This window comes from Ricinus communis, chromosome 1 (genome assembly GCF_019578655.1).
Source record: "Ricinus communis isolate WT05 ecotype wild-type chromosome 1, ASM1957865v1, whole genome shotgun sequence".
In the NCBI taxonomy this organism is placed as follows: Eukaryota; Viridiplantae; Streptophyta; class Magnoliopsida; order Malpighiales; family Euphorbiaceae; genus Ricinus; species Ricinus communis.
In genome coordinates this window covers 11120838-11234129 of record NC_063256.1, presented here as the reverse complement: position 1 = coordinate 11234129, position 113292 = coordinate 11120838, and the positions used below count along the sequence as shown (strand labels likewise).

The following is a 113292-nucleotide window of genomic DNA, read 5'->3' as shown; positions in this document are numbered from 1 at the left end:
TTTGTACTTTAGTTATATTTGAAGATGAAAGCAGAACATATAAATAAATAATAATAATAATAAATTGATTATAGTAATAAAATAGTTTAATGCATGTTCTTTGGACGGAAGTTATTTTATACGAATAAAATATGACTAAATACATAAATGGGTGTACATGTCTGGTCTTGGCAATTGGTCTCATAATCTCAACTTTAATTCAATTGGACTTCTAAATTTTACGGGTTAACATTATGCACGTATATTTTATTCCATCTAAAAATGTGTAAGTTTGAATAAAATAATAATTTATTTAAAATATAAAATAACGGTTAAATACATAAATGGCCTCTTGCACTTGTCTCATTTTTTCAATTGGTCTCCTGAACTCAATTTTGATTATAAAGATTGTTATTCTTAAATCCTTCAATCACAAACATTAAAAAAAGCATGTGTTTTACGCTATCTAAAAAATGCATAAGTTCAAATAAAATAATAATATATTTAAAATATAAAATAAGTAAATAAAACAAAAAAAAGTAAAACAATGAGTTTTGGTTCTCAAAGAAAACTTCTCATTTTTTTTATATCCGTTAAATATTTAATTGCTATGATTATTGACGTTGGCATTAACCAGTGATAGAATTTGATTAAAGAAAAATCAAAATATTACAACGGTTTATTTTAATCTTTTGAAAAATATATTATTTTATTTAATAATATATATTAAGATCAAAACCCTTTCTACTTGGATCATCTCACAATACATAACTATAGTCCATCTTTTTTGTACATATATTAAGATCAAAACACTTTTTCGAGCATTCTTCATATCACTCATTAACTCGACTGTCGGAGGCTCTCCTTTCTATTCTCTTTTCCCAAGTTTCCCCCCGACTTTCCTATCACTATTATGTTTCTCAGAGATAGTCAGTAACTCATTCGGGTCAAGTCTTCAAATCTCACAAGGAAAAAAATGATTAATTCCCACATCAATTACAATTGCAATACTGCAAAATGGGGCTTTGTTTCCTCATTGGCAGCTCTATTACCATGAAAAGAAAATGAGTAAAAAAATATTATATATTTGAACCTGGAAAAGAACTCAAATTATTAAATAATATTTAGCACACTTAATTTATATATATATATATATATATATAAATATGGATTTATTATCTTAACGTTTTAGCTCTTTTAGCATAAGATTTCTTCTTTCATCCTTTTCTTTTTAAAAAAAAAAAATTACAAATGAGAGAAATAAAACTATAATATATGTATTTATGATGAGACTAAGCCTATGAGTAAATCATTTTCTTTAATTAGAGTCTTTTAGTTAGGTTGTTTCATCACTGGCTAATTGCTATATGTCATCATGTATTAATATGTCTTGTTTGTTTGTGGTAGACTTTTGTTTACTATCACTGGGCACCAGCTCACCTTATGCCAAATCAAATGTTGAAATAAGAGGGCCACTCTTTACTTTTATAGAAGCTGGCATTCCTCCTCTTCACTACCACTCTCTTAACCTATAAATGGAAGGGGTGTCCCATTGTAGGCTTTTAGGTAATATAAGGAAGCAATTTTGCTCAATGAATATGTATGTATATGCACTGCTTTATATATGGACAAAACTCAAAAAAGATTGAGAGACAGAGACGAGAACTCTCCATTTAGTACTATTAACTTATTTGTCATCCACAAACCAATACAATCTTCAACTTCTTAATAACTTACTCTCAATTAACAATTCCCTCGTCGACATATCGATCTATTGGTCGGGTACAATTTGTCGGGTAATTGTGCAATTAATTGTACTAATTATATAGCATAAAAATATTTATAATTACTTAAATTACTTTCGGCATTTTAATATTAAAGAATTCTTAACGTTTGTTTTTTTTGAAAATCAATAATTATTTTTTATTATTATTAAAAGAAAAAGATTACATTATGGTACTCGTATAATACAAAACTTTTAATTTTACTCCTTGCTTTAGTCTTTTACTCCTAAACTTTTTAATTTATTTGTCGGTAGCGACTGATTTTGGGGGCGAACGTAGAGAGTGACAGTTGAAGGATCTCTGTATAATGGATAAAAATAGAAACAGGACCACAGCTCCTTTAGGTCGATGTTGAACATGTATTAGTTGGTCAATAACTTAGCAAATCACTGTTTTACGTGGCACTTTAGATGCCCTGTGGTTACTTATTTTAAAATTAAATAAAATTGTTATTTGATTGAAAAATACACCTGCAAGTAATTTTAGATGGAATTATAGGTTTGCCATATTATAGCTTATATCCTCAATATCGTTAAAAGAAAATTAATAAAATATATTATCAGCACAACTCGTTCTACCTTCACCTTCTTTCCAATTGATATTATATTTTACTAGTTTTTTTTTTATATTATTTTAAAATATGCATGATTCGAATACAATATGCATTAATATTTTAAAATAAAAAAAAATAAAGTTTTAATACAAAGGAAACAACAAGACTATCTATGCTTAAGGCCATCATCCTACGTTGATATATGATATCTATTTAAGATTGTTAAACACTTGATTAAAAATAAAAAGTGATAATCAACAAATAATTAGTGAGATTTACATGAATAGGAAAAACAACAAGCATTCTCTTTTTTTTTTTTTTTTTTCTGTTTTGTTTGTTTATGTACTTTTGGAAGAGTTAGGCCACTGACCCATTTGTCAAACATAGCCTAATATGGCATATGGAAAGTACAAAGGAACAAAACTTGCTATGATCCATTGCTGCAATTGGAAAGCTTGAGTGCTTAGTAGAGCCAAGAATGGCTCAAACAAAAATAATTATTTTTCTAAAAATATAAATATAGGTGCAAAAAGTAATTAAGTAGCTGATTCTTTTTTTTTTTAATTTTAATTTTCTATTGACTATGAATAGTACTTGAAAATTGCATTAACTAAAGCCGGTCTAGAAAAAACATGTGTCAAAAACATCCCACATCTTAGCACCGACTATTTTTGTTTTCTTTTTTTTTTTTCTCTACTCTTTCTTGTCGCATCTTTTTAATATATAATCCCAACTGCCTACACAGCTTGTTGTTTAATGTTGTAACAATTTAAAATAAATAAATATATTTATATTTATATTAGTATTGTTATACATGTAAATTACTATTATAAAAATCGTTATATAGATATATTTGATAAATTAGTATATAATATTTAATTATTTTATAAAAAATTTATTATTGTATAGTAGGAATTCATGTGTTATTATATATTTTATAATTTTTTTAAAAATGTATATTTTACAAATTTAATGATAATTAAACTTCAAATAAATTTATAGAAAGTTATAAAATATTTAAATTTTTTATTTGCTTTGATTTAATTGTTCATTATTAATACTGAATTTTACATTGTTTATTTTGTTTAATTATACTTTTAATCAAAATTATTATTTTATAAATAATTAAATGTAGTTGAATAATTATTTTTATTATGTTAATCATTATCTAATAATATAATTGAAATAAAACCTCTATATTAATAAAAAAATGTGAAAGTTCAGTATTTTAATTTTAATAATTTTTGCAATTCTTAATTTTATAGTATAATGTTTTTACTAGTAGTATTATTATAATTAAATAAAAATATAATTTTTATTTCAAAGAAAAAAGCAAAAAAATATAAGAAGATATCAATTTAAAATTTTTATAATAAAAATGAAAAATATATTGATAAAAATATTGAATAGTAAATAAATATTAAAAATATAAATGATATTTTATTTTATGTTATTTGATATGTTGCAGTGAATTCATTAACAATAAGAGTGAGAATAAGTTTTTTATAATTCAAATTTTTTATAAGATGTAACAATAAAACTCAATTTCATATATATAAACATTTTAATGGACAATTAGTATATAAAAATATGTTGACCACACGAAGTAATTCACTTGCAATAATAATTAAAAAAAACACGCTCAATAATATATCAATAAAATAAAATTAAAAATATTATTTTTTATGACTTCTTGTCTTTAATTTTTACGAATAATATAAATGTATATAAAATTATAATAATATTAGGACTGAAATAGTTTAAAGCACAAATTAATTCTTTTAGGATTAGAAGATTAATTTCTAATTAAATCTATTAGGATTAATAAATTAAATTAATTATATATAAAATTAAAATATAATAAAATTAGTAATTATTGATTAATTATAAGGATATTTGAGTTCTACCTTCATGTTTCTATATATTATTTATAGAAGAAATGCATTAACAAACATTCAAATATTAAACTATTATATCATTGATAATAAAATTTATAAAATACCGGAAAGGATCTTATCAAAAAGAGAATAAAAGAAACAATTGTGAATTTATTTAGGATTACTTTTTTGAGTGTCAAATACATAAGTTTAAAATTTCTAAAACTTAACTTAAAAAAACATTAAAAAGCATTTTCAAAGGTAAATAAAAGAAACTAAAAAATTTGGTTTAAAAAAAAAAAAAAAAAAAAACTATTTTGAAAACATAATTAATTTGAGGAATAAATGGGTCCTTTCCGCTTTCGTTTTTGTCATTTTCACCCTTTATCTCGTTGAGTGAGTACTCGCCTTACAAAATGGCGTTATTTCACCATTATTTTCTAATAATTTCACAAATCAGCCATTAGTTTTTCAGTTATACACTTAGCTCAGAATTAAAACGTCACCGTTTCACCTGTCTTCATTTATAGCCTATAATTAAAACTGAATAGTTGTGAACCCTTCTAATGAATAATTTATCTTTTTTTTTTTATTTGCTTAAGCTGGTGATAGGTTGAAAATTTTATGTGAAATATGCTTTATTTTTACATCCAAAATTTAAATAGTATAATTTATATGGAAAAGATAGATTTCATAGAATTTTATTTTAGTTTTCTTTTATAAAAAGATATACTAAATATTTTTTGGTTGACTATCCCATTTGATATATGCTTTATGTAAACATATATATAATTATGGTAAAAGAATTTAATTTGAAAAAAAAGAAAAAGAAAAGAATGAAGATCTCATCTTAATTGTTTTCTTTTTACATATAAAATGGATATGAATACCTTACAAGTGATGAAGATAGAAATAAATTAGATGCTAAAATAAATGGGCATATTTTAGTGATGATTTTGTCAATTTAGTCCATGACATAATAAATACGGCATGAAATAATGAACCTTTTGAATCAATTTCTAACAGTTGCTTCAAATTGATTAAACTCGGATCAGACCGACTAATTTGATATAAATCCCGAAGAACAAGATTAAGAACCGGTTCAATCCAAATTTAAATTATTTTTAACTAAAATTTGGAGTTGTCCACATGAACCGGCGGGTCAAAACCTGTGGATTGATCGATCAACCTGTTTGGGTTCTATAGGATTCAAACGAACCAACCCTTTTGTAGCTCATGGCATTTGAGCTCAGGGCAGGCATTGAACCACTCCAAAATATGCGTCCCACATCCAACCAGCCTAACATTTGTGTCATTTTCTTACCAATATATTTATAGATTATATTAGAACTTATTTCTTTTCTAATTTTTCTGAATTTGTTTGAGTAATTAATATTCATCAGATAAAGATTCAATTTATTATGCTATATTATTGATATAGAAATTGAAATATTTTTAATCACTTAAAATTAACCGTTGAAATCTGAAATTTAATTTCAAAAAATAAATAATATTTACTGACTTTATTTTAATTTTTTAAAAAAGATCTATTAACTTAAAAAATATATTGAGTTTACAATTCATTAATATAGTTGTAATTTATAATCTAACTATGATTCTTTTTTATATTTAATATTGACCTGATAAAATTTTTGATTATTAATTTCTTAATTTGTCCGGATGGATGAGTATAGCAAGGGGTTGTAAAAGATAAATAATAGTGACTAATCAATCAAATGATGGAGACAATTATTAATAAATAGTGTTTAGGGTCGCTAGAAATGCAACCGACAAGAGAATCAATGGGTAAGCGGGAGGAAAAGAGTTGTCTCTTTGAGATGAGAAATTGTAAGAAGGATGCAAAATTAGGTTGTATTTGTAAGTGGCATAAATCCATATGTATATCTTTCATAACCACTTAGACAATTTCACAATCTCTTAATCCTTTCATTGTGGTTTTGATATGCCCATTTTGTGTCCAAATGCCACTTATCAGCAATAATAACACAGGTTACATCCTGACAATATTGTTGTGGTTTTGAGGATAACTACACAATCCACTGTTAGAAAGCAAAAAGAAGAAAACAAAACTGAGAGAAATTATGAAAAGAATAAATTAAGGGTAAGTTAAGATATTGTATAAGTTTAAAAGCAAATATCAAAATGGGCCCTAAGGAATTTCTACATGCAAATAATTGTATGAGACCCCATACTAGTAAGTAAGCTGAAAATTAATAATGATTTATCTTATTAGAAAAAGGAAAAGGGTCAGCTAGTACTAGTCAAGGCTTTTTCCATAAAGCTCATGTCATGATCTTGTGCTTTTCTATACAAATAAAGAAAGAAGAATTCTTTTCAGTACCTTTTTTACTTAAAAGTTGTGTATTAATAGTTTAAATGAAGTTTTTCACTAAATATGAAAGAATGGAAAAAAAAAATTTATTATTGTTATGGCTTTTATAAGTTAAAAGAATGATATCCACTCCATGCTATAATTCTTTTCATAATCTGATTTTAGGGTTACCTTATTTATTCTAAGCTAATAAATTTCTATGTACTTATAACTACTTGTAAATGTTAGAGAATAGTAAGTGATAACAAGTATTTTTAAATTTTTAATAAAATTGGGGTAACTTGAATTTTCCAAGGCCTTCCAAATAATAATAAGTTATTAAAGATAAATAATCCTTATCTATTTTAATATTTGTAGCAGAAAAAAGATTATTCTTTCTAATTTTTGTTAAGGATCTATTTAAGTAGCTTTTTTTAAAAAAAAAATTTACTTTGAAAGAATTATATTTTCATTTCATATCATCTTGAATCGAATTGAAAGTTTCGAATCTCTATCTCTACTAATTTTAAAAAATTGAGATAACATGGAATAAAACGAAAAAATAATGTCAAAACTTTCAAAATTTAAAACGATTCTAAAGAGTTGGCAATTCGAAAATTCGTTTACTCGTCATATGATGGAAGATGATATTTTTTATCTAATATTTAAGAAAATAACATTGAAACTGAAAAATTCTTGTTCATATAGCAATCAAATTATATTCTTTTTGTTACTGGACACCATATTTTTCGTAAAGAAAGAAAAGGAAAATAAGTCTCCTAAATTTAAAAATATAAAATTCGATGATATTTAATAATTATATGTAATTATTTGATGTTTATGCGTTCAAACTCGGTATTAGTTTAACTAATATAGAGCGTTCCGGACAGAATCACAATAAATAATGAAATATTTTATCTCTAATATTTTAATACAATTACATACTTAAAAGTATTTAGATGTAATAATTATATATTTTTCAAAATATAAATGAAATTTATAAAAATAAATATTAAGATTAAAAAAGAAAAAAAAAAAGTTCCACTCGGTTGAACCTTTTTCACATACTTCCCCTGGGGGCCAAAGTCTTTTATAATGGGTCCTTATTTTTATTGGATATATCTCCTGAATGTAGGACCCAATAGGAGACAAAAGAATAGAAGCTGGTATTGCCACGTGGCCCCTCAATTAAAAAAAAAAAAGGAAAAAGAAAAAAAAAAAGAACTGGTTCCCTTTCTTGGGTTTCTTGAATTTAATGTCAAAAATGAAATTATGGAACTGATGCATAGTGGCATTCTTTAAACCTACAGTATAAATATGAACTCTCTTATCTCATCTCTCTCATTATCCAAAACATACACTACACAAACATAACCCACTTCAGCTCTTCGAGAATTTAGCTCCCTGCCAAAAGAAAAAAAAGGAAAAAAAGAAACAAAGTTCAAGAATTGAACTGTAATGGCTGATTTCACATCAGATGTTCAAGGTTTTAGACCCTCTTTTCCATTCTTGGATCATATCGATCCTAACTTAGAACCCATCAACCAATTCTCAGATATAAACCAAAGTATTCTAGAGAATTCAAGCTTGAATACTTTCCAAAGTTTCTTGCCTTTCTCTAGTAACAATTTCTTTAGCCATAATCATCAAGCAGTAGTGGCAGCAGAATTCCCTGGTAACTTGGCAGACAATTTTCCTGCTATTTTCAATCAATACAATAGCCAAAACGCTATGCCAGTTTCTTCTCATCAGCTCATTTCCACTCCTGGAACTGATCAAAGTGAGTTTCTTGAAACCAAGAAAAGAAAAGCATTGGATGTATCAGAAAGTAGTTCTTTTAATTCATCTCCACAAGTTTCTGAAAATGGCAAGGGAAAAAATGTAAGTATATGAATTGTTTACCTTTTTTTTTTTTTTTCAGGTCTTTTTACTTGGTTCTTGTTTTGACTGTTTTTGACATGGAAATTTGTGTTCATATGATAGAATTCAAGAAGAGGAAAGAGAACTAAAAGCAAAGAAGATGATGAGAAACCAAAGGAAGTTGTTCATGTTAGAGCTAGAAGAGGTCAAGCCACTGATAGTCACAGTTTAGCAGAAAGGGTATATTTACAAGCTTTTTATCAACCCAAAATACCCTTTTAAAAAAAAGAATTTATAGAATGAATAATTCAAATCATATTGATCAATTTTATTTCTTGTACAACAACAGGTAAGAAGAGGAAAAATTAATGAGAGATTAAGATGCTTGCAAGATATTGTCCCAGGTTGCTACAAGGTATGTATGCTTGGAGGAATATAAACATAAAAAAATAAAAATAAAAAAAATTCAATCAATTGAATAAAAGTTTGCAGTTTAAAATATCAAATTACCAATGCTGATATTCTATAATTTGTTGATGATCTAACAGACCATGGGCATGGCAGTAATGTTGGATGAGATAATTAATTATGTTCAATCCTTGCAGAATCAAGTTGAGGTGAGTTTTATACATTAATTGCAGTTTATAACAATAGTTTTGAATATAAAAAAAGAGAATTGCTCTAAAATCTTTGCACTAATAGATTTTCTTTTTCTTGGTTTTTTGAATTCAGTTTCTATCTATGAAGCTCACTGCAGCCAGTACATTTTATGACTTCAATTCTGAGACAGATGCCATAGAAACAATGCAGGTGCTCAATTAATACTTTATTTATAACACATTGTCTTTTGCACATAAAATTTTTATGGGTCTCAAATGTTATATAGTAACAAGATTGGATGATTCATGTTTGCAGAGGGCAAAGGCACAAGAGGCTAAAGAGATTGAAAGAGTGATGAAAGAAGGATATGGAGGACTAACAAATTTCCACCCAACATGGTCTCTTTGACTTCACTATTTGGATGTTGCTCATTAGTACCATACAACACACAAGATCAAGGTGGTCCATTTCCCAATATTTTCCAAAACTACCAATATTGCAACAACAAAAGAAAAAAAGAAATATATTTAGTTCCCATTTCATGTATACCTAGCACAAGTGACACTTTATACTTGTATAATTACTTAAACCATGTATGGGAATTCAATTATTATTCATAGAAATACCCCTTTTAACCAATTCTTGTCATTCTCTATTTTTATAATATCCTAGATTTCTTCAAGTATAAGATCAAATGTTTGAATTTTGATAAATTGTTGCCTTTTTGTATTACAAAGCAGTCTCTTCAACTAAATTTGGTAGCTAATTGGACAACATAAATATGTGATGCTGATGCCTACATATCATCCAAAACAGTAGTAAGCATGAAAGGGTTTGATTAGACTTGAATGCCCATGTGTTGAATGTATGCCATTACCACTAAGTGAAAATGGCCAAATTATAACATGATTAATTTCAACTTTATTTAATTAATAAAGACATTAAGGCAATTGGACACTGGAATTTGAAGGTGATTGACATTAATTGGTCTCCATTATAACACAAAATATATAGTCTTGGTGAGACTAATTCAAATGATCATGTTCATGACAGTCAATGACAATGAGATTTGAGTGCAAAAAGGTTCTTTCTTAATCTAATGGATCATGTGTCTCACTCTTAGGGTCCATTAAGTGATCATCATGCTAAGGTGAAATGACTTTGATTTAGAATCTTACATGCTAAGGAATTTCTCATTTCTGTAGTAGGCACTCTATATATGTGTAGCTGTAAGATAAAACTTAACCATGTGAATGCCATACACATAAATACATAAATTAAACTATCTTTTATATTTATTTATTTTTTCAAATGGGCAGCCCATTTTGATGGATTCCAGCCGTTCTTTTAGCTGTGTCCGATGACCAAGTAAGTAAATTTAAAAAAAAATTAATTTTACGCCCATTATTATTTTTTTAATTATAAAATTAAATTAAAAAATATAATTTAATAAATATTTAAATATTTATATTTATTTATAATATTTTTAAAAAATAATAAATTAACTTTTTTAAATATTTTTTAAAAATTTTAAAATTTTATTAATACAATAATACAAAAATTATTTTAAAACATTTATTAGTTAATCTTAGTATTTAATACTATCAATATAATTGATATTATTATTTTTTAAAATTAAAAAAGTATTATGTAATTAAAATTAATTTATTATTAAATATAATATTAAAATCATGATTTAAGATGTTATGTTTTAAAATTAAAATCATTATCTAAATAGAAAATTAATATATTAATTAATATAATATTAAAATATAATTAATATGCTATTTTTTGGATAGAATTAGTATCATTATCTTATTAGAAAATTATTTATTAATTAATATATTATTTCTTAGAATTAGAGTTTGTGTTTAATTAGGAATGTACCTTATTAATTAATAAATTATTAAAAAAAATTATAAAATTACATATAAATTTGAATTTCATGTGTCAAAAATAATATACATATTGAAACAAAAAATTTATCTGTCAAAATTTAAGCACACGTGTCAAAAAAATTTAAATTTCATAAATTTATATATATATTATATTAATTTAACAATCCACCCCCTATGGACAATATTAACTAATTTCACTATTTCCTATAGGTAATTTTGGTGGAGTGGAGAATGGAACTTCCCTTTTGTTAGAGGGTTGTGAATTGAGGTTATTTAATATCTTAATAGTTATCGGTTGCCATTTAAAAAAATTAATTAAATATTTTAATGTAACTATTAAAAATTAAAAATTTATCAGCCGCTTTTTAATAGCTATGTCAAACATGTTTAAAGTTCATTTATGGTAGTCTTTCTTGACTTCTAATTAACTTAGAAATGCTACAGTCATTTCCATTTTACCAAATAATGCACACAAGAGCAATGTAGTATTTATACTAAATTTGAAAATGTGGAAACTAAAGTTTGGAGCAGTTGTCCATATCAGAAAACCACTTGGGTATATTCAGAAATGAATAGTATTTCTTTTTTCTTACTTACTCCATAACAACTTTAAGATCACCAAGACAGCTTATATATATGCATGTACCTCGCATATCCAATGAATAGTGAACAGTAAAACTTCTTCACTTTATTAGGGCATAAACCTAATGTGCAACAATAATTCACAGTGCATACAAATGGTGAAATACAAATTTGTTAGCAAATAGAAGACCCATGTTGTGTGTAGGGTCAAATAACAAATAAATTATTGGTATCAACTTGTGGGGAAAAGAAGAAAAATCCTATCTGTCGACAAAAATTTTGGCATGAATAAATACGCGTAGATATTAAAAAGAAAAAAAAAAGATAATAAATTATGTAATGACATGTAGTTTATTAAATCCACATAGGCCAAAGAAAGAAGATAAATGGAACCCACAAATTAGATGGATACTTAAAATCTTATGGATGTTGCCAATTCACTAAGTGAATGATTGGATTGGAGAAGTTTTTGGGGTTCTAGTGTATTTTATTTGTTTCTTGTTTTAATCTTTTTTTAATGAAAGGGTGCACATTTAGTGAAAGGGAAGAGCAAGAAGTGAGATAGATGCATTGCATCCAACAAGAAAATGAGAAGCAAAAGACGGAACAGGTGAAATGGGCCAGGGTATGCCCAGAAGAAGATGGGGCAATGTGGGTTCTCCAAACACATCAAATATGATAAGAGAGAAGAGAGGCTTATGAACCTTTTAAACCCACTTTTGTTTCTCTTCTCCCATTAAAAAAAAAATAAATAAATAAATCTTCCTTTATATTTTTCTATCATCTTTGACTCCCTTTTGGACCAAAGTCTTTTGCTTGTCTCTTGGAGCATGCATGAACAAAGAGGAAGATTAGGGTTCAAATGGGCCCCATAGTAACTAAATGGGTAGTGTGAATATTGTGTATATTCCCTAATTCAGATTTGGGGTCATATAATTAGGTGAAGTTGGAGAGGGAACTAGTAACTAATATGGGCAAGTTCAAGGATCCAAGAATAGTGGGCTCATCATTCAAGTTTTGTTTTTGGGGAAGTGGAGGAGGTTGTTAGCTTGTCAATGATCATATTTTCTTTTCTCTTTCTTTTCTTTTTTTCTTTCATTTTTAATAGCACTACTATACCAAAAGTGACTCTAAAATCATTTGATGTCCATGCATTTCATCATTAACCTCATTGCAAACCCTGCTAAACACCATTACATCACTCTCTTAAACATGCTTTATTTGCTTGCTTCCTTAAAGAGACAACCTAAATCAAAGGGTGACTCACTAGACAATGGCTTTTAATATTATAATTATATGTTATAATAAAATACATAATAATATTATGTCATATATAATTGTAATATATAATATATAATATATAATATATTTAATTGGATGATAACCATTTAGATCATCCATATCCACTATAGAAATACCAAAAATATACGAGTTGTTAATGCAAATATATATATATATATACATGAGTTGCCACTTACCTGTCAACAATAGATTACCTAAGCCAAAAATAACCATTCCTTCGTTCCCCTTAATTAAATTGTAGCTTTAATCATTCCCAAAACATATCTCAGTTAATTTATTTTTTGGTCAAATGTGTTCTCAGATGTGTTAGCAAATAGTTTCTGACTAGTTTCCATTAAATCATAAAAAATAATTATAATGGAGAATATAATTATAATTGTATTAGTATTCTTCATCACTTGCATTATGCACATAAAATAATATATCAATAAAATAAAATTAAATATATCATATTTTTTATATTTTTTGATTTATTGTCTTTAATTTTTACAAAAAATTTAAATTGAGTTATTCGAACTCTATTTTTTATATATATATATATATATATATATATATAATGTGAGTAATTTATCAATTTATTAATTTTTTATAGGATTATGAATGTATTTGAAATTATAATTGGATTAGATAAATCACTAATTAATTCTATTAAAATTATAAAATTAAATTAATTAATTATAAAATTAGGATAAAATTAGTAAGAATATTTTACTTTTATATATATTATAGGTAAATAGTATTAACTTGGGAAATTTTTAATATATCATTAAATTACACAAACACTCATCTTCACCTATTCTGGAAATTGCACATATAATATCTTTTTCTTTTTTTCTTTCACTCTAGGAAAACAAATTCTCACTACCTAATTTATTGGGCTAAATTAGAATTCAATTAGAATTTCTAATTTAGTATTCTATTCTAAATTCATAAATTCTAATATTACTATTTGATCCGGACTTATTCTAAAAAAGTCGAGGTTATAGACAATAATTTATTATTTTACTTTAATGGTGGATTTATAAATACAAAATCCATGTACTAATAAAATTCAACATAATTTTTATTTTCTTTTAATTGTTCGAAATGGTGAGATGTTTGCTTAATTTAAGGATTCTTTTGAGGGAGACAACTTTTTCCTGCAGTTTGGAGGTGCATGCATAATTGAATATGTTCTTTCTGGGTTTCTTTTTCCTTATTTGGGTTGTTTCTCTGTGGACCCTGGGCCTAGTCCATATTGGCACTCGGTTCTTGTCCAATACTCGGCCCAGTAATAGAATTTAGTTCCATCTTTAATAATAATAATAATAACAAAAAATATTTATTTTTTCTTCTTCAAAAGTGTAAAATCATTTCATTTGAAGGTTCTAATAGCGAATTAGTTCCACTGGGGGTTTAACAGAAAAATTATAAATCAGTATAATGTTTATATCTTAAACATATCAAAAAGAAGTTATATTTCAATATTCTATAAATAGTGTCATTATTGATTGTTTTGTTGTAATTTCTGTTATATTATTATTACTAGAAGTAGTATTGGCTATTGCGTTATTATTGCTAATATTTTATTTAATTAAACGAATATTTTCTAAAAGTTAAAAGATTTAAAGAAAATCAGAGAAAGTTAACCATTCAATTAACTAAAACTAACTCATTTTCATTAATCGTTTTTAATCGTTTAACCATCATCTTAAATAAAAAAGATTAAAAAATAGCAAAATTAACAAAAAAAAATATTATTTTATCATGTAATATTTTTTATAAAAAAAATTTAATAGCCTTTTAACTTATGGTATTGTTGTTTTCAATTGTTTTATCTAAAAACAACAAAAAGTTAAAAAAATTGTAAATTTTAAAAAAATTTAAAAATATAATTTTAATATTTTGATACAATAAAATAAATATAAATTTAATAGAAAATTTAAAGAAAATATTGGCATTTCCCATATTCTTTTTAATAACAAAACAATAATTTAGTGGGCCCATAAAATAGACTAGTCATTCGGTTTAATCACACGGTGTTCATCTATAATTCTATTGGCTCCATACCCCAACAAGTTAGGAGATACACAATCCAAATATTAACGGAGAAACAAGATAACCAAATTTGGACAGAGTATCAATTTGATTCCTAAAGGCAAAAGTAGCACCAAAATAAACCAACTTGTAATTTTAGCTTAAATAAATCCTCTTTGCAATTAAATGAATTGAAAAAAATATATATTTTCAAAGAATTAAAAAGTCTACTTTTGCATATAACACAATTAAAAAATTATTTGGACACACTCAATACTTCCATTCTAAAATTACAACAAGTTGAATTAGTCATAATTTATTCGAGGGCGAACGATTCTTATTAAATCTATCATAATAACAAGTTAGAATATATAAATAATATATATAAAAAAGATTACTTTGACATGGTCCATTTATAATTAAATTGTGTTATTTGTTTTTATTATATACGAGATATTTATAATAATAACTTTTGATCATAAGTCTTATAAAAATAGTATCAAAAAATATTAGAATAATGGAGTAATTGTTTTTTATATTTTAGGAAGGGGTGAAGGTGCTATTTGAAGAGACATGTGGGCATGAATCAGTTTCTTCCTACTGAAGAACCCGTAACTTGCTTGGAGTGATATGGTTGAGTAAATATGCATCCCTCACTATCCGCCTCACCCTGAACCATTGGATTAATGTCCATCTTGCTAATGTTAATAAATGGTTACATTTTTGTGCCTTCAATTCAACCTAGCCCAATAAACGAACTTATATTTTTATATTTATATTTTAAGTTGTATGAAAATAATACAATGTCGTTTCATTGAAAAATGTAAAATTTAACACCCAGTTACATTGAAGTTTCTTAAATATCATAAGTATAGAAGAGTTCAGTAATTTGTGAAAAATAACTAATACAATTATCCTCTTTAATGTAGTATAATTATAGAAAATGACAAGGTCTTTACACTTTCTGTTTTTATCATAAACAGGATAGGTATAATTAGGTACCAGACCATGTTTACTCGGACTGTTCTACCTTAAAATTCCAGTATTGAAACCTTAAACAACAAATCTAGTAACTTAAAAGGTCAAAAACAAATTGAGAAAAGCAAAAAAAAAAAAAAAAAAAAAAAGAGAAAAAAGGGGAGAGAAAAAGAGAGGTTGCCTTGCTTAGGATGATCAAATTGTGGACCGTATCATATCATATTATATCACTGGGAAAACTGACTTGGCCTGGTTAGATAAGGCAAAGTTTGCATTCTCTTTTCTGTAGCCTGGCCATGGCAGAGTTTATTTCAATCCCTGTAGCCCTCAGTTTGGGCCAAATCAGTCCTAATTGTAATGGTAGTGCTATTGTCTTGTATCAAATTACAATTAAGTCCTTCACTAATTTGAATTTAATGATAACTTAACATGTTCTTTTTCAGAATTTGATTTGTTTACAAATGCATCATTAATTTAGCAAATAAGAAGAACTTTGTGAAAATATTTTAAACTTATAAAAGCGAAAACTCTTATGATACTTATAAAACTTTCATAACAAAGTCTATTATTGGTATTTAATATTTTTAAAAATATAATAATAAGATTAGAGGTTCGGGAGGATTTGACCTTCTAAAATATTAATTTAATATTTATATAATATGTAAAATTTTACTGATTTTAAAGAGATACTATAATTGTCTCTAAATGTGGAGATTTTTTTACAGTGATACTTTATATAAAAATAATATTTACATAATCATAGAAAATCTTGGTCCCAATTTATACCAGTTGTAATAGAAATAAACGCTATATTGTAATAAGTTATAAATTTTTTTAAGTCTCGTCTTAAGAAAATATTTCTCTATATAGTAAATTTTGTATATATATTTCTAAAAATATATGTCATATAATATGATTTATTTACTGTATTATAGATTTTTGTTATCACTTTTATTCATATAATATACAAGTTATTAGCGTATCTTACTGATTGTTATTATTTCACTAATAAAATTAAGTATCAAGTTAAAAAAATAATATTTAAATTTCCATTAACTTATAACTTCCCCATAGTCATTAATTTTATTTAATTTCAAGTGTATGATTGGAGAAGGTTTTATTGTACCATGAAATATCATCAAATTTATAATAAAACTAAAAGAACTTTATCTATGCTCATTTAGAAATATTTTCCAGATCCGTCTCTTAGAATTTTCTTTTAAGAAATAATTGTATCTATTGATATGTTTCTTTTATTTAATTTTTTAAATATCTCAATATTTTATATAATTTTTTATTTAATCATGCGTAAACAATGTTTTCAACACATGTTGATATACAGGACTCTGAAATATCTTTTATTTAATAAATTTCTTGTAACATTGAATAAAATTATTATTATTTCACGATTGTTATTATTAATTGGGAGGAAAACTATAACAAAAGGATGTCATTGCAGGTTTAGCAAACATCATCTTAAATTGCAAGGACTTAGATGTAATTTAACACAAAGTAAAGGTATCTCCATTCGGTGAAGATAGATAGTTTCCTCGATCGCGCTTCGTTTTCAATCTTGTGCGTCACATACACAAAACAAAATCACACGCAAAACCCATCTATTCTCAATCTGTGAAAAAGCTGTCTTTTTTTCGCCTAATCTCTTTCGAATAAATCCACAATAACGACAGGAAAGCATTAAATATAAACTATTTTAGAAGCATCTTGATGGTTCTTTCTTATTTGCTTTTGTCAGTTTTGTGTAATTTTGCGACTGTGGATAATGCTTTGTTGGACTCATTCTGAGGTGGGGTTTTTGAAATATTGCAAATTGAATTCAATTTGAGGTATGAATGTAAACTTCAAGACAAATTTTTTGTCAATTAGTTATCTTTATAGTTGTTGCTAACTGACGTTTTAGCATATTTGTTTTGTGAGAATTGATAGAACTAGAATATCATGTTTAAGTTGAGATTTTTGTTCTGCGATTTAATATATTTTCTGAAATGAGTTATTGGAATTATGATTAATTTGAAGTTTTCAGCTTTTCAGGTTGTTGGAGAACTTGGTTGCTTGATTTTAATGAAATATGGTCTCTGACTCTCTGTTGGGTTCTTGATGAGTTTCGAGTGGAAATGGTGATTGAGTTTTGGGTAATGGGCATTGAATAACAAGGAACATTGCAAGTGTCCTCCTAGGATTCTGGTGAGATAGAATAGAAGGCTATTGTTGGTGAAGTTTGACTCTTGGGTTTTGAATAAACAAGATGGCAACAGCTAGTAAAGCTAGAATTATACTCGAGGGTTTAGTAAGAGAAGGATCATTTAAATGGTTGCTCAGCAAGCGAAGTTCCTTTGACGAAGAATTTGAGGAGATGGGAAGGTCACCATCTGCAAGCAGGAGTTGGATAGCGGAGCTCTCTCCACTAGCTAATATGATTGTTCGTAGATGCTCAAAGTAAGTGCTACCAACATTCTTTTGTGTTCCATATATGCTCCCTATCTTTGCAGCTAGTTATTTGTATGAGTATTACTGTTTCTGTGATACAATATGATTTCTCTGTCCAAATATATGCCATTTCCTTGTTTCACATAACTTTTCCTCATGGATAAAGGAAATAAATCATGCAGAATCCTTGGCATTTCTGCGAGTGAGCTGCAAGAAAGCTTCAATGTGGAGGCCTCTGATTCAGTAAAGCACCCATCCCGGTATGCAAGGAACTTTCTGGAATACTGCTGCTTCAGAGCACTGGCTATGTCTGTTCAAGTTACAGGTCATCTAACTGATAAAAAGTTTCGACGCTTGACATATGACATGATGCTAGCTTGGGAGATTCCAGCAGCAGCCAGCCAACATTTGGTTAATGTGAGTTTGTGTATCTACTTATGCTGGGGTCTCGCATGCAGCTATATGCTGAATAGGTTGTTAAATTATTGTTTTTGATACTCTTACTGCACCATACTATCGATGGATTCGTATATCTGTAATCTTTTTTGTAGATAGATGAGGACTTAACAGTTGGGCTAGAGGCTTTCTCAAGAATAGCTCCAGCAGTTCCAATTATTGCCAATGTTATTATCAGTGAAAATCTTTTTGAGGTGCTTACTATGTCAACTGGTGGCCGGCTACATTTCTCCACCTATGACAAGTACCTAAGTGGACTAGAGAGGTGATCAGATATTGTTATGTCAGAACTTGTTTTTGGAATACCCTTTGTTGTTACATTTATTTAATTGTTAGATCCTAACTTGCTTTTTGGATGCCTCTTGCCGTTTAAGATATCATCATATTCTTAGACCTTGGAGTTGGTTTGGTAGATTGATCGAATGAAATGAGCTAATTTTCTTATTGACTGTTTCTGATCTGGAGTTCCTGAAAAATGCTTGATTGATTTGAAATCAGGTTAGTCTCAAATAGTCTGGAATTCTTTCAAAGAGAAGTATGTGATTCGATAAAATAATTAGCCTGACACTAGTAGGGTTCAGTTTAGAGCTCTTTGAAATGTGTAGTTAAGAATAATTATTTTAATAAATTTAAAAAATTGTATTCTGATTAACTAAAAAGATGCCTACCTGGTCTTTTTTTATTATATATTTTGATTTGTATTTTCTCTGGCTTTCATATTCTTTAACAATTTTGGAATTTAATAGTTATCAAGGAAATAATCAAATAAAAAAAGAATAATGGACATGGCAAATTAGTAATATTATATAGTAACTAATTTAATTTGGTTATCCGATTTCTTGTTTATAATTAGCTGTCATTTTATTTTTTAACAAGCACTCAATATCACTTTGTTTAATTAGTATTTAATATCATAATAAATTCTTATATAATTTACATGAAAACCACATATATTTTTCTTTTGGAAGTCTATATAATATGGGTTTGTATAATGTTGCCTAGTGGAGCTTCATGGGAATACTTGGCCTAATTTTTATATATATATATATATATATAGATTTCATAGATTGGAATTGGACTCCTAAAATGTGACTGCTAAATGGATTAGAACTTCTACTTAGAACTCAAAAGAGACAGAATTTAAGCCCTTGATACTTCTACTCTGCACATCCTATCTTAACTCTTAATCAAGTAATGTTAGTTCCGGAAATCAAACATCTCCATATACATAACAGGCCTAACTAGCATTCAAATTGACTTCACAAGCATAAATAAAAAACTATGCTACAGCATTTAAATGACCCAAAACTGAAGTTAGACAAAAACATTTTGTATATTTGATATTTCATCTTGCTTATCCTAGAGCTTATATTTGGCTGCATCAGTATTTATAGCCTTTTATTTCATTATTCTATTTGCAGTCCATTCATCTATGAACATGTATGTCATTATGCAGTAAATTAATAGCTATAAACATAGGTCTTTCACTGTTATACACAAACTAGCAGATCAATGCATGATAATTGAGGGAGAAAAGATGGTGGATTAGAAGATGCAGAAGCAGGAAAATCCAGCGAATTAGGAAAATGGATAATATCCAGTGATATTGACTTTGTATCTGAAGGCAGAAACTATAATCGTATTTAATATAAATGTCAGGTTCCTAATAATGGTTCTCCTAGCTTCACCTCACACTTACTCAATGTAACTGCATCCTCACTGTATAAGTTTTGACTTTGGTTTTTTTCAACATCTCAATACCTTGTCAATTTCTGATCAGGGTGGGTTTACTTTTAGCCAATGTCTGTCATTTTTTATTCTCAGAATCTCTGCATTATCTTTTGCAATTCTTTTTTCACACTGCCATACATCTGGTAACCCATATTAAGGCAGAAAAAATCTAATTGGAAATATTCCCACAATGCATAATGCAGCCTACATTAAATTTTATCCTTCCAAATTAGGTGTATTTGCAACTTATAGATTGCTAGAAATAGGCAAAAATACGTTTTGTAATTTCTCATATTAGTTTAATCATCTTACTTGTCTTGTTTTGTGGTTTTGATGTATGATTTATGTAAGATTATGTGAATTAGTACATCTTTTGTACTTATCTTGTAGAAGTAGTTGTTAGGAGTTAAAGTGCTTGTAGTTACAAGATCATCTTGAGTTAGATGAATGATCATAATGCGTTGTATTTGGAGAATCCAACCAGTTATTCCATCAGAGATTCAGGTATCATTAGTCTTTTGAGTTCCATGATTCAATTCTAACCCTAGAGAGTTGGAGGCTATTGATTCATTTCTAGATCAGGATTGAGTCTTAAACTCTTTAATCTAAGTTGCACAGTTATTAATTTTTTCTACATGTCCCATGAATGTGGGGATGCCCTCCCCTGATCTTTGCCAAGCAGGGAGTTTCATGTACTGGCCTACTGGGGATGGCTTATTTTTTTTTTTTTTTAAATGAAGAAATTATCCCATGTACTTTGAAAGCTGATCAAGATGAACTTTAAGACGAAGGATATTGCATTATGAAACTACCATCTAGTTTTATAATTTTGTATTCATTATGTCATACAGTGTGTTTCCTCATTCATGCTTCTCCTTATCAAGTTTAGGGGATCTGTAGGAACACTTCCATTTAGCAGGAAAAAAAATATCTTTTTCATTTTTTTTTTCGATTTTCATAATGTTACAATTCGCGAGCACAAAATCCAGACTTTGTTTTTTGATGTTGTCTTCTCTACAGGGCAATAAAAAAGATGAAGACGCAATCGGATTCATCACTTCTTTCTGCAGTTCGATTTCCAAGAGGAGAAAAAATTATAGAAGTGGATGGAACCGTCACCTCCCAACCAGTTCTTGAACATGTAGGAATATCTGCATGGCCAGGTTGGTTCCTTGAATGAAAGTGTTGATTCAATCATCACTGCACATGCCTCTCTTTGTAAAAAGATGCAAGTAATGTGATATCCATTTTCATATAAGTTATATTGTAGAATATTGCTTATAAATTGTTAATCTTTCCTTTTCTTGCATTCTCTTTCTGAAAAGTACATGTATATAGAGCGATTTTTGTCTAATTCATTTAACACTGCTGTGTGTACAGGTCGGCTTATTCTTACAGATCATGCATTATACTTTGAAGCTCTCCGTGTTGTATCTTATGACAAGCCAAAAGTATATGATTTGTCAGAGGATCTAAAACAAGTTGTTAAACCTGAGTTAACTGGACCATGGGGTACACGACTTTTTGACAAGGCTGTATCATATAAATCTATTTCCTTGTAAGGCATGATTCATATATTTTTCTCCTGATTGAAAAATATTGTTTCATTTTCTTTTTCATGTTAAATTCTAGATGCTGCTCATTCTCGTTAACCAAAAGGTTTTTCTGAAAACTTAGATATTACGTGTTCCTCCTGCAGATCAGAACCAGTTGTCATAGAGTTTCCCGAGTTTAAAGGGCATAGTCGTCGTGATTACTGGCTGTCAATTATTCAGGAAATTCTATACGTTCACAGATTCATAAATAAGTTTCAGCTAACTGGAGTTGAACAGGATGAAGCACTTTCAAAGGCTGTACTTGGAATTTTGCGACTACAAGCCATTCAGGAAATTAGTGTAAATTTTGCTCATTATGAAAATCTTCTCATGTTTAATCTTTGTGATCAACTTCCTGGTGGAGACTTGATACTAGAAACAGTTGCAAGCATGTCTAGCATAAGAGAACTAGAACGCATGAACAATTATAAGGCTGGAGGTGGAATGTACTCAATCTCAGCCTTTGCCATGATTTCCAATCTAGGGTTTGTGTTTGGATCAAGTTCAAGCAATTCAAATGAAGCCCGGCTTGCTGTGGGTGAGATAGCTGTGGGAGAAATGAGTTCATTAGAAAGAGCAGTTAAGGAATCTAGAAATAACTACAAAAAGGTGGTTCTAGCTCAGGAAACAGTTAATGAAGTTAAAGTAGATGGTATTGACACCAATGTGGCAGTTATGAAGGTGATACTAATATTACTATTGATCGACTTATACTTGTGTTTTGCCACCTTGCTTGGTGAAAATACTCATTCCTCCATTCCTTGATTGCTCCTTGTCAGTATTATAATTCGAAGTGAATTTAACTGAAGATGAAATATTTGGTTGATTTGAAGAGTGAAATACTGCTTGTTTTTTTGGTTCTTTCTTGACAGTAATAATAGGCAGTGGTCAATTATCTCTCAATCTGGTTTATGCGTGTGTTTGGGTTTATGTCTCAGAAATTTGTATTACAGTTGCTTATCAGATGATACTATTCTAATTGCATCATCAATTGGGCTATTTTGCATTCTCTTTTCTGCTGTTTTCTCACCTAACCATTCCCCCACCTTCCACTATATGACTTCCTTATAATATGTTTAAAATTTTCATGCATTTGCAGGAGTTACTTCATCCTGTTGTGGAAGTTGGGAAGTGGCTGCTTGCCATGGCATCTTGGGATGATCCAGTGAAGTCTTTGGTTTTCTGTTTGATTTTCACTTATGTTATTTGGAGGTAAGATGAATAAATTTTTACATTATTAGTTACCAATATAAGGACACAAATCAAAAAGTTTTCTTGGGCGAGTTTCATGATCTAACAAATTAAGTTATTTGAATAATACCGTAAATTTAAAAACGGTATTGAAAATCTGCTGTTAAGCTGTAAATAAATAACATTCTGCATATAGGCGTTGGTGTGATTTATCTTGTCAGTTTTCTGCTTTCCTTTTGCCCAGTCAACGGGATCAAAACTTCTTAAGCTATTTTACTCTATCTAGTGCTAGTGGCTTTTCCAATTAAGAATGGATGATGGGTGGATGAGAGATGGTATTACTTGATTTTGGGATTTCCATAACTTATGTTCCACATGTTTGTATATATAATTTCTGATATGAGTGAAAACATGCATGCTGTGGTAGGAATGACAATATGCAAGAGTGGAGTTGGGTGGGGGGGAGGATTTGTTCCGATCCGTGTTCTCCTGTGGAATCTTATTATGGTAATTGCCTGTCTGTCTGTCTCTACTTTGTTGAAACAAGTTCACAAACTGATTACAATTAGAATGGAGATGGCATTAATACTCCCGTACTGCCTTGTATTTGTCTTGATTTGTAGCATTATTAGCATGCCAAAGTACTTTCTCACAATATTAAAGGATTTATGAGTTGGTGCTTTAGATCTTTTGCATGTTTAGCCGATATTGTCAAAAGATTTTACATCAGAACAAGTAACCAAGACTTTCACTAAGCATCATCATTTCATCAGTATTTTTAAGTAACCAAGACTTTCACTGGGCCTCATTTTATCATATGCGTCAAAAGATTGGTGGACCGCGTAAGTGCATGCTTAGAAGTGAATTTTAGTCACAAGATCAAAAACTAGACCAGTGTCGAGTGAATGAGACAAGCAACTCAAGCACCTAACTTGGTGCCTTAGCCGCCACATTTGCCAAGGCAATGCTAACTGATGTCATCTTGCCTGTTCCTGGATGAACTGCTGCTACTCACCTCCCCCAAGCACAGTGCTTGGCTTGCCTTAAAATCAAGACTGCATTTACCAGCCCACCCGTCGCAGGAGTGTTATATTCATTTGTGAATGGAACACAGCTAAAAGGGCATGTTGCTCATTTCTTATTTTTGTTTTTTCTGAAATTCGAATGTGTTTGCGATGCTAGATTTCTTTTTCTAGTTACTGCAAATTTTTCTTGTGTGTGTGTGTGTGTGTATATAGATTTTCAAAACTAGACATCCACTAAATCGACTTTCAGAAATGTGATAATTTTCTTTGTTGATGTACCCTTCTAAGAATGTTAGCTATTCTGGCTGTAGAGATAACACATTAGATATCTCAATCTTCATTGTCTTCATTATAGCTTCTCTATTGCTTACATCAGAATGGAATGCACTTTCATCTTGTTTGTACATTGATGTCCCATGAGAGTATGGGAAACATTAATCCTTTTTTTTTTCATTTCTAGTATGTGCAAAAATTATGCATTGTAACACCGAACATTAAGAATGGAGACGGTTACAGAAACAAAAATCGGTATTCCTTATTCTTTTCCGCCCGCATCATACTGGTAGGTTTCATTCATAATGACTTACATTGTGTTAATCTTAGGGGATGGTTGGCTTATGCCTTTGGAATGGCGCTCATCTTTGTTGCCATGTTTATGGTGGTCACAAGATTATGTAACCAAGGCCAGCCTGTGGACGAACTTAAAGTACCAGCACCTCCACCAATGAATACAATGGAGCAGCTTTTGGCTGTTCAAAATGCAATTTCTCAAGCAGAACAGGTCGTCCAGGATGGAAATGTTGTCCTCCTCAAGTTTCGAGCCCTGTTGCTGTCCTGTTTCCCTCAGGTTTCTCTCTTTCCCTTGCAGACTTATATGTTTTGCCATTCTATTCCGTTTTTCTTTCTTCCATACGCTCATCAAAAGCATGTGCTATCTTCATTTATAATTCAAGTTTACTCCAGCAAGTATCAATTCTTGTTCGGCATCTATGTAATGACCAGGCAAGCGAAAAATTTGCAGTAGCTCTTCTGTGCATGGCTTTGATCCTAGTTTTCATACCTAGCAAGTACATAGTTCTGTTAACCTTTTTGGAGGCGTTTACAAGGTATTCACCTCCAAGAAAAGCAAGCAGTGAAAGATGGTTAAGGCGCCTGAGAGAGTGGTGGTTTAGCATACCTGCTGCTCCTGTGGTTCTTGAAAGAGAGAAGGAAGACAAAAAGAAAAAGTGAGGCTGTAATTTTGCATTAGAATATACATGTACATATACAGTTGTGTGCTCCAGGCTGAGTGTAAATTTAAACAGGAAGTAATAATTTGAAAATGAAAATCATCTGTTGGCTCTGAACAAAACGTCAACAGTTTTGATGAATCCTTGTGGCATCTATGTAAATGCTTGGTTTGATTATGAAATATCTAATGTATATGGTGCAAGTCAGTTCCTGGAATTAACGTTGCTAAGAGGTTTGATGAAGCTGGAATGGCGGTCTATGCCAATTCTGGACTTCTTTTAGTAATTGGGAAGGTGAAGCATATGTGAGCTTCAACAGACAAGAACTCATCATACATCTTTGATCTTAATTATCTTTTTAACTAATCGACAAATCTATGAAGCTTCTCTTCAAGTATTTCAAAGAACAAAAAGAAAAAAAAAAAAAAAGAAAAAAAAAAAGAGCAGCAGAAACTACAAAAGGTGGCCCTGAAATTTGTGCCTGTGATAAAGGGGTTCTGTGACGATTTCTCCTGATGCTTTAACTCACCGAGGAACCCTGTTAACAGCTTGCTAATAATAATGTCACACCGATATGATTAAAAAAAGAAATTCTGTTAAGTATATGATTTCCATTTTGCAGGACAACAAAAGTGGTCCTCGTTTAAGAATCGAGTATAAGGGTGTAAACACAGTTGTAATGCTATTTTTTTGTGCTCTTTGTTGGGGATGAATACGATGTAAGAAATTTCAAAATCTAAAATCCTTTTTTTTTTTAAAGGAAAAAAGAGTCGCCATCCATTATATGATTTTGGATGTACAGATATTTGAATAATATAGGGTATGTCCTGGCCCGATTAGCTTATCTGCACTTATTACTTCAAAAGTCAAAGCCATGAATCTAAATTATTTGCTGCCCTAATTGTATCTTCTTTTTCAAACAAAAAGAAAAACATTTGACAGGGGAATATGAATTCAAAAGTTAGATTTTCAAATGAATTACAGTCGTTTCCGGCCACTGTGCCAATCTTCTTACATGTAAAGACAGCTAAAAGCAGCTAGAAGCATATATTGATTTGAGCTTCTTTTTTTGAAAAAAAAAAAAAAAGATAATTAAATTAAATTAAGAGTAACAGTAAAATAGCTGTTATACAACTAATTATATTTTGTAATTCAATTCATCTTTATCCCTTATCTCTACACTATAAAATATTAAATCTTAATTATATGATGAAATTTGAAAAAAAGGTTTTCAATGACTAAATAAGGGCATAAATCTCTTGTTTAACCGATTAACTAATTTCTCAGTTCCAACAATTTTTTTCAAAAGAAAAAACTACAGATGTTAGGCCATGACCCAGAACTGCAATCAAGAACATATTCTCAATTAATTAAGTAAAAACATTTATAAGAAAACTATGTTAAAAGGGTAATTTTTTAATTTCCATATATTCTCCTGTAACAAGACATAGATAAGAACTAATAAACATAGATGATTTGTAATTTATTCTTGAGGAAAAAGAAAAAGAAATATTCAAAACAAAAGAGGAAAAAAAAAAGAAGAATTCTATATGAACTTTTTATTAATTGTTGGCATCAAAACCAAACTAGAAAAAATAATTTAAAAGAATCTATCAAAAGAAAAATCTTCTAAAACATAACAATGAAATGAAAAATGTAAAAAAAAAAGAAAAAAGAAAATATCTAGTATTCGCGGAACTCATTAATCCCCTCCAAGGTTGATGGAGAAGATGAAATGGAGGTCCTCATCATCATATTATTAGGTGTGCTAAAAAATAAAGAATCTGTATAGTTATTATAAAAAGGCTGATTTGCACATAAAAAATCAGCTGAATTTGGTGTAAAAACCGGAATGTTAGTGATGTAAGGATTTGGTGGCTCAAAAATTGGAGGCACGAAACATGAATTGACTTGTCCATCCCCTATACTACTATTATTCCCACAATTGTTCTCCTCTGTAATCACCGAAGATGATTCATTATCATCGTTTCCCACGATCTTCATCCTGCTCTTATTATTTTCATCCTCTGACGATAGTTTACCCTCTTTTTGTTTTGCTCGAGGCGCCTGATCAAGGCTCGAATGCGATAGGCCGGTCAGCTTTTGCACCAACGCCATAAAATCCCTAGGATGCGTGTGTATTATTTTCGGCGAATGTGTATAGATGATCACGGGATGACGCTGCTGGGGCGGCTTGGCAGGGCCTGCAACGGCTAATGAGGAGGCGGAGGAGGAGAAGGAGCAAGACGAGGACGGCGGTGATGATAATGTGGAGGAGGAGGATTTCTTGATCGTGTGGGAGTCCTTGCTCACTTTCAAGGGAGGAGGGCATAGCATACTGGTGGTGTTATTATTAGGTTTTGCATGGTGATCATGGAAGGAAGGGGAAGGGCTCATTGTTTTAGGTTAAGCTCTAAAGGGGGTGAAAAAATGGCAGAAATAGCATTAGTAGGAGATGGGATTGGGAGGGGAGGCCTTGTTTATAAGGCAAATAATTTGCATTTGCACCTGAAATTATGGGTTACTGATTGGGTGGTGTGCAGGCAATGCCATTTCAGGATTCTATATAGGAATTTGGCAAGTGATTGTCCACAAGCACCTGTGTTTGAAATTAAATAAATAAGAAACTTCTTTTAGCTATGATATTGACAAGTGGATGGGTCGATGTAAGGGTATTTTAGTAATTTAAGATGAAATTTTAGGCACGTGAAAGAATTGTTGTCGTACGAGAGAAGTGCCAGGTGATGGTGGCCGCTATAGCTGGGGGAGAGGAAGGATCTGACGTGGCGAAGCGCGAGTGCTGCAAGGAAAAAGCTGTTGGAGAGTGGCTTCCACGTGTCTGTTTACCATGGAAATTTATTTCAGTTGGGCAGTGGCGGCGTATTTGGCGGGAAAATTACAAGGTTGGTTTCTAAGATTTCTAACTTTTTCACTTTCACGCGCTTTATCCACACAACACAATCACGCACGTAACGTTCATAATGTGAAAAAAATAATACCATGCAGCAGTTAAAAGTACTTCTTCACTTGAGGGTATGCAATTTTTTTCTGATCGTTTCAGGGTGTTTTCATTTTTAATACTTTTCCATTAATATTGTTATAATTTCTTTTATGTTATGATATTAATAAATATTTATTTTAAATAATAAAATATTTATTAAGTGATTTATCATCGAACTGACCAATAAGATATTCTTAAAAGTATTTCAAATTTATTTTAGAAACTTTTCCTCTTATTTTTTATAAATTTAGAAAGTAAATATTGGTTTTATTAATAAGGTATTTAATATAGTCTTTTATATAACAAATTACTTTTTCTAAAATAATATATACTAGATTATTTAATAAATAATTTGTTATTAAAATTTTACAATTTTAACAGTATTAATTGAAAATGTATTAAACTGAAAAGACAATAAAATTATAAAATCCAAAATGACAAATAAAAAATCATAAACTCTTAAGTGAAAATAAAAAAGCCTAAACATAAAGCAATTGTTTATACTTTATTCTAATAAACTCACAGTTCTGATATAAAAAAAAAAAAAAGGAATTAAACTGAAATATCATTAATAAAATTAAACTTTAAAACAAATTCGCCCAGTTCAGGAAAAATGCGAAGCAGTGTTAGTTACCAGTTATAACAATAGGATGATTCTAGTTGATAATATAGAATGTGGAATTAGTTTTATTGGATTTTGGATCATACATAATATTATCTCTCATTTATATTAATATTTAAATAATATTAAAAGGTCTCATTAGCTTATTAGCAAAGTTTACCATTCGACGTTCCTCTCGACCACTACAATTGTTTGAAAAAAAAGTTGGACTTATTACTCAATATATTAATAGTAGAATCCGTCTAAAAGATTTTAAATTTAAATATATAATTAATAATTAAATATAATATACCGATCTATCATATTCGAAAAAGATGGTTGACTAAATTTACATCTAACTATAGTTAGGAACCTTAGAGACCGTGTTATGATCAAAGTCTACTTGAAGAATCCGACCCGACTTTAACATTCTATTGATAGCAAAAAACAATAATCCTAATATGATTAAAACGTCTTATATCTATAAAATAATATTTCTTTTAAGATAATGAAACCTTTAGTCTCTTTATAAAGAACTACTACACACTATTCTAAGTAGATATAACTTTATCATTTGAATAAGTGGTCGAACAAGGTCAGACAATCTCATTTGATGCTTTCTAACCATCGTTATAGATATTCTGAAAATCGAATTAATCTTTAAAGATCTCGAAGATTTTGTTATACCTCATATTTTTTACCGAGTTATCAATAATATAATACATATATAATTAAATCTAAATTTTGAAAACATTATCTTTTTAAATTTCATCCAAATAAAAATTATATTTAAAAATTATATATTTTAATTATAAACCACTTAAACAAAATCTTAAGTTTAAATAGTCGGACTGAGGGATGCAGATATATGCTTGAAAAGGTTTGTGATAGTTTAATTTGGCACTGCGATGCTTTGACTAACGAGATGGTTTGGTTTGAGTGAAGGTAATGATTATATATATGGTTTTTCCTAAGAAGAAACAATAGATGGAGAGAGGAAGAAATGGGAAATAGGACCTATTATATTAAAAAAAAAAACATATAATTAGTCAAATCTTAACTCATGCTCTTCAGCGACGTTTGATACACAGGCATTAATCTTAGTTAAATCCGGGGTTAATTGCCCATTAAATATAAATCTTAGGTCCTTTTTTGAAAACAGTACAAATTCAAGGAGGCAAACTGATTATTTACTTTTTTTTTTTTTCCTTCTTTTTACTCATCTCGATCCCAGCAGTATCCCAACAAATAATGGGCTATGACAAACAAGAGTCGGGCTTGATTAGGCCCACCATTACGAAAAGATTCCTAGCCTCAAAATTGACTTGTTCATTTAATCGCCATTGCGTCACAAAACTTTGTACATTCAAATTTCCTTTCTTTCAAAATACCTCTAGAATATGTCCACTATTTGTCAAAAAAATAAAATATATTAGTGTATATTGCAGAATGGGAAATGTTATTATAATAAGAGTACTTCTTTGAATGAAAATTGCTTATTATAATAAGAATATGTCCTTAGTTTACACTAGAATAATAAATAATTGTTATATAGTTTATTGCTCTTAATAATAAAATTATTAAGTGGTTTGTTAATAGGAAAAAAAAAAAGAAAAACGACAGGCACAGAATTAGAGATTGGGTAGAAAAGAAAAATCATGGAAGCAGAAGTTAGGGAAAAAAAAATGAAGATGACATTTCTTTTTGAGAGAGAAGTGATAATTTAGGATTAATATTTTGTACTGTAGAAAGACAAAAGAACCTCTCACTGAACGATGTCGTTTCGTGAACTGGGTTCTGGATAAAAATATATTTTAGCAGAAAAAAAACTAAATTAAGTTAATCAAACTAAATCTAACTAAAGAAAAATCAGTTTAATTCAATATTTACTCTTTTTTGAGATTTTGCTAACCCGTAGTCAAGGATTTTCAGCAAATCGAATTATTTTTCCACCTTCAAATGTTTGACTTGTACTGGTCTTACCATCGGCACTGTTGCACGTCTATTACAACTTCACATCTTACACAAGCCGAAAAGGGAATGGCCATGTCCAAGTCCACCCCCTATTTATATTAAAGCCCAACTAGAAAACTTTAATTTCATATGAAACACAATAATAATAATAATAATAATAAATTATTAGACCCGTAGATCTTATCACTATTACTAATTATAATATTTTCTATATTTTCCTGATAAAATATATAATTTTTTCGTTTATTTTTTAAATATTTTATTTACTTATATGAAATAATTATCTATGCATAGATCTTATATTATCCTTTTAGAAGCTTTTATTATAAATATATTTTTTATTTTATAATAATAATACGAAATAATATTTTTTAAAGTCTTTAATTCACTCTATAAATTGATGTATTTTAATTAGAATAAAGTGGTTATTTTTTTATTTTAAGTAAAAATATTTTATAAACTATTTCACTTTTAATACTGACTATTTTAAATACATTTATGATTTTTTAGAAGAGTTAAAAAAATAAGAATTTTGAAAACAATAATATAACAATAAAAAAAAAGTAAAATAAAAGGTTTCATATAATAAAATATAAGATTAAACTATTGTTGATTGTTGACTTGACTTTATTATGGCTAAACTAAGCTTTAAATTTTAAATTTGGTTTTAATAAAATAAGGTGTGGTAATATCTCAATTCCTTAGAGGACATCTAGAAGATAGAACAACGGATTAAAGATTTTTATTTATCTTTTTTAACTAATCACATTTTAATTGGGATTTGAATTACAATATAGAAAACAATTTTTGTAGTGGAAAAAATAAAATAAATAAATTAAATAATTTGACATAAGATAAAAAGAAAAAAAAAAGGAATATAGTATTTTATAATGAATTAGAAGAGTGTGGGACAATAATTCCTACACTTCGATCTTTGTGAAACATGAAAGAGTGACCTAAAAATGAAAACGTTGTTACCAAATCTAAAGACATCAATCAAAGTTTACTCCTGCTTTTAAGGATTCCAATCGTACGGTACGATGAGCTTTACCTCCAATTAACATAACACAGAGCTTACAATAAAAACACTTCACAGTCTAAACAATTTAAATAAAATTACAATTATATATGTTATATAAAGTTTATTATGGAATTACTTTTTATAAAAACTAAAATATAATAGTTAAAATAATAATACTATATAATTTTAAAATTAATAAACATAATAATCAAAAAATGAAATTTAAATTTAAATAATTATTGATATACTATTTTTAAGAATGACAAATCGTTTTGTTAGTTAGAATTATTATATAATTAAAAGACTTTATATATAAATTTAAACTGGATTAAGCTTTTTCTTTAACTCTTATGTTGGATTTTACCTCACATTATATATAAAAAAAAAAAATTAAAACTGCAAAGTTAAAATTCGAAAAAAGATAAAATAAACTGCGATGTAGACAATAAAAAAGACAAAAAGTGTGGAGCCAATAATATAATAAAATAAGTGCATTAGAGAATTTTCCAAAGGCGGATCCAATCAATAGCCATCCATGTCTGACCATCACAAGCACATTTTACCAGGCAGGCCCACACATCGCATTCCTATTACAACATCGGATGACGATTTTTATTCATATATTGCTGACGGTTCGGTTACCTGAATTAATTTTAATTTTTTTAATTGTTTATATTAATTAATCATTAAATCATCAATTATTTATTTATTTATTTAATTTAATTTGTAAAATTATTCTTTTTGACATTCTTTACTATTATTATTATAATATATTTCTACTTCTTACAGTGATTATATAGTATATTAAACACTTTTAAGTTGTGTATATAAATATAAGTATTTCAATTATTTTTTAATTCAGTTAATTATTAGATTCTTAAAATTAAAATCAAATTTCCTAGACTTGATTATTAATTAGATTTTCTTGAATTGATTTGATTGGTGTCTGTTCGGTTGTAGCTTAATTATTTCATGCATGATGTCGTTGGATGGCGGCATCTCATGTCCTCCGTTGATGGCCACCGGATTCAACTTAAAGATCGAGATGAATTAAATAAATAAAAAATACAGACCTAAACATAATAAATTAATCATTAAATGAGCACATGGTGATGGTAGTTGAAGTTGAACCGACAGCCAAATTATAATTTTCCTAATTAAAATTGTTTTTTTTTTCATTATTATATGTAAATCAGCTGCTTATGCTATTGCTAATTTTTAATAGTGGTCGGTTCTGTTTAAATTAACCGATTTATATTTTGTATCAATTGAATTAAATTAAATTAAATAAGATAATGAAATATAATAATCAAATTAAATATAAAATTGATTCTATAATAAATAAAATATATTTTAATAAATAATTATAGAAACCAATTATTTCAGCTAAATCAAACTTTTTAATATAAAATCGAATCACATCTATAGAATTTTAGTTTTAAACAATCTAAATTGAATGAACTGATTTAAAAAAAATATAAACTGAATAGAACCAAATAGAATTAGATTGATTTAGTTTTTGAAATTTTACTCTTATATATATATACGAGTAAAAAATTTACTGTAAATTATCTATATAATAATATTTATATATATAATTTAAAAAATGTAAATTATCTCTTTTTTATTTTATTGTAATATTGTCTTATTTTTTCAATTTCACTAGTATATTATAATAAAATATTTATATATTTTATCTCTGATTTTATTATTTCACTGATAAAATTAAGTTTTAAGTCCAAAAAAAATTTTAGTATTCAAATTTTCATTAAATTACAATCTATTATAATCATAAATTTTATTTAGTTAAAAATGTATAATTATATAGAGATTTTATTATATATTACTTCTCTTTGACCTTTCTTTTTTAAGAAAAAAATTGAAGGAATTTTTGTTTTTTTTTTCTTAATTAAGGAAAGGGCGCGCACATGGAATGAAACCTTTATGTTCTTTCTGTAATTTAATTTATTTTATTTTTAATCCCTTTCAATAAATTATATATCATATGGTCTTCTAATATTCTTTTCTAGGCCAACAAGTTTGTCAGAGAGTTGGGGAATTAGTATAACAACAATCATAAATTAATTTAATTTAAACAAATAAGTTTTCATTCCAAAATATTATTAGAATTAAAATGATCAGTCATCTAAGAAAAATTCAAATGTGGAAAATGTTATACAGTATTTAAGACCTTTTAAATTTATTGATTATTTCTGTAGTTTTAATCAAAAGATAAGCCAATACAAAATTTCATTTAAATTTAATATTTTAATTTGTTTGCATATTAATTTTGTTAATTCATTAAGTAATTTTAAAAGTTAGTAATAAATTTATGTTTCAAAGTATATATCATTATTTCATTAACAAGAATTAATTTAGAAATATAACTAAACATTATGTTTTATGACTAATAATTATTATTTAGTTAAAATAATTGTTAATTTTATTTTCATAACCTAATATAAAAATATAATAAATGTTTTTTGAAAGATTTAAATTGAATTTATGAAGCTAATTTAAAAAAAAGTTAATAAATATTTTTAGGACTTAGCTTATATATATAAATATATATTTTAGAATAATTTTATGTTTAAGTAAATATTATTTTATTAGTAACAACCATTAAATAATTAAGTACAATCTCATTATATAAAATTAAGAATAAAATTAAAACAAGTTAAAAAGAATAATCATATAGCCTCTTTATCTTATATATCACACCCATTTCAAGAAGTATTACTGATGTAAAACTAACATAAATATTCCATTTCAGCGCCAAAGCATCTAAAGTCAATCATAAAAGAGAAAATAAAAAAGTATATAACAATTTAAATTTGCTTAAAGAAGTCCAAGATAGATAAAGTTTTAATTTTTTTTTTGTTCAACAGCTAAATTTTCAATTCAAAACCCCCAATCCATCTAGAATTGCAGATTATTCATTATGTGGTACAGAAATATCCAAATTGAATTGAGACCCACATACACACAAAAGAAAAAAACACTTTTGACCAGAAAATATTATATAACAAATGGATATTACACTTTCATAATCAAGTAATCACTTGTACAATTAAAAGCTTAGGCTTCGTTGTTAACTAAAAACTAAAATTTCATGGCATTTTTTTATAATATGTCTATTTGTTTGTTTCATGATCATCTGGTTTGTTTGACCTTGTAGACTTTTCGTCTGTCTTTCTTTTCCAAAATGGAAACTCTACAAATTCCCTTTCTTTTGTTTTTGGCTTTCAATATCTTTATGTAAGTTGTAAATAGTAAGCTAACAAGGATCACATTTACATCACTCAATCAAAAGACACTTTTAAAACTTTCCCAAGAAAACCGTTTTAACTTTGTGCATATATGTAACTAAAGGTTTATACTTGAGTGGTTGATTTTTGATGTGGGTATTGCTGCTTAATCAAGAATGCCAGGAGGAGACAGAAGAAGAAGAAAAGGGAGAGTTAGTTTCACTGTTGAAGAAGCTGTTGAGTTCTTGAATCATCTTTATGCAGAGAAGCCTGTTTTGCCTTTTTTAATTCCTTTATTTTTTATTTTTTGGTGTGTCGAGAGATGGGTTTTCTCTCTCTCCAATTGGGTTCCTCTTGTTCTTGCTGTTTGGGCTACTGTTCAGGTAAGTCTTATGCTTTTAAGTAAATTTCTTTATTGTTTCTGAAAGTAGTCTATAATGTTGACACTTGACATTACTACTGCAAAATTGTTATTTTCGCGTTCCTTCTATCTTTTTAAATAATAAATTGTTGGACATGAACATTTTGGATACCATGAGAAAAATTTTAAAGTTGAAAGACAGTTTTTGTGTTGTTGGAAGCTGACATGTTCTTTACCTTTTTCCTTTCCTCAGATTTGTCGCAAATAGATTTCTCCACTATGATTCTTTTGTTCTCCCTGTTATTGTTCTTATTTTCTATTAACATATGTGATGTTTGATGTCCATAATTTCTCTTTTTAGTTTTATTATGGTGCTTAATTGTTATTTAGGTTTAGTTGTAAGGTGAAAATTTAAGTAATCAAGATGTGGTGAATTATAAGAAATTAAGTTCAACTCTTGGCATATGACTTGTTCTTAGCTGATTTTCTTATACTTCTCTTTATAGCTGTCTATTCCAATGTTAGTGAAGTTGTTGTCTTTGTCTAGTGGTAAAGATGAGGCAATTCTAGGAGTGAGGTTAGAGTTCCAGTCCCGCCAAATGTAAATTCCTTATCCCCAATGCTTAATAAATCCTTTCCATTTCTCAAATGAAAAAAAGGGGTCAGTATTCAAACAGCATAAAATTTGCAGAAATGCATCCAGCGAGTGACTCCTTTTTTAAAGATATTTCATGTCATATAACTTGAATGGCTTGGTATTTCCTAGTCTGTTACCTGTGTTCTGTTTGAAGGCAATAGCTACTTTTCTGGAGATTTTAGAGGATCTTGCAGTTTTCTTTTTCATGATTTAAGCTGTTAGGTTATCTGTTTTAAATATGATCAATAAAATTATCCCACTTTTGTGTTCATGTATAACTAATAACTGCTTCCTGGCCAATTTGTCTTACTTTTTCACTACAACCTCAATATGAGAAGTGGTTTCAGCATGTAATAATTGCATGAAAATTTAGATGAATTTCAGGTTGCTGTTCAAGGGTTTATTGCTGCTTTATTATCTGCTTTGTGTCTTATGAATAGTAAGGTCTCAGTTAGGATTTAATAGTGCTCTTATCAAATATTGCTACTTTTATCCTTTTACTTTATAGTATTACATCCATCAACGTCAAATACTTGTGGAAGACCTGAATAGAAAATGGAAGCGGGTTGTATTGAGCACCTCGGTACCTATTCTTTCTTTCCCTATCTTTTACCTGGTGCTCCAATGAAAGTCGTATTTGGTTTATTATTTTAATTATTGACCTTATTATACAGCCAATAACACCAGTGGAACACTGCGAGTGGCTGAACAAGCTGTTATTGGAAGTTTGGCTCAACTACATACACCCAAAACTTTCAACAAGGTTCTCATCCATGGTTGAGGTTAGAATTCTTTGGATCTATAATTGCATCACAGGAAAACTGAGAATTGAAATCTTCTTCCATCTTCTGTTCAATGTCTACTTGATTGTCAATTGTCTGAACAATTTGGTGAAACATATGGTTAAATTGATTGTTTTCACCTGAATTATTTAATAGTTTTCTCTTATATGGTTTTAAAGGTTATTAGCTTGCTAGCATATTTCGAATCTTAAAGGGAATAGGCTTGTAGTTATAAGGGAACAAATCTAATACAAAATTAGATCACATTACAGTTTCTGATAGCAGACATCATATATTTCTTTCCTTTTTATTAAAACGCTTATCCTTGTGTTTATGTCTAAGCCCCTCCAGAATTTTGTTGCCTGTTTTTGGCAAGTATTTTTGAATTTCTTTTCTTCTTTATTTGAAAAGTGCTCTTATCAATTGCTATACTTTTTTTCCTCGAATAAATCATGAATTACTCTACGGATAGAGGAATACATAGAGTTGCTTTGCTGAAGCATCCCAAGTTTATTTGATTATTTCATTGGTGATCTTAGCTTTCTTACACCTCAAGAAAATTGTCTGCAAAAGTGGAAATGCTATAAATTGATTCAATGCTATCTTTCCTTTTCATAGCTGCTTGGTAGGGGACCAAGAACTCTCCTTTTCTGTGGTTATTTTATTTTATGTTGTTATTTGCGAATTGATCTGAGAAACATATAATCTTGGTATAACCTTGCCAATGAGGGATGGACACATTGCATTTCTCCTTCTTTATTACTCTTTTCATATTGGCTATTCCTATGATATGTTTATTTGTGGAGGTGACTAAATTGAAGTACAATTGTAGTTGAATGATCGAAATGAAACAAATTGAAATTTTATGATCAATACGAAACTAAATCAAAATGACCATTTATATCATTATCCCATAGAATTTATCATTTTGATTGATATGAATAGACATATGCTTGCATACACAACAACACTTTCACTTGCTCACACACGGAAAGACAAATTTGTGGTTTAGTTGTTTCTACTTGTAGGATCAAACTAATAGCTAAACCTTGTTCTTTGCAGAAACGTTTAAAGCAGCGTAAGTCAAAACTTATAGTAAGTGTCTTACTTCTGTTTTTTTTTTTTTTTTTTCATAATCGTGTATTGAACATTATGAATATATCGTTCATTGATTTAAATGTTAACATCAATCTATGTGTTGCTAAATAATTACTACTCTTGCAGGAGAGAGTTGAATTACAGGAGTTTTCGCTAGGTTCATTCCCTCCTTGCTTTGGTCTTCAAGGCACTCATTGGTCAACTTCGGGTGATCAGGTTTGTTATTTAACTTTTTTTTTTAATTTTAAATATTTGTAATTTACCATCATTCGGCTTAGCTAAATGAGCTTTTTATCTGTTCTCATCCATCACTACACCTTGGAAGGAATATTCATACAATTAAAAGGATGCTTAGTTTTGTGACATTACAGTTTAAAACCAGCCAATGAATTTTACTGCTGGTTCTGTTTAATATATGCACTTCCTACATGGTAAAACACTTTACCTCATTTTCTACCATTTTATAGAAACTTATGCAAATAATGCGTGAAGATGATTTATACCAATTGCTTAAGAGACTGTGTTCATCTTATGTGTAACTTTTTCCCCTTTGACATTTTCACAAAGCATTCCTTGTGCATTGCTACAGCGGTTTATGCGTATCGGTTTTGATTGGGATACCAGTGACATAAGCATTATGCTGCTGGCTAAGCTGGCCAAGCCTATGGGAACTGCTCGGATTGTTATTAACAGCCTCCACATAAAGGGCGATGTATGTGAAACAATTCTCTTCCTCCCCTTTTAATTAATTTAGTTATATTATTTGATGGATTGCCATGCATTTGATTTAGTACTTTGATTATGAAGTTCTCTTGCAGAAACGGACACTGCATGGTGAATATATTAGAATTATGTTTATTTGTATCTCCTAGTTCTTAGATGCAAAAGTTGCTGTGAAGATCTGTTATTTTCCTTTATACTTATACTATTTATATATACATTGGGACCGTCGTATATTACCTCCTTTATAAATTAGAACATATTTGACATGGGAATCAACTCCAAGTGAAAGTTTATGCATTTATAGTTTTGTGATTGAGCTGTACGATTTAGTGTATTCTAGCCATGCAATGACTAACATTTATCAGCTAAATGTATAAAAGATTATATTTGCCTTCTTCAATAGCTATGTCCATGGTTCTTGCCATGGTAACAGGTAGTATATTCCTCATCTTTCTTTCCTCCTTCTCCTTGCCTCTCTCTCCTCTTTGCCTCCAATGCTTCTCTGATATGTCCTTTAATTCCTCAAGTTTCATTTGTTCCATTTCCTTTTGCTTTTCTTGTTCATAAAATATTCTGCCGAGCTTCAGTAACTCACCATCAGTGTGGAATGGACTGTTAGCAACATTCTTTTTATATTATTTTTCAACGTAGAATTACTCCAAGGGCGTCCTGTATATCACCTTGTCACGGCCTTCCACTTTTTATGTCAAGAACATATATTATGCTAGTTGTTACAGGATGTGTATTTTGCAAATGTGCACTTATGGTGTCTATGAAGGGCTGACTTGAACTACAAATGAGAATTACCGACATTCTCTCCCTTTTGTTGCCTAGCACACATAGCATTATGACTCATGAATAAAATCCTAAAGAATTATTTGCTTCTTCTTCTCATGTCTTAGCTGAAAATTTATCAAAAGAACTTCTCATTCATTCTTTTGATTGTTAATTGTTGAGCTTGATTTCCTCAGAGTTAGCATCTTCATTGTAGTTATCCAATAGATTGACTTCTTTTCAATAAAACAAGCCACTTCTTTTCAGTTTTCGTGGGGTTGTCAGACAGGGATTCTAATTTCTAAATGCTGCTTTGTGATGAGAGAAACTGTCAATTTTGCATTGCCCTTAAATTATTGTTGATTACATTTGCAGATTCTGAACTTTAAATGTTTGAAATTTTTTGACTCTGGCAGTTTTCTGCATTTCTTAGTTACTGTTCGAGTTATCCATCTTTTTTTCTTTCCTGCAGCTTCTTTTGATGCCTGTTGTGGATGGAAGAGCAATCTTGTACTCATTTATATCAGCTCCAGAAGTAAGAATAGGAGTGGCCTTTGGAAGTGGCGGAAGCCAATCCCTACCTGCTACAGAGCTGCCTGGGGTTTCTTCTTGGCTGGTTTGTTTTTTAACTGATCATATTCTTGCACAGATAGGAATTCCATTTAGATTGAGTGTCGTTTTATTAGTTTTTGTTGAACTCCTGCCCCTGTTCAGGTCTCCCCAAAATTTACGAAGCGATTATGTTTGACAGAAGGCGTGAGATGACACCACCTCTGACCTTGAGTAAATCTATTCCTAGGAAAGATACTAGTGGATCTGCAATAATTCCCAAGTAATATGCGTAAAACTGAATACGATTAATATGACTCTTAGAACATGGAAAAAAGTCTTATATGACTCTTAGAACTCGAGGGCTCATAAAATAAATGAAAATCTTTGAATTAAACATTAGAAGATGACAAAGACCATTTTCAGTGACCTTTTTAATGTCTCAAAAATTAAGAGACTCCTTTGACTAATGTAGTCTGGGGACACAGGACAGTATATAAACTGCCTGCAGTGTGTAAACTGATAAACTCATGCACAATACAAAATAAACCCTCAAATTCTAGTATTTAACCAAGCCTGGATAATGTCTAGGCTGTCTGAACAGGTGCTTGGAGTCTTGGACCCACGAACTGGTCTACTGATAGGCCATTGTTTGATTATTTCCTCTTTGCTATCAACTTGTTACATGCTCGGTGCTTCATCAAATATTGCTTATACTCATTTTATGGAATTTCTCCTGCCCTATGGTTGTAATGCCTTTGGAAAAGGATATTTCTCACCATGTATCCTCAAGGCTATTTATTATACAATGGTGTCTTTAATTTCTTTGATCTCTTCCTAAAATCCAGGTCAAAATTCTCACTGACACCTTAGTTAAGACAATGGTTGAACCTCGCCGCCGTTGTTACTCTTTACCAGCAGTGGATTTAAGGAAAAAGGCTGTTGGCGGAGTTATTCACGTGACAGTCATTTCTGCTAGAAAACTTTGTACGAGTCCCTTTAGAGGAAGCCCTTCAAGAAAGCAACAGAATTGTTCTGTAAATTGTAGTTCAGAAGAGCATTTTGACGATAAAGATCTGCAAACTTTTGTGGAGGTTGAGCTTGAACAGTTAACAAGGAGAACCAATGTCAGACCAGGCTCAAGTCCAAGATGGGATTCAACATTTAATATGGTTTTACATGAAGAAACTGGAATTCTTCGTTTTCATCTTTATAACTGTACCCCCAACAATGTGAAGTTTGACTATTTAGCAAGTTGCGAGATTAAGGTATGAATGAAGTTTATCCTTTTCTGTCTTATATTAAAGAGGTCCTCTCTACTTTCTAGGTCATGCAAATGAGTTGTTATGGCATGTTTTATGCATTATCCTAACCATGGGGCAGGATATGTATTATTTCTGGTGTTTTATACGCATTTAACATGTTGCTCAATATCAATTGTATTTGTCATGATGCATTCTGCTTTTGATACATAGACCTTCTTTCCCTGCCTTTCATAGTTCCGTTGAGGTTAAACATCAAATGCAACTGAAGTCTAATTTATGGGTTCCTTCAGTTAAGTCATCCAATAAGAATCCTATGATATATCATAAATGGCTTACATAAGCAAATACATATATTTTACACTATCAATTAAGCAAATTTCTCTTTCATGAAAAATTCACGATTAAAATTTATAATTAAACCAATAACTATATTGATAATGCAACTATATGAAAGCAACTACTGTCGCATTAAATTTTGTTTGTCTAAGCATCCTTGTTTTAATTTCAGAAAGGATTTTCTGCATATCAGTTAACTTAACCGTGTTCACAGCATGGATTAATATAATTATTTTTTGGCTTGCTGGCAGCTAAAGTATGTTGCAGATGATTCAACAATGTTTTGGGCAGTAGGGCACAACTCAGGGGTAATTGCTGAGCTTGCTGAGATTTGTGGAAAAGAAGTGGAGATGGCTGTTCCATTTGAGGGTGTTAATTCAGGGGAGGTACAACTTGCATATGGCTACTTAGTTATTACTAGAACTGTTTCTGATGGTTTTTTCTTTTCTTTTTCAATATAAAATCCTTATGTTTTAATTTATCACCCAAAATGACTCCAGCTTGTTTTCCCTTCTAATTAAATTTTCTTGTTATGTACTGAGATTTATTTCTTTCCGACCATCAAGAAATATTGGAGCCTGGATTAGCATTAGCACATAATTTAGCGATGCTTCAGTTATTTATTTATCATTCTTCTTTCTAACTACCAATTTTAAATTTAGATAAATGAATGGTAATTTCTCTCTAGTCTCTTAATTATTACATGCTGTTATTACTATATTTGCAAGACTTTCATACTCCCATAAATTCTTTTGGCCAACAGTCAATCTCAATGCCAAATAATAAGTAACACTCTGTCTTTGTCAATCATTTTCCAGTATGAAGTTGATGCTAAGTAACTGATTTAAAATTTTATGACTAAAAGATGAAATGACAGCATGGCATTTCTATTATTTATTTGCATCTTGCAGTTGATAGTCAAGCTTGTGTTGAAAGAATGGCAATTCTCCGATGGCTCACATAGCTTCAACAAGTTCCCTGTTAGCTCTCGAAAGTCAATGACTGGATTATCAAATCTTGTTTCTAGAACAGGAAGAAAAATTAATGTGGTTGTTGTGGAGGGAAAGGATCTTAGCGCAAAAGAAAAATCTGGAAAATGTGATCCATATGTTAAACTGCAGTATGGAAAGGTAGGTTTCTCTGTCACCATTTGATGATGTTTACATATTAAATCATGGTCAAAAAATTGTTACATCCATGAAGCTACCCAAGTACATGCGGAGATTTTTGAATAACTGTGACTGCGTCTTGCACCTTCCTTCAGGCTATTCAGAGAACAAGGACTGCAACTGCTTCTAATGCCATCTGGAATCAGAAGTTTGAATTTGATGAGATTGAAGGTGGGGAGTGCCTTATGATTAAATGTTATAGCGAAGAAATGTTTGGAGATGACGGCATGGGTAGTGCACGAGTAAGTTTGGAAGGACTGGTGGAGGGTTCAATAAGGGACGTGTGGGTTCCCCTTGAAAAAGTGAGCTCTGGAGAATTGAGGCTTCAAATTGAAGCAGTGAGAGTTGATGATTATGAAGGCTCAAAGGTATGCATTTGTTAGCTTCAAACTAGTTACATCTTGGTCATTTCCTATAGATTGCCAATGTTATGAGTATATTGGTAGCTTACAACTCCTTTAGGTCAGCAGTTCTACTCTAATTATTTTGTTTCTTCCTTGGATACTCTTAGGGTTCTATTGCAGGTTCAAAGAATGGATGGATTGAACTTGTTCTAATTGAAGCAAAGGACCTTATTGCTGCTGATCTTAGAGGGACAAGCGATCCATATGTCAGGGTGCAATATGGAAACTTGAAGAAGAGAACAAAGGTTTAGAACACCCAATTAATGAGCAATAACGATATTACTAGCTAGAATTTTCAGATGCTTTGCTTTTCATTTACTTCAAGAAGGCGTTTTTTACACAACAACGTTTTACCTGTCTACATTTTTATATTGAATCTTGCATTTCAATTATTTACCTAATATTCCATGGCTTTCCTTTCAGGTTATGTATAAAACTCTGAATCCTCAGTGGAATCAGACCTTAGAGTTCCCTGATGATGGCAGCCCCTTGATGTTACATGTGAAAGACCACAATGCTTTGCTGCCGACATCAAGCATAGGTGACTGTGTTGTAGAATATCAGGGATTGCCACCAAACCAGATGTCTGACAAGTGGATACCACTGCAAGGAGTGAAGAGGGGAGAGATCCATGTTAAAGTTACTAGGAAAATTCCAGAAATTCAGAAGCGACCTAGTTTGGATTCTGAAGCATCTTTAACTAAATCACACCAGTTTTCTAGTCAGGTGACAATGGAAGATTTACTTTTATTTATTTGTTTATTATCTTACTTTCATTTGAGGCCATGGATTTCTTTAAGCTTTTTGTTAAAATTACTATATTTGTGATTTAAGATGGCTATATGGTATATCTGAAGCATTTAAAACCTCATTTTTTCTCCAAAATTTTAGTGTGACTTTGTACTCATGTAATATAAAAAGTTAATTTCTGAGTCTTGTTCTTAGATCACAATTTGTTGGTCTGTAACATCATTCACATTCTGCAACATGTTTTAATCAAGTTGAAACAGTACATCTAATGACTAGCTATGCGAACTTGATCAGATGAAACAGATGATGATCAAATTTCATTCATTGATCGAGGACGGCGATCTCGAAGGACTATCAACTGCTTTGAGTGAGATGGAAGGCATAGAGGAGATGCAAGAAGAATACATGGTACAACTTGAGATGGAGCAAACACTTCTACTAGAGAAAATAAAGGAGCTTGGTCAGGAAATTTTTAGCTCATCAACTTCCTTTAGCAGAATGTCTTCTGGGCTGTGAAATGAGTGGCCATTTTAACCTCATTTCTTCTTCTTCATCATCTTATTATTATTGCTATTGTTATTATCATCCTCATTGCACAATTTCCTGTACAAAGAATTAATTCCACTTAAAATAGGTTACACAAATCTCCTACTACAAAGTCCTTACTTTGGCCACCTTCATGCTGTTATTGGACTCCTGTTTATTTATCTAATCGACAAAGAGAAAGAGAGGAAGGGTGATACAGGAAGCAATTGATCTCTGATCTGAAGTCTATTATAATACTCATTTACATTTTGCAAATTAAGCAATTAGTGAATTAGAGCATCCATTGCATTTGCGAAAGCTCTCTTCAACTTTAAAATGGATTTGATAATGTTCCAAATAATACTTTATCAATTATTCTTTTGTTTTCTCTTGGCTTAAGGTTAAAAAAAGAAAAAACCTTCAACTATTTGGGGATGTTCATTCTAAAATGGTCCAATGTCATTTTTACATTTTTTTTTTAAGGTACAAATCAATTCAAAAGTTAACGGGTCAAAATTTACCATGGTGAAATTAATGATTGGCTCGGTCCATAAAAATTTTAGGTTTACTCATAATGATCAAATTATATCATGCCTTATTTTCATTTTTCTAGATATTCTCAATATAATTTTTAAATATTTAATTTTTTATTATTTAAATCATATATCTCGGTCACTTGCAGTGATTTATTATTCAATGAATAACTAAAAAATATCCATAAATCCAATTACATTTCAAAAGTTAACGAATTAAAATTTCCATTTAGGATGTATGGTCCTTCATCCTATGGGCCAATTTAACCGCCTGAATAAATAACTAAATTAATTAAAAATAAAATAAATTAAAAATAATTATCCTTTCCCTTTGAAAAAGATCAACTGCATTAACCCGCGCCATTGCTAAATTCACTGTATGCTGCTGTTTTTTTAATTTATTTTTCTTCTTCTTCTTCTTCTTCTTTCATTATTAAAATATGATTCAATCAAGCAAAACATCCAACACTCAACAATCATTCTTCTTCGATCAAGCAAAACAGTGACAAGAAAATCAAGAAAATGTAGAAACCCAACATCTCAACAGAAATCAAGCACGACTCATCAAACTTCACCATTTCGAACTTGAACTCTAACTCATTGAAACAAGCCACCAACACCACCATTTTATCTAGTGCTTGATCTATTAATTTTGTGAGAACAAGATAAGGTGGGCAACAATAGCAACGGTGGAGATTTATTTTTGGTTATTGATGCGGTGATGATGGCGACGACAACAACAACAGTGGTGATGGCAAAAACAGAAACAATAGTGGCGATGGCGACAACAGCAACAGTGGTGGCAATGGCGAGAGTGGCGATGACGAGACTGTGGTAATGCGTTTTTATTATTTTTAATTTTTTAAAAAAATTTCTAATTTTATTATTAATATGTTATGCATTTTAAAGATTTATTTATTAATATTTAATTATTTAAATTTAGATATGATATAAATAATAAAATAGATCTACATGTTTGAAAGAATCCACGTGTCTTAATAATTCTATTAATGGCCTATTTTAAAATAAAGACATTTTTCAAATAATTCAATCTCTTTTTTTTTTAAATATTAATTTTTGTGCTGCACTTTTAACTAAGTTACTTTTGTAAAAGGAATAAACTATTGAAAATGGTAATTGCTATTTTAGTTATATATATGATTTCTGAATTTGAATTAAAAAAATCTGGAGATATCGAATTAATTAATTAATGATATTCTTAGACTCTTTGAATATATTGTGCTTACAATGAAAAGCTAGAGCCAGTAATTTTTTATTTAATTTATGTTTTGTTAGATATCAAAATTATATACTTTATACAAATAAATTAAATATTGTTGAAACTGAAATTTTAAACTAAATTATAGACTTTATACAAATAAATTAAATACTGTTGAAACTGAAATTTTAAACTTAAAATTTCAGTTTTAACAATATTTAGTGAAATTTATTCAAAATATTATTTAGTAAAATTAACTTTTCTAGGATTAATTCTTATTTATTGATTAATAGGTTAATAATAAAATATTTTAATTATTATAATTTACAAATATAAAACTTAAGAACTAATTAACTTAATTATGATATAGAAGAAAAACAATTAAAAGAAAACAGAAGAAAAACAATAGTTATTATGACACAACATCAAAGACTTTGCAGTGATTAACTCCTGTTTTTATTGCTAATAGTTTCTAATGTAGTTTTATTTGGAATTTTACTAAAACAATATTTTTAACTAAAAATAAGAAAATAAATATTCATTTGAAAAATTAAAATAAAATGTTTTTAGAACATTAAATTTCTGCCATGTCTGCAGTTCCATGCCAAGTCACCAAAACAAAACAAAAATATCCCAAACTTTCTAATCAAACAAAAGATCTTATCTTCCTCTTCTGAAGGACTTCTAAAAAAGGAGGTTTCTTTTATCTTCCTTTCTTTCTTCCTCAAATTTTCTCATCATCCAAACAAAACCAAATGAAGCAACTTCAAAAACCAATTTATCAACATTGAATAAAAAGAGAATATGGCACTCTCTACAACAACTGCAAGATTAACAGAATTACCACTGAGAAACTCACTCCCACTCTTCTCCTCTAAAACCCCTAAAAAACCCTCTTTTCACCCTCTCAACAGACCTTTCTCTTCTTCTTCTTCTTCTTCTTCTTCTTCTTCTTCACTTGGAACCAACCAAAACCCTAAACCTAATAACCCCAAGTCCCCCTGGCTCTCCAAGTGGGCCCCTCATAGCTCTCCTCCTCCTACTGTGAAAACCTCTCCAAAACTCGCTCAGGATAAAAAGATTCAGTCTTTGACTAAAGACAAAGGTCAAAATGCAATTGAGAGAATCGTTCTCCGATTGAGGAACTTAGGATTAGGATCGGACGATGAAGAAGAAGAAGGAGATATGGAGTATAAACCCAATGGTGGAGATTCAATTGCAGTAACAGGAGAGGAAAGATTAGCAGATTTATTACAAAGAGAATGGGTTAGACCAGACACAATCTTCATTAAAGATGATGAAGAAGATGATAATGATGACTTGGTGTTGCCATGGGAAAGGAAGGAAAAGGTAAGAAGAGAGGGAGAGAAAGAGGAGGGAGAGAGGGAGAGGAGAAGAGTTGTTAAAGCTCCGACATTGGCGGAATTGACAATTGAAGACGAGGAATTGAGGAGGTTAAGGAGAATGGGAATGTTTTTAAGAGAGAGAGTAAACGTCCCGAAAGCTGGACTTACTAAGGAAGTTGTTGAAAAGATTCATGATAAATGGAGAAAGAATGAGTTGGTTAGGCTAAAGTTTCATGAGGTGTTAGCTCATGATATGAAAACTGCCCATGAGATTACTGAGGTTGGCTGCTTTTGTTTTAAAAAATTATATTATATTTTGCATGGTTGATTGTATTCCCTCTGCCTGTGTATGCATTCTTGGAGTTGCTGTTGTTAAGATAATCATGTTGATTAGAGCTCAAAATTTTTGGGTTTAAACAAAATTTTGCATGTATAGTCATATAAAACAGCAAAACTACGTTTTCAAATTGCTTTTCATACAGCTTTTATTTATTTTTTATTTTTTGCAAAAGTAAGTTTCCCACAGCAAGGCCAAACAGAGCCACAGCAGGCTGATGTAACAACTTTTGGGGGTCTATCAATGTTTGATGTTTCTGTAGCTATATTTCTTTTGATAGGTTTAGTTGCTAGATGAGAAGATTTTGGAATGTGTAACTTATTGTTTCTAGTGATGATCAGCGTCGAACAGGAGGATTAGTTATATGGAGGGCAGGAAGTGTCATGGTTGTGTACCGTGGTAGTAGTTATGAAGGGCCTCCATCTAAAACTCAACCAGTTAATAGAGAAGGAGATGCTCTTTTTATCCCGGATGTTTCTTCTGCTGGCAGTGAAACAATGAAAGGTGATAATGTTGCACCTTCGGCTGCAGAAAAGAGGGAACTGGCTATGAGAAGATTGGACCATAGTAAGGATATGACAGAAGAGGAAATTGAATATGACAGCTTCCTAGATAGTCTTGGCCCTCGTTTTGAAGAGTGGTGGGGCACTGGAATACTACCAGTGGATGCTGACCTACTTCCTCCCAAAATTCCTGATTATAAAACACCTTTCAGGCTTCTTCCTACTGGAATGAGATCTAGGCTTACAAATGCAGAGATGACTAATTTGCGGAAACTCGCTAAAAAACTTCCTTGTCATTTTGCCCTTGGTAGTGCTCATCATCTTAAGTACAATCTTCATTTTCCAGTGTCAAATTCAGTCCATTGAATTTTTTGTCAACTTGTTTCATTTAGGGAGAAACAGAAATCATCAAGGATTGGCATCTACAATACTCAAGGTTTGGGAAAAAAGCTTAGTTGCAAAGATTGCTGTGAAACGAGGAATCCAGAATACGAATAATAAACTAATGGCTGACGAGTTGAAGGTGTGTTTCATTACATGCTTCTTGTCTAGGATAATTATTTGTATTTTCAGATTCTCCTTTTTTAGTCATTTTATTTGAAACTAGAATGGTGAGCTTCTAATGTCATTTATATTGCGCGACTTAATTTTGATTTGGTTTTCTGTGGGTTTCTTAACCTTGTAACTTAAGGAATACTTTACTTGTGAGAGATGTACGCGCACAGATAAAAGTTACCCCATAGTCCATAATGGTGTTAAATTCTCTTGTACTTTTCTTCAGATGTTAACGGGAGGTGTCTTATTGCTCAGAAACAAGTATTACATTGTCATATACCGGGGAAAGGATTTTTTGCCAACAAGTGTAGCTGCTGCTTTAACAGAGAGACAAGAATTAACAAAAAAGATTCAGGATGTTGAAGAGAAAGTTCGAAGCAGAGAAATAGAAGCAGTCCCATCCAAGGAAGAGGAGGGTAAGCCACTTGCAGGTACCTTAGCAGAGTTTTATGAGGCTCAATCTCGGTGGGGAAAAGATACATCTGCTGAAGATCGTGAAAAGATGATTGAAGATGATACCAGAGCAAAAAGGGCCAGAATAGTCAAACGAATTGAACATAAATTAGCTGTTGTAAGTGTCTCTCTCTCTCTCTCTCTCTCTCTCATACTTGGACACCGAGTAATACCTTATAACCCTCATGCTCAATTGCTACCAAGTAAATGCCTTTTCTTTTCAGATAATGAATCTTTTTATTACAAATTAATTCTCAAGCAGAATCACATTCCTAACCTTCTACTAGAGTTTAAAAATGGTGAGCTCTTGTATTGAATTCTTTGATAGTATTTAGTTTTTCTGCTTATTTTCATATTCAATCTACTACTTTCTATTTTCAAGATCTAAAGTGGATAATTTTTAATTATTTAAATTGGACTGTGTCTAGCGGATTAGTCATAAATAATAAGTCTTTCTCTCGCAACTCGTAAGCTCGAAATCAGATAGCTGCTGCTAAGCAATTCTGATCTGTTACCACTTATTTTTTCTTTTTCTCTATCTGTGTGCTGAGACAAAATCCAATGTGCTTGGTAGCAATGGTGATTCTTATTCTACTAGATAATCATCTCTTAGTATATCTTATTTTTTGCCATGGTATAAGTACTCAAATTTGGCGAGTGTTTGAAAACTTGGACAGGCTCAAGCCAAAAAGCTTAGGGCAGAAAGACTATTAGCCAAGATAGAAGTCTCTATGCTTCCTTCTGGTCCTGATTATGACCAAGAAACAATCACTGATGAGGAAAGGGCAGTGTTCCGTAGAATCGGCTTAAGAATGAAAGCATACCTGCCCCTTGGTTAGTAATCTTTAGTCTTATAGTGAATCTTGAAAGGAGATTTAGAAAAGCTGATGATCTATATTTTGTCATGTGGCAGGCATTCGTGGTGTTTTTGATGGTGTCATTGAGAATATGCATTTGCACTGGAAGCATAGAGAACTCGTGAAGCTAATATCCAAACAAAAGACACTTGCATTTGCTGAAGATACAGCTAGGTTGTTGGAGTATGAGAGTGGAGGGATACTTGTGGCAATAGAAAGAGTACCTAAAGGATTTGCCCTTATTTACTATCGCGGAAAGAATTATCGGCGGCCTATTAACTTGAGGCCAAGAAATCTTCTGACGAAGGCAAAAGCATTGAAGCGTTCTGTTGCCATGCAACGCCATGAGGTTTCATCTCTTCTATACTGATTTTTGCTACTTGTTTAGCTGAGTACTTTAAAGCCTCCTGAATTTGATCTAATTCACCTACTGAGCCTCTCTTTTTATTCGTTAAATAGTATAATTTCAGATTACTAATGTAATACCTATAAGTCCAAATTTTCCCCTTGCTAATTTTTTAATTCCTGAATCATTACTTTGAAATAAAAAGAAAAATAGTGAATATTTAGGTTAGGAGTGAACAAATTAATGACAAGAAATTGATCTTTGTGGTGATTAATCACGTTGCCTTTTATACGATGCCATAAAATTTGTATATATTTTCTGATGGTTCGTACTTTTGCATGTTTTGTAAGTTTAGTTAGGACTTTCAGACTTTTTTTATCATTGTCTACAAGAACAGCCTTCCACATTAGGCATTTTGTCTTTAGTAGTTTTTTAGGGACATTTTTTCGGGGAAACTCAGTGCGAGTACATAAAAGGAGTTCATTCGCCCACTTGTTAGGAAAAAGAATCTTATCACTATGTTGCCACACTTAGATTTTGTCAATAGTTGCAGTGTTTTATATATTTAATTAATATCAATACTCATGTAAAATGCTTATTAATAACACTGTCAATAGAATGGGATGGCTGTTTAAATAATAATATTTTTTGTTTTAATGAATATTATATCATTATCTGTATCCGGAATCCATCAATTTTTATTGCATGGATTTAAAATGCTTATAGATCATCTCTTCGTTAACTGTTTTCTACCTCTTGCTTCATCTACATAATCTGCTATATTTTACTTTCGGTCTGCCTACTGTATCTCTATGTAATTTGCAAGTGTGTAGAAAATATTTCACAAAATCTATCCTTTCTGCATAATTGTAAGCCACAGCGACTAGCTCTGCAGTTAAATAACAATCACTTAATGGTCAAGCACAGATGCCTCTAGAGTTTTCCACAATATTAAAGGCTGGAGATTTTTTACCAACAGTAGTTATTGAACTGAATCCAACAATGGCTGTAGGGTTTTGCTTCTGAATCTTATTGGTCACTAAAGTCATTTTATACTTTGGTCTAAATTAGGATTATTAAAGCTACTTTTAGCTGTTTGCAGACTATATCTATGCTTGGTCAAGGTTAAGTTGATTTAAAAGAGATTCACTGTAAACAAAGCAAGGACGTAAAAGTTGAAAAGGTGAAATTGGTTAATATAGTCTTTTTGGTTTGAAAAAACCAGGGAAAATGAAAACGGGAAGTTTCTTAATTTTTTTTGAGTGTTTTAGTTGAAGATAATGAAATAACTAGGCCAAACATAAGAAAAGAAAATCCTTAACATTCACCAACTCAAGCCACATTTGCACCATTTCCAAGATGTTTCCAGGTCAGTGGAAGTGTATCTCTGTGTCTGCACTGAACCAATAATTAATTCCATAATTGGTGGTGTCTCTTATGCATTCATCTTATCTCTTGTGGTTATGGCCTTCTGTAACTGTGATATGTACACTGCACATCACATTATTTTTATATGAAACGTGCAGGCTCTTAGTCAGCACATATCCGAATTGGAAAGAACAATTGAGCAAATGAAGAAAGAAATTGTAAGTATTGTTTTCTCTGCATGCCTCTTTTAAAATGAAGAGTGGATAAATGCAACATATTTACGTGCAGTAACACAGTAGATCATTTCTGCACTAAGCATTACTTTTGCACTATAGTAATATTTTAGGTTCTTAAATTGTTTCTATGCCAATTTGGCCCCATTGTAAGTTGATATGGGGAGGATGGAAAAAAGAGGAAAGAGAGAGGAGAGGGTGGGGCTGTCGGTGGTCATTGGTTGTGTAAAATGCTTTTACCATTGATGAGTGGTTATTTAACTTTTCAAGGTTGTTCAACTGTCATCACTTCTTTTTGCTGTTATTACCACAACTGCCACCATTATCATCATATGCATTAAAACCAGAGAATTTTCTGCCGATAATTTTACAGGGTCTTTCTCCTGAAGATGATGAGGATAATTGGACCTCAGAGGAACATGGCCAAATAAATGATATTTCAGAATTCACCAAAGTGAGATTATTATGCTTTGCAATTTTCTATTTAGTTCTATTATTCCTCAGATACTGTTGTGAATATGCTCCTATTTGTTCTCTCTGGATTTGATGTTACTTTTGTTGTTACTGTGAAGCAGTATCTTATATGCTATAAATATGCAGAGTGAGGATGAAGCTTCATATTCTATGAATGTGGAGAGCGAGGATGAAGCTTCATTTTCTATGAATATGCAGTGCGAAGATGAGGCTTCATTTGTTGGATCTGATGAGGACGAGGATGATGATGACAGTGTTGATGACGAAATTGATCTGGAAGCCAATGGAAAATTTGAAGTTTTGGGCTTTCAAAATGACCACACTGTAAATAGAAGTGGTTGACAAGTCTTTGGATTTTAAAGAGACTGGTTGACTTTTTACCCTTGCAATTTTCCAGTATAGGTAATCACTGTTTGGTGCTATTTGATTAATTTCTTGTAGTATTGTATATAATATTTTTATCATCTTAGGTCTTTTGTTAGGGAGATGTACATATTTAGTTCTGATCTTTACTCGCACAGAAAGGTTTTCTGATCTAGATTTTGCATTATCTTGATAGCCAATTTAACGGTCCAGGGGGATTATCTTGACACTGAAATCTCAGTTTTTTTTAAACTTCCTTGTCTGAAATCATTCTGCCTCTTGAATTATTTTAATGAATTGCATCTTGTTTTATTGCCTCAGGTTGTCTCAGCAGTACGAATGATTCTCGAGGACAATCTGGACGAGCTTATTACACTCCAATTGTGAGGCAATCGAATGGATGGCTTAGGTTTGCCTACTTGCTGCAGTGCACGTGCACCCATCCTTCACGGCAAGTTGATCGATACTTTCGTGTTCTGCGAACTTGGTGTTTGTCTGCAGTTTGGTTTTCTTTTTTCATAATCAGCGGTAAATGTGGGGTGTTTCGTCTGTCTAAAGCCAAATCTCAGGAAACCACAATAGGTGTCCACTTTTAACCAAGATAAAGAAACGTTATTGAAGCCTATTAAGAAAAGATGACAAATGGCTCCTTTCATACTTGGTAGTTGATGGACTAAATCATAATTGTAATCCGTATCGTTTGTGGTAAAACAGTTGTTATTTCAGATGCCTTGATACCCTCATTAAGCAATATCCTTCTGCATCTGATTTGTTATTTTAAAAAATTGCATTGTATTGTCAATATTACTGAATTTTAAGAATGAATTGATATCTGAGTTCTGATGGTAATTGGAGTGTAAGGCTGAACATTCGAACTAAATATGTACATTCGAACATGGCAAATGCTCCATTTGCATTGCTAGTAAACTTCAAAAAGTTTCACGGGCAGGTGTCCAGTGGGCTTGAGAAGTTCAAGTCATACATTCGGGGTATATATCAAATGGAACGAGTTTTCAGAGAATGCAATTTCAGATTCTTTCTACTGGTTTGTTTCAGACCTTTACATGGTAACTGAAAATTTAAGTCGAATTGTGTTTTATCTAACCAAAAATATCTGTTATATAAATTACCCAACACTAGGAAAAGAATACGAACACTGCCAATCTGATATTCTGGAGAAAAATAAAACTAAAGCTTTACTATGGGGCAATCGCAGCAGAATAACGAATACCTGTGAACAAATTCTTCCTGGAGGTAAATACTGCTTCAACTTTTGCATGACTCTTCACCTGCGATAAATTGCCAACTGAGATGAGCCAAAATAGGACTACTGAGATTGGTAATTTCGATTTGAAAAAGGTAACCAAGTAACTTCATTGGCGTAGCATTTGCTGCAGCTGAAGCACTTGATTTCTTTGCTCAGGAGGCAGCAGACTAATCTGTTCTGGCGTGAGGCTCATGACCTGCTGAAGAAGCGCTTTCTCCATCTCAGGAGTCAACTAGACCATAAAATAACAGAAAAAGTTGAAAGTTAGTGGAAAAAACGAAATTAAAACCGTTAACAAAGGCTTGCTAGATTGCAAAATTTGGTATAAAAAAATATTACAGGTGTAGCACGATTGGGTTGATTGCCCAGACCCATGTGACCAGGATTTAATTGGGGTGGTCCTGGAAGCGGCGCCGCTGCCGAGCTCTCCGGTTGACTAGACATCCAAGAAGATCCTCTATCAACTTGCATTGAACTTCCACCTTGATTATTGAACTCAGCCCCCAAGTGTGAACCACCCGCCTGAAAGCAGAAAGGTAAATAATATGAAAATGGTGCATAGAACTTAACAATCACCAAGTTGTGGAAGTATCACACTGTATAACAGCTATCTGTAACGATTTAAAGGGTATGACTGAATAAGAATGCTGAGATGATTTTCCCACCATAAATACCAACTAAACAAGTACTTGAAGCTTTCAGTTTCTACCTATTACAGCTGCCAGCACCAGTACTTGGGGATAATGGATCTTTTGAGCCTTGGATTCAAGTCGCATGTGCGTTTACATTCATAGCTGAACTTATAATGTAGCCTCATTTTTCTTATAAAGGAGAATATGAGAGGTTAATGCATGTGAATGAATGAACATCTTGTTTAAAGCTTCTGGACAGACAACTTGTATAAAAAGCAAATAAAGTTGTCTAATATTGTTATTGATTATTAACATTATTTCTTAACCTTGTATACAGCAAGTGTAATTTATTTCTGCAATATTGCCTAATACCACAGAAGATAAAATATTCAGTTTATGTCCAATCTTCTGGAACATGGTATAATGCAGTAATTGGTTCTTTACTAACTCAATCTTCGCTATCTCAACAATGAAAATATTTGCCCTCAACACAAGCAGGAAGATCCCCTTTTTTGTTGAAAGTACTGGACAAATACCTCAGATGTTGGGCAGTATACAATTCACGACAGTCTCCACAAAAGAGAATAGTAATCAAATGCTAGATTCCTATTAAAATTGTGTAGATATCTATTCTACTAAACCCAAGAAAACTTAATTTCCAACTACTTGGGCAATAATTTAGCAGAGCAAACAGGTATCCATTGGGCTTTGTTATTTTTAAGGTGCTGACAACAAATTGGAAATAGAAAAAGGATCCAACTAGAGGTGATTCCTGAAGAACTGATTGCCTTTTGTTCGATAAAGATGTAGAACATGAAATATACAGAAACAATATGATGTCTTAATCACCTACAATTTTGCTCTTTTAAATGAAATGTACAAATCAAACAATTACAAAACTTCTCAGGACCTGATCGGCCCAACTTTTGTACTGTTCATGTATCAAAATTGAAGCAACTATGGTCAACTCATATCACTAATGACATTTAAATACTTGACAAAGTAAAAACTTATTAGCAACTAAAGAAGACTTGGTGATGGCCAGAATTGCAAAACTATATCACTTCAAACAAACCAGTAGAAAGAAGCAAAAATCCTCAGCCTCATTTTCTTTTTCTTTTTCCTTTTGATCAATAATCCTATTTTCTTGCATGTATCTTATTTAGAGAGATTCATCAATTAGCTATAAAAATCTCTCAACTGAAGTGCATCAATATTGACAGATATCTCTGCGCCTGTTAAGGAACACTTCAACCTAGTTTAGCACAAAAATGGACTCATACATGCATCATGAACCAGGTCCGACTCTGCTAATCAAGACAGGAGTGTAATCAGAAAAACCATCTGATCATGGGAAAACTATGTCCATCAGAAAGCCTTACAAAAACAGCAAACTCCAGATTCATAAAGTCTAACCAGCTGATAAGTTGTAGCAACAGAAAATAATTGTAAACAATCAGAGCACTATAATACCTGATACATTGGCGGTATCTGACTTGGAAGAGGTGGCTGTCCCTGTGGAAATGAAGGCCCCATGCTAGCTTGAGGTTTGTTGACAGGCTGAACAGTTTAAGAAGGAATTAAATTATTCTAATAGTTTGTGAAATGATACTATAAACCATGACTTAAGAACAACAATCTTCAGCTTACATGATACATGGGCTGTGAAGGATGTTGAGGAGCACCAGGATGTTGGAAGCCCACATTGGGCCTCATTAGTGGTCCATATTGATGATGAAAATTTGGTGCAGAAGGCAGTCTAGATTGTGGTGGCAATGGTGGTTGCAATGGCATATGAGGAATTCCAGTTGTCTGTAATGGCTGTTGCAATGGAGTAGAGACAGTGGGCACTTGGGGTTGATGAAGTGGGGGTTGCTGTGAAGCAGAATGAAGAGGAAGAGGAGGTATATTTGGAAGTTGAGAGGATTGTGGAACAGATATTGGTGGGACTTGAGGATTCAAATGCCCTTTGGGCTGCTGTGGAGCTTGCAGGGGGTGTGAAGGCATAGGCTGGGACTGAAGATTTGAAGGAGGTGCAGAAGTAGAAGATATTGATATTGAAGGTTGATTCTGATGTTGTTTTCTCATTGGAGGTTGGTTCTGTGACATAACTGCCTGTTCCTGTAAAGCTAGTGAGTGTGCAGCCTGAATGTTTGACTGCTTAGATGCTTGTGATGATTGCTGAGATTGCTGTGATGCTGCAGGTTGCACACTTGGAATCTGAAGGAAAACTGGAATTAGAATATAAGATTGTAGACTGATCCATTCTAATTTATAAAGAGCTAAACTTCTAAAAAAAGAATAATATGATACCACTTGTGGAGGTTGGACCATTCCTAGCATAATCTGTGCCTAATCAAAACACAAAAAGATAACGTCACATCCAGTCAGTTAAAAAACAATCTGAGAATTAATAAGGCACAACAAGTTCTCCATGTCCGAAGGTCACATATCCTATTGCACATAACAATCTATTACAATTTCTCAAAAATACTCCAACTTTTTTACTGCATAAATGGCAAATGCTAAACAACATTATTGCCTTCTTAAGTTTTGATGTTCATTCATAGAATGAGTTTTCAGAACTGGGGAATAAAGCCCTCAATTAAAACCCTAATTACACCCTATATCATAGCAGCAACAAATAAAAAGAAAAATTCAAAATATAGAAAGCTGAAAAAATGCAAAAGGGTACATATAATATCACAAGAAAAGCAACAAAAAGTCCATTCCTTCTATGAAAAATAAGCAACGAGAATAAGTATGCAAGAGAAAATTAAGTAAATTAGAAAAGAAAAATTAAAGAAACCTGGAAAAGGGCTTTGGTCAAGGGAGGGTTCTGGATTAGGATTTCTTTAGCTTGTTGCTTGTTCTGTTCGATTAATGCCTGTAATAATTTAAAATCAAAACATTCAAAAGTACAAAAACGAGAAGACGCATTAAATTGAGTGTTAGTCGAGAAGATAAATTAAAATTTTGGATAGAAAATAATAATGATAAAAACATCGAAGAGAGAAAGTCGCCTTCATTTGAGACATAATGCCATAAAGTTGACTCTTTGTCATGCCGGCAAGATTCTCCGTTAATCCATCGCCGGTAATTGGCTTTCCCGCCATTGCTTAGCTTTAGAGAGAGAGAGAGAAAGAGAGAGTACGGTGCGGTTGGCGGTCTTGGGGGGTTTTATAATCGGCCGGCTAAATGATGAGGCCCGGTCCAATTTCAGTTTTATATGGCGGTTATTGTATTATTGTTATTTTATTTTCTGTTTTTTTTCTCTAACTAACAATAAATAAAAATTGCATTCCATTCAATCATTTTATAAGTAATATATATCCTAAATGTAAAATATAATATATCCAGAATAGTTAAAATAATTCTAAATCAATATTTTATTAATCATTAAAATATTCATTACAGATTGTTTTAAATAAAAATAGATATTTAATAAAGATATAAAAATATAAAACATTAAGATATAAAACTTTTTTAACATACATATTTATCTTATCTTTGAAAAGTACATTTTATTGCCGTTTACTATTTATGGTTACTGTATAACTAAATTGTTAATTAATAAGTTATTTTAATAATAATTTTAAAAAATAATATTTTACTTATATTTTTAATAATTATATTTATTAATAAATTTTTAATTCTAAAATAATATGACTAATTATATAAACTAATAGAATAAAATATTTTTTTGATATATATACTTTTACTTTTTATTTACAAAAATTATAGAGGTATATAATACGTTTGATATATGACATATATATATTTACCTAATTAATTAATCATTAAATTAATTAAATATTAATTATATTTTAATATTAGATAAATTGATAAATTAATCATTTATTATAAGATAATTTATAAAAGTAGAATTCAATTATATTTGCGGTGTTGATTTTATATATAATTAATAAATTATTATAATATTTTTTTTATGGCATTAATAATTTTTATAAAAATATTAGATTTTCTAATATTCTATAAGTGATAAATAATTTTAAAGTCGAGAATTTTACTAAGTTTGATTATAAAGCTTTCTTTAGATTGTTATATATAATTATAATAATAACAACTGTTATATAATATCAGAGTATATAATTATTTTATTAATATTTTTATAGTTAGCTTTACGATAAAAATTATTTATGCAAATAAACTATCAATGAGGTTAATCAGTAGAGTTATAGATTAAATTAAATAAAATTAAACATAGATGAGTGTAGCAAGCATAATTTAATCTTGCAAAGAAAGAAAAAGAAAGAAAGAAAGAATTGAGCCTTCAGTTTAAGTTTTATGATGTATAGAGTTGCCACAATGACTGGCAGTTCCTTTTATTTATATGAGATTTTTATTAAAATTTAATATATATATCACAACTGATAAAAAGTAATATATATATATATATATATATATATATATATATATATATATATATATATATATATTATATTTTAGTATTAGATGATTAATATATATTTTATTATTTAAAATTAATAAATATTTAATTATTTATTAGTTTAATATATAATAAGTAAAAATATATATCAATCCTATTTTTCTATATATTTATTTAAGACTTTTATTAGGTTAATTACTCAAACGTATGTCTCTTGTGTTTATTTTGATATTCACTTTAATTCTTACGATTATATATATTAATTTTGGTCCTTAAACTCTTTTAGGATTTTTGTACTTAAGTGGTAAAAATGTAAAATCTTCTTTAAATTGTAATGCTTAATCTGAATTAAACTGTTGACTCTTGAACAGTGACCTCATAATCCAATTTCTAATTGTATTTACGTTTTAAACCGATTTAATAACATTACTTTTAAAGATGTTACACTCTTATATTTAATATTTAATAAATCAATAATTTTCTTAATTATAAATTTTTAAAAAATCAATTTCGTTCATATTTAGATAACTGAACTTAATAAATTATAATTATAATATTTAATAATATTTTATAAGAGGGTTGGTTGTATTTATTATTCATAATTAGCACAAAATGCAAAATAATCCTTCTATCAAAAGTTGATAATGTTCTTTTTTTATTAATTGTAGCAGTGAACTTATTAATTATTGCTAATTGTACCTGCTTCATTTATATAATCTTTTCCTTAAAAGAAAAGAAAAAAAAAAAGCAGCCTCTAACTCCATCGATCTTATCTCTTTGGTAGCAAGAATTCTTGGCATATCGGACTTAAGCAATTGTCTTATTAATTTTACTGAATAAGTACATAAAACTTTTAGGAATTATCTGTTATGATATATAGAGATAATTCATTCATATTGTTCTTGTATAGCATGATCAAGCTATAAGTCACAGTTTTTACAACCCTGTTTGCTTGGTTGAAGATAATTAAAACAGAAAAGATGTTAGTTTCAATTTTACAACTTCACCAAATGGAGTCCAAATTGAATGGTTGCTCCTGCTGCTGTTGTTGCTGGGGCAGCGACTCTAAACCCTTTGAAGAAGAAGAAGAAGCCTGGAAATTTGAACTTAAATCGGTACTTCCAAATTGAGGCATAATCCCTTGAGCAAGAAATGAGTAATCATTATTACTCGCAGCCGCTGCTTCTCTTTGTTGATAACTCCTAAGCTGTAATGCCTTTAGGATCAAGGAATTCATTGTAAGATCAGATGTTAGCAAGCTTGAAGGCCATGACAGTGAAGGGAGAGTTGCTGCTGCTACAACTGCTTCTCTTGTTGCAGCCCAATTCACATTCAAGTTTGTGTTGATCATGTTCATATTTACATTATTTTCATTGTTGTAGGATTGTGCTGACATATTATTGAACCCACTAGATGATGAATTCACGAAGCTGTTTAGGTTTGGTAATTCAATATCTCCAAACTCGTTCACAACCGAGTTCGTATCACATGGAGATCCTAAAGATTGCTGCGAAGATGATGCCTGTTGTGGTTTTTTGGCTGCTGATGAGCTCTTCTGGAAAACCCTACAAACTACCCATTCCTCCTGCAAGAATGGAAAATCCAAGAAATGACATAAAACCGTCACATAAGAATAATATATGATCAAACAAAGACTTCTCTGCACTTAAGATGAGATTTTAATTATAGAATGTAATACCTTAGTGGGCTTGAAAAGATGCTTGTTTTCTAGTCTATATTCATGCATAACCCAATTACTCTTTTCACCCCTTGGAGCTCTACCCTTGTAGAAGACTAGGGTTTTCTTCATTCCAACTAGTATTCCAGCACGAAAGATTTCCTTGTCCTTCCCTGTCGTTTTCCAATAGCCTGCTTCTGTGGCTCGGTTCGTTCTAAGTCCAGTCGGGTATTTTCTGTCTCTCAAGTTAAAGAAATACCATTCTTTCTCCCCCATAGAAGCTTTGGCTACAACAAAATTTTAATTTATAACTGTCAGCATTTTATATGTCTTCTTCTTTATCATATGCGACCTCATTTCTATAAACAAAAACAATATATTATATGTTGAGAAGAAATTAGTTAAAAATGACTCAGTTGATATATTATTATGAAGTAATAAACTGTATATTTCTTTGAATAATATTACTAGACCAAGAATAAAATTATATAAATTTAAAGATTTAAATTTTGTTCAATGCTATCTCAGTGAGCACCAATTGCAACAATAGATGTGGGAGGTCGTCTTCCTCTCATTTCATGTATTAAAACCTAAACTTCCTCTCTTTTACAGCATATACATCAAAAAATTATAAAACCCTTTTATGCGAATGTTTAAGTAATCAAGTGTTTTCACCATATAGAGAACATAAAAAACAAAAAAAATTCAACTAATTTATGATATAGCAGTTCAAAATTCGTGCTCTAATATCAGTACCATTAATTTGATTATAAGGCTACTGTGTATTGAAACCTGTACATATACATATCATTTCCAAGTAATGATTTTGCTATCCCAGTGAGACTCAACTTGTACACATAAACAACCGTATGACCACAAGTGAATATATATATATATATATCGGAAAACACATACAAGGTTTCGAAATCTTGAACATGCAAGAAAGTGAAAGAAAAATTTAAAGAATAATAAAGAAAGAAAGAAAGAAAACTAACTAAGAACTAGAAGTATACCTGGGAGATCCCATGGTTCACACTTATTGAGATCAACGTCTACAATAGCTTTTGAAGTAAATCTGACATCAGAAACTTTTCTTGTTAGATAACACGTAATGAGCTCTTCATCTGTTGGGTGAAACCTGAATCCCGGAGGAAGACTTTCCTCCATTTTTCTTAACAGTTCAAGAACTGATCAGATGGGTCTATATTTTGATGGATATTTATATGTACACCTTGAACAAGAAAAATAAAGAAATAAACCTGGAACCCAAGTACGGATGATGTATTTCTCGAAAGCAATAAGCCTTTATATGACTTGGGTGAACAAGAAAAAGAGTTATATCAAGGTTCCATCCATAAATCACCCTTCAAGAAGAAGCAGCCATGGCTAGGTACAATATTTAATCTTGATAATTACAGCTAACACTTTGACAAAGATGTGTTGCATGGACCAAATGTACCGAAATGCCATTAGTACTGTTACAGGAAATCTTAATTTTGTCAATACTCGTATTCCAAAAACACCCATAGAATATGATGAGATATACAACTGAAATGGCATTAATTAATTACTTGCAAAAAGTTTAATTTGGTGTGGAACCAATGGCAAAAGTTTCTTTCAAGAGGGTGGAGTCTTGAATATTACAGAAGATTTTTTATTTTTTTTTTAAAAAGTAAAAATAGGTTTTCTTCTAAGTTCCCGTCCAACCACCTTCACCCATTTCTACCCACCAAACCCTAGCTTCCAATGAGAACACACATGGTCTTCACTACTGTTCTCACCAATATATCATTGACACTAACCTTTCTTACATCATATATCTCTTTCCCATTTTGTATCCATTTCAAAATATACGAGTCTTGGATCTTTTTCTTCATAAAATATAGGAAAAGATTTATAATACATATATAAATTCATGTAATCTAGACATATTGATGCTATATATAATTCTCAAATTTAATATTAATGACGATGATAGCTAGATAGATATTATATTAAAATTAAACTTCTGAATTAGTATATGACAATCTGGATTTTATATAAAATAAAATAAAAATTTAATGTGTGAAAAAAAAAATCTCTATACAATACTATATGCAAAATAATTTTTCTATAATTAGACCGCCGACTTAGCCAACTCTAATCAGTCTCAAAGAATATATTTTTGTTTAAAGTATTGGAGTAAGAGAAATTAATAATTTTATTAGTTATTTATATTAGTATTGTAGATGACTGTTAATTGTATATTTTTTTTTATTTTTTATTTATTTAATTTTATAATATATTATTGATGATATAAATTAATTAAAATAGTTTATAATAATTGATATTTAATATTAAATACATTTATAAAACTTATTTAAAAGTAATCATTGGAATTTGATTTTTATTAATAAAGAAATTTTCAGTTTCAAATATTATAATTATCTAACTATTAAAGATTTAAAATTAAATTATATTATGAATTATAAAAATTTTAATTATATGAGATCAATATAATGTTAATAAGAATGAAGTTGCCTAAATAAAAGAATAATTAAATAAACTATTAGTTGATAAAAAGAATTTAAAAATAAAGCTAATAGAATGAGAAATTAATTGTGATTAAATTAATTGTTAGCTACTTATTATTAAGTTTTACTAAACAAGTTTAACTTAGCAGTTAAAAGAGAAATACAAAACATATAAATCGAAGACCCACCAAATGTTAAAAATAGTTTAGAAGCATATAGATGAAATTAAATGACTAGCATAGAATAATATGAAAAATTGATACTCCAAGATCTTTCATGTGGGTACTTCAATTGTGGTGTTCTCTTAATCATAATGAATGTGTAGAGAAAGATTTACTAAGAGTGGTTAAAAAGGTGACCAACCCGCACGACTGTATCTCTGGGAAGCACTTTTGTTGGACCTTTTCTTCGTACGTCTCATTTGTCTTCAAAGCCTCCCCATTAATTTCAATCCTAACTATGATCTTTAATGTATACTAATACTAGCCAGCTACAGCTTCATCTTTATGTCTTCCTTTTAGTTGGACCTTCTAGAATATCATCTGCAATTTAAAAATCCCTGCACAAGGATTTTGTTTTATGGTTTTACATGCATATGTACATTTGTATATTTAATATTAATAGCACTATTTTGAGAGTTTATTTGAAGAAACTTCCTCTGTATATATAGTTCTATTTTGGGAAGAAAAAAAAAAAAGGCATTGTGGATATTTTCTTTTTCTGTGACAATATATTATAATAAAATATACCAATTTGGGATTATTTTATTGGTGAGTAAGTTTCTCATGTCAATGCAATGTGTTAATCATTTTTAATTATACATTTATAATTATGCAACTTGCTGCCTCGCTTACGTTGCTTTGTTTCACCCTATGCTGACCGCCACTTCCTTAAATCAGGAAATTTGTGTTTTAAAGTTTTAGTACAAGGAAAAGAAGCTCTAAAATGTCATTATCAGTTGTGTGGAGAAACCACTATCTATTGGTTCACAATTGGTTTGCCATTTCATGGCATAAAATCATGTTTATGTTTATCGTAGCTTTCTTACTTTTCTTTTTTGTTTTGTTTTTGCTTTATTGGAAGAACACCACTTTGTTGGTGGTGCAAAGGGTCTAGGCGCTATGGTACCCGTTTTGATGTTTGATCAAATCATGATATCACCATAGCAAATAAATGATGATCATGACAATGGGTTTGGTCCGTGTGTAATTTTGTCCCCACTGCCATGACAGCATATACATTGTTGCGTACCCTCAGTGGCCCAAGTCCTAATAAGAGAGTGAGTATGTAAAGCTAGTTTTGATAGTATCCTTGATATTGCGATAATAACAATCACACTTTTCAAAAATCTAATCAACATATAGCAAGCCTATCATCGTCGTCCATTGTTGTTGCTACCACTAATGACCTCTATTGCCTTAGTCATTGCCCATAATTGCTATGAATTTGGTTTTTGTTATTTGTCTAGAAATTCAATTGACTTTGTTTGAAAGGGTTTGATTTTCTTTTATTCCAGTCGGATTTTAGTGAGTAAAATTTATTTGTTTACATAGGAAACTAATAGAAAGAAAATATGAGAGAAGTGATTTGCTGTTTTTGTTTCAATAGCAAGTTCATGAGGCATTTTAAACCTTATTATTTTTCTTTAGCACTATATAACTTTGCTTTCCGATTGATGCATCATTTACACACATTAGGCTATCAATAATGAAATTTATAAATTATTAAAAAAAGACACACAAAGTTAATTTGAATACTGTTAAGATTGAAAGGAAATCATAATGTACATTATCAAAAGAAGCTTAACCCTAAAACAAAAGAAAGATGGTTATTTATACTCTAATACCAAGAAGACGGAAAGGACTATACTACCCTTACAATAAACATTGATCTACAGTGTTTAACATCCCCCTCAAACTTGTAAGGGTAGTAGTCCTGTTATGAGTGCTAGTGGTACACCTCGCATCGTGAGTTTGATAAAGAACACAAATTTATCATGAGCGCTTATGGGATCATAAAATTATTAAAAGTATAGTCCTGAAACTTTATAGTGTTTATTGTATCATATGATCCCACAAATTCACATAAGGGTAGCTACTTCTGAGAATTTGGATCCTGAACAGAACAAGCAGAATAAGAAAAAGAAACTGAGCATCCAGTGTCACATATCTGACCAACAGAGGCAAGATTCAAAGCAAGACTAGGAATGTGATAGACATTAGATAAAGACAGAGAAGACGTAATAACCGAACCAACACCTTACAATGGCATAAGTATACCACTAGCACTCGTAACAGGAACTGAAACTTTAGGAGTTAGAGAAGTAAAAGATGACAAATTAGGTGACATATGGTTTGAGGCACCATAATCTAGAATCCAGGAGGAAGGGGATATACCTGAGGGACTAAATGACAAACCTATTTGAGAGGAAGCTGACATGGCATGAGGCTGAGATGCAAGGAACTGTTGAAACTGCTCAATCATTGATGGATCCAAGAAGGAGGATGTGAAGAGTCGGTGGTCGATAAGACCACTGATGAGATTGTTACTCATATTGCTACTTTCCTTTGCCTAATTTCGGACACTGAGATTTCCAATGACCTTTTTGCTTACAGAACCCGCATTCATCACAAGCAACAGATCCATATGGTCTGATGAACTGAGACTTAAAGTTTGATTGAGGAGGCATGGCAAAGACGGATGGAGTAAGAGCTGAAGAAACCTCTTTTACAACATAAGACTTAAGACGAATTTCTTCAGCTAAAAGCTCACTAACAATAGAGTCAACAAAAGGAAGTGGTTGATAATGCAAAATAGACCCACGAATTCCCTCAAACTCATCACAAAGAGCCATTAAAAACTGTTCCAACCTCTGCTCCTCTCTTCATGCAATATAAGCCCCAAAGGCTCGTAATTTAGCAGGTTCTGTGAGAGCTAATTGATCCCACAAATCTGTCATAGCATCATAAAATTTTTTGAATACTCATATTTTTTTGTTGAAGAGCACGAATGTCAGATTCTAACTGGTACTGTTTTACAAAATTAGACTCTGTGTACAGTCTAGCTAGATGATCCCAAACCTTTTTAGCTGTCTCATATTTTGCTAACTAGGTACCTATCGAATGCTTAACAGAATTATTGATCCAAGTAATGATTTTTGAGTTATCTACCTCTCATTTATCTAATAATGCCACATAGTCCATGCCATCTTGAGGCTTAATAGAAGCACCCGAAACATATCCCCACTTTTGTTTCCTTTTCAGAAAATTTTTCATCACGTAACTCCAATATGTATAACTTTTACCATCTAATTGAACACTAACTACTTGAAGCAAATCATCTCTAGCTTCAGCCATAACGGAACAGACAAAAAAGAAAAATTCAACAGAATTCAACAACAATCAATTACTCAAAAGGATCAACAAATCTGCTTTACAAACCGATATAAGATGGACATCTAACAACCTTACAAGAAGAACCTCTTTTACATATTGCTCATAACATTTATGTCTGTTCCATAACCATTTATCAACATTAAAACACAATACATAATTGCTCCACTGCCCCTATCAACATTAAAATGCCTATCACTAAGTAAAATAAATCCAATCTTTTACTCATTATCAACTGAGTGGCGGGGCGTCGTGACGAGCGAAACGGTCGATGAGGCCGACGAGGCACAATCGGCGAGGTCGTGGCTTTCAGACGAGACTTCGTCGAGGCCGTTTTTAGGAGACACAAACTTTTTATACTTTGGCGGAGAAGAAACTCAAGAGAAAAATCCCTCTTTGCATTGTTATTGGATGCTGGCTACCTGAGATTGTCTTACAAGGAGCTTCTTCAAGCTACTGGTGGTTTTGCATCTTCCAGCTTGATTAGTACATGAAGTCTTGGCTCTGATACCATGTTAAGATTGAAAGGAAATCATAATGTATATTATCAAAAGAAGCTTAACCCTAAAACAAAAGAAAGAGGGCTATTTATACTCTAACACTAAGAAGATGAAAGGACTATTCTACCCTTATAATAAACATTGAATTACAATGTTTAACAAATGCCACTAAGATTTTGGTTCAAACCAACTCAAAGTAGTAACAATAGTAATCTCCAAGGTTATATATAAGCTTTGAGCTTCAGTATACATTGTATGCCCCTCTAACTATTTCAGCTACTATTTATAGATCAACAAAATATTTTCAAGGCACCGTGATTTGTATAAATTTCTAAAATTTACTACTTTAAAAAGTTGTCATTGTTTATTTACTATTTCATAAATTTTTTAAGATAGTTTTATGAAATTTTAACCAACTAGATAATCATATGCTTCGAAATGCACTAAAAGTTAGACTATTCGTTGAAGATAAATCTAAGACGCACATCCACCCGACCGATTCCTAAGGCTAACACAGGAAAGGCCGCATCTTGAAAGCTGAAGAAGGTAGGTCGGATTGAAAAAATTAAGATATTCTATATACAAAAATGAGATCACGTTAACGCACGTGTGATATTAATGACTACTATGTACATACACCAAAAAATGATGGATGCATGGTTTAATTCAAGAATATTTTAGGATAGTAATGTAATTTCGCCCTGTTGAGAGGGAATGAAAGGGTCGAAAACGACTGGGCCGAAGCGTGGGTTTTGTATTAGACTGGGCCTACATAGTAACCCACGTTGGGCCAACAGATTTAATTGATTTGCTTGATCTTTTCTTCTACTGGGCTTACTAATTTATTTCTTGGGCTAAAACTTCTGCGTATTTGATTTGTACATTTTCATGACATGCATTAAGAATTTGTTTTTTTAATATATATAAAAAGTCTAATTAAGTTGATCTTAATTAAGTAGATAGATTACAAAATCACTTACCAGGTAGACTAATCCGAGGAGTTTCTTCCCTTTTTCCGATTAGCCGAGTATTTTAATTAATGGTTTTGAGGGAAAAAGACCAAAATAAGTTGAGAAAAAACCCTTTCTCTAAAACTAATCACAAAACACTAATCTGAAGAGTTGCATTATGTGGGGGTGGGGGTTCAGAATTTATGTGGGGAAAAGTTATTTTAAGAGTATGGATTGCTTGTGAATAAAATAAATGGCCAGATGAAGAATAAGACAGCATCTTCTGCCAAAAGACTTAGTAACCAAGTTAGGGACAAGAGGCAACAATGAATATAGTAAATCAAAAGAGGCCTCTCTCTCTCTCTCTCAACCAAATCTCCTTTTAAAAAAGTCTCTTTTTCTCATTAGAGGCAAAGAATACTACTGGCCACAGCAGTCAGTCTTGCCCACTAACCTCACCTTCACATATTCATAAACCATATACAAATTATATACGCATCTTAATCAGTTCTCATTACTTTATATTTATCATTATCTACCATTTTCTGCATTACCTTTATAAAAGTTTTATATGTTTTTGGTTAATAATTCTTTTAGAAAAGCAGAAGCCATATATATATATATATATGTATGTGTGTTTTCAGATGCGTGTTGCAAGGTTTTGGTCCCTCTTCTTCTTTTCATATTTGTTTTTGCTTTGCTTGGAAAATTTCAGATGGGATAGGGATCTTTTTTTTACTTGACTGGGATTTTCTGCTTTAATTACTCGCACTATTACACAATTCTTTATGTACTTTTTTTGATGCAAAGTGTATTCTGATGATTCTTTTGGGTTTGTTTTTCTCTAATGCATCACATGCCCAAGAAAATCTACCTACCTATTCATGGAATACACTTTATTGCATTATAAAATTTCCTTTAAACTTATAAATTTAAATTTAAATTTTTGTTTGATAAAAATAGATAGGTCAAAATATATAAATTTAAAAAATTTATAGTTTCTAAGTCCAGTGAGAAAAAGACACAAGAGAGTGTAAAATAAAAAATAATAAAAATAAATACTTTAGTATATAATATATTCACTTACTAATGTGAAATTAATTTAGAAATTCTATCTATTTATTAATATTTATTTTAGCTATGTATAATTAGTTCCGTACAAATTTAATAATGTAAAATTATAAATCGGTTTTCACTTCATTCAAAGCATATAAATAAATTTAATAAAGTTTATGAATTTCAACCAAACGCACACTAAAAGAAATTCATCTTTTAAAGTGTTTAACCTAATTTTTAGAAATCTAGTATATGTTAATAAGTGATAGATTGTTATGATATTATTTTATTTTAAGATTATCCCTATTAAGTTTCTAAGACCTTAGAGCTATGTTTAATCTTATCACTAATTTAATTAATATCTATTTTATTAATAACTACAATTGTGAGCTTTTGCATTGGCAACTAGGAACTCATATATTTATAGGCATGTTTTTGCTTATTTACTCTACAGAAAATTATATACTTATTCCCTTAGTAGTTATCAAACCTAGGATTTTTCATGGTAAATTCAATAAATAAATATTTCAGATTTTAGTTTTGACTCAATAGTTTTTCCCCATTAAGGATAAAATTAAAAATTATTCATCAAATCCATAAACTATTGTTGTTGAAGCAAATATATGAGTGTAGAAAACTAAGCGGTAAACTTTTTAGAATTTATGAATGTTAAAATTCTTTAATCAAAAGGAGGCTATAGATTATTACTGTAATTATATTCTTTGCTAATCCCATTAAACATGAGTTAATTTCAATGTTATAAACTAGACAGTAAATCATTAATCAACAATGAATCATAATTTTGTCAAAGAAAAAAATGAATCAATTATGGTTTTCTTTGCTTAAAAGACAAAAAACAAAACAATATTAAATATGACTTCTTCTTATCTCATAATCTTAAAAATAACTAAGCTGCACATCAAAGGCTGAAACTAATTCCAAGAAACAGTGAAGTTTTGAAGTTAGGATGGAAACCGGTTGGATATTTTAAGCATTCGATCCCTACTCGATTTTAGAAACACATTTAGATAGCATATAATCAGAATTGAAATAAATTCAGCTTAAAAATATCAATATTTGTAATGAGTTTGGATAGAATTCAAATTTTATGTTTATAAGTAGCAGGTAACTGTTTAATATTAATATTCTATTTGCAGTTTTAAGTTTTATCTAATTTATTTTTAGATTTTATTAATATTTTTTTATATCTATTTAGTATTTTTGTTTCATTGTTTTAATTTTTATCTTTTGATTTCTTAATATTTATATGTTAATGTGATAATTTGACCTAGAGAGCAGTCCAATGAAGGCGGAAAGTGGACATCAGGACAAGGATAGGATGGTTGGATAAGTAGCGGTTTCTGGCAGGCTTCTAGGATGACAGCATTCTAAGATACAAGAGTACATAAATGAATCGAGTTGCGCATCGAAATTAGATGGGGAATGATAAATATATATATATATATATATAAAGTTAAAACTAATCACATGATGTGTCTTTTGGTTGTTTGCCTATTAAATTATAGGAACTCCAAAGTCAAACGTGTTTGGTTCGGGAAAATTTCAGAATAGGTGACCTTCTGAAAAGTTCTCGAATCCGTTAAGAGGATAAAATCGTGAGGCTAGTGGTGGTATCAGAACAGATACGGGGGAAAAGGAATTGAATTGCTCATCAAAATTGAGTGGAGAATGGTTGATAGCATATATGTAAAGAGTTGGAAGTAATCATATAAGATTCCTTTTGGTTGTTTGGCTTTGGAATTACAGGAACTCCAAAATTAAACGTGTTGGTTCGAGAAAATTTCAGGAAAAAATTTCAGAATGAGTAACATTCTAAAAAGTTATTGAATCCGTCAAAGGAACAAAGCAGTGAGACCAGTAAGATAAGTTTATTTCATCAAGTTTCTTTTTGAGACAATATCCAAATAGTTAATAGTATCAAATTAATAAATAAAATTTACCTACTCTTGATAGATACATCGCAATGAATAAACCGTGAGTATTTTATATTTAAATATTAAAATAATTAACATGTATTTAATTATTTAATACTAATAATACATATCATTATTTATCTATTTGTTTAGTATTTAATTAAAAATATATATTAAATTTTCTAAATTAAACCACTGAGTTATAAGTTTTTGTTTATAATTTTTTAAAATATGAAAAAACTTCTTCAAACTAACAAAATTGGAAAATGAAAGGAAATATTAAGATGTCCGAAGAAAACTAGTGATATTAATTCATTATATCAGTAGAAATCAATTTTCCCTTTATTCTTATCTTTTGCTTCTTTTATCTTATCACTTAATTTTTATTTCATTTTTCTCATCATATGATTTGGGATAAGTTCTATCACCTAATTATAGATTTTTAAAAATAAAAAAGCCATTTACCTTATTAATTCCAAAGTCACCATAGGAAATGCTCTCTAATAAATTCTTTGTTTATATTAAGTACTTTTCATATATTAATGAGTATGAGAAAATTGAGTGAGTAATTAATTTGATATTTGAATATACGAATACTTTGATGGTAATTGAAAATTAAAAAAAAAATTGTTGTTTAGATTTACTGTATTTTTCCAATTATACACCAAATTGATAGATAATTTATACATATTTATTAATTTTAAATGATAAAATATGCATCAATTATTCAATAACAAGTGTAAAATACTCATATATAATATTATCTATGGTATATAAACCAATTCTAGATATGAAAAATTTGGAAATCTATATAATATAAGAAGTTTCTTTCTACTTGTATATATATCTTCCAAAACCATATGATTACAATATTATTAAGGTAAAGTTAATGTTGTAGGAGACGCATGATATTTCGAGGCAAAGGAATGGACAAAATTTGAACACAATTAAGGCAGAAGAGGACACATCATGAATAGAAGAAAGCTATTGCTAGCTAACGAAAGCACCCACCACTCACTTTTTCTTCTAGGAGTTTGCTTTGCTCTCTGCAATACTATCTTTTCTTTCTTTTCGTTTTAATTAGGAGACTCATTTTGGAGCTAACAACTAAGAAAATGCTATGCCCAACAGAAGCTCTCTTCTTGTTGTTCTACAATGTCTCAAGCTCCTCCTTTCTTCTCCTTCTCTTCCTCTACTTCTCCTCTAATTTGCTTCTCAAGATCCTCAACTTCATTGGCAGCTTCCCAATCATCCAAAGGTTTGTTATGAATATCTCTTTTCTTTCTGTCTTTCTTTTTCTTTATGCTTTAGTTTACACCCTTTTCTTTTTCTTCTTTTTTTTTTTTTTTTTTTTTGGTTATGGCAGAAACCAAAATGGATATGAGTATGGTATGTTCTCTGATGAGGAGGAGGAGGAAGAAGAAGTAGATAATGAAGCCTACTATTACTCTGAGCCGAGGGAAAGGGAGAAAGATGACCTCGTAGCAGATATCATTCAAGATGGTGAATCTATTGTATTCTTGCCTAACAATGGCATTCATCATAGAACTCAAAGTCATGTTCAAGAGTTCATAACCCCACAAGAGCACACACAGGCGGAGGAGGAGCACGTAGATGATGACGATGACGATGACGACGACGACAACACTACTTTTGCTAGTAATGATGAACCACTTTCTATTCTTGCCTCAGCAGGTTCAGAATCTGGACATGATGACTCAGATATGGTTGAAGAAGAATATATGCCAGGAAGAGTTGCTGATTCAATCCAAGATTCTGCTCAAGATTATGGCGGCCCCACTTCACCGGTCACCACCCGCCAACACAACAGTGGTTTGCTAGAGGACAGTGATGAAAACTATGGCGGTATTCACATCATAATATGCTTATCCATCTCTGTCTGCTAACCTCTTTACATGTTTGTACTTATATGAAGTACGTACACCTACATACTCGCCCTGATATTGCTTATGTTGTAATCTATCTTGCAGATAAGTACATTAATGAAGGAAAAGAAAATAAGAAGATAGAAGATGGAAGGTTTATTATTTTTGCCCGGACTCAGTTCGAATCCAAGAAACTTCATGTTCAAGAAAAGGATGACGAAGAGATATTTGGCGATTCATACACTGTAGGTTCCACATCTAAGAGCTCATCTGAATGGAGAAGCTCAATTAAGGATTCAGGTACTGAAGATCCATTTTCTTCTTCGTCGCGAAGAAGTTGCCCCAAATGGGAATCCTACACAGTTTTCCAAAAGTATGACGAAGAGATGATGTTCCTTGACAGAATCAGTGCTCAAAAGCTTCATGAAACAGGTAATGCACATGACCACCTTTTTTTGAAAAAAAAAAGATTTAAGTTACGAATTAAAGTGATAAAGTACTGAATCTCGTGGCAACAATGTCACCTCTCATATGATGTGTTTCTTGCTATATGTATATACATTTTCAGAGTCACTTAAGTCAATTCAAGTGAATCCAAGATCAATTTCAGATAGGATTGTTCATAAGATTACAACTTTGAACAAGAAGCCTACAGACATTCGCCAAAACCCATATCATGAACTGGAAGCTACTTACGTAGCTCAAATTTGTTGGACATGGGAAGCTCTTAATTGGAACTACAAGAACTTCCAACGTAAGAGAGCCTCGCAGCAGCGCAATTTTGATCCTGGTTGTCCAGCACATATTGCGCAGCAGTTTCAGCAATTCCAGGTTCTTTTACAGAGATATGTGGAAAATGAGCCTTATGAACAAGGCAGGAGACCTGAGGTGTATGCGAGGATGAGACTTTTGGCACCAAAGTTACTTCTAGTCCCAGAATATCGAGGTACACATAATTAATTAAATTGATCTTCTTTTTCGATCTTGAATAGTAGGTAACTAATTTCTTAATCCTTAATTTAGATCCTGAGTTTTAAAAAATTTGGATCTCTCTCATATTTTTTAGATTGTGAAAGAGCACTAGTACATTTTCTATCATTCTGCTTTCCGTTTCTTTATTCTTTCCAAATTCTAAAAGTGGGGCCTTTTTAGGATTAATATATTTTCCACGTAACAGCAGAGGATAATTATAAATTGAACTCAGTGTTTGATCATTTATAATATAAAATTGGCACTCCACTACTAGGTTATTAGCTTAATAATTCTTTAGTTATATATAGCAATTGCTTTTGTCATTTTGTTATGGTAATTGCTTTTATTACCTGTTAAAGATTCAGAAGACGATCCAAATGAGGAGGGATTTGGCTCAAAAATCTCATCAGCTGCATTTCTCATGATAATGGAAGAAGGTATTCAAACATTCATGAATTTCCTCAAGGCTGATAAGCAGAAACCTTGCCAAATTCTATCATCTTTTTTTAGGAGAAACATGAGAGGATCGGTTGATCCTGCCCTTCTCCAGTTAATGAAGAAAGTCAACAAAAAAGTAAGCTCTTCCTTATATCTTTTCCAGAAAAAAGAAATTGTCATTTTGAATACATTAAGTCGGTAAAGTTTTTTAATATTTGATATGTTATGAGCAGAAGAAGATGAAGCTGAAAGATATGCGGCGAGTTCGAAAATGCATAAGGAAAAGAAAATTAAAGGTAGAAGAAGAGATGGAGATATTGATGGGATTAATAGACCTAAAAGTGGTGTCTAGGGTATTGAGAATGAGTGATTTAAGTGAAGAACAAATGCATTGGTGTGAAGGAAAGATGAGCAAAGTGAGAATTTCAGATGGGAAACTTCAAAGAGATTCCTCGCCAATTTTCTTTCCAGCACATTGACCCCCCCACCACAACAATACTACACTGTGTTGCTTGATGACTAGACAATGAATGTGCATATGCATGGCTGCACAGGAATTGAATATACTGGTACCCTTTCGTAAATACTGTAAAAATAAATAACAATAATAATAATACTAGTATGAATATCTATGGGAGTTGGGGAAGATGGGGCCTGCAAACCAAGTGAGTGTGCATGTGGGTGACATGGGTTAATTTTGTTTGGAGATATATACATGGAATTCATGAAAGAAGAGAAGAGGAAAAGAGATTGATGGGAACGAGAGAAGTGATCTTGAACATTGAAAGTGAAAGACCAAAGACAAAGCAAAGAAGAAGAAGATAGAGACAAAGGTAGCTTTAGTTTTCACTTTGATTAGCTTTTCTTTGAAAAAAATAAATAAAAAATAGAATTTATATTCATTAGGGTTTATCTAGAATGGATGATTTGAGCTGAATCAAAAGAAGAGAACTAAAGGGCAAAGCTGTTACACATGCAAGTAGCTGAATAAAAAGAAAAAGAAGAAAAGCAGCACATGGTACACACAAAGAGGATATGTGCAGTGTTAATTTATTGTGGGGCAAAGAAGAAAAGAAAGAAAGAAAGAAAATAATGAGATGAATAAATCAGCATTGAATATTGATTTTCATCTTGAAAAGGAGGAGAGTTATTTTTGTTCTATCAAAAGCTAATACTGTAGCTGGATCATCATTAGCTGTATTCTTTTTTTATTATTTATTTTTGAGAAAGCATTGACCCATAAAAAGGTTGACCATTATATGTTTGGCCTGAGAAATAATATTGTTTCGGGATGTGGTAGATATTGTTCCTCTTATAATGCTACAAAAGATCTCTCTAGTCAACTTCTTTTAGCTTTCTTTTTCTTCCTTTGTTTGCTCTCTAGAAGACCATCTCTTTATTGTTGGTAATTTTGCCTTATTGAGGAAATGATTAGCAAGTATTAATTGGCTGTTTATAGAGCCTGTTAAAATTGCAGATATTCAGTATGTATATGTATGAATTAGGCATATAAGGGCAGAAAAAGAAGCCCTAAAAAGTCAATTATCTCCTAGAATTTTATCTTTCTATTAATTTTTTATTTTTTATTTAATTACAGTATTAAATCGTTGTTATTATATATAAATTGATAGACGATTAATATATTTTTATTATTTTTAAATAATATAATATGTGTCGATAATATTTAAGAGTTATTATCTATATATATAATTTATGAGAACCATGACAAATAGAGCCCTTTAATGCACTTATGTGCTTTGACTGCCCTCTTTCAGGCATGTACGAGGGTTTAGCAAATCCTAGAGATTGTATTGGTGTTAGTTTGTCTTTGTCTTTGTAATGTATGTTGGGGCCTTGCCCTTGCCCTTGCCCTCTCTTATTAAGTCTTAACCAAAACATAATAACAGTGGTGACGTAGCTCTGATTGCCACCATCAGGCTTGCAATCATCCTGCCACCTTCATTTTTAAGACAACTCTTTTCAAAATATTCAATATTTATTTCAATTGACCAGTTGTCTACCACTTTAAAATTGGAGAACCGGAAAATCGACCAAAATCCGAACTCCAGGCGAAGAATTTGCCAGAATTTATGATGGATATTTCAAAGTAAATGTTGTATTTTATAATAATTTTTAATGTCATTTTATGTTTTATTAAATAAAAAATTAATAAATTTAAATTAATTTACATAGAAATATTTTTTAAAAAAATATACATAAAGATATTTTCTATAAATTTGACCACAAATTTTATAATTTTTTAAATAAATATATAAAAAGATATTTAAAAATTAAATCACTGTAACTAGATATTTTAAAATTTACCAAAAAAGAGATTAACCTTCTAACTTTTTTCATAATATAATCTTTTTATGGTCGAGTTTTATTCTCTAATGAATAAGGAAAAGAAAGAAAAGAATATTTATATTGTATTTGGTTTCAAATTCTATTTTTAATATATTAATCTATAAATGAATTTGATATAAGGTGTCTCGGCTTTAATATTCAAGAATTAAAGGATTTTGTTTTGATCGGAGAGTAGAATGCCATTAAAGGAAACTCCGCCGGCCAACCAATGTGAAATCTAAACCACATACCAAATGTTTCAATCTTATAAAATCCTATTTTCACAAAGAAGAAAACTGCATGAATTTGGAATTCTATTCAATAGAATGTACAGAAATATTGATCGGATATTTGCATTTATGTTATTCAATAAAGTTCCGCAATCTTATATATTTGATAGTATTTTTGGAAAGCCATAACATATAGCACGTGGATTAATTTTCTATAATGAAATCCATGTTTTCTTCTTCAAATTATAATACTATAAACAAGTTTTTCATAAAAATTTATTATTACGACTATTAGTATTTTTATAAAAGTAAATAAAATTACTTTCATTTAAACTTTTTGAGTCCGACCTTCTCTAATTTTTATTTTTTATTTTTAATTTGACAACGTAAACTTTTTCTTATTTGATGTTTTAAATTTTAATGACTAGTTACTTTATGTAGAAACATAACTCGTTGTATTTCTATAAAAAAAAATAAGCGCGGAGGATAAAATAAATATATTAATATTATTAATTAAAAAAAATTATATTAAAAAGTCAGGTTAAATCTCTTAGAATTTTATTTCATCTAATTATTCAATATTTATAATGATATAATAAAATATAAAAATAAAGTATTTTCCTAATAACAAAAGATTAGGATCTCCAAACAATGTTTTTTGTAAGAAAGAAAAAGAGGTCAGGATCTCAATACAATAAGTTGATAATTATTCAACAAGTAGATAGTGTAGGACGATTTTGAGAACATATTGGTTGATGTGGAGTTCATCAAGTTGGCAACCAATTGGATTAAGAATGACAAAATAATGCAAGCGGATGGGTCCCCCGGAGTGATGTATTTGATAGGATGAGCTAACTTTTACTGTTGTTGAAATCTGTGTAAGATGTAGATTTTGACACTAGTAAGTAATGTGGGTATAATTTAAAGTGATATTGGAGGAGGAATGAGGAGAAGGCCTTGGTGCCGGATTTTACATCTTGTTTTTTTAAAAGAAATATAGATATTTTATTAATAAAAATTTATAAATATATTTTAATATAAATAAATATCAAATATCAAAAAATATAAATAAAAAAAACTTATTCATAATAATTATTAATTATGTTGAAGGAATAATAAATTATAATTTTGTGCAAAAAATACTTCACTCGGTGGTACTAAACCACGTATCGACTTTATAGATATTTTTTGACGAGCTTGATTGTTTAAATATCAGATGTGATTTTTTTCTCTTCACCACTTCTATAAAGGGAGAACTCAACACTCATTAAATGACCATATACTCCTATAAAATAACTCAAATTTTTTATAATAAAGGACCATAAAACTCCTCACAAAATAGTAATATTAATTTATTAAAACTAATTAATAACAAAAAAAAACCACCAACGATCTAAAAATGACCGATAATGGCCAAAAGATAAAACTTTGATGAAGAACATGAAATATTTTTTCATGAGAAGGTGTGCTTTATTATTACTAAGTTGTTTCTAATTTGACTTTTATTATATTTTCATCAATATTTTAAAATGCAATAGTTTATAATAATATAATATTTTATTCGATATAAATTTATAAAATTTAGATCAAATTTATATAAAAATATTTTAATACATAATTTTTACATAAGATTTTATAGATTTTACACACTAAATTTTTTTATATAAATTTAATATAATTTTATTAATTTTTATTAAATAAATATATAAAAATATTTAAAAAATAAATCACTGTAAACTACAATATCTTAAAATTTATCTATATTCAAATTTAAATTTTATAAATGTGTTAAGAGATTGAATATATTTTTATTATTTATAAAAAAATTAAAAAAAGGATTAATGTAGAGTTAGTCCTTCAAGTTTGGTATATATGGAAGCACTAATATTTAGACTGAAATGAGTACTTATTAGTATATAATTTTTTTTTAATTCAGGCAATAGCTCTTTAATGAGATGAAAAGTAAAAGTTAAATCGAGCAAAAAGATACTAAATTTGGAGTTAAAATAACTGAGAAGTTTTAAGAAAAAGCACCTAACTGAACCTCAAGAATAAGTTAAGGGACCAAATCTGGCCGTATTCCTTTTCTAAATAAATAAATAAAAGAAGAAAACATGCGTGTCTAATGTGTACGTGGACCAGATCTCATTGTCCATAATATCCCCACCACCCAATCAAATTAAAGTTAGAAAAATAAACCTAAAAGCAAAAGTGTTCCCCCAGAATCTCTTCCTATAATTCGTCAGCACAGAACTCGATAAAACTATATCATAAACTATAAAAAGAAAACATTAAAAAATCAAACGGTCAACCAAACCCAATCCCACAAATCCTTACCCAACACCCAACTACACCTGAACCAAACCCCATTTCATTCTCATCTTCATCTTTCTATCTCTCTCTCTCCATCCTTCTCTCTCTTCATCATCATATTCATCGCCCTGTATATACACAAGTACCCAAAATCCAAGCCCATCTCTCTCTCACCCTCTCTATCCTCAAAATCTAATCTCTCGATTTCTTCTCCTCTTCCTTTGTTTCTCTCCTCTCCTTTCCTCTCCTCTCCTCCTCCACCTCCTCGTGGTGGTACAGATCTATTTTATGTCTTGTAATTCTTTTTTCTGTTTCCGTTTGTTTCCCTGGATTTTTTTTAATGTTTTGTGGAAAGATAAGATTTTGAAGCTTGTAACAAGTTTGTTATAGGTGTTATTTATTTGGGTTTGCTTCATATTTTGCAGATCTTGAGTTTTACTCATATGGGTCTGTTCTGTTTCTGTTGCAGGGCATAATCAAAAAATGAATGGATGTGGGTATCAACAAAAGAGCAGTGAGGGGAGGAGTATGGTGATGGTGGACTCTATGTCTATGGTTTGTCCTAAGCCTCGTCGATTGGGTCTTTTAAATCCTTCACTCAATGATCCTTTTAGACCCTTGAGATTGCCCATCAAGTAAAGTTTTTTCTTTAAGAGAAGAAATCCCTCTCGGTTCAATCTTTCATTTAATTTCTTGGAGTTTTTTGTGTTGTTCTTATTTTGTTGTCTTTGTAAATTATTAGTCACCAGACTGAGATGGGAGATTCTAAGGCTGGGGCTGAGCTCCTCGACATAATTCTCACTAAGGTTTGACCATCTTTCTCTCCTTCTCTGCAAGTTTATTGCCTACTGGTTAGAGATTTGTACACTTTTGTGTTGTCTTGGTTTTGTTAAGATTCAAATTTAACTGTTCCACAGTACTAGCCAGTTAAAAAAGTGAAGGGGCTTCTTTTTTTTTTTTTTTTAAGAAAAGTTTTGTTCTGTCTATAGATTTCTCCAAACAACCATTTATCCTCTTCTTTGTTAAGGCTAATACTTGATTGCAACTTGAAGCATCTGTATGTTTTTTTTTTTTTTTTTTTGACCTTTTACCAATCTTGTATGAATTTCCTTAAAATCTTTCAGGGAGGATGTGGTGGAGAAAGATCCAGTTACCAAGTGCCATCATCGCCGCCTTTTTATTGTGGATCACCACCAAGCAGGGCATCAAACCCTGTTATTCAAGATGCTCAATTTGGGAATGAGAAGATAATTCCTATTCCTTCGTCTCCTGGTCCACTATCACCATCAGCACGTAAAGGAGGAGGAGGGTGTGTCCGAATGACATTGGGGCACAAGCCTGCTGCTGTGAGGATTGAAGGGTTCGATTGTCTTAGCAGAGATAGGCGAAACTGCAGTATCTCTGCTGTGGCTTAAAGCAATTGAACCCTCTAATTGAAAAAAGAAAAAAAAAACCCAAGAAATTGGCATATTTGAATGTTTAAAAGAAGAGGAAGAAAGAAATTGGGAAAGCTATAATTGTTTTCCGGTTTTTGTTGTATATAACGATTTACTGGTGTTTCTTGGTGAGTTTTGTCTGTGTTGTGCGCTCTCAGAATATGTACATGTAATGAAGGCTGAGAGGTTTAATTCTTGACAAAAATAAGCAAAAGGGGAGAGAAGCAAGTGATTTCTCTTGGTAGGTTCATTTGTTCTTGTTCATAGGGAGAGAGAGAAGAGGTTCATTTGAGAATTAGATCTTTGAGAGGGATTTTCAATCCACTGTAATATTTTTATGTTTGTGAACTATCTAATCCTTGTTTGTGTAATTGTAATTTGAAGTAAATAAGGATTAGCCATTTGGAAATACCTTTCCTTGAATTCATTTTAGAAACTTAAGAGTAACATTAAACTCCCAACTATGTTAAAGTTCGGGTAGAGGCTAGGTGTATTTATTTATTTATTTTCTTAAAATATTGACAAAAATTCAAAGTCTCTCTCTCTATATTTTTTTTTCTGAACAGAAACATTACAATTCAGGAAATATTAACAAATGATTATTTAATTTTTTTTAGAAAGAAACAATAAATAATACTACTCAAACAGGATAAATTCCCATCCCAAGTGGCTGTATACCACAGTTATAACATACCATATTATAATAATAATGTGCATTTATATTGACTGGTACAAAATTAATCGTAAAAACCAATCAATATTATCAAACTTTACCTAGCCAAAGCATATTTGGTTCAGCGGATTGCTTTATTGTTAATATATTAAATAACTATTGAATGTATAATTTATCGTCAAATATATTTTATTTTATTTTATTATATTTAATAATATAAATTAATAAAAATAATTTGTAATGCTTAAAAATATTTATAAAAATTATCTTAAAAGTAAAAATTTAAATTTAAATTTAAATTCCACTAATAAAAATTTTAATTTTAAACATCATAATTTTAAAATAATATAATTATTTAAATATTAAGAATAATTTTAAAATAATTATTTTTAAAATAATAATTATTTAAATATTAAGAATAATTTTAAAATAATTATTTTTAAATATAAAATTTTAATTATATAAAATAAATTATTGTTAATAAGTTTTAATAAGGATAATAGTGTTTAAATAAATAAATAAATCAAATCAATTATCGACTGATAAAAAAAAAATTAAAATAAAACTGATAAAATTAGCAACTAATTAGAATTAAATTAATTATTAGTAGCTGCTATTTATTAAATTTTTATCACATATTATTATATTTATTAAATTTTTGAATCAAATACTTTATTATTATTATTATTATTTTTTTTTACATTCATCGGCTATAAATTAGTAAAAAAAAAAAAAAAAAAAAAGCACGTGCTTGAAAGCATATTGTGAAAGAATGATTCATTGAACACTGAAAGAGTTCTTTTTAGATGGCAAATCTGAATGGGCCAATTGTTTGAGGTGGCAATATTATCTCGCAGTTGGATAATATCATTGTAAATTGGAGCCTCCATCCATCATCATCTAGTCATGATGATAATAACTAATAAGGGATGCCTCGGACAGTCGCATAACTTTATATTTTTTTTTTATTCTGAAAAGAAAAAAAAAAAGGAAAGAGTGACACTGATATTCAAAAGAAAAAGAGAGAATTGAAAATGACAAAATGGGATTTGGAGAAACAATGGGGTCTACTGTGGGGAGGATGTTCTGTTCTGTTGTGTGTATTTGTTGGTTTCTGTATACGTAAAGATGGGTGGGGTGGGGATCCTAAGAGAGAGATATAGTTTAAAGCTGTAAATGGGTTTAAATAATTGAAGTGACAAATCATTTAGCCAAAGATGGGCATTAAATTAGAAGCCCTAATTGTTGTTAAAGTAGTCTACGCTCCCACTAAACAAATCAAATACTGTTTTGTCAATTCTCCACCTCAAATCAAAAATTGAATGGAGAAAATTAAGGACGATTTTGTGAGCTTTGAGCCTAATTAAACTGGCAAATAGAAGAATTGAAAGAGAAATGAGGTGACCTTAGCTTTTAGTTAGTGGTTGCAGAAGGGTCATATGGTGACTAAGGAAGAGGGAGTTGAGTTTTTTTTCTTTTTCCTGCTCGGAAGCATTGCACTTGACAGTTATTTTTGGTGGGTTGGTTTTGTTTTCTGTCAATGTCGATTATCTAGAATAGTCAGAAATTAATTGGAGCTATTGAAATAAACTGACGATCCAAATCTGACTATTATAATTTCACGCTTAAAAAATTATATGTTATTTAAATTCCAGTACAAAGTTTTTAATTTTTTAGAAAAATGAACTAAGTCAAAACTATAGTATTTATGGACTCGAGATGGACATTGAATATTTAAATTAAGTCGAAGTCGAGGTCGACAATGTTTCAGTTGCTGTATTACAATCATAATCACATTAATATAGTAAAGGTATTTACGTTGGGCTCAAGTCAGCCCAGCTTCTCTAATGGGCAGCCCTATTATCATTTCAGCTAAGAACAACACCATTGTCACTGTCAACATGCTTAGGTTCCATTTATATAAGGAAAAAGCTTGCGTCCCCTAAAAATAAAATTTCTACCTACTCCTACCGCCTCATGCATTTTCTTCCACATTAGTTTCCATTTAATGTTATGAAACTGCTTATATATAATTTACGGAATCTAAAGGGTAAATACTCGCACCGACCTCTCTCTCTACTAGCGATATTTTGTCCTAATAGCTTCTTTTCCTTGGGCCGTCGCCAGCGGTCATTACCGCTGTCTTCTTCTGCTCCTCCATTTCCTCTTCTAGTTTTTGTGACGGTTTGGTGGCTGATAAATTTTTAATGTTTTATGCTTTGGTGGTGCCTTGTTCTACCTCTCACCATCGTCATTGAAGAGATCGTGAAATTCTTGTTGGAATTACTGAGATCGCAGGAGGGTTGTGGTGTATATTTTCCTTCGAAGGGGAGCTCCTGTTGACATTTCAGCGCACCACCGACGATTCATTACTTGTCGTCTAGAACTCCATTCTTGCCGTTGTTGATGACCATTTTGTGTTAGAGATTCTTTATCATTAAAGAATAAAAAATAAATAATTAGTTTTAGTTATTTTGGTACTGGTTTGATCTAAATTTAAATAGGTTGGACCCTACATTTAATATGTTTCAATTCAATATCAAGTAAGAAATTCCACATTATAAGGGTAAAAATAGGATTAAATGATTGCAAAAAGAAAAAGAAAAAGAAAGAAAGCAGCCATTTAACTCTAAAATGTAAATTATGTTAAAATATTAGTTGTTTGTTAAACCAAGTCTAGGATAAAGTTTGTCCTATTCTTTAGGAGTTTAGTTGCTTTATTTTAGACATTTGATTTTTCAAATTTTATGTAATTCTGTTATTAATTTCAGCCTATATAAAGGCTTCTATGATTATAACATAAAATAACTATTCTCTCAATTATTGCTTCTTGAGTTAACAATGGTATCGGAGCTGTCACTCAAGAGAGAAAAGCAAAAGAGTGAGTGAGAAAAAGAGAGTGAGAAACTAAAATAAGAGTGAATATTTTGCAGTAGCAAAACCAGTACTTTGCAGCAGCAATGACGACTGAAAGCTTTGTTCAACCAGCGATTCCTCGCTTTGAGGGTCACTACAATCATTGGAGTATGCTTATGGAGAATTTTCTCCGATCAAAAGAATATTGGCAGGTTGTCTCTGAAGGATTTACTGAAGCAGCAGCAGGAACCGTACTGACAGATGTGCATAAATCAGATCTTGAGTCACAATGGCTAAAGGATTTAAAGGTCAACAATGATTTCTTCCAAGCTATTGATCGTCCAATTCTGGAAACCATTCTTTTCAAGGATACTTCGAAGCAGATATGGGATTCTATGAAGAGAAAATTTCAAGGATCGATGAGGGCAAAGAGGCAGCAACTTCAATCACTTCGCCAAGAGTTTGAGTTACTCCGGATGAAGTCAGGAGAAACAATTTCAGATTTTTTCTCAAGAACAATGGCAATTGTTAACAAGATGCGGGTTCATAGTGAGAAGATGGAGGATGTGACTGTTGTTGAGAAAATTCTTCATTCACAGACACCCAAATTCAATTATGTTGTGTGTTCAATTGAAGAATCAAAATACATTGATCTTCTTTTGATTGATGAACTGCAAGGTTCTCTACTGGTTCATGAACAAAAGTTGAATCAACAAGATAAAGAGGAGCAAGCATTGCTGGTCTCTTTTAATAATCACAGAAAAGGAGGTTGAGGATGCGGTAGAGGTAGAGGCTCTTACGAAGAAAGAGACTCACATCACCAACAAACTCAAGATGATCACGATACTGTTTATCAAGACAGAGGAAGAGGGAAAAGCAGAGGAAGAGGACATGGAGGCTACCGATCAATAACTGATAATTCTAAATCAGTAGACAAGTCGAACGTGGAGTGCTATCGATGTTATAGGTATGGTCATTATCAAAATAAATGTAGAACTAACCTGTCAAAGGACAATGGAGAAAAATCAAATTTTACAGAGACGCAGGAGCAGATATCTCTGCTAATGGTTTGCAATACCAAGGAAGAATCTAACAAGCACTTATGGTACATGGACACCGGTTGCAGCAATCATATGTGCGGTGACAAGGAGATTTCTGCTGCTCTAGATGAGTCGTACAGAGACAACGTGAAATTTGGTAACCACACCAAAATTTCAGTTATGGGTAAAGGACAGGTAACCATCCGAATTAAAGAGAATAATTATCAAACTATCTCTAGTGTTGTTTTTGTTCCGGATTTGAAGACCAATTTGTTGAGCATTGGTCAATTGCAAGAAAAGGGATATGAGATTAAAATTAAAAATGGTGTGTGCCGCATTCTTGATGATAAAGTGGGCTTGATTGCTCAAGCTAAAATGACAGCAAATAGAATGTTTCTTCTCTATTTAGACAGCTTTGCTCAAATGTGCTTCTCAACAAGACTCAAAGATGAATCTTGGCTGTGGCATTTTCGATATGGACATATGAATTTCAACGGATTAAAAACACTCCAACATAAGAAAATGGTGGCTAGCCTTCCAACATTCTCACCTCCAACAGAGATATGTGAAAGATGTGTTGTCAGCAAACAACACAGAGACCCATTTCCGAAAGGAAAGACTCGAAGAACAAGAAAGTTGTTGGAGATTGTGCATTCTGACCTTTAAGGGCCAATCAATACTGTTTCTAATGGAGGTAAACGGTATATAATCACTTTTATTGATGATTTGAGTCGTAAAACTTGAGCTTATTTTTTACAAGAAAAATCTGAGGCATTGACTGCTTTTAGAAATTTTAAAGCACTTATTAAGAATGAAGCAGGATGTCAAATTCAAGTACTGCATACAGACCGTGGTGGAGAATATAACTCTCATGAATTCACAGACTTTTGCGATGCACATGGGATCAAACGAAAACTTACAACAGCCTATACACCTCATCAAAATGGCATATGCGAGAGGAAGAACCGCACAATCATGAATACGGTGAGAAGTCTATTGACGACGAGTAAGGTGTCAAAGAGTTTCTGGCCTGAAGCTGTAAAATGGAGTCTTCATATTCTGAATAGAAGTCCAACTCTAGCTGTTCAGAATATGACACCTGAAGAGGCATGGTGTGGTCGCCAACCAGCAGTTGATAATTTTAGAACATAGCTTATGCTCATATTCCAAATGAAAAAAGGAAGAAGTTAGATGACAAAGGCGAAAAATGTATTTTTCTTGGAGTTTGTGATAATTCTAAAGCTTACAAGCTGTACAATCCTCAAACTAAGAAGATTGTTATAAGCCGTGATGTGATTTTTGCTGAAGATCACTTCTGGGAATTGAATGAGAATGGTACGAAGCAAAATATACCTCTAGATCTTGATGATGGAGAGGAGCAATCAGTTACAAATGTTAAGCTGCAATATGAGATCGAAAATGAACCAGTACTTGATTCGCCAACATTTGAAACTCAACGTCCGCAGTCGATAGGCAAAACTCAACGTTCACAGTAGCTTATGAAGAGACCTGCATGGATGGCAGATTATGAGGTAACTGGAGTTGACCAATCTGATGATTTGCTTATTAATTTTGCTCTATTTTCAGATTGTGATCCTTTGACCTTTAAGGAAGCTGCTCAATGTTCAAAATGGAGAAAGGCTATGGATGATGGAATTGCATCTATAGAAAGAAATAAGACATAGGAGCTAACGGAACTACCAAAGGGGTGGAAAACCATTAGTTTAAAATGGGTCTATAAAACAAAATTGAACGAGAAAGGCGAAGTTGACAAACATAAGGCGCAGCTGGTTGTGAAGGGATACAAGCAAGAATTTGGAACTGATTACAGGGAAGTCTTTGCTCCGATTGCGAGGCATGATACTATCAGACTTGTGGTTGCATTAGCAGCTCAAAATGCATGGCCGATTTTCCAGCTAGATGTTAAATCAGCCTTCTTACATGGAGAATTAGAGGAGCAGGTATTTGTTGATCAACCATTGGGCTACATTAAGATGAAAGATGAGCATAAAGTTTACAGATTGAAAAAAGCTCTTTACGAACTAAAACAGGCCCCGCGGGCATGGTATAGTCGTATCGAAGCTTATTTTTTAAAAAAAGGATTCTATAAGTGTCCTTACGAGCATATGCTTTTTATGCGATTTGAAGGTGATGGGAAAATGCTCATAGTTTACTTGTATGTGGATGACTTAATTTATACAGGCAATGACGCTGTAATGATTGAGAAATTTAAAATTCTATGATGTCTGAATTTGAAATGACTGATCTCGGCTTGATGCATTATTTTTTGGGCTTGGAAGTTATTCAATCTTATGCAGGCATTTTTATGTGTCAAAGGAGATATGTGCAGGACATCTTAACCAAATTTCAGATGCAAGACTGTAATCCAGTTTACACACCAGCTGAGACGAGTTTAAAGCTTGTTAAAGACCCAGATGGAGTAAAGATTGATAGCACTCTTTACAAGCAAATTGTTGGAAGTTTAATGTACTTAACTTCAACAAGGCCTGACATCATGTTTGTTGTAAGTCTCATCAGCAGATTCATGAAAAATCCAACGGAGATGCATCTCATGGCTGCGAAATGAATTTTACGATATTTGTAAGGAACAATGGATTATGGAATTCTATATAAAAGGGGAGAAAAATCAGAACTTGTTAGATTTACGGACAACGATTATGCAGGAGATCATGACGATAGGAAAATCACATCTGGTTATGTGTTCATGTTGGGTTCAGGAGCTATCTCATGGTCATCAAGAAAGCATCCTATTGTTACCCTCTCAACTACTGAAGCTGAATTTGTAGCAGCAATATCATGTGCTTCTCAAGCAATTTGGTTGAGTAATGTTCTTAAAGAGCTTCACTTCAGTCAAGAAGGTCCAACTCTTATTTACTGTGACAGCAACTCAGCTATAAAATTGTCCAAGAATGTTGTTTTGCATGGTAGAAGCAAGCATATAGATGTGAGGTATCATTTCTTGTGTGATCTCACAAATGAGAAAGTTATTGATCTCATTTACTGTAGAAGCAAAGACTAATTTGCTGATTTGTTCACAAAGTCACTCAAATTTAACACATTTCAAAAACTCAGAAATATGCTTGGAGTATGCAGCAAGAAGGTGTTCAATAGATAGTGTCTTGAGAATAAATTTCACTAAACTGGTATAGATTAAGCTTAGTTTAAGGGAGTGTGTTAAAATATCAGTTGTTTGTTAAACTAAGTCTAGGATAAAATTTGTCCTATTCTTTAGGAGTTTAGTTGCTTTATTTTAGAGATTTGATTTTTCAAATTTTATATAATTCTGATATATATTTCAGTCTATATAAAGTCTTTTATAATTATAACATAAAACAACTATGAAATTGTAGTCTGACTGAACCTGATGGATATTATAGTAGATAAGTGTCAATTAAGATGTGGTGCATTTAGAAGAAATAATTAAATTTGTTGTTTAATTATAAAAATGATGTCACGCGGTGGGCTTCTCATTTTGTGAGTGGCTTAAGCTTTCCAGTATTGAATTCCAACCCTAATGACTCAAAAATGCTCTGGTCGATTTGTGTGATGAAATCTCCACTTCGGATGCCTAATTTCTCGTCGACAATCATTGCTTATTACTACTGGTTTCGCTCTTCGAATCCATCCAGTAATCGTTCTGCTTTAAACTCACCTCTTCTATCAAAACCAGCTGGTGGCCTTATACCAGAAGAATTTGTGCTTTTTTTTTTCCGACCCAATAGCTGATTCCATCAACTGAGTAGGACTAGTATCAGAAATCTCGGCGATGTCACAGTCTCACCAACAACACCTTTACCTTCTAACATGGCTGAAAAAAGATTTTTTTTTTTTTGTTTTTTTTCCTATTCAAGATGGTGGAAGAGATCCAAAAAGTATTGAAGCTTGTCCTATGTGTACACTTATCCTCCCCTTTCTTTTCTTGACAATTATCCGAGAGAGAGACTAAGACAATTGTGATATTTCAGAAAGAGAAACAGACAGACATTTTCACAGAAAATGAAAGCATCCATTTTCTCCGGCAAGGATCCTGCCATGCTACAATTTCTTCCACCGACATATTATTTTTATTTATTAGGTCTTATGTATTTAGAGTCCCACTATTGAGTGTTTGTTTTCATTTTAGTCAGGGAGTTACATAATCGACAAAGTTTATTTGAGTGATTTTTAAATCAAATGAATTCCTTGTTAAGAGAGTGGTTTTCAGGTGGGGTGTTCGCTACAGCTGCCAGTTATCGAAATTTGGCGTTAACTCCCGTCAGACTTTGACTACTCTTTAAGCCTTGTTGGTTTTCTAGAGGCATTCTCGTGGCTTTCTCTTTTATCATTAGTTTTGTGTCTTGGACTCTATGTATGTTTGCAGAGGTTTCTCCTTTAATTATTACTATCTTTTGTTAAATGAAGTTTTTATTTTAATTATTATGAAAAATAAAAACTTATCAAGTGTAATTAGTAGACAACATTTAGGAATTTGAAAGAATATATTTTAGGAATAAGTACATAGAAGTATTCTATAGTTTTATTATTTTACAATTTTAGTATATAATTTCTTTTTCTAACAGAAAAAAATATGTAGTTATAATTGTAATAAAGAAAAGTATATCTCCTTTAAGAACTCTCGATTTGAAAGAATTCAATCATTTTTACGCCGATCGGCCATCATTCTCATATTTTCTGTGTTTGATAACGCAAGTTTGGAGCTTAACAATTCATAATTCTAATATTTGATTGTTAAATCGCGACTTAATAAATCATTAATTCGATGATATCGATTTAACAGTCAAAAAATGACGTTTTGAGTTATTAAATTCTAAACCCATATTATTAAATATGAGAAATATGATAATGATAGCTGATCAAAGTAAAAATGGTTAAATCATCACAAATCGAGACTCTTTAACGGTGAAATACCTTTTCTTCTCGCGATTTCTAACCACATGCATTTTTTTTATCTAAAAAGAAAACCATATCCTAAAAGTTGTAAAATGATAAAACCATACGATACTTTTATGTATTTATCCTTACATTTTATAATCTTTTAATAACTTTTATGTTTGATTACAAAATTACATCAAATGTTTTTCTTACAAAAAGTTTAAACATTATGCGAATTTATTTTATTATATAAATTTATCATGCTTATTGATTTAAGAATTTAAGATTTTTTTTTGTTTTATTATTTTATTTTTGAATTTTGAATTATATTTTTTACAAGTATAATACATTTGATTATTTTATTTATTGATAATATTTTATAGTTTCAATTTAAAAAAATATATAAAAGCCTATTAGTGTTTTAATATACAACTGAGGAGACAAGTAGCATCATATTTTAAAAACAATTTTAGAATCTATTATGGATTTCTCCGTATATAATGGATAATAGAATATCTCTTAATTTTTAATGAAAGGATCTTTAAATTGATAAACTTATTATATCTAAAAAGGCACATAATAATAATAATAATAATAATAATAATAATAATAATGTATTTCTAAAATTTGGGAGCCAACTAGTGTACTTGAGATGGATTTTAGTAATTTACTCTTCATTTTAATATATATATGGTTTACGAGCAAGAGACCTTTCTTGAATGTGGAACTTGTGGCAATTTTACTTTGTGTTTAGTTGAAATTTATTTATAAATTTAAAATTTATATGATTTCAATGAAGTAAAAATTAATTTAGAATTTTATATAATCAAATTTGTATGAAATTAGTTATAGCTAAATTAAATTCTATCAAAATAAATAAAGTTTCAAACGAATTTTACACTAGTAAGTCAATATATTCTATAATACTAAAATATTTTATTAATTTTATCTTTTAAATTTTACTTTTTCTTTCGTATATTTTTTATAAAATAATATAAATTTTGTTTTGAGTTTTAATTAAAACTATGTATTTAGTTAATAATTTTCTGGGTTTTTATTAAGTTTATGTTAGATAGTTGTTTGCTTGGTTGTAGCAATTGTTTAGTTAGTGCCTCTTTTTTATGGGGTATTTTGTACTTGAAGTGGAAAATGGTACCATTTTTGAAGTATTCTTGGTTCGGCTGATCCGAAATTCAAGTGTTTTCTTCTTTCAGCTACTGTTTATGTTAAGGTGTGCATGTTAGCCACCAGAGTATCGATGATTTGTTCCGAGCTATTCGGTAATCAAACATCTGACCGGTCCACTTCCGCTAAGGATGATAGTGTGGATGCTAAAGCTCTCTGTTATTCTTATCACCTTAGAATTAGGGGGTTTGATGGGTTTTGCAAAGCTATCCGGTATTATGCCTTTGGCTTTGGCTTATGTACTGAGTAGCTTTTGTCTAATGTGCTCCTATTTTACTTAATGAAGTTTTACTTCTGGTAAAAAAAAAGAAAAAGAACCAAACATTTTAGGATTTAGGAGAACTGGATGCTTATATTCAGTTCAATGTATGAACATATATTATATACCTGAATTATATTGTATAGTATGAAAGTGGTATTTAGGTCCAACTGATTAAAAGTATATAAATACTACAACATTATCTATTCTACTTTTGAAAGATTTCATATGTCTTCAATGTGTGTGTGAAGCAGCAAAGGCCACGTTTATGCATTCAACATCTCATGATGAAAGGTTTAGCCATTCACTTCTCACAGTTCACAAAATCGGAAAGAAAATATCTATGCAATTTATATCATTTCTACTTTGTGGATATGTATTTTTTTTTTTTGTAAAAAATCTTGGCAGAGAAAAATAATATAATTAACTGTTAAATTTTGCATTTAATTTCATTTGGTTCGGTTTCACATTGGTAGTGGAGAAGGGTTATGAGTTTTGCAGCAGTGTTAGTAGGTTATCTCCCAAGTTTATATGTGTTCCAATTTTGGAAAGAATCTTACTCAATTTATCATCACCATCGAGAGATGTGCTTTTGTGCTCTTGAATTGGAGAATGAAAGGGCATTCCAAGTTACAAACTAGTATTATAATATAATATTTCAACACCAACAACAAAAAGTTCAACAATCTTAAGTTCAATCCGATAAACATTTCATTCCATTTCCATCAGAGATATTCCGATAAAAAAAGGAAAGAAAGACACAGAGTAACCAAAAGAAAAAAAGAAAAAGCAAAAATATTTCAAGAACATATCCTGGTTCGACAAAACCCCATAAGGATCATGTCAACAAATTTAATGCATGCATTTCCCTGCCCCCAAAGTGGAAAAGGAAAAACAGATTTAAGCATCTTTAAAGCTGGGGGGCTTGTAGGCAATGAAACTGATGCATTGCACTTGGCGGACATTGTCGAAACCGATGATCCTAACGAAGGAATTGGGGTAAGCTTTAATGGCTTCATCGAGCTCCTTCAACACCTGAACTGCGTCACTGCAGCCAAACATGGGCAGCTTCCACATGGTCCAGTAGCGTCCATCGTAGTATCCTGGGGACCTGGCGTTTTCACGGTACACGAATCCGTGCTGCCATCACAAAATTATATAACTAGTTAGAAAAAGGGTATGATTTAGAAAACAAAATGAAGATTCTATCTCTGAATTATTAATTCAAGGGTGGAGAATACTAATGGAATTGAAATAATCACCTCCAACTCGAACTCTAGGCAAGGAACCCATCCCTTGCGGAGAAGGTATTCGACTTCCTTAGCCAATTGCTCACGGGTAAGGTCAGGAAGGTATGAGAGAGTCTCGAACTTCTTCTTCCCAAGTGGAGGCCATACCTACATTCACAGTACCACATTCAAACTGGTTAATATCATTAAGCTAATGTATTTATTTTCTTAAAGAATTCCAGTCTTTAGCTAATTAGGTTAATTAGGATAGAAGATAAATGACAGACAGACCCTAATATTACGATGAACTGGTTTCTCTTTTCCTTTTCTTTTGAATCTGATCGAGAAGATTTTGTTTCCTAATATTTTCTAAAAGATTTTGAAGATTATTATGATTATAATTGTGTTTATCAAATTCTTTTAGCTATGTAGAGAATTAGAGAAAGGGTTTGAAAGACTAAAAGACCTGCATGCACTGGACTCTGCCGCCATTGTTAGCCAAAGTGGTGATGTCAGTGTTGGTCTTGCGGGTGACTGGGAAAGCAGAGGTGGACTTGAGACCAGTGAATGGTGCAACCATGCTGGCTTGAGCAGGGCTGGCTCTGTTGAGGCTAGCCACAGTTGCTGTTGATAGCATTGAGGAAGCCATTTCTCTTCTCCTTTCTTTCTTTTACACTCTATAATACTAAGATAATACAGTACTCGATTTGCCTTAATGCTTCTTCCCCTCCCCCACCTCTTCCCTTTTATAAACCCTTGCTGCTGCTTCTTTCCTCCTTTGTCGCTGTTTGCTCCCTTCTCCGTCTCCACCGTTGGATCTTTTCATTCCATAGAATTCAAGGGTTGATATTCATTATTAACCTTATCGTTTGGCACCTCTCTCGGTTCGCCACGTGGCGTCATGTCCATAAACCTTATCTCATCTTAAATGGAGAAAGGAAAATGTTTTATGGCCCTTCATTTCTTTTTTTGCATAGGACCACACGGCTAATTTCATTTGAGATATTTGGAAAAATTCTTTCTTATTATATTGCACAAGTGCCCACATATGATTATATATATGCAATTTAGGACTTTTGGAAGGATATGGAATTTATGGCTTTGTTTATTAGTATGATTTTCCTTTTTCCTTGAGGAATTGGAAGGATGTGAGTTTTCAAAATTGTTTATGATAGATTTTTATTTGAAATGAACTAAGGCTATGAAGGTATGATAACTTTATGTTGCAGGTCATGGGCTAAAAGGGTCCCCATCATGGGGGTCTTATAGCAATTGTATGACAATCCTTGTCGTTCATAAAAACTTAGGTCTTCCTTCTTCTTCTTTTTTCTTTTTTTCCCCTTTATTTATATGTAGATAACTTACACTAGAAAATAAAATTTTAAATTATTGTGTTAAAAAAAAAGTAGTGATTTATATTGACAACATTTTCCAGTCAATTTCCAATAATAAGAAAATAAAGTTTGTCTTAAGGTTTCTGATAAGAAATTTTCTAGGATTTGCACATTTTTTGAAATTTGTTGTTTGGTTTAAAAAAAATAAAATTTATAAAGCTTAAGAAATTTCTAATCCACTCAAAATGCTCAAAATGAGAAATTTTAATAACTCAAATAGTAGGTGGATTTTTGTGATATTTCTCACTTTTTAATAAATGAGGCATTGTTTCATTATCTTTTTCTTATTTCAATCATACCTTTAAAATTCATTGATTTGATATGCATATCAAATAAGAGAGGAAGAACAGATTTAAGAAATCAAAATTTATAAAAATATAAATTTTGACATTTTTTTTTAAAAACTCGTCTATATATATATATAATGTTCTTTAAATACAAAGTCTATTTGAATTTAAACTCTTAGTTAAATTTTGACTAAATTTATATTAATTATAAGATAAATAGCCGTTTTGAGCATTTTGTTCTTTAAAATAAAACCATAAATAGCCGTTTGTTTCCGATTCAATAAGCGAAGCATTCTAGTTTTGGTTCGGTTTGGAGCTTAGCTTTCAAAAAATGACCAGACCAGTTTCTCCTATAACCCATGGCCGTCTGTCTGGTGGAGGCAGTTCCTCTGTAATGACCACCGGAAGTAGAAGTGCCATCTCCTTCTTCAAGTGATACAAGGGCATTAGATTAGAGATTTCTATTTCAATCCCATTTTTAACATTTGAATACTGTGAAATTGCAGTATGTAAGATTTTGTTAACATTTGAATACTGTCAAACATTTTCAATATACTACAAAGAAAAGAAAAGAAAAAGAATTAAATCATATACATCCACATTGTCACGAACCATGATAAAGATTTGTAAGCCACATTTAATTTTGAGCTCCAAAATGCTCAGCAAGTCAATTACTTGGTAGACCATCATTTCATATTCATTTAAGCTTTTATGCCCCACACCAAGCCCACCATATCTGTGGCCAATTATTTTTGTACAAACAAAAACTCTTAATTATCACTATTTTACCCATCTTCTCAAAACAAAAATTGGCCATCCACAAAAGAAAAGAATTGGTTCATTCCAGTTGAAGAAACTTTGTTTCCTTGCAAAATGGGAAATTAGAGGTAGATGTTTAAAGAGGGAAACCTTGTGATTCATAATTTGTTAACATTTCTTAGAAACTGGGAACCATTTAAGGGGCCCAAGCCCCATAGATTTGTGTACACAGGAAAAGCATACAAATGCATGATAAAGAAAAGACATTAACAAACTTTCCCGGTTGATGGAGCTGGTGAATAGCAGATAGCAAGATTGCTTCTTCATGGCTCTTATTTCAACTTCAATTTTATTCTTTAGTTCTGGTTCTTGTTTCTTTGTTTGAATTACAAATTCATTGAAAAAGGTTGAAACTAGAGGAAATTCCTGCAACATGCCCATGAATCAATCTGAAAACTGAAATATCAGAGCAACGCCAAAGTTTTACGGGGAAATTTAAAATATTAAAGTACCACCAAATTCTATTACTCAGTCTTGAAAGAAATCAGGTCAGACTCCATCTAAACAAAGACGAGAATAAAAAGAATAATTAACAGAACATTTCCAGTTATGTATCCTAACAACAATCAATTCAAATGATAAGAATAGGAAAGGAGAATCAGCTAATAAATTCAATGACATTACAACAAACATTATGTGCGCAATTAGGAAAAATGAAAGTTACGGCTTAGTACGATCAAGATTAAAAGAAGATAATCCAAGAATACCGGGACTCTTCAGCTGATCAAGCTGCTTTCTACCACGGCGAATCAAATATTCGATATAAAGGAAATTCTTACGATCAACTTCCTTCGAGTTTCGGCGAAATTCGGCCGATACAAGCGATTCAATCTGGCGGCGATCCTCTGGGGACTTCAATCGAGCAGCTCGTAGAAATGATCTGTATAGACTTAATACTTGCTTTTGCATTCCTGACAGCTTTGTCCCTCTAGAAACTACCATTGTGCCTTTCTAAATTTGAACTGTGAATCAGAAACATGATCATAATTAAAAGGATCACCCGCGTACATAAAATCATTAAAGAAAAAAGAATAATAAAGCTTACCAATAAATCTTCCAGCCAAAAAATAATGTTGGGTGTCGTCTTATTTCTGTCTTTTTCTTTTATTGAAAAGAAAGAAAAAAAATCTGCCATAGAAACGGGAGGTTGAAGATGAAGTTAATGGGCTTGCTTTTCAAATTGTTGGTCTTGAAACTTAAAACGGTCTGTATGGAAAACTAAAAAAAAAAAAACAGTAATTTAATGATTTATAATTTGTGGTTAATTTTTATGTTCTTAAATGTTTAAATTTATTTGTTTTAAGTTGAGCGATTTCTGAAAGAAATGAAATATAATTAATATATAATTTATAAACTTTCTAATGAAATTTGTTCTTAACAATATTTAAGTTGAATTCAAGCATTAGAATAAAATGTGTTTTGATACTAATTGTCACATTTTAGAAATCAGTATCATAGTTCCACTTCTCTATTATTTTCAAGTAGTAGCTTAATCAGGACAATTTGCCATTTTGATAAATCAGTTTGCTCCATTTATTGTTATTTACTAAATATACATGTGATGTTATTTTCTTTTATTTCTATTTATAAATTTATTTATTTTTCTAAAGTCTAATGATGACCCGGTATCATTTAATAAATTTTTATTAATATTGGTAGATAGCGAATAAAAAGATTTCAAATTTGAAATCTTTTCAATTCCCACAACTGAAAATATAAACTGGACTAAAATTTATGAATAGTTGTTGAGCAATTAACTCATAAATCATGAGTATACTTATCTAATTAAAGACTTGTAAAAGAGATCAGCAACAGATCAAATTGCTTATCATCCTTCACTTCTGCTGCTGTTTAGTAGACAAGGTTGCTGCTAGAGCTGCCAATTCTTCATTGGCTTGCCTTTCCTTACCTTACCTTACCTTACCACGTAACCATCCTCTACAGAGCCATCCTTTCTAATTTTTTCATTTTGGCCTGTTGCCTGTTCAATTTTATCTTTATGTTTCAAACCAGCCAAAAGAATACTACACAATAACGTGGCATAAGTTGTCTTTTACCAATTGGTTTCACTCTCGGTGTTGACAAGGAAAACATTAGAATTTTTTGACAGGGATTAACAAATTAACACTAACATTTTGACAGTTAATTAACTGTATAACTCTTTAGATAATTCTGAAACAGGGTAAGCCGCCATATCAAGATTTAGCTTTAGGGCAATCAGATAGACTGACACTCTCCCATCTCAGTCTTCTGGTGTTATCATCAACTCTGTCACTCCCATAATTCCTTGTCTTTTGCACAAGACAGACCAGAAAGCCAGATTGTATGATTATAAATTAACATAAATCATTACCTTCTCATTATCTTTTAAAGTTAGACTTTAGATGGTCATGGTAATGGTTCAAATGAAAAATGGAACTCCAATTATTGTAAATGCATAACTGAGGATGACCCTTTAATAAATGTACATATATTTACGTACTTCAATAAATCAACAAGTAATTACAGCCTGAATTCCAGAGGAAATATACAAGTACAACCCTGGCAACTACTACATGGTTATTTTTGATTTCAACTATTACAAAACTGCCCACCATGACATTTAAGCCATTGGAAACTTGTCTAAACACAGCCTATGTCCATCTATGACAAATAAGACTAAATGACACTGCAAAATCAATGAACAAGTTAACAACCTGAAATAAAGAATATGGTTGTATTGACACTAAAAAGAATTTTGATTTGTGGTTTCTAATTTACTGCCATCGCCTAGGAGGCCTGGCTCCAAGGGAGCTGGAACTAGCAGTTTTCTTGACACCTGAAAGGGGAAGTCATTCGGAATGTCAAGAGTTACATTATACTAGCAACTAAGTAAACTTCTGCTCTTTTGTACACCAGAAAGAAAGAAAGTTAGTCCAAAAAGATGCAACTTTTACTTACTTGTTGACCCTCTAAGCGACTCTCTTGAGGCTGTTGTTGTAGTTTGCCCCAATTTTTGTAGGCTCCGAACCCTAGACGCCACTCTAGTCCTGCTTAAAATATATTCAGATACATGAACCTTTGGTCAATATATTCAAGAAGTTGAATATGGAGTTTACATACAAAACTTTTAAGTGAAAACAAAGGGTATAAGTTACAAAAATCAACTACGTGCATGCAGGCTTCAAAATATATTGGAATATCAGTTATTCCACTTCGTTTAGGATTCTTTTTGTTATTATTATTTTTAAAGACTAATTGAAGCGAAGCTAAGCATGTTTTCCTATTATATGTTAAAGAAAGTAGCAGGCAAGGACACACACAAATATATGCAGAATACTCACTTCTCCGATCTATCAGACAGTTTTGTGCTTTCATCTGTTAATCCATCAGAAAGACCGCCATCAGAAAAATCACTCGATCTATCATCCCGATCTCCATCGCTATATCCTAATAGTTCAACATCTGCTGCTGCGACATCCTTGTTTGTGTCTCCCCTAGAGAATTTTAATTGCCTGTGAAATCTATTTTCTTGTTTTATATCTTCCATGGACTGTTGGGAGTGGAGATCAGTTTCAGGATGCTTGTCACTGTATTCTGAATATGCATACTTTGACAGACCTGTTCCTTGCTTGTCTCCATTTACACCAGGATATGCATTTTTTAGATCTTTGAGCAATTGCAGCCGCTCAATCTCCCCATCTTTCTTTGCAATTGTATCTTTAAGAGACGCCACCTGTAGATGAGAGTTTTGCAAGCAATGATGGCAATGTGCTTGAAGCTAAAATTTGGTATTTAAAAAGTTACAGTTGAACCATAAATATCAAGCATTATTAGGTTCATTACTGCAGTGAAAGCAATATGTTAACCAGATCAATAGAAAATTAGCAATATAGTATACAAAGGTTAAAATCATGTCAGTATTATTATTAGGAACTGGAATATATATTAGTGGTAAGAAATAGAAAAGTAAAGGACCTGCTCCATTAATTCTCTAACATTGCCATCTTTACTGCTTTTTGCTGCCCCCAGCTCAACTCCAGAGACTCTCTCTGCAAACTTCAAGGTACTCATAGTTTCAGAATATGAAGTTACATCAGGATTAAGCTGCACAAACATAAGTGTCTTCGCTTGACCTCCTGTAGCATGAAAACCCACACAAGGCACCATTTAAGAAACATTCCAGCACCGAGGCAGTTTGCAATGGAATGAGATGTAGAAAACAATACCTAGAGAGGATTGAAGGAGTTGAGTAAGCTTGCTATTTCTATAGGGTATGTGTGAACTCTTTTGTGCAAGAGCAAAAATGACATCTCCAAGGGCAGATAAGGATTTGTTTATATGTTGTGCTTCTTTAAGTCTGTCTCCTGTTACCTCTGAGCGATCCACCCTTTCACTTCCTGCTAGATCCACCAAATGAAGATTACCTTGCAAATTGGAACCAGTTTTCAAGTCCTTTCCACGAACATGAATACTGACAACACTGTATGCACAGATATAAATAAAATCTCTACATGTTTTCAAGACTTGTATAATATGGAAATAGAAATGTTTGTGATTGGAAATGTAAGAACCTGTGAGATCGACTGCTTCTTTCATTCAATGCAGTGGCACCAACAGCTCTGTTGTTTAGTCCAATTTCCATTAATTGTATGACATCTGAAGTTGATGTCACAGGATGCAAGATTGCATCAGGTACAGCTAACCCATTAGGTTGGGGAATAGTCTTAATCCCTAGTGTGTGCAAATCAAGGAAATCAAAAGGTCCAAGAATATTGCATCCAACAAAAACTTTGAACTAAACACGATAAGAAAAAAAAAAAAAAAAAAAGATTAAAACTTGAAAGAAGTTAAAAACCTTTTGATTCCAAAGATGCAAAATCATTATAAGAGGAGAAAAAAGTGGCTCATGCAAAAGTTAAAAACCAAATTAGATGTTTAAAGGCTGCATAGCATGTTATTTAGAGTTAGTCAAAAGGATATCTTTTCTGTGAACCATCATTTGCTAGTAAATCACGCAATTGTTCGTTATATATTTCAAACATTTGCACCCCAACTTCATACATAAAGGAGGTGCTCCTTCTCTGTGAGATGTTGAAAAGATCATTGAGAGCTCGATAGTTGACCCCCCATTCTTCTTCAGTTGCTCCATCAGGACCAGTCTACAACAGAACGTCAAGTTGAATCAGCACCAAAAGTTATTACCATAGCATATATCATGAAACTCAGAACATGGTGAGAATTCATTCATACCATCGTGTAGGTTTTCCCCGAACCAGTCTGTCCATAAGCAAATATACAAACATTATATCCATCAAGAACGGAGCGTATCAAAGGCTGAGTGTCTGAAAATACCTCCGCTGGCAACATTCAGAAAAGGATTGGCATGTTAGGTATGGCAACAGTTTCATACCGCAGCCATACTGAGATAGATTGTTCATCTCTAAGAATCTTAAAGCAAGAATCACCAGCTAAGTAAGCAATATACAAAATGAAAAATGCAGAGATGGAAACCTTGAGTAGAATCGGAACCATAGACTATATTAAACCTAAATAATCGATGGCCATCCTTCCCTTGTTTGGAGGGATTTGCAACAATCAGCTCTCCATTTTCGCCAATATGCTCTATTGTTGTGTTTTTCCCAGCATGCTCTTTCAGCAATGGCCTTATCCGACAATAAACTCTGATGTTTCCTGCATCACAACTTAAACTTGAAGAGTTACCTGGAAGAGTAGACCAATTTGCAACCTTGTAGAGCAAAGACTAAAGAGTGGCACCTTTTAAATCCTGCAACTCATTGAACATTTTCCGATTTTCAGCAAGAACTAAATGATAGTTCTCACTTGCATCAACTAATGCTCTAAATTTTAACCCTGAAAAGGATCAAAACATAATCTTTAAAACTCACTGTTTTAGCTTGCATAACATTAAGAACATTTTGCAATAACCAACCAACCTAGGGAATTAAAATCCTCCGAGTAGCTCCTTTGTGTTCTCAAGATTTCACGCTTGATGCCATCTGAAGACAACCTCAATTCCTAAATATTTCGTGTAAAATTAATTACGATAAGTTCCAAATATGTACAAGACATCACAAATGGGAGAAGAGAATACCTGCAATGCACCTAACTGAAACTCCACCAAATTCTGGAAAATGAGTTCTTTCTTTTTCCACAGCTGTTGTTTTGACTCGGAATATACCTCAAGCACTTTCACCTTGCTCCTTGAATCTTCCAAGAGGCTCCCAAGCTCTTTTATCCTTGCCTCAAGCTCTTCTCTAACATCCTTAGCATCTTTTTCCATTTGCAAGCAATGAAGTTCATGTTTCTCTTTCGCTATTTTAAGTTCTTGCTTTAGTGCTGATAGTTCGACATTTATTCGCTCCTTCTCTTTCTCCAATTTAATGGCATCTTCCTCCTCAGTTTTTCTTTTCTCGTATATTTTGGACTTCTCATGTTCATGTGTCCTATTGGCTATTTCTAATTCTCGCTTCAACATTGAGAGTTCAATGTTTGTTTGCTCCTTCTCTTTCATCAATCTTAATACATCGTCACCTCCATTTTTCATTTCCTCATTCATTTTAGACTTCTCAAGTTCGAGTGTCTTTTTGGTTATCTGTAATTCTTGCTTCAGTGATGAAAGTGCAAGATCTGTTTCCTCTTTCTCTTTCATCAATCTTGTCAGATCTTCATCCCCAAGTTTCCTTTTCTCATCCATTTTGGACTTCTCAAGCTCAAGTGCTTTTTTGGCTATTTCCAGTTCTCTCTTCAGCATTGAAAATTCAAGATCAGTTTGCTCCTTCTCTTTCATCAATCTCATCACATCTTCCTCTTCAAATTTCTTCTTTTCATCCGTTTTGGACTTCTCGCTCTGCAGTGAGAAGAAAAGATCGCATGATACAGATATAGTGAAAAAATGCCATTCTGAAGAAAATGATTAACAGAAGAAGAAGTAACTTTTGCAAAGACATATGCAACTTATCCATATCTACTATTCAGTCAACAAAATTCTTTAAGAAGAAACAAAAACAAAATGGAAGATCAGAGAAAAAAAATACACATGTTATTGGCAGACTGGTAGAAGTGTCAATAAGAAAAGAGCAAAGGAGATCGAGCTAATTGACAGGCAATGCAGTAATGTAAGGATCAACTTCTGGAAGCAGGATTTGGGAAAACAGAAGATTTATACCTGCAAAACATACCAAATACATGCAGTTTAATTGTCCAAGTTATATATGACATGGAATTTATTATTTCTTTATTTTGATGTGGTCTATGAACCATACCTTTATTTGTCGAAGCTGGCCAGCAGAAAACTGCAACAAATTGCACTCTTTTAATATTTATAAATAAATGCTTGCAATCATGTCTGTTGGATATGTTTTCACTTTTGCTATCTAAAATAATATAATGTGCCATACCCCAGTCTCTTCACCATTCCCAGAAGCAAGGGCTTCAAGCACTCTGATTCTTGACTGGAACTTCTCCTCACGAGCCTTGAACAGGTTGTTTTGCTGAAGGCATTGGATGATAAAACGAAATTAGTATAGAGAATCCAAGTAATCCACATACATATAAAATTTCAGGGGGGGGAAGGGAAACATTACAGTTCTTAAGTGCTCTGCTTGAGTTGATATACGTCGTTCAATCTCCTGTACAACTTTTCTCAAAAGGCAAGCTACACGCTGAAAAAAAAGTAAGAATCAGAGCATACTTCTAGAACTATTCTTATAACAGAACTGTGTATGCATATATATGCACACACACGAACAGTTGCAGATGTAACATATTTATATAAAGTGGAAATGGGTACTACTGCTGCACCAATATCCCTTGCGATCACATACATGGGGTATTTCTCCATTCTTTCTTTCAATGCTTTCATCCAGAATTCCGTTCACAACACTCAAAAGAGACTGAGTTGGGGCATTCTGCACCAAAGGCTTTAAAACAGCATTAGAAAGGGATCTGAATAGAAAGACAAGTAGAGTAAGAAGATAACAAAAATATGAATGTCCACAGACAATATGAAGATTTAGAACTTACATCCAAACTGTTGGATTTCATCATCTCTGAAATCTTTGCAGCAGAAAGATCTGCATAGCGCCCTTGTTTCAACTGAAACACCTCATGGAATTTATGTCCAACATGATGCATCAATGCAGTTGGTGTATCTGTGGGGGTGAGAAAAACATTAAAAATCTATATACCCATCTGTTGCAGACCAAAAACATAACCCCAAAGAGAGAGAGACAGAGAGAATATTAGACCTGTCATCAAAGAACTCCGCGAAGCTAGTTGGAACTTTGACTCTGGCGAAATCTTCTGCTTTTCTTCTGCAGATCTTGGAGAAGTAGGTCCATGAGGACTTCCACCTTTTGTACTTGCGCTAGTGGTGGATAAATTATCTCCTGCATGCCCAGATTGTGCTCTAAGAGTCAGAAGGCAATCTGTTACTGTCTTCATTGATCCCTGCAAATATGAACATAAAATGAAGAGAGGTGGAAAGAGACAAACTAGCTATATTTGGCAGCTATCACTGATCAATCTGCAGCGATGCAGAATTTGAATACAAAGAAAATTACAACTGCAAATTTTTCATTTTTAGTGTTATATGTGAACCATGGTTAAAACTTTGCTTATACTTACTAATCAAATGAACTCCAAATAATCATTCCATAAGGAACAGTAGTTGATGTAAACATCCAATACCTTCTCTAGGTCTGATATTTCAAATCGGGGGATCGCCAGTTCATCCATATTTGCCAAAAACTTTTTAACATTTTCCGAACGTGATGATGAAGAATGATCTGAGCCACCCCCCTAAAATAGAAAATGAACCATCAAATCTACAAATCAAACACCCAGTCACCAACTCATAGCATAACAGAACAGTCTAAATAAATCAGCAACCTCAGTCACAGAACCGGGTCTAAGCTTGTTTAGAATTTGAAGTAGAACAGTTCCATCAATCAAGGAGGCTCTTAACTCCTCAGTTGAAGCTTTTGATGGCAAATTGAAACTAGGGAGAATACCATTTATCCACTCTATCAATGTTTGCTGCTTTGCTGGATATGGACAAAATAAAGAAGGAAACAAAAGAAAGGAAGAAAAGAACTCAGTTCAATGAGTAACTTCGGGGTACAAAGGCTATAAAAGGATTATCATTTTTGCTTACTCTCAATGCTATTGATGCGTGTTATAGTTGGTTCAAAAATATCTGAACTACCAGAAAACCTTGAGCTGTTGATTCTTCCAAATTTTTGTGTGAGATGATCTGATGTTGAATTCATGATGGAAATTAGCTTCAGAGCCAATTACAAACACATGGTAAATGACAATGCCCCGAGGTTGTCATCAGCATTCCTGAAAAACGGTTGAACATGAACACCAAAAAGGATATTTAATGAAAATCGTCAAAGAAACTTGCATTGACAAATCAATTGTTCGCACTAATTGTCTGTGTCTCGAATGCCCAGTTACAAATGAACTGTCATTTAAGCCATTAGCAAGAATTCATCCCTAAGTAAACCATCGACAAGTACGAACATCTAGTTGAATGTCGATTCCCTATCTACGATAGAACAAACCACACTTGAAAAAGGCACCTACGTGCTTCCTGATAATTTAAGAATAATCTTTCATTTTAAATCATCGTACCAAAACTGTTAGCCTTAATGACTAAATTTTAGCAGAGCTTCCATTTTCAAGACAATGTAAACAGTAATTCACAATGAGAGTTTGCAAACCTGGGCAGCAGAGGACAGAAATTATTTTAAAGTATCCTGCTCGAATATTAAATTTTCACCATGAGAAGAAACTCAAAGCAAATCCAACAGTTGCATTAAGCTTTAGAGTCCTTAAAAGAAGAAAAAGAAAAAAGAAATCAGAAGAAAGGAAACAACAACAACAACTACTGCAGAGTTATCAGGTAGTGCAACGTAAATAAGTATTTTCTTGGTAGCACATAGTCATAATTGCAGAAAGTAATTTATTGCAGCTCTTAACTTGAAAAATGGAAACAACGTGATAGGGAAAAAGTATATATAATATCATCAAATACCCATAAAATTAGAGTAAAACCTCCAAGAAGATTGATTGATTATCAAACAGAAATTGAAAGATGAGAAAATATTTTTTGTCTCTAAAAAATTCCTACAATATGCCAAATATGATCGAGGGAAAAGCAACCACCGAACTTTGTCTGGAGGCAGTGTGTATCGCTAACTTGGCCAAGGATCAAAGTCCTTCGACTCTTATATATATATGCCCATTTGGTGAATTGATATCCATAATCAGAACTTCTACACCAAAACTAGAGAAGAAGAGGTTAAATACAAAAGGAGCTGAGATTTCCCACTTTCACACAATATGACAAGAATACAAAAATATCATATTCAAACAAAAAATGGAAAAAGGACCATTATCAGTAGCAACACCAAAAATCAAGCACACATGCTAACAAATGACGAGATGATGCAACCACTAAATTCAAGAAACAATCATCACAGTTGTTTGTAGCTGCCAAAACAAGAAAGCAGCGATCACGAATTCAAGATTGAAAATGTCAACCAAGAAGACCTAAAATGACAAAAAAAGAAAAAGAAAAGCCAACCTGAAGGAGCTGACAATGAGAGAGACGTGAAGCTCTGCACGTTGTTTAAGGTAAGAAATGAAGTTTTTGTCTGCCTTATGTCATCATGTAGAGAAAATGTTCATAATTAGAAACTCTTTTATTTATATGCTATAATTATTTACTAATTCTAATTGATTAAAGAACCTCTTCTGGTTAAGATTTGTTTGGTATTCCGTGTTCCATTGGTCTTCATGAAGAGAAGAAAGCAAGAATCGAAGAGACAATCCGTTAAAGTAGGGTGTATATAAGAGTCTGCATGCATAAGGTCTCTTAATCATGTGGGCTTCTGCCACGTGTAAAAAACCCGACATTGACGGTCTCCCGCTTCTGCACTACCTTTGGTAGTCAGTAAAATGTGGAAAGCAGTCTTTCGTTAGCTAATTCCGTTGCAGAATCTTCATCGAGTCTGTTTAATTTTTAACATTAAATATTGAGTTTTTATTTTAACATTGTTTTATACATAAAATTTTGATATATAATTTTATAGTTTTTTATTAATTTATTAATATTAAATTATATTTCTAATTAAATATCAATTTTAATATTAAAAATTAAATATTAATTATATTTTTATATTATATTAACTAATAAATAATAATCAGATAAAAATATTAATTCTTTATAAAACAGTATATTAATTATATTTTAATATTATATTAACTAATATATTAGTTTATAATTAAATAATAACTCTAATTCTAAAAAATAATATTTAAAATAATATTTTTAATATTATATTTAATATGAATTAAATTTTTAATTTTAAAAATTAATAATCAATTATATTGATAGTATTATTCATATAATATTAGAATTAATTAATATATATTTTAAAAATATTTCTATATTATTGCATTAATTAAATTTAAAAATTTAAAAAAATTAAAAAAAAAATTTAAAAAATAGTTAGTTTGCTATTGTAATACCCTTGAATTTAAGTTGCTTTAATTTTCATGAGAAGTAATTTAGTAAATTTTTAAATTAATATTACATGTATAAATAAATAAATAATAATAATAATAATAATAGTTGAGTCAAGAATATAATTGTAGCAACTTTTTAAAAAGGGGATTCATTTGCATTTTTTATCTTTTATTATTAAAGAAAAAATATAATAGGAAAAAAAAAAATCTTCCCCTCCTTCTCTCTCCCCATCACCTTCTTCTTCCTTCCCCCTCAACCCCCCCACCCCCAATTTTCGCCGCCACAACTCCTTCTCCTTTCCCCTTTCTCGCCGGCGACGTCATCTTCTCCTCCTTCCTTGCTGCCGTCAACAATTTGGAGGAAGGAAAATCTTCTCCCTCACTGCCGCTACAAGTGCAGCCTTCTATCGCCCTTACCTCGCAAATCCGGCAATGGAAACGAGCTTCCCACCATCGAAAATCTCCAAGTCAATCTTCCCCGCCGTTTCTCCCCCGCCGGCAACCTTCGTATAGCCTCATCGGAGCAGATTCTCTTCTCCACGATCTAGCATTTTCCGACAAGAGTTAGGCTGTAATTTTGGCATATTCAGACTCCTCGAGGCTCAAGCTTCGCGTAGATGTCTCCGAATTCAAAATTCGATATCGTTACCCACGAACGCGCAGAAGTTCGGCTTTCAGCTCGGTATGATTTTATTTAAATTTAAAAATTATTTTAAAAATTTTAATAATGTTTTACTATTAATTATAAATTATAAATAATTTAATTTAATTAAATTTAATTGATTGACAACTCAGTTATAAGTATTATAAATTAATTAGTATGATTAATTATTACTCTGATTTGTGATAAATATGGTTGTGTATAATTAGTTTTAAGTACCAGTAAATTACTTGGATAGTTGAGAATTAAATGTCTATGCCGAGCAGATAAATAATTTTGTGGTTTGAATTGCATTGTGGAATCGGAGAAAAATAATACAGTCTTGATGGTCCGACTCTTGTTAAATAAGTGTGAAATATTTGAAGTATTTTTAGCAGGTTTTGGACCCGTTATAAGAGGGGTAAACGTCTATATTTTATGGGAGGTTCTACCAAATTTTTAGCAGAATTTCCGAGTCAAAATTTCTCAGGCAGTCTAATTCAGGAGTCTAGGTTTAGGAAAAATTATAAATATCTTATTAATTGAGTAATGTTTGTGAATAGATAATTTGTCCATCCAACCAGCTCCATCCGAGGTGTAGTCATATATCTTCTATACATGTGCCAATGCCAAATTTTTATATATTCAATTAATAATTATTACGTATATTATTATTATCATATATATATATATATATATTGGTGAATAGTGTTGGAAATTTTTATTAATTCTTATTTTATATTTAATTATTTATTTATTATTTATCCAATTGATTGATTGATTTTTAAATTTTAGAGTAGTTATTTATTATTCATCTAAATAATTATTTATGGAATTAATTATCTATCTAATTTTTATTTAATTAATTAAATTTATGATTGCCAAATACATGCTGTTCAATCTTATTTAATAAGCCATTGAACAATAGTTAAATTACTTGTTGTTTATATATCATTTTCCACATTGCCGATATTATCATAGTATATTGACTCGGGATGAGACAGCAGTAGAATATGCCACTTGATGGACTTCATCAGAACTACGTGCGCATCGTTATGAATCAGAGACAGGTAGCAAAATAATATTTTGGGATTTGCCCTGGTTGAGTATAATTCTCTGGGCTGTGAGAATTTGATTGTCGGGGGAAAGGTTCCTAGTCGAGCATTGCTTTTTGGATGCCGGCTTTATTAGAAATCAAGTGACCATACTGGATTTAAGGACCATAGTTGAGCTTTGCTCTTTGGTCGTCAGTCCTATTGGAATAAGAGAACCGAAAGGCTGCTAGTATTGGAGTTAAGATTCTGTTGAAGTGCTCGTCCCTTATGAGTTTAAAAATTAATTATTTTAAATTATATTATAGCACTTACTTATTATTTGTGATGTTTCACCTTATTTTATTAACCATTGCATATGGACATTTATGGCTGCTTTACTTCACATATATGATCTTAACTCACTGTCAAGACTAACAGTTTCAATTATAAACTTTTCAGGTGACAGCTAAGTTCTCCGCCAACTTCTTTTGCAGCTCGATTTCCCTTCCCCATTCGGCCTTATTGTAATTAAATCTTACTTTTGTATCTTAAATTATTTGGAATCCTATATCTCCATGGTAGTGTACTTTGTATCTTATATTTTAATTTGGTCTGTTAAAAATTATGAAATATTTGCTAGTAATCTAGTTGGAGAATTACTTTAATTATGTGCAAATTTGTGAGTGAAATGTTTGTTTATTTTCCTAGTATATAATCAAGTATGCATTTATTTGGATTTTTGGCTAATTAGACTTGCTATGGGTTTTGATGGCCTTAAACTCACTCATTTTCTAGCGCGCGATCACGGGTCCACAAATCAGGTCGTGACAACTATTATTTTTGTAATATTAGCAATTAATATTAAATATTAAAAACTTTATTAAATTATATCTATTAACTTAATTTTATAATTGAAATAATAATAATGGTCGTGAAATGCACGAATAAACAATTAGTTATTGTTTTAAAAATTCTAGACTTTTATAATTATCTTTATATTAGATTTTAAACTTCAGCGGTATTAAATTTTTATATTAAAATATCTAACTATAATAACTATGCTATTTAATTTCAAAGAAATCGTTTAGATTAATTTGAATATTTATACATTAAAAAACATATCTCAACAATTGATTTTCAATTAATTAAATAGTCAAAATCTTATAAACTTCATTTAGAAAACTTATTAAATATTAAAGGATTATGAATTTTATTTATAAGAGTTTATAACTTAAATTTTTTAATTCTAATGGAAGACTATTTAATTACTTTTATATTTATTATCTTCAAAATTAAATTTTTATCTTAACTTGTTTTTAAAATAATAATAAATATCTATTGAATTCTCATTATTTGAAACGACAAAGCCTTATATTATAAGAATATAATAATAAATGGTCCATAAAAATTTTCATTTATTAACTTTTTGTTATGGTGCATCTCAATATATTATATAAATGATGTTTTAATCTCCTTTTAAGTGAAGTAAGTAAAATGAAATAACTTTGAAGGTTTTAGTTTAGAAGTTTGATGCAGCTGATAGTTGTTTCTCATTGAACAATAATATTAAAGCGTTTGGTAAAAATTTTAAAAACAGTAACTGATAGTTGATTTACTTAATCAGTTGCTGATTGTATCAGCTCTACTTTAGAGTTTTTTTTTATCAGCTGATAGCTGATTTAATTTTTTATTTATTTGGAAATTATCCTTATTTAAACTTATTAAAAATAATTTACTTTAAATTGATCTCATATAATTAAATTTTTATATTATTTTAAAATTATTCTTAATAGTTAAATAATTATAATATTTAAAATTATAGAATTTGAAATTATAAATTTTTTTTAGTAAAATTTAAATTTAAATTTATATTTTTAAAATAATGTTTATGAATATTTTTAATAACAAATATAATTGAACTAAAAAAATTAACTATAGAATTTTTAATTATTAAAAGTTAATTAATATCATTAAATACAATAAATTAAAATAAAATAATATTTATTGATAAATTATACTTTCAATGATCATTTAACATACTAACTACAACAACTAATAAAATTTTACCAAATGGTTTAATTTATCGGCCATCAGCTACCAGCTATCAACCACCAATTACCAACTCCATTAATCGGTTGAACTAAACAGGCCCTATAAGCATAAATAGGAATATTATATCAAATAACTAATATTAGTATTAGATTACAAAAATTTTACACAACAGAAAATAAAATATAAAATAAGGCAGGTTTTTTGATAATAAAATGGTTTATATCTTTATAAATACACCAAATCGATAGATAATTGATATATATTTATTATTTTTAAATAATAAAATATGTGTTAATCATTTAATACTAAAATATAAAATATTCATACATTCGTCACTCTTTATTGGTTGCGGTGTATACAACAAGTTTAGATAATAATCTCTACTTTTTCTTTTTTACATATATCTAAAATTAATCTAATTTATAGATGACAAAATATTATTTTAAAAATTTTAATACGTCTATTTAATTAAGATTCAAATTAAAATTTTAATTAAATTAAAAAATAATTATCCCGTCATCTACTAGCTTTAGGCAAGGCAGACCATTCTTAAAACATAATGAAACTACCAGAACATTTCTTCTCTCTCTTCGATTATGGAGCCCACTTCATTTCTTCTTCATGTATGCAGTGAAGAAAAGGCCGAGTCAAAGTCAGTTTCCTAAAACAAATCTATTGGAAGCCACTTACAGAGCTTTGTTATGTGTTCTGCTGCCTATTTGTATGCTTTAGCTGCTTGTAGTTATGAATATGGAGATGAAATGAGGGATGATGGCACACATAAAAGGCATGGGCTAGTTCCGTTTGGCTCCTTCAATAACCCCTATAGAGTTTTGGGGTTTTCTTTACATATATATCTGGGAAATGGGCTGCAAAAGTTTATTTTTACTCTTCAATTTTTTATTTTTTATTTCTTATGATCTAATATTTCTTTATTTTTTTATACGGTTTTTTTAGCTGCATTATAATATTATTTTGATATTTTATTAGTATTATTTTTTTTAATAAAATTATTGATAATATTATTTTTACCCTCACCATTATCCATCTTTTCATTATTATAAAAATTCAAATAGCTACTATAAAAATTATTGTCTTTATTGGCACCTTTAAATGGCTTTTTTAGTTTTGTTTTAACTATATCTTCATGTATTTTTAAATATATTTGAGTATATTCTTTATATATTATGATATAGATTTTAATTACTATATGTTAAATTTGAAAACAAGTACAAAACAGAAAGATTTTGACAATGAAACTTTAATAATAATAATAATAATAATAATAATATTTTTAATGTCTTTAAAAGTAAGCTGGTATTTAAAAAGTCATTGGCTTTTAAAGATATGAACCTTCATATACATTTAATGACTTGCATTGTTATGAATAAAATTTCTTAAGATTTCTCTTTCACTTTTCATCAAGATGTCAATAGACTTTTTTCTTTGAAAACTCATCTTTCTTCTTTTAAAACTTTTCTGCATTATCGTCTTTATTTCTTTTTACTGCATTCTCCATCTTAAAAAATATAAGAAATGATTAAATTTTAGAAGTTAAAAATTATTTACTAATAATATTTTCTTGTACACGCATACAAAAAATTAATTTAAAGATTTTAATTTAATTTTAAAAGGGCTTCATAAAAAATATAAATTTAAAATAATACATTTAATTGAATTGTTTTGAGCAAACAACCCTACCATACATAGACTTCTAGATTTTATTAGAAAGATTATTTAAATAATGTTTTCTATCGGTAAACATAATCGTTGGTTTAAGTATTTATTAAATTATTCAGTAAGTGTGATTATTATTGGTAAGTATTTATCAATAAGTAATAAACAAAATCTAATGAGTATGATATGAATTTGGTGGTTTAATTGGAGATAAATTGTAACATGATAATTTCATTTTAAAAAATAGTATACATATTATGAGATAAAAAAAAAATTAAAATTGGAATAAATTTTAATACAATAATGAAATAAAATTTGTTATTATACTTATAACATTACGTGAAATAATATTTAAAATAAATAAAAAATAATAAAGAAAATAATAAAAGTACAATAATTAAATTTATTTTTAAAGAATTAAATAATAATACACAAAAAATCAAGAGGTAAATAGAATTAATTACTTTGGAGAAGTCACGAGACGGTCAAGCATTGCCCATCCTTTGCTATGGAAAACACAACTA

At 30.9% G+C, this 113292-nt stretch overlaps 14 protein-coding genes and 1 long non-coding RNA gene across 25 annotated transcripts; 9 read left to right on the top strand and 6 right to left on the bottom strand.

Annotated features, from left to right (window-relative positions):
• Positions 1-7473: 7473 nt before the first annotated feature.
• LOC8271830 (transcription factor BEE 1) lies at positions 7474-9624 on the top strand. Its single transcript, XM_025159618.2, has 6 exons — positions 7474-8406; positions 8509-8625; positions 8735-8800; positions 8934-9002; positions 9118-9195; positions 9301-9624. The coding sequence occupies exons 1-6, from the start codon at positions 7984-7986 to the stop codon at positions 9391-9393; spliced, it is 846 nt and encodes a 281-aa protein (XP_025015386.2). The 5' UTR covers positions 7474-7983; the 3' UTR covers positions 9394-9624.
• Positions 9625-17297: 7673 nt separating this feature from the next.
• On the top strand, positions 17298-25574 carry LOC8271829. Of its 6 annotated transcripts, XR_007215389.1 has the most exons (11): positions 17299-17605; positions 17803-18215; positions 18389-18623; positions 18758-18927; positions 21414-21556; positions 21774-21951; positions 22093-22669; positions 23088-23200; positions 23607-23686; positions 24808-25051; positions 25207-25512. XR_007215389.1 is itself a non-coding variant. In XM_048372491.1 (10 exons), the coding sequence occupies exons 2-10, from the start codon at positions 18025-18027 to the stop codon at positions 24700-24702; spliced, it is 1725 nt and encodes a 574-aa protein (XP_048228448.1). In that variant the 5' UTR covers positions 17298-17605; positions 17803-18024; the 3' UTR covers positions 24703-24792. The 6 variants fall into 6 exon arrangements, 5 of the variants coding, with proteins under 5 accessions (XP_048228448.1, XP_048228453.1, XP_048228445.1 ...); XM_048372491.1 differs by lacking the exons at positions 24808-25051; positions 25207-25512 and adding an exon at positions 24665-24792 and having other exon boundaries at positions 17298-17605; XM_048372496.1 differs by lacking the exon at positions 23607-23686 and having other exon boundaries at positions 17302-17605; positions 22093-22288; positions 25207-25574.
• A 1446-nt stretch (positions 25575-27020) lies between these two features.
• On the bottom strand, positions 27021-28018 carry LOC8271828 (VQ motif-containing protein 20). The gene has a single exon (XM_002532111.4). It carries the CDS (start codon positions 27828-27830, stop codon positions 27117-27119), a length of 714 nt encoding a protein of 237 aa, XP_002532157.2. The 5' UTR covers positions 27831-28018; the 3' UTR covers positions 27021-27116.
• Positions 28019-35127: 7109 nt separating this feature from the next.
• LOC8271826 (extended synaptotagmin-1) lies at positions 35128-44887 on the top strand. Its single transcript, XM_002532109.4, has 14 exons — positions 35128-35661; positions 36785-36859; positions 36951-37058; positions 38121-38153; positions 38283-38372; positions 38746-38868; positions 40126-40269; positions 41051-41470; positions 42055-42189; positions 42715-42933; positions 43068-43340; positions 43484-43621; positions 43800-44102; positions 44421-44887. Exons 1-14 carry the CDS (start codon positions 35455-35457, stop codon positions 44640-44642), a joined length of 2490 nt encoding a protein of 829 aa, XP_002532155.1. The 5' UTR covers positions 35128-35454; the 3' UTR covers positions 44643-44887.
• Positions 44888-47056: 2169 nt separating this feature from the next.
• On the top strand, positions 47057-54087 carry LOC8271825 (CRM-domain containing factor CFM3, chloroplastic/mitochondrial). Its single transcript, XM_002532108.4, has 10 exons — positions 47057-48029; positions 48428-48896; positions 48982-49112; positions 49371-49715; positions 50275-50431; positions 50511-50803; positions 52327-52386; positions 52775-52855; positions 53002-53277; positions 53560-54087. The coding sequence occupies exons 1-9, from the start codon at positions 47208-47210 to the stop codon at positions 53215-53217; spliced, it is 2574 nt and encodes an 857-aa protein (XP_002532154.2). The 5' UTR covers positions 47057-47207; the 3' UTR covers positions 53218-53277; positions 53560-54087.
• Positions 54088-54248: 161 nt separating this feature from the next.
• On the bottom strand, positions 54249-58320 carry LOC8271824 (proline-rich protein 36). Of its 3 annotated transcripts, XM_048371295.1 has the most exons (8): positions 58161-58318; positions 57947-58024; positions 57451-57489; positions 56788-57357; positions 56611-56697; positions 54845-55027; positions 54611-54737; positions 54249-54527 (listed from the first exon to the last, which is right to left on the bottom strand). In XM_048371295.1, exons 1-7 carry the CDS (start codon positions 58251-58253, stop codon positions 54612-54614), a joined length of 1176 nt encoding a protein of 391 aa, XP_048227252.1. In that variant the 5' UTR covers positions 58254-58318; the 3' UTR covers positions 54249-54527; position 54611. The 3 variants fall into 3 exon arrangements, with proteins under 3 accessions (XP_048227252.1, XP_002532153.2, XP_048227254.1); XM_002532107.4 differs by having other exon boundaries at positions 54249-54737; positions 58161-58317; XM_048371297.1 differs by lacking the exon at positions 57451-57489 and having other exon boundaries at positions 54249-54737; positions 58161-58320.
• Positions 58321-60418: 2098 nt separating this feature from the next.
• Positions 60419-63362, bottom strand: LOC8271823 (NAC domain-containing protein 92). The gene is made up of 3 exons (XM_002532106.3): positions 62240-63362; positions 61248-61513; positions 60419-61133 (listed from the first exon to the last, which is right to left on the bottom strand). The coding sequence occupies exons 1-3, from the start codon at positions 62391-62393 to the stop codon at positions 60552-60554; spliced, it is 1002 nt and encodes a 333-aa protein (XP_002532152.1). The 5' UTR covers positions 62394-63362; the 3' UTR covers positions 60419-60551.
• Positions 63363-72445: 9083 nt separating this feature from the next.
• On the top strand, positions 72446-76210 carry LOC8271822. 2 transcript variants are annotated; one of them, XR_007214532.1, is made up of 7 exons: positions 72446-72829; positions 72938-73437; positions 73563-73889; positions 74026-74403; positions 74789-75003; positions 75101-75700; positions 75774-76210. XR_007214532.1 is itself a non-coding variant. In XM_015727201.3 (6 exons), the coding sequence occupies exons 1-6, from the start codon at positions 72687-72689 to the stop codon at positions 75344-75346; spliced, it is 1809 nt and encodes a 602-aa protein (XP_015582687.2). In that variant the 5' UTR covers positions 72446-72686; the 3' UTR covers positions 75347-76210. The 2 variants fall into 2 exon arrangements, 1 of the variants encoding a protein (XP_015582687.2); XM_015727201.3 differs by having other exon boundaries at positions 75101-76210.
• Positions 76211-79866: 3656 nt separating this feature from the next.
• LOC8271821 lies at positions 79867-81601 on the top strand. 2 transcript variants are annotated; one of them, XM_002532104.4, is made up of 4 exons: positions 79867-80029; positions 80226-80391; positions 80499-80562; positions 80881-81601. In XM_002532104.4, exons 2-4 carry the CDS (start codon positions 80240-80242, stop codon positions 81169-81171), a joined length of 507 nt encoding a protein of 168 aa, XP_002532150.1. In that variant the 5' UTR covers positions 79867-80029; positions 80226-80239; the 3' UTR covers positions 81172-81601. The 2 variants fall into 2 exon arrangements, with proteins under 2 accessions (XP_002532150.1, XP_015582694.1); XM_015727208.3 differs by having other exon boundaries at positions 79893-80051.
• A 3224-nt stretch (positions 81602-84825) lies between these two features.
• Positions 84826-86427, top strand: LOC107262284. Its single transcript, XM_015727202.1, has 2 exons — positions 84826-85489; positions 85580-86427. Exons 1-2 carry the CDS (start codon positions 84826-84828, stop codon positions 86425-86427), a joined length of 1512 nt encoding a protein of 503 aa, XP_015582688.1.
• Positions 86428-88003: 1576 nt separating this feature from the next.
• LOC125369749 (uncharacterized mitochondrial protein AtMg00810-like) lies at positions 88004-88348 on the top strand. Its single transcript, XM_048372697.1, has one exon. The coding sequence runs from the start codon at positions 88004-88006 to the stop codon at positions 88346-88348; it is 345 nt and encodes a 114-aa protein (XP_048228654.1).
• Positions 88349-92728: 4380 nt separating this feature from the next.
• On the bottom strand, positions 92729-94066 carry LOC8271820 (ribulose bisphosphate carboxylase small subunit, chloroplastic). The gene is made up of 3 exons (XM_002532103.4): positions 93794-94066; positions 93361-93495; positions 92729-93238 (listed from the first exon to the last, which is right to left on the bottom strand). The coding sequence occupies exons 1-3, from the start codon at positions 93974-93976 to the stop codon at positions 92999-93001; spliced, it is 558 nt and encodes a 185-aa protein (XP_002532149.1). The 5' UTR covers positions 93977-94066; the 3' UTR covers positions 92729-92998.
• Positions 94067-96342: 2276 nt separating this feature from the next.
• LOC8271819 (succinate dehydrogenase assembly factor 1, mitochondrial) lies at positions 96343-97064 on the bottom strand. The gene is made up of 2 exons (XM_015727206.3): positions 96873-97064; positions 96343-96789 (listed from the first exon to the last, which is right to left on the bottom strand). Exon 2 carries the CDS (start codon positions 96767-96769, stop codon positions 96488-96490), a length of 282 nt encoding a protein of 93 aa, XP_015582692.1. The 5' UTR covers positions 96770-96789; positions 96873-97064; the 3' UTR covers positions 96343-96487.
• A 1214-nt stretch (positions 97065-98278) lies between these two features.
• Positions 98279-106618, bottom strand: LOC8271834 (kinesin-like protein KIN-14O). Of its 2 annotated transcripts, XM_015727204.2 has the most exons (24): positions 106422-106618; positions 105556-105665; positions 104985-105172; positions 104720-104874; positions 104519-104629; positions 104077-104278; positions 103853-103980; positions 103654-103737; positions 103414-103491; positions 103228-103320; positions 103093-103122; positions 102865-102921; positions 101922-102677; positions 101764-101845; positions 101585-101680; positions 101321-101500; positions 101060-101166; positions 100790-100968; positions 100381-100545; positions 100036-100289; positions 99785-99945; positions 99151-99542; positions 98768-98856; positions 98279-98645 (listed from the first exon to the last, which is right to left on the bottom strand). In XM_015727204.2, the coding sequence occupies exons 3-24, from the start codon at positions 105097-105099 to the stop codon at positions 98584-98586; spliced, it is 3576 nt and encodes a 1191-aa protein (XP_015582690.1). In that variant the 5' UTR covers positions 105100-105172; positions 105556-105665; positions 106422-106618; the 3' UTR covers positions 98279-98583. The 2 variants fall into 2 exon arrangements, with proteins under 2 accessions (XP_015582690.1, XP_048232405.1); XM_048376448.1 differs by lacking the exons at positions 102865-102921; positions 106422-106618 and having other exon boundaries at positions 105556-105910.
• A 654-nt stretch (positions 106619-107272) lies between these two features.
• Positions 107273-109704, top strand: LOC125369195. The gene is made up of 2 exons (XR_007214828.1): positions 107273-108047; positions 109499-109704. It is a non-coding gene; the product is annotated as an uncharacterized LOC125369195 (long non-coding RNA).
• The last annotated feature ends 3588 nt before the right edge of the window (positions 109705-113292 follow it).

Bases quoted from the DNA above. Each gene is read 5' to 3' on its own strand.
- LOC8271821 (XM_015727208.3), top strand. The intron at 80,392-80,498 runs GTAAAGTTTTTT...GTAAATTATTAG, and splicing joins CCCTTGAGATTGCCCATCAA to TCACCAGACTGAGATGGGAG. The intron at 80,563-80,880 runs GTTTGACCATCT...AAAATCTTTCAG, and splicing joins TCGACATAATTCTCACTAAG to GGAGGATGTGGTGGAGAAAG.
- LOC8271824 (XM_048371295.1), bottom strand. From the start codon at position 58,253: ATGGCGGGAAAGCCAATTACCGGCGATGGATTAACGGAGAATCTTGCC. The intron at 56,698-56,787 runs GTAAGCTGAAGA...TAAACTGTTCAG, and splicing joins CTTCACAGCCCATGTATCAT to CCTGTCAACAAACCTCAAGC. The intron at 55,028-56,610 runs GTATTATAGTGC...TTCTGCTTTCAG, and splicing joins AGATACCGCCAATGTATCAG to GCGGGTGGTTCACACTTGGG.
- LOC8271830 (XM_025159618.2), top strand. From the start codon at position 7,984: ATGGCTGATTTCACATCAGATGTTCAAGGTTTTAGACCCTCTTTTCCA. The intron at 8,626-8,734 runs GTATATTTACAA...GTACAACAACAG, and splicing joins GTCACAGTTTAGCAGAAAGG to GTAAGAAGAGGAAAAATTAA. The intron at 9,196-9,300 runs GTGCTCAATTAA...TCATGTTTGCAG, and splicing joins ATGCCATAGAAACAATGCAG to AGGGCAAAGGCACAAGAGGC.
- LOC8271819 (XM_015727206.3), bottom strand. From the start codon at position 96,769: ATGGTAGTTTCTAGAGGGACAAAGCTGTCAGGAATGCAAAAGCAAGTA.
- LOC8271826 (XM_002532109.4), top strand. From the start codon at position 35,455: ATGCCAGGAGGAGACAGAAGAAGAAGAAAAGGGAGAGTTAGTTTCACT. The intron at 38,154-38,282 runs GTAAGTGTCTTA...CTACTCTTGCAG, and splicing joins AGCGTAAGTCAAAACTTATA to GAGAGAGTTGAATTACAGGA. The intron at 43,341-43,483 runs GTATGCATTTGT...GGATACTCTTAG, and splicing joins ATGATTATGAAGGCTCAAAG to GGTTCTATTGCAGGTTCAAA.
- LOC8271829 (XM_048372488.1), top strand. From the start codon at position 18,025: ATGGCAACAGCTAGTAAAGCTAGAATTATACTCGAGGGTTTAGTAAGA. The intron at 21,952-22,092 runs GTAAGGCATGAT...TTCCTCCTGCAG, and splicing joins TCATATAAATCTATTTCCTT to ATCAGAACCAGTTGTCATAG. The intron at 25,052-25,206 runs GTTTCTCTCTTT...TGTAATGACCAG, and splicing joins TGCTGTCCTGTTTCCCTCAG to GCAAGCGAAAAATTTGCAGT.
- LOC8271828 (XM_002532111.4), bottom strand. From the start codon at position 27,830: ATGAGCCCTTCCCCTTCCTTCCATGATCACCATGCAAAACCTAATAAT.
- LOC125369749 (XM_048372697.1), top strand. From the start codon at position 88,004: ATGTCTGAATTTGAAATGACTGATCTCGGCTTGATGCATTATTTTTTG.
- LOC8271823 (XM_002532106.3), bottom strand. From the start codon at position 62,393: ATGGAGGAAAGTCTTCCTCCGGGATTCAGGTTTCACCCAACAGATGAA. The intron at 61,514-62,239 runs GTATACTTCTAG...ATTTTGTTGTAG, and splicing joins TGAACCATGGGATCTCCCAG to CCAAAGCTTCTATGGGGGAG. The intron at 61,134-61,247 runs GTATTACATTCT...CCATTCTTGCAG, and splicing joins ATCTTTTCAAGCCCACTAAG to GAGGAATGGGTAGTTTGTAG.
- LOC8271822 (XM_015727201.3), top strand. From the start codon at position 72,687: ATGCTATGCCCAACAGAAGCTCTCTTCTTGTTGTTCTACAATGTCTCA. The intron at 73,890-74,025 runs GTAATGCACATG...ATACATTTTCAG, and splicing joins TCAAAAGCTTCATGAAACAG to AGTCACTTAAGTCAATTCAA. The intron at 75,004-75,100 runs GTAAGCTCTTCC...TGTTATGAGCAG, and splicing joins TGAAGAAAGTCAACAAAAAA to AAGAAGATGAAGCTGAAAGA.
- LOC8271825 (XM_002532108.4), top strand. From the start codon at position 47,208: ATGGCACTCTCTACAACAACTGCAAGATTAACAGAATTACCACTGAGA. The intron at 50,432-50,510 runs GTTAGTAATCTT...GTCATGTGGCAG, and splicing joins GAAAGCATACCTGCCCCTTG to GCATTCGTGGTGTTTTTGAT. The intron at 52,856-53,001 runs GTGAGATTATTA...ATAAATATGCAG, and splicing joins ATATTTCAGAATTCACCAAA to AGTGAGGATGAAGCTTCATA.
- LOC107262284 (XM_015727202.1), top strand. From the start codon at position 84,826: ATGACGACTGAAAGCTTTGTTCAACCAGCGATTCCTCGCTTTGAGGGT. The intron at 85,490-85,579 runs GTTGAGGATGCG...CTGTTTATCAAG, and splicing joins TAATAATCACAGAAAAGGAG to ACAGAGGAAGAGGGAAAAGC.
- LOC8271834 (XM_015727204.2), bottom strand. From the start codon at position 105,099: ATGAATTCAACATCAGATCATCTCACACAAAAATTTGGAAGAATCAAC. The intron at 100,969-101,059 runs GTATGAATGAAT...GTTCTGTTGTAG, and splicing joins CGGGGAAAACCTACACGATG to ACTGGTCCTGATGGAGCAAC. The intron at 100,546-100,789 runs ATATCCTTTTGA...TGATTTGCACAC, and splicing joins AATGATGGTTCACAGAAAAG to ACTAGGGATTAAGACTATTC.
- LOC8271820 (XM_002532103.4), bottom strand. From the start codon at position 93,976: ATGGCTTCCTCAATGCTATCAACAGCAACTGTGGCTAGCCTCAACAGA. The intron at 93,496-93,793 runs GTCTTTTAGTCT...CTGTGAATGTAG, and splicing joins GCAGAGTCCAGTGCATGCAG to GTATGGCCTCCACTTGGGAA. The intron at 93,239-93,360 runs GTGATTATTTCA...TTGTGATGGCAG, and splicing joins GCCTAGAGTTCGAGTTGGAG to CACGGATTCGTGTACCGTGA.